Source organism: Spinacia oleracea, chromosome 4 (assembly GCF_020520425.1).
Source record: "Spinacia oleracea cultivar Varoflay chromosome 4, BTI_SOV_V1, whole genome shotgun sequence".
Classification (NCBI taxonomy): domain Eukaryota; kingdom Viridiplantae; phylum Streptophyta; class Magnoliopsida; order Caryophyllales; family Amaranthaceae; genus Spinacia; species Spinacia oleracea.
Window position 1 is genome coordinate 17,930,351 of NC_079490.1, and position 144,179 is coordinate 18,074,529.

At 38.5% G+C, this 144,179-nt stretch overlaps 6 protein-coding genes and 2 long non-coding RNA genes across 9 annotated transcripts; 5 read left to right on the forward strand and 3 right to left on the reverse strand.

The window, feature by feature from the left end:
* The first annotated feature begins 4,532 nt into the window (after positions 1-4,532).
* On the forward strand, positions 4,533-32,302 carry LOC110777171 (bidirectional sugar transporter SWEET13-like). The gene is made up of 7 exons (XM_056841434.1): positions 4,533-4,575; positions 6,350-6,561; positions 6,682-6,843; positions 9,794-9,913; positions 13,848-13,931; positions 14,010-14,242; positions 32,188-32,302. The coding sequence occupies exons 2-7, from the start codon at positions 6,448-6,450 to the stop codon at positions 32,300-32,302; spliced, it is 828 nt and encodes a 275-aa protein (XP_056697412.1). The 5' UTR covers positions 4,533-4,575; positions 6,350-6,447.
* LOC130459574 (uncharacterized) lies at positions 31,522-33,647 on the forward strand. Of its 2 annotated transcripts, none has more exons than XM_056827025.1 (2): positions 31,522-31,681; positions 32,447-33,647. In XM_056827025.1, the coding sequence occupies exon 2, from the start codon at positions 33,066-33,068 to the stop codon at positions 33,477-33,479; it is 414 nt and encodes a 137-aa protein (XP_056683003.1). In that variant the 5' UTR covers positions 31,522-31,681; positions 32,447-33,065; the 3' UTR covers positions 33,480-33,647. The 2 variants fall into 2 exon arrangements, with proteins under 2 accessions (XP_056683003.1, XP_056683004.1); XM_056827026.1 differs by having other exon boundaries at positions 32,915-33,647.
* LOC130471366 (uncharacterized) lies at positions 32,453-32,957 on the forward strand. Its single transcript, XM_056841435.1, has 2 exons — positions 32,453-32,865; positions 32,915-32,957. The coding sequence occupies exons 1-2, from the start codon at positions 32,453-32,455 to the stop codon at positions 32,955-32,957; spliced, it is 456 nt and encodes a 151-aa protein (XP_056697413.1).
* A 3,429-nt stretch (positions 33,648-37,076) lies between the features above and the next one.
* LOC130459622 (uncharacterized) lies at positions 37,077-39,852 on the forward strand. The gene is made up of 7 exons (XM_056827087.1): positions 37,077-37,252; positions 37,333-37,363; positions 38,108-38,289; positions 38,544-38,821; positions 38,915-39,038; positions 39,140-39,436; positions 39,516-39,852. Exons 3-7 carry the CDS (start codon positions 38,119-38,121, stop codon positions 39,693-39,695), a joined length of 1,050 nt encoding a protein of 349 aa, XP_056683065.1. The 5' UTR covers positions 37,077-37,252; positions 37,333-37,363; positions 38,108-38,118; the 3' UTR covers positions 39,696-39,852.
* Positions 39,853-46,350: 6,498 nt separating this feature from the next.
* On the forward strand, positions 46,351-50,163 carry LOC110777173 (serine/threonine-protein phosphatase PP1 isozyme 9). Its single transcript, XM_021981781.2, has 4 exons — positions 46,351-46,783; positions 47,805-48,364; positions 48,574-48,759; positions 49,761-50,163. Exons 1-4 carry the CDS (start codon positions 46,591-46,593, stop codon positions 49,782-49,784), a joined length of 963 nt encoding a protein of 320 aa, XP_021837473.1. The 5' UTR covers positions 46,351-46,590; the 3' UTR covers positions 49,785-50,163.
* A 408-nt stretch (positions 50,164-50,571) lies between these two features.
* Positions 50,572-56,855, reverse strand: LOC110777175 (folate-binding protein 1). The gene is made up of 4 exons (XM_021981782.2): positions 56,647-56,855; positions 53,715-54,061; positions 53,115-53,446; positions 50,572-50,916 (listed from the first exon to the last, which is right to left on the reverse strand). The coding sequence occupies exons 1-4, from the start codon at positions 56,714-56,716 to the stop codon at positions 50,784-50,786; spliced, it is 882 nt and encodes a 293-aa protein (XP_021837474.1). The 5' UTR covers positions 56,717-56,855; the 3' UTR covers positions 50,572-50,783.
* Positions 56,856-109,632: 52,777 nt separating this feature from the next.
* LOC130459904 (uncharacterized) lies at positions 109,633-110,371 on the reverse strand. The gene is made up of 3 exons (XR_008919631.1): positions 109,973-110,371; positions 109,834-109,894; positions 109,633-109,757 (listed from the first exon to the last, which is right to left on the reverse strand). It is a non-coding gene; the product is annotated as an uncharacterized lncRNA (long non-coding RNA).
* A 4,840-nt stretch (positions 110,372-115,211) lies between these two features.
* On the reverse strand, positions 115,212-117,832 carry LOC130459359 (uncharacterized). Its single transcript, XR_008918717.1, has 5 exons — positions 117,427-117,832; positions 117,288-117,348; positions 117,086-117,211; positions 116,375-116,438; positions 115,212-115,389 (listed from the first exon to the last, which is right to left on the reverse strand). It is a non-coding gene; the product is annotated as an uncharacterized lncRNA (long non-coding RNA).
* Between the last annotated feature and the right edge of the window lie 26,347 nt (positions 117,833-144,179).

Below are 144,179 nucleotides of genomic sequence, written 5' to 3' on the forward strand. Positions count from 1 at the left end.
ACGAGCTCCCTTGCTTATCGTCACATGCCCGCACTATACAACACCCCTTAGGGGTAACACGTAGCGTCCATTTCTTTGTGCGTGCAAGTTATATGAACGAATCGCATAAAATTTAAAAAATTTATATTTAAAATTAATGACAAATTAATAAATAATATTAATTTCATAATTTTAGGGCGAAAAATCGAAAATTTATTATTCAATTGATTTCCGATTAACATGGATTCAAGCCTAGGTCATAAAAATTTAAAATTTATCATAAATTTACAATTTTTATGGTGGTTTTTAATCATAGGTATCTAATTAAATTATAATTAATTATGAAAATCAAATTAATTCTAAATTATTCTAATTTTCAACAAATTAATCATAATTACAAATTAGATTGCATAATTAACAAGGCTAGGCATTCAAACTTGTTAAACATATACAGTAGGTCAATCAAAAATTCAAGATTTATCAACAAGAATCGCAAATATTTAATTTAACATCTTAAATTTACGAAATTTTGCATTCGAAAAACTAAAACCTCCGAAAAGTCATAGTTAGGCTTCGAATTTGAGAATTCTGGGTTCGGCAGAAAAAAACTTTTTTGTCAAAATTTTAGAATGCCTTTTACATGCGGAATTGACACAAAAATCACTCGATTTGGATGAGTAACGAAGAAACTGCCGAAAAACTGCGTACGTATAATTAAATAAACGCAATTTGCAATTAATTAACAATTACGAAAATTAATCACCCCTTTTAATTCTTGCAAATTTGTAATATTTAACCATGTTCATGCAATTTAGATTATGAAAATAATAAGAGGCTCGTGATACCACTGTTAGGTTATGATACATATGACAATTCATAAATCATGCGGAAACAACCATTAAGCCAGGAATACATATTATTTACACATAATCATTTAGCATAGTTTAGATGCATACTCTTTGTTGCGTGCCTTCCCTAGCTGCGCCCGAACCGAACAAGAACAAGTCTTTAGGACTCCAAGTGTCGTCCCTCCGTAGATAGTCCACAGCACGTCCGGATCCGCCTTAAGATTGACCAACTAGAATCGCCCTTAAGGTACTATTATTTTCGGCACTTTTAGGCAAATGTGTGACTGAATTTTTCTCTCAAAAACTCACTTTGAATACTTGAAAACTCGTTGTAAATATGTGACCATAGGCACCTATTTATAGAGTTATGGAAAAGGATTTGGAATCCTATTAGGATACTAATTTATTTAATTATAATCCTACTAGGACTCTAATTAAATAAACTAAATCTTTTAGGATTAGATTTAATCATATGACGAATCCCGGTAGCCTTAGGATTTGAGTAACACACTTCGAGTAATACGCTAGCACCGCACGTAGGCCTTGCGGCCCACGCACAGCGCCAGCCCACTCGTCGCAGCCCCGCGCGCGCGCGCCAAGCTTCGGCTGGGCCTGGCTTTTGCGCTGGGCCTGGTCGCATGCTTGGCGTGTGTTTGTTGCGCTTGGCTTGCTGGGCGATGGCCCGGCTTCGTGCTGGGCCTTCGTCTGGCAGGCCTCGTCCGATGCTAATTCGTACGATACGCTTCCGATTAAATTCTCGATTCCGAAATTCATTTCCGATACGAACAATATTTAATATTTCCGATTCCGGAATTAATTTCCGTTTCGAACAAATATTTAATATTTCCGTTTCCGGAACTATTTTCCGATTCCGATAATATTTCCGATTCTGACAATATTTCCGTTTCCGGCAATATTTCCATTTCCGATAATATTTTCCGATACGTACCATGTTTCCGTTTCCGGCAACATCTACGACTTGGATAATATTTATATTTCCGATACGATCCATATTTCCGTTTCCGGCAATATCATCGTTTCCGGAGTATTCATTTCTTGCCTGTGACGATCTCAGCTCCCACTGAAACCATGATCCGCCGATTCCGAATATCCATAGTTGGAGTATTTAATGCCATTAAATACTTGATCCGTTTACGTACTATTTGTGTGACCCTACGGGTTCAGTCAAGAGTAAGCTGTGGATTAATATCATTAATTCCACTTGAACTGAAGCGGCCTCTAGCTAGGCATTCAGCTCACTTGATCTCACTGAATTATTAACTTGTTAATTAATACTGAACCGCATTTATTAGACTTAACATTGAATGCATACTTGGACCAAGGGCATTATTTCCTTCAGTTCGCACCAATACCCCAAGGCATGCTGGATCCCATACAGCTCTTCAGCTCTCCGATGATAGGCTCCCAGCTTCGCCTCCACCAGCCAGTTACCATTCACTGACTTCTCCAACGGACCATCGATTTTGGTGGTCTCATGCAAAATCGGAGCAAGCTTGCCCTTCGGATCAGCCTCAGTCCAGTGAACAGGAAACTCAGGATAAGACTGACGGTGACCTGAAGAACCAGCTTTCTTACCAGAAGCAGCACGCTCGGATCCACTAGACCCCCCAGCAGCGCCATCTTTCGAGGCGTCCCAACCAGCCGAAGCTTTCTTCACCGATTTTTCCGAGGTCCAACCCCTCGAAGAATTTCGCGCCTTCTCCGAGGGAAAATTTCCCCTCTCCTCAGAGGGACCACCAACAAACTTACCCTTACCCTTATCCTTGGCCATGGCTGAAGAGCTTAAATCTAGGGTTCAGAGGGAGGAGTAGAAGAGAATGCAAGAAAAAGAGCAGAATTCGGAAAAGCAAGAAAAAGAGCAAGGCTCGCAAGCAAGTTACCTTCCTCCGACGCGGAATTTGCCGACAAAGCAAACAGAGCAAGTTCCCGAAGATCAGAGCTAACCGAAAACCGTAGATCTGAAGATATGTCAAGGCAACGATTCACCAGAAAAGAGAAAACTTTTGAAAAGGAAGGGAAAGTAAATGTTTGAAAAGAAGTCGCGTCCAGTATTTATAAGAAAAAGAAAGGCGCATCGACTCCCACGATTCCCACTACTCACAACAAGTTCCAACACTTGTCATCAATGCAAAAAATAACTTCTTTTTGAAAAAAGAGAGGGAACCCTTTCAACTTCCGACAGCTGGAAACCCACCCATTTACTCCCAAAGGCTCACAACAACAACATCAAACCCACTACAGTACAAAAGGCTATTCAGCCACCAATCAAGGCCCAAGGCCCACTTGCAATAAATGACCTAAGGGCAATCATTGCACGAACACTATTAATAAGCCGTCATGGCTCACTTACCAAGGTACGTCCATTTCACGCCTTAAGACCACTCTTCTAGAGAACTTCTCTCTCTAGAATCCGAGCATCGTTCTTACTTAGGCATCGGAGGGGCTTTCCTCGGAAACACCCCCAAGGCTAGTAACTTGTTTATTGTGCAGATTGATTTGGACACAACACATTCGAGCTAGCAAGATCTTCAACACACACGAAAAGGGCCTTCATTCGAAGCCCATTGTTTTACCAGCTTCAACACCGGAACACAATATATAATGACTTCATGAGATATATATATGATCATTGACCAACCAGTTGTAAACTTGTAACACGATCATCACGTCGAATAAGCCCAATCTTTCACGATCGATATCACCTCATGACTATTAAGGCTAGATAGTAGATATATAACGTCATAGCATGATATTCACGTGTATTAGCTAAATAGCTAGAAGTCTAGAACACTTCAAGCAATTACTAAATATATTAGTAACCAAGTTGGTCTTGGTATAGTGGTTGTTCAATTCATTTTGTCTTTTAACCAATACACTGACGTTCAAATGAATCGAATCCCAACTTTTGAGAATGAAAACAGATCATTGGTCAGCCTTTTATCCTTGATTGGAGCACGCAAGGCGAGAGGGTTAGTCATTGCTATCCACGGTATACACCTTAGCGCTATATATATACACCCAAAGAAACTAAATATATTTATAAGAGAAATGCCAAAACATTGGAATCTTCAAGAACAAGTAAAATAAACATCCACATGAGTTGACACATTAGCCGGCAATATATAAGCATCCCAACCAAAACCTTTGAGTTGGCATATAAATACTTAATATAAATTGCAAACTAATTAAACTATATAGCTTAATTAGCTTACTTATTGAAATCGTCTACTTAAGAAAAAATCAACACTTAATCTCAAAAAAACAGCAATGCATTCTACACGCAACTTATTTAATAAAATAATTAATCAAGAAAATGAGAGGAAAATCATTTTCACAAGATATATATGAGCTACGGAGTATATATTATCGAGTAATATGCACAAATATATGTATAATTAATTGTTTATATGTTTATATGTATATGTATATATATATATATATTAGTCTCCTATTTGTACTTATATTTGGTGCCTCCAAAGCATCAAGAAGCTAGGAAGAAGTTAAGAATTCGCTCATGGCCGACGTCGTCGCCTTAAGTTTCATCGTTGGAGTCATAGGTACATCCTTTAATTAACATCAACTTTTTTTTCGAATTCATAAAGAAAAATGAGTTTATATTTTTATTTTTCTCTTAGTATTATGTTGATGATATTGAAGGTATATCTAATTAAGTTCATGTGTTTTTCACAGGAAATATAATTTCTGTGCTTCTTTTCCTTTCTCCCGCGTAAGTAATATTTACTCATTTAGTTACTTTTAGTTACTTGGATTAATGCTCAAATTTTAATAACAAATAATCAATAATTCGAAAGCTATCAATTTTGTAATTGCTTTTTGATCATTTATGTATGTAAATGTTCCTTTTGGGCTCCGTTTGGTAGGGCGTAAAATATTTTCATGTAAAACGATTTTTCACTTTTCAATCATTTTACATTGTTTGGTTGGGTAAAGGATGAAAAACAGTTTTCCATGACTCCCTCCAAGGTGGAAAATCCTTTTCCATTTGAAAGGGATCGAGGGAAACCATTTTTCCTTCTTTCCTCCTTACCTCCCTCTACTTTCTTCCCCTCAATCTTCACCATTTTCTCCCATTTTCCTTTAAGGTACCAAACAAAGGAAAACTAGTTTGAAATTGTGTTTTCCCTTGAAAAATATTTTTCATGGAAAATCATTTTACAATGAAAACGTTTTACGCCCTACCAAACGGAGCCTTGGTGTTAGACAAATGAGGTGAAATCACCATCCTTCAGAGATTTTCCCATTTGTACTTATGAATACTTTGTCGATCCCTTAAACAATTAACTACCTCGTATTCCCCCTTAGAAAAATGTTCTATGCAATATTTAGGAACTACAAAGTACTACGTATTTGTTTAACTAATTCTTTGTTAGAGTGACAATTTTGTTACCATAGTATTAGGAGATGTAATAAATGATGGTAAAACCCTTATGAAATAGATTGGGTTACCACACCTTTCATACCAAACATTAGATAACATCAGTAGTTAAGTAATTTCATTTCCATCGCTTAAAAACTCGTTATACACCAAACATGCTAATATTAGATAATATAAATACGTACAGTAGACAGTAGTTAAGTTTTCAACCAAAAAAATAAACTTCCACCCCTTAGTTTCACTAGTTAGTTAGACAGTACAACCATTGATATGATTTTGACAATGGACTCTACTACAAAAAACAACAATGACTTATTATTTTCTACACCTAATAATACCTACATTGATGCGGAATTGTAGTTATGGACTTTGTTCTCTTCCCCTTGTCTACCGTCTATTCTGATTTTTCTAATGTCTAGTCTGGATTTTCTGATGTCTAGTCTGAAAACCATTGATATGATTTTTACAATTGACTCTACGACAAAAGCAACACTGATTTATTGTTTTCTAATATCTGGTCTGGTCTGAATGTTTTCGGTGGTTTTTTTTTTTTTTTTGGTTTCTGGTCTAGTATGAATTGAATTTTCTATCATGATCTAATTTTTCTAATATGATCTATTAATCAATAATTATAGGTGAAGAGAACAGAGCCTTATACGTCCAAATATACGTGATTAATAATGGTCATGTTGTTGCATACACGCACTATTTATATAGAACACGATCAAGAAACTTTTTATATGAAGTGCGTAGTATTTTGTTAATTATGGTGTAAAATTCATCGATCCTAAATGTTATGTCAACATCTTTTGATAAGATTATCTTTATTAAATAACTTACAAAGTTATATCTTGTCGAAATTTAGCAAGAAGTTAGCCGATTGAGGAAAAACTGTTTATAATCGAAATGTAGTGGTCCGCCTAATTAAACCATATCATAATCATAATATGACGACATACATTAAGTCATTAATTACTTGCTAATTTAGAAGTCGGCTACGTTTCGTACAAATAACAGCAAATCAAATTGACTAATTCAATATTATTATTATTTTTATTAAGTATTAATTTATAAGCTAATTAATTAATTAATTGAATGGATGCAGGAAGACTTTCATTCGAATAGTGAGTAAAAAATCAGCAGGAGATTTCGAAAGCCTCCCGTATATATGTACATTTTTGAGTACATCTCTATGGACATACTATGGAATTATTAAAGCCCGGGGCAATGCTCGTCGCCACCGTAAATGGGTTCGGAGCTGTCGTCGAGCTTGTCTATATAACTTTGTTCCTCATCTTTGCCTCACCACAAACACGGGTATGTTATGTGTGCATTTTTAGTCCCGTTAAATACTAGCGGTTATCATATTGCAACTTAAATAGTGTAATTTAAACTAATAATGTGCGTGACTACATTTGATTTGATGGTTTTGATTAGGCTAAGACTGCCAAACTTGTGGTGTTATTGGACGTGGGATTCCTCGGAGCCGTAATGTTGATTTCAAAGTTTTGGTTGGAAGGTGATACGAGGATTCAAATGATAGGGGCTCTTGGAGCTTTTGTCAATATTCTCATGTATGGTTCTCCTCTTGCAGCCCTGGTAATAATCTCCAACTTCTTCTGTGATAATAAAAATAAGGGAAATTCTCAATGATAACCCAGTATTATTGCACATTCTTAATGGTAGCCAGAAAAATTACTTATTAGCATTGGTAGTCTTTAACTCTTAAATTTTCTACATCATGACATTATTAATGATTTTTTTTATGAATCGGTTAAATAGGACTAGTTTATGAAAACTAATAGTACTCCAAAAATTCCAGAAATCACATTTTACAAAAGAGATCAACGAACTTTTTATATTAGAGATCAAGCACTAACTATCAAATAAAATTAACCAACAGAAACGTCAATAAAATCTATGAAAAATAAGTCAATTCCAACACGAACTATCGCAAAAAAAAAAAAAAAAAAAACCAACTAATTTTCCAATTTAAAAAACACAAAAATCAAATCAAGAACACGAATTGAAGTGCCAATCAGATTTGAACGCAGAGTCAAAAAAGATGAAGAGATGCTGGAATTAGCATCTTCTACGTTGTAGTTTTGAAGTACGTGTTTTAGCGTCTTCGAATTGTCTGAGTTAATGATGGCAGTGGCACAAATTATGATTGGCAATGAACGGTAGAAATTGGGGTGATGAGTGAGTTGAGTAGAGTTACGTTGTAAGTAGGTCAGGAGAGATAGCATAAGGAGAGGGAAGCAAGGTGTAGAAAACACCATTGTTAATCTTTAAGAAAATAAATTAAAGGTTGTTCACGTATGTGAACACTGATTTCTTAATTTTCCAATAACCTTTGCAAAACTAGAGGAGGAAATGTACAATCAAATGGAAACTCTTCACTACCAAAACAAAATAACGTAATTTCATCTTTTATATTTAATGCAAACTAAATTGAATTGGAGTAGGATTTTAATTATTTTGAAATCAGGTTGCATGTAATTTGGATTTTGATTTTTGATCAAGTTGCGGTTTGGTAAATAAAAATTAGGATGTTTTCTATTCTAACCACCTAGTAGTTAATTATGGTTAGGCAAAACATAAAAGTTAATATGAAAGTCTTTATTAATGCTATGGTTGATAATAAACAACAATGGAGGGCTACCAAAGATAATCTAATATTTTTTTGGTTACCATAGAGAAAGTACAATAGTACAAGGCTACCATTGAGAATTTCCCTAAAAATAATTGTCAATTCAAAAGTGTTAGCATGTATGAGGTGTGCACACCATGATAACTTTTATTAGGAGTAAGTTTTTTTTTTTCTAACGTTTACCTAGTTTTTTTGTAACTTTTAATAAGTAGTATGTTTTTATTAACTTTTAAAATATAAAAAATAATTTGATAGATAAACATTTTAAAGGGTTAAATGATTAATTTTATACATTATTAATGATTTTTATTATAATGTAAAAAATTATCATTAAAAAATAGATAACTTTTACCTATATAAAGGTAATTTTTAAGCACTTTTAAGTTAAATTTTACTCCGTTGTACGACATTTATTGTACATCATTTGTAAATAAAAATTTGTGTTGTCAATTACTGTTTTTTACATTTTCTTTTATATTATCACATAAATGTTTTAATATTCTATCAAAAGTTGTATCCAATTATTATTTTAACCAATTAATTCCATTGAGTCATTTAATCTCTCACACTTTTTCATTGGGACACTAAAAAATTTCTCATTTTTCCAATATCAGAATTTTGATAAAGGTGAAACATTTTAAATAAACGTAATTTACCTTGTTTAAATTAAAAAAAAAAATAGAGTAATCTCAATGCACATTAATTTGTCGTTAAAACACGTGTAAAATACCAAACGTAAAGAAAAAAAAGAGACAAAGAAAGTACTGCTTACCTTACTAGGGAGTTTGTAAATTACTATCTAGCTTTAAAAAAAATGTTATACTTAATGTAGTATTTACAACTATACGCCTATACCTACCTTTTTAACATGCGAGTCAATTGCTATCTTATTCCGAGGAAGTATTTTCGGATATTAGATATGTGCTTGCAAATGCATATTATAGCAAAAGACAAAATTGGAAAAATGACAAAAAAGAATTAAATGGTATTTTTTTAAACAAAAATTGTACTTTTTATTTTACAGAATGGTACTTCCTTTATTGTCTTTTAGCTATTTGTCTTTTAGCTGATATGTGTGTTGCCACGCACACATATCTGATATCCGAAAAAAATAACCTCATCTTATTCCCTTTTTCGGCCAGTTATATTGATGAATGACATCATAGCTACTCATAATTATACTTAAATATTTTAATGAATTAATTAAACTAAAATCCAACCCAAAAAAGTTTTAAAAAACCAAACAAAGTTTCAGGCATTGTGGTAATTTTGGGTATTTTTTTTATTGTTTTATTCTGTTACGGGATTTAATTTTATTAATATAATTAATTAAAATGATTTAAGTATAATTAAGAGTAACTATGATATTATTAATATAACTAATTTGTATGAACTCGTTCCCCCAAAGTATCACAACTTTGGTGGAGCTCGATTTGAAATGAAATGCTTAGCCTAACTTTTCCCTCAAAAAAAAAGAGTAATTATGATATTATTTGTAGACGTAACTGGAACGGTTAAAGTTAGCAATTGGCGTCACATGTTAGAAAATTAGGTAGCTATAGTAAATGACAACTTTTTTAAAACTAGATATTCATTGATAATCTCCCCTAATAAGTGTAGTAGGTAGTTATTGACAAAATTTACATAATGATATATAATTGTGAAAATTGTGAGACTGAGTGAATCTGAAATAAACTGAATTTATTGAACATTAGTTAAAATGAACTTGAAGTGAGCTTATTGAACTTGAAGTGAACTATAAAACTAAAAATGAAGTTCGAAAGAACAAGGTCTTATACTAGACTTTTTTGTGTATAAATGAGATAGAAGCGCAATACAAATTACCTAACGAGGTGCTAATCAAATTTGTTGATTTTTGGCGTGGCGATGTGATAGAGAGCTGTGATGGAAACAAGAAGCGTGGAATATATGCCATTCTTGCTATCATTGTGCTCATTTTTGAACGGAGGAATTTGGACTATTTATGCTGTTCTTGTCAAGGATCTCTTCCTCCTGGTACGTGTCTATAATCTCCCATTCCCATTCCCGTTCACAATTTCAAATCATTTTATTTAATTTGTTTAGATCAATGATTAAGGTCTTCCCTATATTAATTCCAAAAGGTCTTGCGCGCACAAGGTGTACAATAAATTTATTGTACACCAAGATAACTTTTATCCATTTTTTTGCAACTTTAACCTACTTTTGATTAACTTTTATATTAGTAAAAAAAAGAAGTTGATAGATAAACATTTCAAAGGGTTAAATGATTAATTTTATACATTATTAGTGATTTTGAAGAATTTTTTTTTATTAAAATGAAAAAAAATCATCACTAGAAGTAGATAACTTTTACATATATAAGCTTAACTTTTAAGCAGTTTGAATTAACTTTTACTCATGTGTACAATACTTATTGTACACCCATTATAAATAAGAATTTGTGTATTCACTCAATGCAATTAACTTGGTAGCGTATGTTTGTTCCTTCCTCAAATACTCGTTCTATAAATATAAATATTATAACATGTTTACGCTCGATGCACAACTTTGACCATTAAAAAATAAAATTGTCTAGTACTATGTACTACTCCTTTTGTGGCTCCGTCTCTTTTTGTTCTTTTACGTTTGATATCATGCACGCGATTTAACGTATAATTAATGAGGATAAAATTCCTTTTAAAAAAAATATGCAAATTACTCCATTCATTAATCATGTTTTCACTATATCCAAAATCCATTCTTGTCTTTTTTTGAATAACGTGAAACAACTTTATTCTTTATTAAAAGAAATCAAACAAAATAGAACTTCAATCCACTACTAATCTAACAACCAATAAGATTGCTTTAATTATTTATCGGGCTAATTAAGAAAGTACATAAACTGATACTCTGTATATAAGATGCAAAATTTTCAATATAAAGAACAAAATGGGACATCCTAAACAAAATAAGTAAAGAATAAAAAAAGAACGGAGGGAGTACATACTACTTCGCACTTGTTTCTATTAAAACATCAACAAATTATACTTCCTGCATAAAAAGTTAAGTTTTCGAAGTACAGTCTAACAATATTCTACATTAATCACAATTAGTGGTATTTTTTTTTATATAAATAGAGTCAAAATTATGCAATATTTATGTAATGAAAAAACAAAATGTAACGAATGAAGTGTTATTACATAGTAGCTTTACTTCCTACTCCCTCTGTTGGGTAATTTTTCACATGTTTACTATTTATATGTGTTCCGGTGTTGTAAAGATGGAAACAATGGGCTTCGAATGAAGGCCCTTTTGTATGTGTTGAAGATCTTGCTTGTTTGAATGAGTAGAGTCCGAATTCACCTGCACAAGAGCAAAGTCACTAGCCTCGGGGGTGTTTCCGAGGAAAGCCCCTCCGATGCCTAAGTAAGAACGATGCTCGGATTCTAGAGAGAAGTTCTCTAGAAGAGTAGTCTTAAGGCGATAAATTGGACGTACCTTGAGGTGTGAGCCTTGGCGGCCTATTTATAATGTTTGCATAATAAATGCCCATATGTCATTTATTGCTATTGGGCCTTGGGCCTTAATGGATGGCTGAATAGCCATTGGTAGGTTTGATGCTGTTGTTTAGAGCCATTGGGCTTTGGACTTAGTGGCCCAATTGAGAGTCAATTGGGAGCCCAAACAACATGCCCCCCAGACCCAGTCCATTTAGAATTAAATGGGTGGGTTTTCAGCTGTCAGAAGTCCGAAAGTTCCCTCTCTTTTTTGAAAAGGGATGATTTGCATTGATGACAAGTGTAGGCAGTCGTCTTCTTCAGAGTCGGTCGGTTCCAGTTGAGGACTTCCGAACATGTGCTTGCCTTTCCCCCTTTTGCCTCGGCGCTGCGTTGTACTCATTTCTTTTTGTTTTCTTTAGTACTTCGGTAGGCCGGTATTGTCTGTTGATGGCTGCCGATTTTAACTGTTTCATTTTGTTTTCAATTTTTGAGGCTTTCAATGTATTTGTACTCCCCCCAAATATTGAATAAAAAATGAATGTTTGTTACTTGGCTGCTTCTTTTCAACTTTTACTCCTTCTTTCAAACCCATTCTCTCTCTAAATTCCGGCGATCGCAGTGCAATTTGTTTCTTCAGATCTACGAAATTCGGCCAACTTTAGACTTCGGGAACTTGTGTTGTTCGTTTTATCGGCGAATTCCGCTTCGGAAAAAGGTAATTTGTTTCTGAATTCTCCTTTTTTCTTCGTTTTTCCTTCTACCCCTCAATCTCAACCCTAGACCGAGAATTCGCGGCCATGGCAAAGAATAGGGGCAAGAGCAAGTTCGTCGTTGGCTCCTCTAGTGAGAGGGAGAACGTGCCTTCGGGAAGGTTACCGAAAACTTCGAGGGGTCGGCCTTCGGAGAGGCCGGTGGAGAGGCGTTCGACTGGTTGGGATGCTTCAAAAGATGATGTTGTCGGCGGGTCTAGCGTGTCTGAACGCGCAACTTCTGGTAAGAAAGCTGGTTCTTCGGGTGTGCGCCGCTCTTACCCTGAGTTTCCAGTTCATTGGACTGAAGCTGATCCGCAGGGCAAGTATGCCCCGATTCTGCATGAGACCACTAAGATCGATGGTCCCTTGGAAAAATCGGTCAGTGGTGACTGGTTGGTGGAGGCGAAGCTGGGGAACTACCATCGGAGAGCCGAAGAGTTATACGGAATCCAGCACGCCTTGGGGTACTGGTGCGAGCTTCCCGACCAGGAGCGTCCTCGGGTGACTCATCCGCCGAGGGGGTTCATCTTTGTGTATACTCATCATTTGGAGAACGGTCTCCGCTTTCCTTTGGATCCCTTCGTTTCCGAGCTCCTGGTGTCGTACAACATCAGTTTGGCCCAGCTTACCCCCAAATCTATGAGGCACATCATCGGATTTAGATGGGTGTGCGATTTTATTAACTTTCCATGTTCTGTTGCCGTGTTTCGGGATCTGCACGATCTGTCTTTCAACCACGCTTCCAAGGGGGATGGGTATGGTTGGTGGACCATCATCAACAAAAGATCCCGAAGGAAGGGGGAGCCGAACTACATTACGGCCTACCCTTACCTCAGCTCTGATCATAATTGGAAGACGGAGTGGTTGTTCGTTCGTGTGCCGACAGATCCGAAGCATCCACATTTTTACCGCCCTCCGAAGTGGTTTGTGACTCCTGATCCTGATATGCGAAGCGTGGCTGCTCCGGATCGGAACCATCACCACTACGTGGATCTCCTCCAGTGGTTTTTGGCTCGGGAGGACAACTACAAACTGCCGTCCAACTGGCTCCCGAACCTCAACTATATCTTGCGGGAGGACATTCTTGCTGTTGCCGGTCTCAGCAGGATTTTTGACAGGGGTAGGTGTCTTTCGGCTGGGACCGTGCTTTAGTGAGTTTGTCCTCCTCCTTTTTGTCTCGTTTTATTGACTTTGTTTTGTGCTTTGTTTCTGCAGAGTACGGCTTTAGCTGCGTTGATCCTGTGGTCTTGGGCATTTCTTTGGATCTGAAGATCATTCACGACTCGGCCCCTGATTACAAGTTCGGGAAGGAGAATCCTCGTAATCCTCGCTTGAAGGATTACGTGCTGTCTCCGTCGGGTGTCGCTCGGATATCTGAAGTTCGAGCTGATCCGTGGGATTCTGCCTCTTCTCCCGAAGCTGTTCCAGTGAAAGTCGTGCTCCCTGATTTGAGGACAACCTCGGATCCGGTGAGTGTTTCTATATCTCGAAGTCTTTTGTTTGTCTTTCTTTCTGGTTGGCCGTCGGCTAACGTCTTGGTCCTGGACCATCTTTTTAGGGTCCTGGGACTGACGCTGTGCCGCGTGCCGTTCCTTCGGTTTCATCTCCGGCTCGGATAGATATCTCTTTATCTAGGAACCGGGTACTTCGCGATTTTTCTTTATTCCTTCCTTTGTCTTCTTTTACATTTATTGACCCTTGGTCTTCTCTGTTTAGGATCAGCGCAAAAGGAAGGGCAGCACTCTTTTGAGGCCTTCTGCGCATCCGAAGAAAGCGAAAGCTTCTCAGTCTTCGGAGAAGGTATTTGTTCTGACTTGGAATTTTTTGTGGTCCGTTCTCTCTTTTTCTGAAACTGACCTTTGAGCGTTTGCCCTGTAGGAAGCGGTTTCGGAAGTCATGCCTCCTCCCAAAAATCTCCTTCACTTCATGCCCTTGCCAGGGCAGAAGTTGAAGAGTGTGGTGGTTGCGGAACCGCCGCCCGTGGACCAACCGTTGGCTGAGGAAGATACCATCCCCTCTCCGCTGAAGCCGTCTGCTGCTTTAGGGATCGAGATCCAGGATATAACCAAGGTGATGGAGGCAATTGAAGCCGACCTTGTTCCTGGCTCGGATGTCCCTATTGTGGCCGAGCAGAAGGAAGAATCTGCTGACGTTTCTCTCGAAAGGGAGAAAAGTCCAGATAAGGAGATGGTGGATCTCACCGAAGCTCACATACAGGTTCCCGAAGCTGAGAAGGAGGTCCCTTCTGCTGAGGAGGAGCAACCCGAGCAGGGTCTGACGAGGAAGAGGCGCCACTCGACCTTGGGCTCTACTTCGACCTCGGCCCTGGATAGACTGATCCACGCTGACCCTTGCTCGGATGTTCCGCTGAAACGGATCCCCGAGGAGGTAAGGGAGGCGATGGCTCGCTATGCTAGAGCTCCGGTTTTGGGGGAGAACCCCATGGCTCACGTGGGATCTTTGGTGGGTCCCGAAGCTGCACGGGAGAATCTTCTTCGGGCCAACCCGCAGTGGAGGGTTCCTGGAGCTGAGGAGAGGAACCCAGCTATGATGGCCCAATATTATCTGAATGAGGTAAGTGTTGGAAATTTTGTTTTGAGTTCCGTTTTTGGTTTGTTGTTTTCTCCTTTCCTCATCTTTTCTCGTCTTTTCTTCTTTCCCAGGCTGTTTTCTGGTCCTCGTTCGCTTCCGAGTGCAGCTCGGTTGAGGAGAGGCAACTGAGGAGGTATCAGGAGGCTTATGCTCGTGATATCCCTGTCTTGAACCAGAAGGCTGGGCAGCTCTTCGCCGAGATGGTGGACCTCAAGCAACTGTACCTTCAGTACAGTCGTGAGGCTAGGGAATCGGCTGAGCAGATCGGGGCCGAAGTTGGGAAGCTTATTTTCCGAGTCGAGGAGGATGCTGAAAAGATAGCTTCCTTCGACAAGGAGAGGAAAGAAATGGCCGCCAAGTTTGCGAGCGAACTTGAAGAAAAGGACAGTCTTCTCACGGAGATGACTTCTAAATTTGAGGCGGCCATTAAGCAGAGCCAGGAAGCGGAGGCGAGGCTTCAGCAGTTTGTCAAGCATCGGGAGATTGTTCAGAACCAAGCTGACAAGGTGCCCGTTCTTCAGCTGAAGATCCGAGAGAAGGATGCTGCCATTCGGAAATTGGAGCAAGAGAGAGTTGACCTCTACACTGCTGATCAGTGTAGGGAGCAATACTGGAATGGCATCCTGGGTGCTCGGCGGATGTTCGCGAAGCATATGCCTCATTTCCCTTGGAATGAGAAGGTTCCGCTCTGGATGAGGGCCCAGGATCACTTGGTGGAGTGCCAGGCCGATCGAGACGAAGATGAAGCTGAGCGCCAAGCTGCTCTTGCAGAGGCTCGGGCCCAGAAGGCGACTTCCGAAGGTGATACTACTGCTGGGGGTTCTTCGAAGGATGCTCCCCTGGGGGATGCTCCTGAGACTCCCAAGAGTTAGGGATTTAGGCAGTCGTCTTCTTCAGAGTCGGTCGGTTCCAGTTGAGGACTTCCGAACATGTGCTTGCCTTTCCCCCTTTTGCCTCGGCGCTGCGTTGTACTCATTTCTTTTTGTTTTCTTTAGTACTTCGGTAGGCCGGTATTGTCTGTTGATGGCTGCCGATTTTAACTGTTTCATTTTGTTTTCAATTTTTGAGGCTTTCAATGTATTTGTACTCCCCCCAAATATTGAATAAAAAATGAATGTTTGTTACTTGGCTGCTTCTTTTCAACTTGTACTTTCGCAATTTTAGGTCTTTAAATCCGTAGATTTCTCGAGCTCCTCTTTCTGTAGACTTGCTAAAAACCTTTTGATCTTGCGAGCTCTTTAAATCCGTAGATCTGTTAAGAGACTTTTTAACTTTGCGAGTTCTTCAAATCCGTAGATCTGCTAAGAGACTCTTTGATTTTGTGAGTTCTTCAAATCCGTAGATCTGCTAAGAGACTCTTTAGTTTTGCGAGTTCTTCAAATCCGTAGATCTGCTAAGAGACTCTTTAGTTTTGCGAGTTCTTCAAATCCGTAGATCTGCTAAGAGACTCTTTAGTTTCCAGACTCTTCAAATCCGTCGATCTGCTCAGAGGTTTGGATTGTTCTTCCGATCTCTTGTGGTTCGGAAACCTGGGCAAGAGATCGCTAGTCTGCCTCTTAGTTATGCCTTCGGCGATCCGTGGATCTGAGCCGGAGTTTTATAACTTGATTCGAGCGACTGTTTGTTGCGAACAAATTTTATTAGGGTACCGCGAATCCGAGGATTCTGGACGATTCCCTGAAGTGTATGATTTGGTCATTTCTTGCATTTTATCAAGGAATGGGCAAAGTCAATCCTGTTTTTAGTCTCGGATTGATCAGATCCGAGGCTGCATGTATATATAAAGGGACAATAAATATAGAGATAAGTTTAATGAAACTCATGGTGCCAATGGCTTTCCTCTTCTCATTAAACAACTTACTTGGTTTACAGACAGAGATCATACAAAATATTTCTTGAGAACATCGGTATTCCAATGGTTCTTCAAAATTGTTCCATCTAACTGTTTCAGCATAAACGTGCCTGGCCTTTTTTCGGAATGGATGATGTATGGTCCTTCCCAAGTGGCTGAGAGTTTGCCATGGATCCGTCCTTTCTGAACCGAGGCGGCGTTTCTGAGTACTAGATCACCGACTTTTAGGGGTCTGGCGTTGACTCTTCGGTTGTAATGCTTGTTGACCCTCTGCAAATAGGCTGCGTTGAGTGTCCTTGCATCGTTCCGAGCTTCGTCCAGTAGATCGAGAGCTTCGGATAGAAGTTGGTTGTTGCTTTCTCCTTGGAGCCCATCATACCTGTTGTACGCCTGGATCCTCAGGCTTTCTGTTCCGATTTCCACAGGGATTACAGCTTCGGATCCGTATACAAGGTGGAACGGTGTTTGCCCGGTAGCTTCTTTCTCGGTGGTCCGAAGGGACCATAGCGTTCCGGGTAGCTCTTCTAACCATTTGTTTTTGTCATCCTCGACTCTTTTCTTGAGTGCATTGAGGATGAGTTTGTTAGCAGCTTCAGCTTGCCCGTTGCTTTGTGGGTGACAGACTGCCGAGTACGCTAGGTGTATGCCGAACTGTTTGCACCATTTTTGCAACGGGGTGTTGTCGAACTGTTTCCCGTGGTCGAAGACCATCAGTCTTGGTATGCCGAACCTTGTGATGATGTTCTGCCATATGAACTTGCGGACCTGAGGTTCGGTGATGGAGGAGACAGCTTCGGCTTCGATCCATTTGCTAAAATAGTCGACTCCTACAATCAACCACTTTTTCTGGTTCGTCGCTGAGGGGAAGGGACCAATGATGTCTAACCCCCACTGTGCGAATGGTAAGGGATACAGTGTTGATTGTAGGGTTTGAGCTGGTTGATGGATGGCTGGTGCGAACTTTTGGCATTTCTCGCATTTCCTTGCCATCTGCTTTGCCTCGGAAACCATAGTGGGCCACCAGTACCCAGCCCGAAGAGCTTTATGTGCCAATGTCCTGCCTCCGATGTGGTTTCCGCATATCCCGAGGTGGATTTCCCTTAGGATGTAGTCAGCGTCTGTTGGACCCACACATTTTAGCAGCGGAGCAGAGAATGATTTCCTCATGAGCTCTCCTTCGGCGCTGATGATGAACCACTTGTTGAATCTTTTCAGTTTTCTTGCCTGCAGCTTATCCTCGGGAAGTTCTCCCCTTTCTTTGTATGCAACTACTGCGTCCATCCAACTGGGTTCGGTACGTAAGCTGCATACTGTGGTGGGTGGAAAGTCAATGCTTCTCTCTTGGTGAACCTCCACGTGGACCGACCTGTTTAGGTCGATGAGTGTTGAGCTTGCGAGTTTTGACAGTGCGTCTGCTTGCGTGTTTTGTCCTCGGGGGATGAGAATGACTTCAAAGGATCTTAACTTTGACGTTAAGGATTTAATTTTTGCTAAGTAAGCTGTCATGCTGGGCCATTTGGCCTCATACTCCCCTCGGATCTGGTTGGCTACAAGCTGGGAATCAGTTTTGAGGCAAACATGCTCGGCCTCCAGGGATAAACAAAGCTCTATCCCTGCGATTGCGGCCTCATATTCGGCCTCGTTGTTAGTTGCTTTGAAGCCGAACTTCAATGCATACTCTATGCTTTTCCCCGTCGGGGGGATTAGTACAACTCCTGCTCCTGAGCCGTTTATTGTGGAAGATCCGTCAGTGAAGACCTCCCAAGTGCTTTTCGTATCATCCAGCATTTCCTGGTATGAGCACTCGGCCAAGAAGTCTGCCAATGCTTGTGCTTTGATTGCTGTCCTCGGCTGATATTTGATGCCGAACTCTGATAGTTCGAAGGCCCAGGCAGCCAATCTTCATGACCTCTCTATTTTGTCGAGTACTTTTTCGAGCGGTTGGTCAGTTAGCACTGTGATCTGGTGGGAGTCGAAGTATGGCCTTAGTTTTCGTGCAGCTACCACTACTGCATATGCGACTTTCTCGATGAGTGGGTACCGGGTTTCGGCCCCTGTGAGTGTTCGGCTGGTGAAGTAGATTGGCTGTTGCTTCTTTTCTTCTTCCCGAAGAAGCACTGCGCTGACGGTTCCAGGGCTAACTGCGACATATAGGTACAGGGTTTCCCCCTCCTTTGGTCTGGCCAGTGTCGGCAGTTGAGCTAGGTGGGCTCTGAGTTGCTGAAAAGCTTCTTTTTGCTCCTGTTCCCATATCAGTTCGGGATCCACTTTCCTCGGGACCCCCTTTTTCTTGACTGGTTTTGCTTCTCCTCCGGGGAGGTTCTTTGGTTTCAGTGCTTTGAAGAAGGGGGCTCCCTTGTCCGAGGCTTTTGATATGAACCTTGTTAGTGCGGCTAACCTGCCGGTTAGCCTCTGCACATCTCTCTTGGTCTTCGGCTCGGGTAAATCCAATGCCGCTTGGACTTTGTCTGGGTTCGCATCAATTCCTCTTTCGCTCACCATGAATCCGAGGAATTTCCCTGACTTCACCCCGAAGACGCATTTTTTTTGGTTCAGCTTCATGCTGTATTTCCTCAGATTTTCGAAGGTCTCTGCCAAGTCTTTGACGTGGTCTTCCTCCTTGATGCTTTTTACGATGGAGTCATCCACATAGACCTCCACATTCCTCCCTTTCTGGTCGGCGAAGACGTGATCAACTAGCCTCTGGTAGGTGGCTCCGGCATTTTTCAAGCCGAAAGGCATCATTTTGTAGTTGAACACTCCTGCGCTTGTGATGAACGCTGTCTTTGCTCTGTCATCGGGGTGCATGAATACTTGGTGGTAGCCTGAAAAGGCATCCATGAAGCTGAGCAGTGCATGGCCGCTGGTGGAGTCAACCAATTGATCTATCCTTGGAAGGGGATAGCAGTCTTTGGGGCAGGCTCGGTTCAGGTCTGTGAAATCCACGCACATTCGCCAGGAGCCGTTCGCTTTTTTGACCATCACCACGTTGGCCATCCATTTCGGATACATGCATGGTTCAATGAATCCGGCCTCCTGCAACTTTTTCACCTCCTCGGCGATGGCTTTGTTTTTCTCCGAGGAGTAGTTCCTCTTTTTTTGCTTGACTGGCCGAGCTTCAGCGTTGACGTCCAGCTTGTGACAAATCAGCTTCGGATTTATCCCTGGCATATCTGCTGCTGACCATGCAAAGATGTCTTTATGATCCCTGAGTAATCGGATCAAATCGATTCGGAGCCCCGAGCTGAGGCCCTTGCCTATTCGGACGCTCCTGTCTGAATCCTCTTCGAGGAAGATATCCTCCATTTCTTGATCTGGTTCGGGAGATAGGGTTTCGGGGCGGGCATCAACTTCTGCGGGAGACAAGCTGCTCGTGCTTGCTCTTCTCCTTTTTGCCTCGCTTTCCTCTCCCGTAGCTCCTTTTTCTTCCTCGGGGCCGTCCCCTAGTTTGGGCTTTCGGACAGCAGTGTGGCAGGTTCTTCTCGCCACTTCTTGATCACCTCTGATTCGTTCGGCGAATCCTGCATCCGAGACGTATATCATCAGCTGGTGGTATGTGGAGGGGACTGCTTGCATCTTGTGAATCATGGTTCTCCCCATGATTACGTTGTATACGGAGTCGCAGTCCATCACCAAAAATTCGTCCCGAAGGGTTTTTGCTGCCTGGCCTTCACCCACTGTGACTGGCAGGGTGATCTTTCCTCGAGGGATAGCTGCGGATCCGTTGAATCCGATCAGAGGATAACTGACTTTCGTCAGTGCTTCCTCTGGCTCTTCGAGGATCAGCTGCTCGAAGCAGTTTCTGAAGATGATATTGACGGCACTTCCTCCGTCGACTAACACTCGATGTACGTTGTGGTTGTTGAGGTCCATGGAAATGACCAGAGGATCGTCATGTTTGTACTGGACTCCGAAGCAATCATCGGCAGTGAAGGTCATGTTCGGGGGGTGTGGCTGGTTGTCTCCCACCGCGCTGAAGTTGACCCGATGGGAGAGGGCTCTTAGGTGTTTTTTGCTGGCCTGGCCGGACTTCTGTCCCCCGAACACCACTAGGATGTCATTCTTCTTGTGCCCTGTTGCTTCGTAGACCCTTTTCTGGGGTTGCTCGTGTTGTTTGCCGCTTGCGGCCTTTTCTTTTTCCTCCCTTCGGTCTAACAAGTACTGTTTCAGGTAGCCTCGGCGAACGAGGTCCTCTATGTTGTCTTTCAGCGAGTTGCATTCTTCGGTGTGGTGACCGAAGTCATCATGAAACTCGCACCATTTGTTCTTGTTTCTCCGAGCTGGGTTGGACTTGAGCTTCCCAGGTAGTTTCCACTTTTTGTCATTTCTGTTGAGGCTAAATATCTCTTTTCGGGGCAGAGCTAGTGGAGTGTAGTTGGTGTACTTGGGTTGAAGTTCACCCCTTCTCCCGTCTTTCTTCGGGCTCATCTCTCTAGCTCCTACTTTCTCTTTCCCCTTCCTTGAGCTGCCCTCGGGCTTGCTCTGGGTATTCTTTGTGTCTCTCGGGTCCGACGATCCTTTCAATCTTGCAGCGGCCTTGTTGAACTCTTCGGTTCTGATGAACGCATCAGCCATTTGGAGTACGTCAGCTATTCTGGAGGGGTTCTTCATTGAGAGTTCGTCACGGAACTTCCCTTCCTGGAGCGCGTGCTTCAAGGCGAAGATGGCCACGTCTGGCTGCAAGTTTGGTATGTTTGTTGATTCCTTCATGAATCTGGCCATGAATTCTCTCAGACTTTCGTCTCTTTCTTGTTGGATTGAGGTCAGTTCTGCTGTGGTTCGCTCGGGGCGATTGTTGCTCACGAACTGTGTGCAGAATCTCTTTTTCAGCTTTTTCCAGCTCTTGATCGATCCCTTCGGCAGCGATCTAAACCACTCTCCCGCCACTCCGGTTAGCGTGGTTGGGAAATATTTACACCAACATGCTTCGGAGTAGGGACTCAAGAACATTTGCTGCTCGTAGGAGATGACATGATCCCTCGGATCTGTGATTCCGCTGTAGGTCAGGTGCCCTGGCAGTCTTACCTTCGGTATTTCTTCCATGATCAGCTCGTCCGAGAAAGGGGATGACGTGGGAGTCATGATTCTTTTCCCGAGTCTAGCCCTGATGCCTTCGTTTGCCGAGGTTCTGTGATTAGAACGTTCGGGCGTACGATGGGGGCTAGGGGTTCGATCATGCCTCCTGCCTCTTCTTCTCTCTCGGCTACTGACCTCGGGTCGTTCGCCAGATCTGCTTGGCTCGCCCACCCCGAGTCTCGTATGGATCGAGGGTCTTAACCTTGAGTGGACCGAGGGCCTCAACCTGCTGAGCACCGAGCTTCGGACCCGAGTGTTACGAGTAGTCGATTCGCTTTGGAGAGCTGTTGGAGTAGGCGATGGTCTCGCAAACCAATCTGGTTGCTGTTGTGCCCTTTTTTGGGTGTCCCACGTGCTTTCCATCCACCTCGACGTCAAGTGTGTACCTGTCAAGGGAAGGAGTTCTCGTTCGGGTCTGGACACTTCCGCACTGGGTGGCTCGTTCAGCCTTCGCCTGGTCCTCCTCTCTTCTCTGCGGTCATTTGCCAGTCCTTGCTGCTTCTCATTGAAGAGGAAGTTTTGCATGATGGTCATGGCCGCAGTGAGCTCTTCCCTAGTTGGAATCGGAGGTCCTGCATTTGTGGCGGTCGTAGCTCTGCTTGGCTGTGACCTCGCCATCGATCGAGGGTGCTCCTCTTGGTCAGATTCTGAATCTGACCGCACCATCATATCGTCGTCATTGTTGTTAACAACATCATTCACCATTTTCGCGGAAAGAGGTGATTGATGTCTTTCAAAGGCTTTGAAGTGTTCTTCCCCACAGACGGCGCCAAATTGTTCCGGTGTTGTAAAGATGGAAACAATGGGCTTCGAATGAAGGCCCTTTTGTATGTGTTGAAGATCTTGCTTGTTTGAATGAGTAGAGTCCGAATTCACCTGCACAAGAGCAAAGTCACTAGCCTCGGGGGTGTTTCCGAGGAAAGCCCCTCCGATGCCTAAGTAAGAACGATGCTCGGATTCTAGAGAGAAGTTCTCTAGAAGAGTAGTCTTAAGGCGATAAATTGGACGTACCTTGAGGTGTGAGCCTTGGCGGCCTATTTATAATGTTTGCATAATAAATGCCCATAGGTCATTTATTGCTATTGTGCCTTGGGCCTTAATGGATGGCTGAATAGCCATTGGTAGGTTTGATGCTGTTGTTTAGAGCCATTGGGCTTTGGACTTAGTGGCCCAATTGAGAGTCAATTGGGAGCCCAAACAATATGGATTATGATCAAAGTTTAAAAATATTGACCGTAATTAATAGTATAATTAAGAGTAAAAATATTAACTTGTGGGGTATATTGTTTCAATAAAACTTTTCTAAATATCATTTTCTTTTTATAATTTACTAATAAAAAATTAAAACTATTAACGGTTAAAGCAGTGTAGTAGAGACCACGCATAATGGAAAAGTGAGAAACGTTATAGAACAGGTAGAGTATGAGATTATAAATAAATAATAAAAAAATAAATTCCTGGCCCATTTCAAGAAAAGGATCAGGGCAATAATGTTTGGGTTGAGCCATGCACATACCTATGTAAAATGGCCTGACCAATTGGCCATGTTTAAATTGTTAATCGAACGCATATTTGATTAGATCTAATATAAACACATTATTAAGGATGTTGTTACTTGGTAACACATTACCTAAAACACTTTTTAATTTGATCTTGAATAATAAGACCCGCTGACAGAAGACTTACTCAAAAGATAAAGAAATAAGGAAGTAATATGTAGTATAAAGTAATTGAGTTAACCCATACTCTTACCATCGTTTGTATATTGAGTATGCGACACCATGATGCAGGTACCAAACGCAGTTGGGTTTATATTGGGAACGATTCAATTAGTGGTCTATGCTCGTTACAGTAATTTAAACAATGATCAACCATGTAATGAACCCCTCATTTAATCATGAGATTCTTTTGTATGGAAGAATTAGATTGGGATCGGTTGTTATTGTAAATACAGTTGCACCAAAGCCTACTTTGTTGTTAATCATTAGATTATATTGTATTTTTGTATATGTTGTATAAATTTACTCCATTTATTCTTTGATTCCTGTACATGGTTGATTTATATGACTTGAAACCTATTAAAAATTTACACGGAGAATTTGTAGCTCTATCTAATTGTATATTTCCTCCGTTCTTATTTAGTTGATACATTTTTATACTTTGTATACGTCACACTTTTGTCAATGAAGTTATAGTCTTGTGGGTATATCTCCCTCCACCCTGAATTGTATAATTGTAAAACCATTCATTTACCATCATTGTATAATTGTAAGTTATAGGAGAGCTTATATATTTATATTATTAATATTATTTTATTGCTAGTCAGTTACAAGTTTGTTAGAGGTTGGTTAGAGTTAGTTTTACATTGTTATTCATTACCATTGATCCATTACTATTTTCAGAATATGACAACTTTTCTTGAACATCACCAGCGTGACTATTAAGACATAAGAAATCTCTGGGGGTGTTTGGTTAGAAGAGTTGTGCAAAAGAGTTTTAAGTCGAAAGGCACTAATTTTGAAAAAAGCACAAAAAATGAGTTTTTTACATCAGTGCTTTGAAGGAAGGGTGTAAAATGACAACTCTTAATATTGTGTATAAAGTTACAACCATTACTAACCTACATCATTTTATTTCAGTGTCCTTGATAATGGTCATTTCACAACAACTTACAACTAAGTTATCAAACACTTTACAAAGCAGCTAATTCAATAATACTAGTCAAATCAATTAATACAAATAGCTAATACCTAGTCAAACTAACTAATGCAACTAACCGTTAATTACCAAACAGACCGAACCTATATAGTTGCACCATTCATCGTCGTAAGACTAGCTACCTCACTACCTAATAATGCGACTCAGCGACTGTAATGACGTACGAGCAAAATTTGCATCTCAAGTAACTTGCTAACTTTCTACTAAAGTGGTTGTGATGCTTCAAAATGCAAAAGGGGTATCATACCATCATTAGACAACTTCTTTTACCAATTACAACATAGAAATAAAGCCAATAATCCATTATTTGAAAAAACAAATAAAAGAGCTAAGCTAAGTTAAGCCATCACAATTAATTAGTTAGACTTTTACTTCACTCCTACTTTTCGTTTCTTTCCATTAGTCAATGGGCACATATAGATCGTGCCATTCATGCACATTCGGGCAAACCGTATCTACCTTTGTCTTTTATTTCTAAATCTAAGAAAAGTAAACTTCCACCGTTCAGGTTCCGTCTGGTTTGACATAAAATATTTTTGGTTAAAAATATTTTTTTATGGATAATATTTTTCAAGGAAAACATAATTCCCAACCAGTTTTTCTTTATCTGGTTCCTTACAAGAAAATTAATAGAAAAAGGAAGATGAGAGAAGATTGACGAGAGAAGATTGACGAGAGAAGGATGAAGAGGAAGGTAAGGAAAGGAAGAAAAGTGGAAAAATTATTTTCCTCCATTCAAATGGAATATTTTTTTTCCACATTTGAGAGAGTTATGGAATATTGTTTTTATTCCTTGCTAAACCAAACACCGTGTATAATTAAAAGGGGAAAATTGTTTTTAATACTATAATCTTCGATTGGTTTTTATATTTAGAATTTTTTTCAGGCTTGTGAGTGGATCGAACTCTCCTCATCATATTGGATTGTTGGATTGCTCATGCACATTTTTCTTAATTAATAGTTGTCAACTTTACAAGTTGCTTCCTTGGCATCATAATAAACGAAAATGATAAAGGTCGCAACATGCGACCTTTAAGCAGTGTCACAATGATGACATGACATGCTTATGTGTCATGGTTTAAATTGGAAACTAAAATATTTAACTTACATAACCTATTATACATGTTGCAAAAAAGGTAAGAAAATCTTAATATTCTAATTTGTTTCCTTCTACATATCGACTACCTTATCTACATATTTTCATAGTAAAAATATTGCATTGATAGTAAAAATATTCTGATGACGCATAGCCTACGTGGCGCCTATATGGCTATATGTACCAATCAAACCCTGATACGTAAGATTGAGACAACTAAATGTAGTCGCAACTTGAGACCTTTATCATTACATACACCATTTTGAAAATCTCGTAGATATTGCAACACTCATGGTTTTATGTACTCGTAATTTATTTTTTTTGGTGTTAGCACCCGGTTCACCCATAAGGCTAATCCGGATTCGGGGCGAGTTCTGAGTGGATAAGTTTTAGTCCCCTCTTAATTATTGTTGCGGGGGATCGAACACGAGTTCTCCCTACAAAGTTCAGCCCCAATCACCACTGAACCAACAGACAATTGGTTGATTTTATGTATGTTCTGACTTCTGAGCGCACACTTTGACTATTACTACGTATATTTTTAATTCTCGGCTCAATCAATAAAAATATAAAATAGGTTAATATCTTAAAAGTATTAAATGAGACGAGTCTAACAAAACGCTACATAACTTTTTTTTTTTTTATAGCAATGAACTACACTCGACGACCAACTAAGAATATATTACTCCTTCTGTCCCTTAATACTCGCACTGTTTTCGTTTTTGGGTCGTTCCTTAATACTTGCACCACTTCTATAAATGGAATTTTTTTACCAATATTATATTATTTCTCACACTTACCTACTAACCCACTCCCTACAAAAAAAATCATTAAAAAATTCACACCCCCGGCCCACTACCCCTTATGCATTTCCCATTAACTATATTAAAAAAAAAACTCATTATCAACTACCACCCATTAAATTAATAAGTCAATTTAAGTGTTTTAAACTTCGCTTCAGTTAAATCGGTGCGAATATTAAGGAACAAAAGGAGTAATATAGAGTAGTTTAAAATCCAATTGTTACAATATTTATGAAACAAATGAATTACGTCTCCGTATAAGACCACTCACGTGGTACACAAGTTTAACTTTGACTAACAATGCAAGTCTATCGATCTATACATAATATATATGAATTATAAGTAGAAAATTAATCTTAAAACTCTGAATAAAATACGAGTAGCTTTCTATAATCATGGTGCCAAGTTTTTTTGGGACTTGGCCAAGTCAATATTTGCAGCTAGATCCTAATCAAGTAATCTTCATTAGCTACTAATAATTTCTTTTATAATATTAGGACCACAATCTTGATATAATATTTTCTTAATAAAAAAAACCTTTGTCATCTATCTATATATTATATTAAAAGAGAGAAAATCAATGTGGTGATGACAAATGTCACTCATTGATTCGCCTCTCTTTTAATATAAAAAATAATTAAATATATAATATAAATAATTAATCCTTATAAATTATTTATTTACATTAAATAATTATTCTTTCTATTTACACATTAGTTAATCAAATCAATGTGATCTCATGAATCTATATGCTATAAGGGGGCGTTTGGTTCGTAAAGGGTAAAGGGAATGGAATCAACAAAGAGAATGGAAGAGAAAGGAATTAAACCCTTTGATATAGAAAAGTGTTTGGGTACCATAATTGTGTTATGTCTCTTCCTCCATATCTTTATTTGACGTGGTTGTTGGCCTCTACACCACCGCCGCCCCTCCCCTCCAATCATTGCCGCCCCTTCAATCATTGCGCCGCCGCCACGCTTCCCTCTCCTTATTGTCGCCGTCGCCGCGCGCCCCTCCCCTAATTGTCGTCGCCCCTCCCCTCATTATCGCCGCCCCTTCCCTCACTGTCGTCGCCCCACTTTTTCCGACCATAAAGAGACAAGTTTGATGCTTTGAAGATTAAATTCGACTCTAAAAACTTCAGATCTGGAGTTTTTTTGGTCGAATTTGACCATTTAAAGCCCTAATTATAAATTCGAAAAGGTATTTTTTCATTCTCTTATTTTATATCGAAATTTTTGGGGTTGTGGTGGTTAATAATTGTTTCGATTGGTTGTTAGGGTGGCTTCGAGTTGGTTGTTTGGGTGATTTTCCGATGATTTTGGTGGTTAATAATGGTTTCGAACATTTGTTAGGGTGGTTTCCAGTAGTTTATGGTCTTTTTTTGCGGTGTGGGTAGTTTCCGGTGGTTTTTGCGGTGTTTGTGGTGGCAGGTAGGGTGGTGGAACCCGCTGTTGGTGGTTTTGGTAGTGGGTCTGGTAGTTTTGCGGTGACATAAAATTTGGTCAAGCTCGTTGATAATGGTGGTCAATGTTCTTGGGAGGTGATGGGGGGAAAGGGAATGGGAAAGTCTAGGGGGGGTGGGGAATGAGTGTAGAGGGTTTAGGGGTTAACTCAAAAATAAAAAGGGGTAAAGGGAATGATAAAATACACATAACAAACAACAACAAAGGGAATGATATCAACTCATTCCCTTTCCCTTTGATTATTAACCCCAACCAAACGGCCCCTAATTATACTCTTACAAGATACGTAGTATATAACTATCCAAAAACAAAATGATATAGTTATGTTAAGTTCAATGATTATTTATATTTCTTATCCTAATATAAGACCTATTATGTTAGTAAAGAACTATTATACTATACTAAAATTAAGATAAGCATATAGAGTACGTGTAAGACCATTTATACATTATAGATGTACAACGTGAAAGAATCTATTTGATATACGTGTAGTAACTTATCACATGAAGGTTGTAAAACAAATAAGTATGAGATGTATAACAAATAAATATACAATATGGATATCTTATAAAAAGTAGAATATACTTTTAATTTTACAAATAAAATCTCGATACGGAGTATTTATTTTGTTTGAGTTGATTTGTAAAAATTATTATGCACCTAATTTATGTCGTTATTTTTTATTTCTCTATTGGTACGAAATATTTATTTTATTTGAGACAATTTGGTCAAATTATTATGCATCAGTTTTGTCATTATTGTTTATGTACAACTGATATAAGAGATTAATATTACTATAATAGGTCTTTACTAAACTCGATTCAATATCACAATATTCACAACCGTACGACAATGATTTTTCCAAAATATTAATAAAAATTCGTAAACATCTTTTAGCATGTATTAAAATAGTTTACTTTTTTTTCCTAATGACTAACTGTATGTACGATCATTTTTTATTTAGAATTTGTGTCATTGCGGATATGTGTCATTGCGGGGATAGAAATGAGCATTTTAGAAGGTAGGAGTTTGGAGGCCACGCCCCGCCTCAAAGTCATATATAACTGAATAAAGTAAATGATTAGAATAAGTGTTAGGTGGTCGGGTAATGAGGTATAAGGGTCAGTATTAAATGAGTATGACTATCGAAGTTAAGGTTGGATGATAATAACTTTATGCTTGCCACAAGTCATGAAATGTGGATGAAATAGTTTTGTTTTGGTACCCTCTTTTGTTTTTTAAAAAATAAATAAATAATACATCGTATGAAGCAATAACAAATTTATCGATCATTAATTTTAATTAGGAGAATACACATATATAAGCTCTATTTTGATAATAATTGTCTATCATAATAGTTTAGATTTCAAACAAATTTATATTTAGATTATAAATCGTGCATCGCACGGGTATTATACTAGTTAATACCTATACCGCTATACGCATCAATATAGATTTAGTAGTTTTATTTTGGTTGTAATTAATTGTGTTTGGTAAGGTTAATAATTATGTAATAGGTGAAGTCCTTTTCATAGTTAATCTTAGTAATGAAACTTGTTGGATGTTGGTGGAAAATAAGAATGGTTGGAGCTAGCCCTCGGAGGGCACCCAATTAACTTCACTAGGTCTTCAACTCTTCATATAGTCTCTTGAAATAAATATCGATCATGTAGTCGTATATACCGTACGCGTACCGCCTTCATTTTTTATTCTAAGGTGAAGGTGTGTGTTATCTTAGATCAGATCAGGCGAACATAAAAATGAGGTGAGAAGTGCTTAAGGTATTGATAGATTTTGCAGGTCTAATAAACATAAAATTATAAAAAGGTGAACTTTGATAATCCAAACTCAAGCATAGACGAAGGAAAACAACTAACTTCAATTCATGTAAGTACTCCCTCCGTCCCGGAATACTCGACCCGGTTTGACCGGCACATAGTTTAAGGAACTTGAATTGACTTATTTAATTTAATAGGTAGTAGTTGATAGTGGGGTATTATTTTAATGTAGTTAGTGGGAGGTGGGTTAAGAGGTGGGGTTGAGGGAGAGTAGGTGTTGAATTTTTAATTATTTTTTGTATGGAGTAGGGGGTAGGTGGGTTAATAGGGTTGGAGTGAGAAATAATATAATATTGTTAGAATATTTTCATTTTAGAAACAGGTCAAGTATTAAAGGACGGCCCAATAAGGAAAACAGGTCAAGTATTCCGGGACAGAGGGAGTATGTACTTTGTTATTAGGTCCAAACCCTCCGATTAACTACTTGTGTATGGGTGCTTATAAGAGACTAATGCTGAACACCTTAAGTAGGTATTACCTTTATTGTTTCTCCATTTTGGCATAATTTAAGACACCACACATTTTTACCTTAAAATTTAAAGGTAGGTGGTAGATGTGACTGCATGATGCATTATTTATTTCATATTTTATAAGATTATCTATTGGAAATTCTAGTGAGAATACAAAAGAAAATGAGTGGGGAAAAGGGAATGTGAAAAGTCCCACGTGAGAAAAACACCAACTACTTTCAATGTTTATATTTGAGGTTTGAGGACAACACTTGTTTAAGAAAGCATGTGAGTGACATGAGTGAACACACAACTCGCCACGGCCCGGGCCATGGGCCATGGGCCATGGAAGTTCCACTACTTCCACCGCAGCGTGGAATGCTCTTTTTCGGTGTGGTGCATACATTGAGTGGTCGATCACAAAGATATCCCTCAAACCCTTCTCAGTTCTCACTACTTGCCATGTCCATGGAAGTATGGAACACCTCCAATATAGTGGCAATATCAAGTCCAAACTTATACTCCACCATTTGTTATTTAATAAATTAAATTTCCAAGGTCCAACCCAACTACTTTGTTTGGAGTGTAGAAAGAATCTAAATAACCAGGGGTGAGCAAAAGTCAGGTATCCTAAATCGGAACCTGCGGTTTTTAGAATCGGAACCTGTTATATGTGCATGTTCCGATTCCGGGTAATAAAATTGAGAACTTGTTCCGGTTTCTGAAATTTGGACAGGGTACCTTGTTGTGCTCACCGCCCCTATTAACGTAGGCTCGGCTCTAAATTATGAAATATCATCCCACGACTTTAACCAATTGAGAGTGCATTCTATTTACTGATTTTGACTTTTTTTTATTCTTATCTTATTTTATCTTAACTTATTAGAAACTGGAGCCATTTTTTTTTTTTTGAGAACTTGAAATTAAAACTTATTTTAGTTACAAATTGTACTTTAGTATCTCTCATTTCTACTCCCTCCGTATTTATTTAAGATACTTGGCCGGGCACAGGTATTAAGAAAAAAAAATTGAATGAAATAAAGTAATAAAACAAGTGGGGTTGAATAGATATTTTAATGAGAAAAACAAGTGGGGATCATGTCATTTTAGGGAGTGGGGGGTGGGGTGGGGTGTAGATATATTATTTAATTAGATGGTGGGGTTGATAAGTTACTAAAAATGGCAAGTGTATCTCTTAAATAAATACGGCCGGAAAAAGCAAATGTATTCCTTAAATAAATACAGAGGGAGTATTAAACTTATATTATTTGAAATTATCTAAGCTTAACTAAACTTATTTTTCCTGAACACAATAGACTAAAGTACTTTGTAGTTGACATTTCAATAAAAAAAAATATAGAGAATGCAACAAAGATATTTCTTTTATCTTGTTATAAAATATATATTATGGTGGATGCCCATTATACCCTTACCCCTATATAATACTATGTATATGTATATATTATGTATGCCTAATGAAATAAGAGAATAACTGACAGTTTATCTCTTCCTCTCTCTCCCTTTCTCTCTACTTTCATAATACGTTATCAGCACCATCTCTAATTGACCGAAGATAATTGAAATTATCAACCCTAATCATTAATCTTGTTTGGTGATGGAAAAGGAATAACGAAACAAGCAAATCGATCAACAAATTCTGGTATGTATTTTAATTATTGGATCATGGTATTTATTTTATAACTGTATAACTTGTTAGATTTTTATTGACGCAATTTGACAGTTACATGTTGTTCACATTAATGTTATAATTAATACTCATGGTTATAATTGAATTATATTGTGATGATGCCAGTATGCAACATGATTGTAAACTAGTACTGTATTTCGCTTTTTGTATTTTGCGTTTCATTCCTCCTGCCCACATGATTGTAAACTAGTATTTCGCTTTTGTGTTTTGCGTTTCATTCCTCCTGCACTCATGATTTGAATGGATAGTTTACCATATTAAGTTGTTTTAATAACCGTTAGTAATCGGTATGTTGATTTCGTAAGTTTATGTTTATTTGTTTTACCGTATTAATATGAATATTGAATTAGAATACTTGGAATTATGTCTAATTGATGATGTTAGTATCTGAATATTTATGTTAGTTACGGTTTAATGTGACAATATCATGTGGCAATACTGTTTTGATCGAAGTGCAGTATCTTTGTTGTCCATATCAATTTTGGTAACTTCTTCTTTATTGCGGTAAACATGAATTTTTCTTATATATTTTACAATACTATTGATGGTTTTGATGATTTTCAGGACAAATGATAATTTAATGTGTTAAACCTATTTTGATGTGTATGAGTATGTCTATTTGATGATGTTAGTATGTGATGTTTATGTAAATTACGATTTGATGTGAATATGTTTATTATGTAAGTCTTAATTAATCAATATTATTATCCTGTATAGTGAATCATGTCGAACCTAGCAAAACTTGAGATTGTGGCCCTTGATATTACCGGGAAAAACTATTTGTCATGGGCGTTAGATGCTGAAATACACCTAGATGGTAAAGGGCTTGGTGACACAATAAAAGAAGGAAATAAAGCAACATGTCAAGATAAAGCTAAAGCTATGATATTTCTTCGCCATCACCTCCATGAGGGACTAAAAAATGAGTATCTGACAGTTAAAGACCCACAAATCCTTTGGAGCAATCTAAAGGAAAGGTATGACCACCAGAAAACTGTGATATTGCCAAAGGCTCGTTATGATTGGTTGCATTTAAGATTACAAGATTTTAAATCTGTGAGTGAATATAACTCATCCATGTTTAAAATTACTTCTCAACTGAAATTATGTGGAGAGAAAATTACTGATGCAGATATGTTAGAAAAAGCATACTCCACTTTTCATGCAAACAATGTTGTCCTGCAGACACAGTATCGAGAAAAGGGTTTTAAGAAATATTCTGAATTGATATCTTGTCTTCTTGTGGCTGAACAAAATAATGAGCTGTTAATGAAAAATCATGAAGCACGCCCTACTGGCTCAACTCCATTCCCTGAAGCGAATGTGACATCCCATAATGGGAAAGTATCAAAGAAAAAAAGACCATGCCAGCAGCAGTGGTTATGGTCGTGGCCAATGGCGAGGCCGTGGGCGTGGACGTGGTTTCGGTGGCTATGGTAGAGGTCATGGAGGTTATTACAAGAGCTCACATTCCCACCAGAAGTGGGACCGCAAAGATGGTAAAGGTGAGAAAGGAAAAAGTGACAATGTGCCTAGTGTGTGCTATCGTTGTGGAGGAAAAGGTTATTGGTCACGTGTATGTCGCACACCAAAACATCTTGTTGATCTTTATCAACAATCATTGAAGAAGAAAGGAAAGAATGTTGAGACCAATCTTGTATTTGAAGATGGCGAAGGTGATTTTGAGTCTGGTGATACAACTCACCTAGAAGTTGCAGATTTCTTTACTTCCCCTGAAGGGAATAATTAAGTTTTTAATATGTTGTGTTGGTTTTGGTATAGAATTGTGGTATTTTAATTATGACATTATGTGTTTAAGTTATGAACTTTGTGATTGTATTATGACTTTATATTTTGTGTGTTTTCTAAGATATTGTATTATTTTGGGTGTTTTATTTTATAATGGTTATTTTGGACATGTTTAGTTTTGTGACACATATTTTTATTTCCTTGATGAATATGAATACCTCTCAAGGTCAATGAAAAATAAATGATGAAGAATTATGTCTTGCTGAAAGTGCAACTACTCATACTATACTTAAGAATAAGAAATATTTCTCTCAATTGATGATGAGAAAAACTAGTGTGAGTACTATATCGGGTAGTACAAATATTATAGAAGGCTCCGGAAGAGCAAATATATTGTTGCCTATGGGAACTAAATTTGTCATCAATGATGCATTATATTCTCCCAAGTCTCAAAGAAATTTATTGAGTTTTAAAGATATTCGAAGTAATGGTTATCATATTGAGACTATTAGTGAAGGAAATGATGAATTCCTTCAAATCACGAGCATAACTAATGGCACAAAGACTGTCTTGGAGAAATTACCTACATTCTGCACAAGTTTGTACTACACGAGAATTAATTCTATTGAAACTCATGCTATAGTAAACCAGAAGTTTACTGATAGCTTCATAATTTGGCATGACCGGTTAGGCCATCCCGGTTCAATCATGATGCGAAAAATCATTGAAAATTCTTGTGGGCATTCATTAAAGAGCCAGCAGATTCTCTCTAATAATTTTTCATGTGTTGCTTGCTCACAAGGAAAGTTGATAATTCGACCATCACCAGCTAAGATAAATTTTGAATCAATCAATTTTCTGGAACGTATACAAGGGGATATTTGTGGGCCAATACATCCCCCATGTGGATCATTTAGATACTTTATGGTTTTAATCGATGCATCGACTAGATGGTCATATGTATGTTTGTTATCATCTCGCAACCTGGCGTTTGCGAGATTACTTGCTCAGTTGATTAAATTAAGAGCACATTTTCCGGATACTCCTATCAAGTCTATTCGTCTTGATAATGCTGGTGAATTTACTTCACAATCTTTCAATGATTATTGCATGTCCATTGGGATAAATGTTGAACATCCTGTAGCACATGTTCATACACAAAACGGTCTTGTTGAATCATTAATTAAACGCATTCAGTTGATTGCTAGACCATTGCTAATGAAGTCTAAACTCCCAATTACTGCTTGGGGACATGCTATATTACATGCAGCAACATTAATACGCATCAGGCCAACAAATTATCATAAGTTCTCCCCATCACAATTGTTTTTTGGTCAGGAACCAAATATATCCCATCTTAAAATTTTTGGATGTGCGGTTTATGTCCCTATAGCTCCACCACGTCGCTCCAAGATGGGTCCTCAAAGGAGGTTGGGAATATATGTTGGATTTGATTCCCCATCAATAATCAAATATCTTGAGCCAACTACAGGGGATTTATTTAAGGCTCGTTTTGCTGATTGTCATTTTAATGAGTCAGTTTTTCCAGGTTTAGGGGGAGAAAACAAACAGCTGGATAAAGAAATTAGTTGGAATGAATTATCATTATCTCATTTTGATCCTCGTACTAAGCAATGTGAACTAGAAGTTCAAAAGATAATTCATTTACAAAGTTTAGCAAATCAGTTGCCAGACGCTTTTACTGACCCAAAGAGAGTGACTAAGTCACATATACCAGCTGTGAATGCTCCAATTAAGATTGAGGTCCCAGAAGGACAAAATGAAGTTGCTAATGAGTCTAAGGCACGCCAGAAGCGTGGAAGACCAATAGGTTCCAAAGACAAGAATCCTCGAAAAAGGAAAGGAGCAATGGTTAATGATGGTTCAATAGAGGATACGATCAATTTTAAAGGATCTCCAGAAGAGACTTTAGATATGATAGAAGATGAAATTCAGGTACCTGATAATGAAGAAATTTCAATAAATTATATCATGTCTGGAATTACATGGAACCGAAATCAAATCGACGTCGATAATGTTTTTGCATGCAATGTAGCATTAAATGTTGTGGATGATGATGAGGATCATGAACCAAAGTCTATTGAAGAATTTAGACATAGAGATGATTGGCCAAAGTGGAAGGAAGCAATTGAATCAGAATTGAAATCTCTTGCAAAAAGAGAAGTATTTGGACCTGTAGTCCGTACACCTGAAGATGTAAAGCCAGTGGGACATAAATGGGTCTTTGTGCGAAAGAAAAATGAAAATGGTGATATTGGACCTGGTATTGATTATGAGGAGACATATTCTCCTGTGGTGGATGCAACAACTTTTAGATATATAATTAGTCTGGCAATGAGAGAGGGACTTGACTTACTCTTAATGGATGTAGTCACATCTTATTTGTATGGCCCACTGGATAATGATATCTATATGAAACTCCCAGAAGGATTTAAGTTGCCAGAAGCAACAAAATCAAGTTCTCGAGAACATTTCTCTATCAAATTGAATAGATCTCTATATGGATTGAAACAATCTGGGCGTATGTGGTATAATCGCCTTAGTGAGTACTTATTGAAAGAAGGCTATAAGAATGATCCTATTAGCCCATGTATTTTTATAAAGAGATTTGGATCAGGATTTGTTATAATTGCAGTGTATGTTGATGATCTAAATATTGTTGGAACTCCTGAAGAGATTTCCATGACCGTGGAATGTTTAAAGAAAGAATTTGAAATGAAAGATCTTGGAAAGACAAAATTTTGTTTGGGGTTACAAATTGAGCACCTAAAGAATGGAATCCTTGTGCATCAAACAACATATACAGAAAAGGTGCTAAAAAGGTTCTCTATGAATCAAGCACATCCATTGAGTAGCCCTATGGTTGTAAGATCACTTGAAGTGGATAAAGACCCTTTCCGTCCTCGGGAAAATAATGAAAAAATTCTTGGTCCTGAAGTACCATACTTAAGTGCAATTGGAGCATTGATGTATCTTGCTAGTCATACAAGACCTGACATATCATTTTCTGTGAATTTGTTAGCAAGGTTTAGCTCATGCCCAACCCGTAGGCATTGGAATGGGATTAAACATGTACTTCGTTATCTACAAGGTACAAACACTACAAGAAAGCGCTTGATTACCAACTGATTTTACCGACCGCCGTGAAAGTAGTCAGTAAAAATAAATTTACCAACCGAAATAGAAACGGTCGCTAAATTTACCGACCGAATGTAGAGCGGTTGGTAAATTTAAAATTTACCAACCGCTTTCATAACGGTCGTAAATTTATCGACTGCATAAACTTTCATTCCGACTATTTAGCAGTCGGTAAATTCCGACTATTTTCAAAATAAATTTAAAATTTTACCAACCGCCTATATAATATACCCGACCAAAAAAGCGGTCGCTAAAATTAAAAAAAAAAATAAAAAAAAAAATAAATAATCAATGACCAAAAACGGTCACTAAATTAAAAAAAGAAAAAAAAAATCTGTATTCCCTCCTTCGACCAAAAAAAACTTGAAGAGCCTTCCCTCCTTCGACCCCCCTCCCCCGCCGGTGAACCACCCCCCTCCCCCGACGGCGCCACCCTAACCCCCCGACTCGGCCAGAGTGCACGACCCACCCAGCCCAGCCGCGCACGGTTCCCCCAGCCAGCAGCCCAGCCCACGCCCAACCCCCCCCCGAGCCGCGCACGGCGCCCCCAGCCAGCAGCCCAGGCGGACCACCCACCGGACCGGACTACTCAATCGTCGATGTTTTCCACTCCAGGTAACCTTTATTCTTAGTTTTTTCATAATATAATGCTTTAATTTTTCAAACCCTAACTTTGTTGTTTATATCAATTGTAGATCTTGTATGTGAACTCTTCGATCTTTGAAGGTAATCTTTTTTTTCTCTTCTAATTTTTTGACCCATAACTATGGAATGACTTGTTAGATAATTAATGGGTATTTTTTTCAATGAATTTATGGAATGACTTGTTAGAAAATTATGGAAAATTATGGAAATTATGGAAATTTTATGAAATTTTCAAGGAATGCCGTACTTAATTTGATGTAGGTGTAAGATTTTATGAAATTTAATTTTATGCCAAAATTTCAAGGAATTTAATTTTGATGTAGGTGTAGGTGTAAGAATTTTGATGTAGGTGTAGGTGTAAGATTTTATGAAATTTAATTTTATGCCAAAGATTCAAGGAATGTCATATGAGAAACAACGAATAATTTAGAGAATGAATTTGAGTAGTAAGTAAGTGTATTGAATAAATTCGTGCATGTTTAGGTGTTTATTGTAAATGCATTTTATTATTTATATTTGATTTTTATCCTTATTGGCTTGTGTTTAAGTAATTATTGATCTTTATATAAATTATAAGTAAATTATTGAACTTTATATAATTTATAAGTGCGTTTGAATAAATTATTGATCTTTATATCATTAATAAATTATTTAACTTTATATCATTAATAAGTATTGATTTTTATATAATTAATAAAATCAATTATTTGATTGTTTATTTAGAAAACTTCGAGCGGTAGTTAGACTATATAGTAGGTTTAGTAACATGATTAGTGTGAGATGTGTAGAGATTGGTTAGTAACATGTTTTTTGTGAGATATGTAGAATTTGGTATCATGAAAAGAAGAGAGCGTAGTTGGATGTATGATAGACTCGACGGGCGCAATCTTAAGCCCGACTTTCTCAAGGGGGTTGGAGAGTTCATTGAGTTTTGCAAAGAGCATCCAACATGCAATGATGGTGACAAAATAAGATGCCCATGCCCCTTGTGTGATAACAGGCGTTTGGTAAACTTATGATTGGAATTTGACATGTGTTGTCTTTTATGATTGAACTTTGAATTATGTTGTTGTTTATTGAACTTATCATTGAACTTTTTATTTTGGTTGTATAAATTTATGTTTGTTAGAAAATCTGAAGTTGTTAATGCTAATGCTTGGTTTGTGTTCCATTAAATAAACAGATGTCCAATCGATGAATTGTCTTTTATGATTGAAATTTGAGTTATTTAAACTTGGTTTGTGTTCTACTAAATAAACAGATGTCCAATCGAGGAGAACATTCAGCCATCCGCAGTCGTTTAGGTGCACGTGGAGGTGGTCGTGAAGGTGGTTGTGAAGGTGGTCGTGGAGGTGGCCATGGAGCTGACCATGGAGCTGGCCGTGGAGGTACTACACGGGTGACCCAACCCTCACTGGATACCTACTTTGATGATGACGAAACTCAAGGTGAATACTCTGAAGAGGTGGTACCTGATTCACAAGTAAATGAAGAAGCTGAGGATTCTGGAGTCGTTTGGATGGCACCGGGTGAACTTTGGTAAGATTTAGAGTTACATTTTAATTATTTTATCTCATGTATGAATGTTGTAAACTAACGTTACTTGTGTTATTTCCTATTCCACTATGTAAGGTTTGATCACAGTTCCATTTCGCGGGATATTACTAACGTCATCCAGAAATATTTCAAGAGTCCTTGGACGTGTTATACCAAAGTTGACAAGGATACAAAAGATCATTGGTTCACTCTGTTCAAGGTTTACACAATTTTATATCATGTAATGTATCACTTTTTATTTTTCAACTTGCTATAATTGTAACATAACAAAATATCCTTCTTTTCTTTTCTTTTGTGTAGAGGACCTATAAATGGTTGCCTGAGTTTGATCACCTTGCTGTGCGTGATTACCATGCAAATGCATATAAACGGGTTAAGTACATCCACTACCAAATAACAAGAAAGAGTAATGGAAGGAAGCCAGATTGGATGTCTGAGAAAGTGCATGCAGATATGATGAAGCACGTGGATGATGATGAATTCAAGAAAAGATCTGAGCAGGCTAAGAAAAATAGAAGAGGGGGTTCATTAACCAACAATGTTGAACCATCACATTTCCAAGGTTCCATTTCCACAACTGAGGCTGCAAAGAAAATGGTAAGTTTAATAATGTAACTAAATTTCATTTAACGTTGTTACTAATTTGATTATTCACAAAAATTACTTGTATTATTAGGCAAAGGAAAGTGGAGGTGTGATGCCTACAGCTGGTGACTTATATTTGAAGACACACACGAAGGAAGTACCGGGTAAAGGGAAAGTCCCTTGTAGTAGCAAAGCAAAGCAAATCAAGGTAACTTACTATTATTCAAACAAAGCTTATGAAACACGTTTTAAGTTTAAAATCAACCCTTAGTTCGTTTATTTGAAAAATGGGAGCGAAAATGCCTTATTTGGTCAATATAGGTCCTATATCGACAAAATATGACCTATGAAACATGTTTTAAGTTTAAAATCTGCCCCTAGGTGATTTAGTTGAAAAATGGGACCGAAAATGCCTTATTTAGCCTATATATGACCTATAACGACCAAATAGGCCTTAGATGTGAGTAAATACCCTTGAATGTGACTTAGCAAGCTCAAACAAAGCTTATGAAACACTTTTTAAGTTTAAAATCAGCCCGTAGGTGATTAAGTTGAAAAATGGGACCGAAAACGCCTTATTTAGCCTATATGTAACCTATATCGACCAAATATGACCTAAATGTGCTTAAATTGCTTAGAATCGGTTTTAGAAACCTTGAATATGACACATAAAACATGTAAATGGTTTGAAATGACAAGTTTGGTTCCTTAGCTCAAAGTTAGGCGAGAAAATGACATTTTAGGCAATATATGACCTATAACGACCAAATAGGCCTTAGATGTGAGTAACTACGTTTGAATGTGACTTAGCAAGTGAAAACAAAGCTTATGAAACATGTTTTAAGTTTAAAATCAGCCCGTAGGTGATTAAGTTGAAAAATGGGACCGAAAACGCCTTATTTAGCCTATATGTAACCTATATCGACCAAATATGACCTAAATGTGCTTAAATTGCTTAGAATCGGTTTTAGAAACCTTGAATATGACACATAAAACATGTAAATGGTTTGAAATGACAAGTTTGGTTCCTTAGCTCAAAGTTGGGCGAGAAAATGACATTTTAGGCAATATATGACCTATAACGACCATATAGGCCTTAGATGTGAGTAAATACCTTTGAATGTGACTTAGCAAGTTCAAACTAACCTTATGAAACATGTTTTAAGTTTAAAATCAGCCCGTAGGTGATTAAGTTGAAAAATGGGACCGAAAACGCCTTATTTAGCCTATATGTAACCTATATCGACCAAATATGACCTAAATGTGCTTAAATTGCTTAGAATCGGTTTTAGAAACCTTGAATATGACACATAAAACATGTAAATGGTTTGAAATGACAAGTTTGGTTCCTTAGCTCAAAGTTGGGCGAGAAAATGACATTTTAGGCAATATATGACCTATAACGACCATATAGGCCTTAGATGTGAGTAAATACCTTTGAATGTGACTTATCAAGTTCAAACAAAGCTTATGAAACATGTTTTAAGTTTAAAATCTGCCCCTAGGTGATTTAGTTGAAAAATGGGACCGAAAACGCCTTATTTAGCCTATAAGTGACCTATATCGACCAAATATGACCTAAATGTGCTTAAATTGCTTAGAATCGGTTTTAGAAACCTTGAATATGACACATAAAACATGTAAATGGTTTGAAATGACAAGTTTGGTTCCTTAGCTCAAAGTTAGGCGAGAAAATGACATTTTAGGCAATATATGACCTATAACGACCATATAGGCCTTAGATGTGAGTAAATACCTTTGAATGTGACTTATCAAGTTCAAACAAAGCTTATGAAACATGTTTTAAGTTTAAAATCTGCCCCTAGGTGATTTAGTTGAAAAATGGGACCGAAAATGCCTTATTTAGCCTATATATGACCTATATCGACCAAATATGACTTAAATGTGCTTAAATTGCTAAGAATCAGTTTTAGAAACCTTTAATATGCCACATAAAACATGTAAATGGTTTGAAATGACAAGTTTGGTTCCTTAGCTCAAAGTTAGGCGAGAAAATGACATTTTAGGCAATATATGACCTATAACGACCATATAGGCCTTAGATGTGAGTAAATACCTTTGAATGTGACTTATCAAGTTCAAACAAAGCTTATGAAACATGTTTTAAGTTTAAAATCTGCCCCTAGGTGATTTAGTTGAAAAATGGGACCGAAAATGCCTTATTTAGCCTATATATGACCTATATCGACCAAATATGACTTAAATGTGCTTAAATTGCTAAGAATCAGTTTTAGAAACCTTTAATATGCCACATAAAACATGTAAATGGTTTGAAATGACAAGTTTGGTTCCTTAGTTCAAAGTTGGGCGAGAAAATGACATTTTAGGCAATATATGACCTATAACGACCATATAGGCCTTAGATGTGAGTAAATACCTTTGAATGTGACTTATCAAGTTCAAACAAAGCTTATGAAACATGTTTTAAGTTTAAAATCTGCCCCTAGGTGATGTAGTTGAAAAATGGGACCGAAAATGCCTTATTTAGCCTATATATGACCTATATCGACCAAATATGACTTAAATGTGCTTAAATTGCTAAGAATCAGTTTTAGAAACCTTTAATATGCCACATAAAACATGTAAATGGTTTGAAATGACAAGTTTGGTTCCTTAGCTCAAAGTTAGGCGAGAAAATGACATTTTAGGCAATATATGACCTATAACGACCATATAGGCCTTAGATGTGAGTAAATACCTTTGAATGTGACTTATCAAGTTCAAACAAAGCTTATGAAACATGTTTTAAGTTTAAAATCTGCCCCTAGGTGATTTAGTTGAAAAATGGGACCGAAAATGCCTTATTTAGCCTATATATGACCTATATCGACCAAATATGACTTAAATGTGCTTAAATTGCTAAGAATCAGTTTTAGAAACCTTTAATATGCCACATAAAACATGTAAATGGTTTGAAATGACAAGTTTGGTTCCTTAGTTCAAAGTTGGGCGAGAAAATGACATTTTAGGCAATATATGACCTATAACGACCATATAGGCCTTAGATGTGAGTAAATACCTTTGAATGTGACTTATCAAGTTCAAACAAAGCTTATGAAACATGTTTTAAGTTTAAAATCTGCCCCTAGGTGATTTAGTTGAAAAATGGGACCGAAAATGCCTTATTTAGCCTATATATGACCTATATCGACCAAATATGACTTAAATGTGCTTAAATTGCTAAGAATCAGTTTTAGAAACCTTTAATATGCCACATAAAACATGTAAATGGTTTGAAATGACAAGTTTGGTTCCTTAGCTCAAAGTTAGGCGAGAAAATGACATTTTAGGCAATATATGACCTATAACGACCATATAGGCCTTACATGTGAGTAAATACCTTTGAATGTGACTTAGCAAGTTCAAACTAACCTTATGAAACATGTTTTAAGTTTAAAATCAGCCCGTAGGTGATTAAGTTGAAAAATGGGACCGAAAACGCCTTATTTAGCCTATATGTAACCTATATCGACCAAATATGACCTAAATGTGCTTAAATTGCTTAGAATCGGTTTTAGAAACCTTGAATATGACACATAAAACATGTAAATGGTTTGAAATGACAAGTTTGGTTCCTTAGCTCAAAGTTGGGCGAGAAAATGACATTTTAGGCAATATATGACCTATAACGACCATATAGGCCTTAGATGTGAGTAAATACCTTTGAATGTGACTTAGCAAGTTCAAACTAACCTTATGAAACATGTTTTAAGTTTAAAATCAGCCCGTAGGTGATTAAGTTGAAAAATGGGACCGAAAACGCCTTATTTAGCCTATAAGTGACCTATATCGACCAAATATGACCTAAATGTGCTTAAATTGCTTAGAATCGGTTTTAGAAACCTTGAATATGACACATAAAACATGTAAATGGTTTGAAATGACAAGTTTGGTTCCTTAGCTCAAAGTTAGGCGAGAAAATGACATTTTAGGCAATATATGACCTATAACGACCATATAGGCCTTAGATGTGAGTAACTACGTTTGAATGTGACTTAGCAAGTTCAAACTAACCTTATGAAACATGTTTCAAGTTTAAAATCAGCCCGTAGGTGATTAAGTTGAAAAATGGGACCGAAAACGCCTTATTTAGCCTATAAGTGACCTATATCGACCAAATATGACCTAAATGTGCTTAAATTGCTTAGAATCGGTTTTAGAAACCTTGAATATGACACATAAAACATGTAAATGGTTTGAAATGACAAGTTTGGTTCCTTAGCTCAAAGTTAGGCGAGAAAATGACATTTTAGGCAATATATGACCTATAACGACCAAATAGGCCTTAGATGTGAGTAACTACGTTTGAATGTGACTTAGCAAGTGAAAACAAAGCTTATGAAACATGTTTTAAGTTTAAAATCAGCCCTTAGTTCTTTTTTTTGAAAAATGGGAGCGAAAATGCCTTATTTAGCCTATATATGTTTTAAGTTTAAATGTGCTCAATTTAATATATTTGTTATGCATGGGTGATAATCATTTTAATTATTGTAGGAAAACTACGGAAAGAATGTGACTTAGCAAGTTCAAACAAAGCTTATGAAACACGTTTTAAGTTTAAATGTGCTCCATTTAATATATTTTTTTATGCATGGGTGATAATCATTTTAATTCTTGTAGGAAAACTATGAAAAAAATGTTGCTGAATGTGTTGAAAAAGGCATTGCTAAAGATCCCAACCAAATCTACTTTGAGACAGTAGGTGGGAGAAAGAAGGGAAAGGTCCCCGGGCTGGGTAGTGGAGCCTCTCTATACTTTGCACCATCTAGAAGGGGTGGTAGTTCTTCTAGCTCATACACCCCATCTATTTATTCTCAAATGTCATCTCGATTGGAAGAGACTCAACAACAGTTGACCCAAAAATCCATTGAGCTTGAAACAACAAAAAATCAGATGTTAAAGGCTATGGAGGACGATCTACTTTTGAGGCAAAGGGAGAGAGAAGAAAGAGAAGCAGAGCGACTACAGCACCAAAGGGAGATGGAAAGGGAGAGACAAGAGAGAGAAAGGGAGAGACAAGAAAGAGAAGAACATGCCGCCCAGATGAAAAAGGCAATGGAGTCTTACGAGCGGATGTTCAGTCAGTGTACTGGTTTTCCTTTCTCGCAGTCGCAGGACCCTCGAGATCCACCCGGAGGCGGGACACCTTTGTGTTAGGTAGTTAGTATTCTTGTATTAGTTTGAACTAGTTACAACTTTTCGTATTAACATGTTTGAACAACATTATGTGTATTATGAATCTTTGTTGTATGACTTTGAACATGTTTAATATTATAACATCGAGCAGGTTTCATACGATTTTACAGAATTTATATAAATTCGTATATATACAGGCATATATAATATTTACAGGTACATATATAATATTTACAGGTACATATATAATATTTATACAGGCATATAATACAGGTATATATGCGATTTTACAAAATTGGCTGCAAATGATATTTGCATAATTACCGACCGCAAAGGCAGTCACAAATTTAGTGACCGCCACAAAAGCAGTCACTAATTTAGTGACCGCCCCCAAGGCAGTCACTAATTTAGTGACCGCCAAAGCAGTCACTAAATTAGTGACCGCCAAGAAAGCAGTCACTAATTTAGTGACCGCTAAAAAGGCAGTCACTAATTTAGTGACCGCCAAAGCGGTCGCTAATTTAGTGACCGTCAAAGCGGTCGCTAAATTAGCGACTGCAATAGCGGTCACTAATTTAGTGACTGCATTGGCGGTCACTAATTTAGTGACTGCTTAGGTGGCGGTCGCTAATTCTGTCGGTAAATTTTAGCGACCGCCTTCCAGTTGGAGTTTCCTAAATTACCGTCCAGGTGAAAACTGACCGCTTATTTGCGACCGCTGGCGGTCGCAAAATCTTTTACCAACCGTTTTTCGCGTTTTACCAACCAATTTTAGCGGTTGGTAATTAATCAATTTCTTGTAGTGAAAAGATATGGGTTTGTTCTTTCCTAATTTATCAAAAGAAGGTTTAGTTGGTTTTGCAGATGCAGGATATTTATCTAATCCTCATAATGGCCGATCACAAACTGGATATCTGTTCACATGTGGAGGTACTGCCATTTCTTGGCGTTCTATGAAACAAACTATTGCAGCTACTTCCTCTAACCATTCTGAGATATTAGCAATTCATGAGGCTAGTCGTGAATGTGTATGGCTACGGTCTGTGATTCAACATATAAGAGAAGATTGTGGTTTATCCTCCGAGAAAGAGGCACCAACAATTTTATATGAAGATAATGCAGCATGTATTGCACAGCTCAAGGAAGGATACATCAAAGGTGATAGAACAAAGCACATATCACCAAAATTCTTTTTCACTCATGAACTTCAGAAGAATGGCGATATAAATGTCTTGCAGATTCGTTCAAGTGAAAATTTGGCAGATTTGTTTACTAAGGCGCTTCCTACTGCTACATTTAAAAAGTTGATTCACCTCATTGGTTTGCGCCATCTCAAAGATCTTTAGTGATGTTGTCATTAGGGGGAGTAAATGCGCGCTGCACTCTTTTTCCCTTAACCATGGTTTTTCCCACTGGGTTTTCCTGGTAAGGTTTTTAATGAGGCAGCATTTCATGCGCATTATAAGGCATTATATTGTTTTGGATAATGGACATCCAAGGGGGAGTGTTATAAAATATATATTATGGTGGATGCCCATTATACCCTTACCCCTATATAATACTATGTATATGTATATATTATGTATGCCTAATGAAATAAGAGAATAACTGACAGTTTATCTCTTCCTCTCTCTCCCTTTCTCTCTACTTTCATAATATATCTTTTATTTTTTTAATAATAGGGAGACAAATAAGAGAGAGAAAAATGGGGGGAGACGACAGACGAGGAGAGCACGTATAAGTTGACAATGACAATGAAAAACGCGATTTAAGATTACTCCGTATATGACCACCTCTTTTTTTATTACTCCCTTTGAACAAATCCCATCCCCTCTCTAATTTCCTCCATTAATATACTTTCTTCCTCTTTCTCTCTCCTCCATTTCCTCTCATTTTCACTCTTTACCCAAACTTTTTGCTCATTTTTTCTGGGTTTCTGTCGAATTGAATTGGGGTTTGGATAGATTTTTTCGATTAGGGAGCAGAATTGATTTAATTTTGGGGGAGAAATGATGATGACAATGGAAGGAACAATGGATGAAAATGTATTGGATGATATAATTAGAAGATTATTAGAAGGAAAAGGAGGGAAACAGGTTCAATTATCTGAAGGTGAGATCCGCCAACTTTGTGTCAACGCTCGTAATATCTTCCTATCTCAGCCTAATCTCCTTCAACTCCGTGCTCCCATTAAGATCTGCGGTAATTTTCTCTTTCTTAATTAATTTATTGCGGTTTTATTGAGTATTAATTTTGAGAAATTTCTTTTTAAAATTTTGTTTCCTTTATGTTGTTTATTTTATCCGAAATGGGATTGGATTAATTTAATTGGATCGCAAGGGCAATGATGGACACGAGATTCGATGTCGGGTATTGGGTATCACCGCCGAGAGGCCGAGACCTTGAAATTGGATTGACTAAGATAATTGAACATTGTTGGGAAATCATTTTGATTTTTTTGGTGAATTTAGATGAATAAGGATATGGGAATTTGGATTTTCCGGGGAGTATTGTCTCTCATTTCTCTATTTCCTTGGTGCATATATTTGTTTTGTAGCAAGAGGTGATTTTATTGATCATTGTTATTGTTAGGATTATCAGAACAATTTTACAGAAAGGAAATGTGGTATAGTTATGGACTTATGGCTATGAATTGCCAATGTATGGTAAATTGGTAATAGTCCTCTGGAAATCAGGTTGTGTTTTATTTTCCTTTCTGAAATGGCCAAGGAAAATGGGTCTGGTTAGAATTTTGGCTTCAGCAAGGTATGATCATCCAAAATGGAATTTAAACGGCGTTTTTTCGTGGAAAAATTGTGACTTCTGTGCAATTTAGGATTTCTAGTGAGGGAGAAGATATAGCCTTTCAAATTGTTCGTACTACAAAACATCGGTGTTTTTGAGGGGGATTAATCGATGATAGTTTCAAGCTTATGTGGCTATAAGAGAATTCAAGAGCAAAATAGGTTATGTAATGGTTAGTTGACATGTTAAACTTGCAATGTGCTGTGATCATGACTTTGGAAATCGAGATAATTGGAGATAGTTAGGTTTAGGGGGGATCAATCTACCAATAGGCGAATTTTCAACATTCATTTATTGAGATTAAACTGTAATTATGCTGAAATAGTATATGTTTAATTGCTCTGAAATAGTTCTTCTGTTTATTTTCTCTGATGTGCCACTAGTTTATAGCATCTCTAACATAAAGGCCTCCTTACAGGTGATATACATGGGCAATACCTGGATCTTCTTAGGCTTTTTGAATATGGAGGTTATCCTCCAGCTGCAAATTACCTCTTCCTTGGAGATTATGTAGACCGTGGCAAGCAAAGCTTGGAGACAATTTGTCTGCTTCTAGCTTACAAAATAAGATATCCCGATAAAATCCACCTTTTACGAGGAAACCACGAAGATGCAAAAATCAATCGTATTTATGGGTTTTACGATGAGTGCAAAAGAAGATTTAATGTTCGTCTTTGGAAGATTTTCACGGACTGCTTCAATTGTTTGCCGGTTGCTGCATTAATTGACGAAAAAATTCTTTGTATGCACGGAGGTCTGTCTCCTGATCTACATAATTTGAAACAAATAGACGAAATTCAGAGACCTACGGAGATACCAGATAATGGTCTCCTATGTGACCTTCTCTGGGCAGATCCAGATTCTAGGAATGAAGGCTGGACAGACAGTGATAGAGGTGTTTCATGTACATTTGGGTCTGACGTGGTTGCTGAGTTTTTAGACAAGAATGATCTTGATCTGATTTGCCGCGGTCATCAGGTAGATGGTTCTCTACTTTGGAATTATTCATTCGCATATTCCACTAATTCCAGAAGCTGCTCTTTTTTAGTGTTGGTCATACCTTTTTCATCTTTTCTTTTTGGTCAAACATAAAGAAATCCCCGCATGCATTGAAATCCGCCATTACACATTCATTCTATTGTGTAGCAATCCTTTACCTGGATGTCTCTCTTTACTGTAAAATGCAGGTTGTAGAAGATGGGTATGAATTCTTTGCCAAGCGAAGATTAGTTACAATATTTTCAGCTCCAAACTATGGCGGAGAGTTTGACAATGCTGGAGCCCTTTTGAGTGTTGATGAAGCCCTAGTATGTTCATTTGAGATACTCAAGCCACGCGACCAAGGAAGTAGTTCCAAAGTACCGCTAAAGAAGGTAGATCTCCTATGATTTAATCTTCTGGACCGTAATATTTGGCAGTAGTCACTAGTGGAAATGGTAGTGAACTTGAATGTTTTTGTAAGGAAATCTGATGCAATTATATCCCCAAAAACTCTCAATTAAGAAGTATGTGTTTTTGTTCTAATTTCCATAACCACTTGAGCATGATCAGCCTGAGTTGTGCTGACATGGCATATGACTCATCAGTCTTAAGATCATACAAAGAGAATTGTAGCATTGAAGGGGACGAGTCTTAACAAAATCTTAAATTGAGTTTTGAAAAATTAAGACTGCACTTAAAACTTGGTGTGTGTTAAATTAAATAATACGGAGTTAAGTAATATGGTGAAGAGCTAAATTTGATTGAATCTTAAGGAGTCTTAACAATAATTTAATTATTAAATATTAATGGAATGCTGACATGGCATTAGATAGAAGGGTTAAGACAACACCCCATTGATCAAGGGGGTCTTGTATTAAGACTTTTTAAAATTGTCATGTCAGCATTGTATTAATATTAATAATTAAATTGTTGTTAAGACTCCTTAAAATTCAATCAAATTTAGTTCTTCACCCATCAAATTCATTTAAGACTTTGTAAATTTATGTATAATATAATTTTATTATTTAATTCAACTCACACACCAAGTCTTAAGTTGAGTCTAAATTTTTCAAGACTCAATTTAAGACTTTGTTAAGACTCATCCATTTCAATGCTACAATTCACTGTGTCTTATCTTAAAACTGATGAGTCATATGCCACGTCAGCACAACTCGAAGTATTAAAACTTAGGGTTGATCATGCTCTAACGGTTCTTTACAAACAATAACACATAAAGAAGAGTTGATGAATTGTCTTTGGACTTCCCTTGCAAAATTACAACTCCCCCTACCAAACATGCTATTAGTATTTTGAGTGATGAATTCCGATCTTCTTTTAGCTTGCTGTTTTTAGCCAAGAGGCATGACTTGATTATTCTTATGGTGCTAAACAGGTTCCTAAAGCTGGAGGAGCCTAATTTTAATTCGTGTAAATGTAAATGAAGACGGCATAGTTGAAACTTTTTAGTATCCTCGTGAGTTCAGATCTCTCGTAGTGATATGGTTCGTGAGGGAGTGAAAATCGTCAATGTTCACCACCGAGGCTCGTAATTCTACAAACTCATGGGCATGGCTTGCAGTTACTGAAATGAGAAGTTCATCTGACAAAAACCTGTAAATCAAACACCATATATATAATACATATCCATCCGCAGGATCTGACATTTATATTCTTTTCTTTCATCTTCAGTTGTTTTAGGCTATACCCTCCCCTGTTTTTTTCTTGTATTTGTTGGTTGCCATTTTGTAGGCAGATAATGAAGTATTATAGGTTATCCCTTGTTTTCGTGTATCAAATTACATCTCATTGTTTGTTATCAGAAGTATGACCTAAATATAGTTTGTAAGCAACTGTTTGACAGTGTGAGAAACTGTATTTCTTCAAATGAAGAACAATATTTAATACAAAAGGGTAAACATATATAGCTCACAAAAATAAGTCCTAAAATCCTAGGCCTATTGAACACATCTGAAGACAGAAAATTAACAATTAAGTAGGTCATGAAGTAAAGAACCTTCTCAAGATCAAATCACAACTTCTTAATAGAAACAGCGTAATTACACGCGCATAAAAGTGCCCATAATGGTTCCCTCAGTTTCCCCCTATCCCTCAGATGCATGTAAGAAATGCAGATCAGGACACACGCTACTTCGTGTGGTGCTGAGCGGGGGGCACAATGCACGAGTATTACTCCACAGAAGGCATCAAGAAATTTTTTCTGTATCTGATCTGACTTCAAACATTAAGTTCTCCCCAAAAAAGTTCACATGATGAATTCATGTTCTGAACCACACAAGCCAAAAGAGAATGGAACAAAACTGAGGATTACAAGAATGAATGCAAATCAACAATACTACATATTTTTTTTACAAAGGAGAAACGGAGGTTAAGATCTAGGAGGGTTATAACTTATATCCTATTTTGAAGCAGTCTTCCTACTACCCTGAGTGGTGGATGGTGTTTGACCTGCTTTGGACTCCAAGTGCCTAATCCTAGCAGCACGTATTATCGCAGCATGCTTCTGTTGTTGGCTGTAGCTCTTCCTCTTACTGCAGTGCATGCAAAATGTATGACCATAGCATATTAGAGAATCAGCAGACAAAACAGCAAAGCTAGCATAAATACCAAGCATTTTTTTACAAAGATTGCTCATGTTAAAAGCCTCAAATATTAACTAATGGCTGTTACGTTTACAGGAACTGTAGCACTATATCGTTTAAGTTTGAAGGGCCTGCGGCCTTGTTCCACCTTGGAAAAAAAATAGTTTCATGAACAAGTTCAGATAAGGGCTAACAAGTTTATTCCATTTTTTTAGAGGGAAATAAATTCTTACATTTTCATGGGTGTGAAATAGGCTTTCTGTGCCTAAACACAGATTTATCATGTGGATGGCAATCCAGAACAGATTAGAGACAAAAGAAAGACTCCTACAATATGGCATTAGAGATATTAATATATGTGAAATATGTGGGATTGGAGTTGAAAGTATCAACCATCTGTTTTTCAAGTGCTCTTACAGCACAGCCTGCAAGCAGATTATCCTACAGTGGATTGATGTTAAATGTTGGTGGTCAACTCTACCTCAATTAATGGAATGGATAAAAAAGAAGCAGAAAGGAGCATTTAGGAAGAAGATTGTAAATGTGGTGGTAGCAGGGCTAATTTATCACATATGGAGAGTAAGAAATACCGCACTTTGAGATCTGAAAGTACCCAGATTGATGCAACTTTAAAAGCATTCAGGATGCAGTTAAAAACAGAGTTAAGAGCCTTATTTGGGGAAGTGTAAGTATAATAGTTAGAAATTGGTTTCACAATTTGTAACTAGTTTTGAATACTTGTTATAGGCTTAGTTTAGCCTGCATAGTCTCTTTTCGGATTAGTAAGTAGGAAGGTCCTTCCTAGAAGGTTCGTCCCACTTCTAGGCCTGATTTAGGTTGTAAATTGTTCATGTTTTGAAATATACATATTTTTTGCTTGCACGCCAAAATAAATAAATTCTTACATTTCATAAGTTCATAAAAGTTTATATAAGTGGTTTTCACGTAAAAAGAACTATGCCTAAGTTTTGAAAACAGAGTGGACAAAGTCAAAGAAGTACAGATGGTAAAGAAATGATAACTTTAGCTTTCAAACCGTTGATGCAACACCACAGAACTGAGCACCATTTCTTAGCAGCAGGCATGTCTGCTTCTTTTGGGTTCAGAAGTAAGAATCTTTTAAGACAAGAAATGAATCCAGTGATAGTGTGATACAATAAACACGCAACAACTAACTGTACATGGTACTTATGCAGTACTTCAGATAGAAAAAATGAAACTGTTAGCTAGAGCTTTCTAACTCTTCTTTACCTCAATTATCTGTGCCAGATTCTTGGCATTCCAACATGGCTATGGACATCAGCCACTTCATTATGGACAAAAAAGGGAAAACTTCACAAAATGGACAAGTCTGACACTTGGTCACATGTAGTGTCTGACATCATTACTTCAGTTCAAGTAACAGCTTGCCAAGACTAACATAGTGCATCATTTAGGAGGAATTTGAGCTGATAACGAGCATAACTCTCTCTTAGTCTAATTCTAGAAGTACCCACTAATGTAAAAGGACAAAACATTTCAACAGCTATATTTTTGTATGTTTTCTGGTCAATTTAATAATCTGGCCAGTAGCAGCAAAGGGGAAAATGACGAGTCCCAATCACCAGAAGCAAGAGTGTGACACGTAATTTGATAAATAGGCAGGTCCCAGGTCATGGGAGAGCTCAGGAAAGGCTATAATACATAATGAACTGTACACCCGCTAGATCTACCTTGATCACCAAGAAACAAAGATGGTGATCTTATCCGTATAAAATGCCAACATTGAAGAGATAATCTTTTTAATAATTTCTATAAGAAAGTTCTCAAAGTAAACACAATCACGTTGTTAAGCCTTTATCGAGTTTGGTTTTATTTTTATTTTTTATGTATAAAAACTCTACAGAACAACAGTGTCAGATATTTCAAATAGAGACACACAGGCATGAGCACGCATCAAGCATTAGCAATTTAGCATCAACAATTGGTAAATTATTTCAAGAATAGCTCCAGTTCTATCAAGGAAATGTGATGCCTGAGAAAGCATATATTTCAAGATAAACTAACAAAAACATGATCAAAGAACATGTCACAAAAAGAAAAGATAAAAATATGAAAGTTAGCCATGTAGGAGTTACTTATTGAAAATAAGATGGAAGCAGACCAACCTCATAAAAAAGAGTCCAGCAGTAAGCACCAACCCACCCACCGCCCAAGAAACCCGTTCAGCAAACGGCATTTCTGTCACCCACTGCTTGAAATCTTCGAGGGATCCATAGTGACTATCTTTTTGGAAGTTGCTAGTTTGTGGCCTGTTCCATGACTCTGCAATGGAGTCTAGACTTGCTTTCCCACCGTAGCAAGATGTTTCCTCAATGGTAAGGCCTGAATCTCTGAATGGTTTAACAGAAAAACCTGCTGCACGGCAAAATTCTGTACCATTAGACATCTCAGAGGCTCTACCACATACAAAGTCGCCTACTCCACAGGGTGCGAGTACCTGGGACACAATGTCTGATCAGGAAACGCCAAAAAAAATCTTACTGCATACTATATGAGTCAAAACCATACACTGTGAATCTAACATTGTTTGCAATGTAATACAAATAAACTAGTTACATATTTGCCAAGGAAATTGGGCAGAATAGGTCCTGACCTTTTACATAAAAAACTATAAAAGAAAGAATAATTTCCAAGTTTTCTCCCTTTGACTACCTAGTTTCTACATTTTTTCTCCTCAATCAGTTAATCTAGAGAAAGGAACGAACCTGTGTTATACCATCCACAGCGAAATATGCATCAGAACAAGCTTGGAACAGTTTGTCACAAAACGAAGCACAAATCAAAGGAGGACCTGGCTTAACACCAACACCTGGATCACAAAGCGAGCATTCCAGTACCTCCCACAAGTGCAAACACTCTTGGTTAGCTTCCCCTGTTGATATCAACTTCCGTACAGAGAGAAAAGCAGAATGTGTGTGTGACACATCACAGCAGGTATTTCTTCGGAACATCCTGCAGAGGGTCAAGTCTCTAATGCCTCTAGGTGGTTTCCCTTCTGATGAGAATGGGTGGAAACGACCTCCAGGAGAAATACAGACCCCATTTGGTTTTTCTACATTGATATAACTAAGATAATTTAGTACACAAACTGTAGGAATGAACAAAAAGAGTTGGAACTAAAACTACAATGAATTATGTCTGTCTTTACTTGACGTAATACATAAAATCTTGCCTAAATGACATAATTTATTACTCATATCCAAATTCCAAAGCGCAACAAGACATTCTATTAGCATAGCTATGTAAGGTATAATTTAGTTACAACTACTTTGGATGAATCAGAGCCTTTTTCATTCTTAGAAAGAAGGAAAAACAAAACCCTCGTTCCTTACCAGCAATCTCTAAAACTTGATGGCCGTGGATTACAAACCGTACATAGATCACTGTTTTGGTGCAGCTTATCCTAAACAACAATCATTTATCCTCTTGAAACACAGCAGATGAGGAACGACAGTAAGACATCATGAAACCAAAGTGAGGCACCACAGGAATCCACAGAAAATCCCACAAAATAAGAACTTTTTCCTAAAGACCTTAGCAAATCCAAAATACACATAACTTAGTAGCTTCAAACATGTAAAATTCCCTCGTGAATAAAATGGTTTCTAAGCCCACTCCTCCACAAGTTCATCGTATTAGCCATATGATATCCCAAGGAAACTTCTAATAAGATTCTTTTACGTATCCATTAAACATAAACAAAGAGTTTTTACTTAAACTTATTTTCCAGGAATGTTGTCTATATACTAAAACCTGAGTAAACCTGGATTTCTTAATTTACATGGCTTGATAGTTGATACTCACAAGTTAATGGATCCTTATGTTCTTTAGAGAAACAGATCAGTGAGACAACTTTTCATGATTAATGACCAGGTCATTGCACCAAGGCTACCCCAGTGCCCAAGTTGTGAGTTAATAATACATTAAGTTAGTGGCAAACACATCAACAAATGCACATCTGCAATAGCAAATTCTTGGCTTCTTCAACCTTTGCAACGTCTGAGGATTCTTTTCTCTAGCTGAGCACTAGAACAATCAACAACACATATGAATTTGGACACCATTCACCCTCAAAATAGTGCATAGAATATCACTCCTATGTCTACGCATAAAAATGATTTCACTAGTTGAGATGCCATTTAGGACCAGCAAAACTCTGATTAAGTAACTTAACCGTACATGGTTCAGCACACAGTTCAAAGTGAGTCGCACTAGTCCTTCAATGTGTGGTGCATTCGCGAAATTAGGCACGAGCTCCTCTGAGACTAAGTTTATTGAAACTGATCCAAATTAACTGAGTTCATACACGATGAGCGCGAGCGTTCATCCCTATAATTGTTGACCATGATGAAGTATCGTAAGTGTTTTCAATACCATCTATATACTTGTGGCATATATTCCCAGTCCACATTAAAACACAGTAGTCATGAGTCAGGACACCTAGCCTAGTGCCTTAGTCAGCTACTGATCTATGCTTTTTAATTTTCATCTAGCGCCAAACCATCAGAAACATAAGTTTACTAAAATCATCCAGCAGGTTAATGGCTTACAATAAAAGATAAGTAAGGGCATGATAGCTAACCCCAAAAGAGAAAGGGAAAAAAAAAAGGTATCATAGTGTTTATATCAACTTCGACAATTTGCAGAAAACTCCTTTTGTACACATAGTAAGCATCCATCGAAAAATAAGAAGAGCAAGGCACATTTAATACTGATAGTGGGGGTTTAAAAAAAGTCGGTGCGCTAGACAAGAGATGCTTATTCAGAACCAGTTTTTGGTTGCTCAATTTAATGTGCTAAAAACCGGTTGATTGCCCTATAGCTAATCAAGCTCCTCCTAATCGGCATTGTGATTACAACAGCAATTACATAATCCCATGCCTGGAAAGAAGCTCCTCCCTAGGCCGGACAGGCAGCCTTGTTTTTGCAATAAAAATAGTGAGCCGGATCTTGATTGATTCTCTTAATCAAGTTCAAAAAAAAGCTAGTAGTACTTCTTGATTATGAAGATGGAAATGATCATAATAATTACTTTGGCGCAACCCGATTCATTATTGAATGGCATCTACATTTAGCAAAGATAAAAAGTTGTATTCCTACGTGTGGATTTTATACAACGAGCTTAATCACCTCCAATCCCCATAGGAAACCACTTCATAATGATCACAAGAGTTCAACTTGTATCTGATTTGTTAATGATTTCACTAGTAACTGTACGCAGTACACCCATTGTACACAAGACCTACCGTCCAGCAAAAATCTAGTGCTTTGAATTTTCCGCAAAGAAACAATTCAGAATCAATAGCTAAACCCCATAAATCTTGAAAACATGTACGAATCATCGTTCATTAACAAAGTGGGTAAATATAATTTTCACAATTTCTTCTCTTCATTCACTAAATAAGAAAACCCACCCTAACTTCATCAAATGAGGTTACAGACTGATGAAATTCTTCAACATTATGTAATATAGAACAACAAAACCTGAAAATCTTTCCGAGTATCGGATCAATTCGGTAAAAAGTTAAGACCTAATATAAACACCATGATAATTTGATTCAGCTAATTTCAATAATGTTGACCAGAAATCTGCAAATACCCATTAGATAGAGAGAAAGAAAGAGAGAGAGTATTTACCAGAGAGGGATTGGGGAAGAAGATTGAAGAGGACCAGAAATACTAAAATGAAGAAGTGACCCAGCTTCATCTCCCCTATGATTATGAACAAAAAGATCGTCAATTTTTGGAAGACATGTTTATTTTTCCTCACTAGATTTTTTTATCTCGTTGTTTGTTTGATTGAAGGGTTTTTCTTACAAGCAGTTTTGTTTTGAGAGTTGCCCGGTTATATCCGGTGGTATTTTTTTAAATAAATGGTCAAATATACAATCTGAATATTTCTTGGGCAAATTTATTAGAAATAATTTTTTGAAATAGAAATTTTGCGAAAATTCACATTTTAAAAAATATTTTAGGAGAAAAAACCCGATCTATAAATGTTTTTATGAGAGACCACCTTTTGCCCTGATTCCGATAGTTAACTCTTTTTTAACTCATACTACCTCCGTTTCAAAAAGTTCTTTAGGCTTAGAAAAATGTGTCCAAAGTATAAAAACTTTGACCGTAAATTCTCACCATTATATACATCAAAACGTTACATGTAAGATCTTGTTAGATTGGTCTCGGGATGTATTTTCAGAATATCAAATTTTTATAATTTTTTTACATACGAAATTGGATATATTAGTAGTTAAATATTGCATTGTAGTTCGTGCAAATAGTAACTGTAAAGATCTTTTTGAAACGGAGGTAGTAAGTAATTTGGTGGTTTGTGGTTTTTTTTAAAAAAAATTGGTTTTGTAATTAAGAAACTAAAATTTACAATTGTTAACTAATTGTAGATTGTTTGTATCTAAGAGTATTGTAATTCATGATAAGGTTAAAGAATAATATCCAACTCACTGATTATTGTCTGCCCATGGTTGTTTTTAGAAGAGAAAGAGATGCATAGAATTGTTGTCAATTGGTTTACAGTTGTATAGATTTGACGAGAGAATGTTGATGGTTACAGCTGAAATGGAGAATATGAAAGTGATTAATGGTTTTATTTTACCTTAATTATATGATTTTAGAAAATATGAAAAATCAATTTAAAACCCAATCAACTTAAAACCCACCGGAGGGAGGGTGGTCGTTCACCGTTGGGCGCGGAGTTTCGGAATCGTGACGGTGGTTGTGTTGGTTGGGAAATTTAAAACCCTAACGGGTCGGGTATTTTAGGCTCATGAACATTTTTTTAAAGTTTTACAGAAGATAATAAGTTTTAATAAAAAACTATAACAAACTACCTGAAATATGTTACCTCCTTTGTTTTTATTTATATGACACAATGGGGTTTTAGACACTATTCACACAAACACCTTTGACTTCCTTTTGTGGTTTATACATAAAAAAAACATAGTCGTGTGGGGTCTTATTAGATTTGTATCAGTAAATATTATTTAAATATCAACTTTTTATAATTTTTTCCGATCCATAATTAGAGATATTAATGTTTGAAATCGTGCATTGGCAAACGTGCCTAAATAATTGTGTCATTTCAAAAAGAACGGAGGAAGTATTTCTTAGCGGTTAACCAATATGTTGGTACTCCTTTATTTGTCATTGAGGTCTACTGTTCGACCGAAGAAGTAACTGCTTTCACTTCAACCTTATTTTTTTTATCCATTTTTGTTTGATTTCTGACTAACATGTTTGTTAAATGCCATAAGGAGATGTATTTGGGGTCTACTCCGCTGCTCAAAGGATGAATATTGGGAGGTTGTCTAAATCGATACTGGGTATACCATAACAATGGTATACTAGGGACATGTAGGTAATTTTAAGTGGAGTAAAGGTGGGTGGCCCACCATCAATTACAACTTCAGATATTTTCAACTTCTCTCTCTAAAATTATGTTCCAAAATTTGAATTTCAAAATTTTTTTTGACTTTTCAATTTATCTTTTATTTCTATTTTATAATTTACTGATTATTAATTTAATGTAATGTAAAAAATCAGGTGGTGGTTTCATTTTTACTGTTTCTTTCCAAAATACGGTTCTTTCGTCTTCTTCATCCTTGCGTGCTCTCCCGCTCAATTGTTCTCCCTCCAAATTCTCCGTCAAGAACTGCCCAAATTCTCAGTCTCTCGTTAGAAGGTTAGCCACTTCGTGACCGGTTTCCAATTCATACAGTCCAAAAAGGGTGTTTGCCAGGGCGATTATAATCGGTAATATTTGTTAACTAAGGAACTGCTGAATTACTTTCCAGGTGAAGTTAATTTTTTTCTGTATGAATTGTTCTTTAGTTCATGTTTTGGTAATATTTTTTGTTTTCACAGTATTTTGGGGTTGATTTGATTTTTAGGGTTTCACCATTTTGTTTGACAATTGTGTTGCTGATGAATTGAAAGTGAATTTTTTTCACAATTATGTTCTAATTACTTGAAGTAGCTCTTGTTATGGAAATTTAAGTGTATATTTAATTTATTGATGAAGTAGCTATTTTTATGGAATTTTCATATTTGGGGTTAATTAGTGGTTAATTAGTGGTTATTATGCGAATTTTATACTGTGATGTTTGTTGTTGAATTACTTTCCAAGTCGAATTAAGTAATTTGATAAGCTTTCGTTTAGGTAAAGTTAAACTGATATGAAGGGGTGCCTGATTAAGTTTTAATTCGTGTGATGGCATGCTTTTAAAAGTACGTGTAGGTTTGATTGTCGTTTGGTACTTGATCTGGTACCAAATGGAAAATATTACATATTTGGTACATTTAGGTAAAGGATATATGATTTGGTATTTTCTTTGGTACCAAACCTAAATTACCAATGTGTTTGGTACTGTTATATCGAAGGTATGCATGGTATAATGATTGGTAAAATTGTATTTGTAGGATGATTATCAAAAAGGGACAAAGTGGTAGCAGCAGCAAACCTAGGGTGAGTGTCACAGCTCAATTTATGAGTCTATCGTATTTGCTGAAAATTGATAGTATGTATATTGTTATACGTTTATGAACAAGATATGTATTTCAATATTGTTTTTAAGGAAAAACGCATGGAAGTTGCTCGGAATAGTAAGCTGCAGAAGGGCAAAGAGCCTGTAGTCGATGAAGAAATGGAAGAAGATGATGAAGGGCGATCGGTGTCTGGGGATGACAGTGAAGAATCTGTATTTGACGGGGATGCATATGAAGATGTTGAAGATGATGAATTTGAGGATGAGATATATGAGGACGATGAATTCGAGGATGAATTATGCCAGAGAACAGTGAAACGTGCGCCAAAGAAAAGGCAATCTGCTAAAAGTAGCAGGGTTATTTCATATGATGAAGTAGAGGAGGAAGAAGATATAGAAGAAGAAGACGGTGAATATATGGATGGTGGGTATGAAGATGAAGGAGAGGATGTTGTTGTTCGCGTTCAGAAAAGAGGGAAGAGTTGGAAGGAGGTCGGGCAGAATGCTTTGAAGAAGAAGGCACATCTGCAGATGATGCGGAAGAGGCGTAGAGAGGATTATGATGATGTTGACGAGGGAAGGAGACCTGTGAAGAAGACGCTACTTCCTGCGATGAAGCAGATGGGTAGGAAGTTTGATGAAACAGGGGTAGCAAAAGGAAAGCCCCCTGCAAAACAGAAGGCAATCAGAGGGAATAACAGGAGGATGTTTGTGCGGGTATATATTTTTGAAATTTATTCATTATTTTTAAGGATTTTTATGGTATAATAATGTTTTTTCTACGTAGTTGATGCTAATTTTTTTATCATATTTAGGTACCAATTCCCAAACATCCTATGTCTAGGGGTGAGTATCCGAAGTTTCACGGCGTGGTAGTTGCTACTCAGCGGGCTAATTGTGGCCGGAAGGTACTATTGATCCTATATTTAAAGATGAATTGTGTATTTTGATTATGTTTTGTCAGTTGATGATTTCAATTTTTTACTTAAACTATTATGTGTAGCAACCAAGCGTTATCTGTCGCACGGATGCATTTTCAAAGATTATTGCTGCTTTTGATGAGTCAAGGAGAAGTTGCGTTAGGAAAATGGGGTTCGAGGGGATGTTGGATTTGAAAATATCCAAGCTACCTAGGCAGCTGTGCTACTGGTTGATGTCCCGGTTGGATGGGGGTAACAGTTACCTTGTTGGAGGGGACGGCCATGTGTTGCCGATAACTGCTTCCCATTGGGAATATGTATTCGGATTCCAGAACAGCGGTCTTCCGGTGCCAGTGAAGGAGTCTGATCTTCCTCCAGGCACCCTTAAAGCGATGCCCCTCAAGTATGGTGAAAAGAATACATCAACCTCAAAGAGCACAATAATCATAGCAAAATCTGTAAAGGAATTGGCAGGGCCGGTTGACGGTGAAGGAAAGATAAACCCCCTGGCTAATCAGCGTGATAGGGCCTCGTTCATGGAAAATTTCATGATTGTGTTGCTGTTTATGCCAAATTTCGTATAGACGACCTTTGGTTGGGACATAGACGACTAGATAAAATAAAGTATGCAAATGACGGGAGATAAATGACAGAAAATAAAGAGAGACGAGACGAGAGATGGTGACGCGGAAAACCCGAAAGGGATAAAAACCGCGGGTGGCAATGAGTCCACCAATCTACTATGTTGTCGGCATAAATAGCCTAGGTACGTGTGTACAAGTACAATGTATATTTTCGTATATGTAGACATAGCTAATAATGAAGCATAAATGTGAGAAGATATTTACACGAAGAATAATGGGTTAGGGATTGCCCGGAAAGGTAATTGGTAATAAGTATTTATCATCGGTGTATATGGCGTAGCCTTTGTAATGTCAGAGATGTTGGCATATGAGAATGAGGTAATATGATGAGATCCGAAATAGGAAGTGCCCAATTATCGTAGAAGGTTGGTCTTTATATAGGACTTTGGTGCGGCATTTGTTGAGGGAGTTGTGCTAGTAGTGCTCCTTGAATTGCTCAACTGATTCCTTGATCTCCTCCAACCGTTTTCTTGATCTTTGCTAACCTCTTTGACCTTGCCCAACAAGTCTTCCATGACTCAGCCATAACCGCTCCTCAAACATAGGAACAGACCGCGACATGTACGGTACGAAACGATCCATAACAATAGCCCCCATTTTCCTAACTGTAGCGAGCCGGAAGTTAGGAAAATAATCTTCAAAGTCTGTCACCACGTTCATTTGCTGTCGATGCTAATCTGTCACTATCTTTGACTTGTCCGTCGTCTTCCGTACTTAACCTTGATCAATGACGTCGCCACTTGGTGTTACCCATGATTTCTGACAACAATTGACGTCGTCATGCGTATATCGGTGTCTTCAGCTTAATTAGATGTCAACCTGACATCTTATGAAAGAATCGTTTTTCTTAATGAGCGTAAGACAATAGAATATAGTTCTTAGAAACCTGTGCGAAAACATGGTGAGACATAACGTTAGTTAGGTATCTAGCGTCATGGCCAACTTTTGTATCTTCGTCTGTTGTTTGATATTTGCGGGCGTCACGGCCAACCGTTGTACCTTAGTCCGTCGTCTGGCGTTTACAGGCGTCATGGCCAACTGTTGTATCTTAGTCTGTCGTCTGATGTTTACAGGCGTCATGGCCAACTGCTGTATCTTAGTCTGTCGTTTGATGGGCGTCATGGTCAACTGTTGTATCTTAGTCAGTCGTCTGATATTCGTCTGATGTGTACAGGCGTCACGGCCAACTGTTGTATCTTAGCCGGTCGTCTGATGTTTACAGGCGTGCCTCTATTGTCTCTGTTGTATGACATCTATCGTATGCAGGCGATAAAGCCTCTTCGTTTGTTCGTAGTCACGCGAAGAACTTTATAGAAGGAATTCGTGTCGAGCGGGCACAAGGTCAAATTATTTTAGTCAGATGTAATGTGGTGTGAGGGTAGGTAGTAGGCGACTAAGTTGAAGTTACAGGTGAATGAAGTGGGTGGTTCGAAGTAACCTTATGACGAATGTCAAGAAGAGTCGAAGGTTTATGAGGTTTCCTATAACATGAGGACAAGGGGTAAGATGTTTTGGACGGCGCAGTCTATGGCAGAAGAGTTTAGCCTATGGGATTTTCAGAAGAGTAGTTTAAGTAGGTTTCGAGCATTCTGGGTTGGCTTCGTTTGTCTTCAGTGTTGAGGAGGAAAGACATGCGTTTTTGCTATTTTGTATTTGGCGATTGGTTAGGCGTTTGGACCAGTGTTGGGGGTGCATTCACATCGTTAGCTTAAAATGTTGTTTACGCTGTCTCTATTGTTCGCTGTGGAATAGATGTCACTTGTAAGGTACTCAAAGAACGAAGTTATGTGCGCATAAATAGTACCTGGGTCGTTTGTAGTAGTCGCGCTTAGAAGCGACATGTCATCGTTGGGATCAATTAGTTTAAGGATCGTGACCTTGGAGGCGTCGTCGCTTGTATTTTATGGCGTCGTTCGTTGATGTCGTCTTCTGATGACGTCGTTAGCTGCTGTTGCCGTTGGTGATATCGTTAAGAAGTGATCTGTAGAAAATACAAAAGGTAGAGGTGGACGTTTGCTTGATGCGATGTTAGTGTTGGTTTTCAAACAAATAAGATGTTCAAAGCGACAGATGAGAAAAATTGAAATTGAAATTGAACTTTAATCGCAATGTAGTGAAAAATGTAATTAACGCACGAAGTAAGTGTTAGATATTACTTAATATGGCCCCGTGTAATGAAATTACGTCGTGTTACTGAATGTCCTTTGATGACGAATCTTCAATCAACAACATTATCCTGGCGTCGTGACACCTCTCGTCGCCGATCTTGTTTTCTTTCCTGGGATCATTATTATCGCTTATACCGTTGCCGTCACATCTGGCGTTGTCCCGTCATGTTGAATGATATTGACACATCGCTGGTCTTGACATTGTCTAGTCCGACGTTGGTCGACTTATCGGTTGATCCTCACAATGTGGCACAAGAAAGAACATATGGTTAATGTGAATTCCTTATAATGTCTTAAGTGGACTTTTTCTTAACGCCTTTTGTAAAACCATTTGACAAACTTACATAACAATGTATCGTAAGTTAAAATACATGTGAATTCTTTATAAATTACCTTTCTTGTTAATCGGTGACGTCCTATAGCTTATGGTCTTTAAGGAACCCTGTAAGTTTGCTTTATTCGCCACTTCGATATGTTATAGTGGTTGAGCCCCCAATGTTAATAACCTCATACCTGATGTCAAAGTCTCACGACAAGATTATTATGAAAAATGAATTATATTACATCGTTAGTTGCATTTCAAAGTTGTAATATTAAACACCAAAGGAGTATATACTATCTTGCCCCCTTGTGGCGACTTTGGGAAGATGTTGTGACTGAAGTCAGCCACATATGTGATGATGTTTGTTTGTAGTTGACGTCTTACATGCGTGTCAGCATGATGCAACCTCTAAACGTCCTGTTGACTCAAATTACCTCAAAATGATTTGATAAAACGATTAGTCATTAGAACAATTGAGATATTCGTAGTGCGACGCGATAATTTATTAGTCAACTTAATGAATGTAAATACGAGACATGTTAATACAAGAGAACAACAATGAATGAATTGGAATGAGAAAGTGTGTGAAAAATAGTTTAGAAGTTACTCGTGTGTCATCATGGTCATTGATGATGATTATTCGACATTCCGATTTCCTTAGCTTTCTAGGTAGTCTGGTGGCGTCGTGTCATATTGCCATCTCGTGGCGTCGGGGCATACCGTCATGATCAAGGTAATCTGTTGTCATTAATATACATACTAACGCGTATAGTCGCGGCATGTCGTTAGTAAATGAAAAATAGTTATCACGGATGATATATGAGAAAATTTCAATAGGGTATGAGATGTTAGTTTATAAAATTTTGACGTCACTAATAAATGAATTGAGTCACTCATACCATTCGATTGTGTTGATGACCCTCACGATCTGCGATGTACGTGGCAGCGACAATACGTGTATATTATAAATAAAAGAGAACTTACTTCGAAAGTATGTTCGTACCTTTAGCCCCCATTGATATTCATGTATCAATCAACGATCTGTTGGCGAACTTACGAAGAAATATATTGTTAAAATAAAGATGTTCGATAATTACTTCTACGTACCATGTTTAACGCCAAGAAACTTCTTTTCATCATAGGGGTAACCAGAATGGTCGCGTCCTGCCGTCGTGACTTGCTATCGTGGCGTCATGTTGTGTCGTCGTGACCTCATGTCGTGTCGTGACCTCGTGTAACACTTCTAACGTTGGTCGCCTACTTTACTCACGACCTTGCCAAGCGACACGTCAGTATCTGTAGACAAGACAGTACCTTGTCACCTGCATTCTAACGTCGGTCGCCTGATGTACTCATGACCTAGCCAAGCGACACGTCAATACTTGTAAACAAGACAATACTTGGCGACACGACATGATCAAACGACAAGTGGTAACGACGTTAGTACAAAAAGTAGGATAACAACTTATAGCATATATTTCAAAGTGCTTTTGGAAATTTAAAACAAGCAAAGTATACTATATAAAAAGCAAATCAAGTATACTATATGAAAATTAAATGAGATAGAGTATACTATATGCTCCCCTGTGGCGACTTCAGGACAACTACAAATTCTCCTATTTGATACTTGGACTGAAGTTAGCCACAAAATCTAGTATTGTCGACAATTTGTTGTTGAATCTCCATTTGTCGCCTTCGTTTTTAGAGACGCCGTCGACTGATGTGGAGGTGACGTCGGACGAAACTATGTTGACGTCATGTCATTGGTGGATGACGTCACGTGTTCGCATCTGTTTTAGTGACAACAAGGACTAGAAACAATATTAGTTTAAATTAAAATCACTGGGGTTGAGTTTTATACCATACTTCTCGCGACGTCAAGTGTCAAATCGTCTCGAGATCTTATGAAGGTACGAGACAACTCATATTGTATCTTGTTTGTGGTGACATCTGCATGATGGTCCGTGACGTCTAGACCGAAACCTGTCACGTATTCGAAAACGAGGCCAAACGATTAGAGTTGAATATTATAAATATTAGTACCTATTTTCGATGTCATCAAGCGTTGGTGTCGTTGTTATCACGATATGCATCATCTAGGTTGAATTCGACCACTCAGACGCGTCACTTCTAGCGATGACACCTGCTGATGTCGACACCTGATCTGGCGACGACATGTACCCTGACGTCATTCCATATTCCATCGACCAATCGAGCCTGGCGACGACACCTGACCCGTCGACAACGCCTGACCGGTCGACGAAACCTGACCCGTCGACGACACCTGACCGTCGACGACACCTGACCGTCGACGACGCCTGACCCGTCGACGACACCTGTCATGTTGACGACATGTGCCCTGACGTAGCTCCATCTCATGGTGGCGACAAAGTATGGCAACAATCCATAGCCTGGCGACAACTTTATTGGTGAACCCAAGTGGGTCGGATATTGTGTTTGAGAGGATATTTGTGGATATGTGTTTGAAGATAAATCTAGCCATCTCCCCACAGACGGCGCCAAACTGTTTATGCCAAATTTCGTATAGACGACCTTTGGTTGGGACATAGACGACTAGATAAAATAAAGTATGCAAATGACGGGAGATAAATGACAGAAAATAAAGAGAGACGAGACGAGAGATGGTGACGCGGAAAACCCGAAAGGGATAAAAACCGCGGGTGGCAATGAGTCCACCAATCTACTATGTTGTCGGCATAAATAGCCTAGGTACGTGTGTACAAGTACAATGTATATTTTCGTATATGTAGACATAGCTAATAATGAAGCATAAATGTGAGAAGATATTTACACGAAGAATAATGGGTTAGGGATTGCCCGGAAAGGTAATTGGTAATAAGTATTTATCATCGGTGTATATGGCGTAGCCTTTGTAATGTCAGAGATGTTGGCATATGAGAATGAGGTAATATGATGAGATCCGAAATAGGAAGTGCCCAATTATCGTAGAAGGTTGGTCTTTATATAGGACTTTGGTGCGGCATTTGTTGAGGGAGTTGTGCTAGTAGTGCTCCTTGAATTGCTCAACTGATTCCTTGATCTCCTCCAACCGTTTGCTTGATCTTTGCTAACCTCTTTGACCTTGCCCAACAAGTCTTCCATGACTCAGCCATAACCGCTCCTCAAACATAGGAACAGACCGCGACATGTACGGTACGAAACGATCCATAACAGTTGCTGGGGCAGATTTTATGTCCTTCTACCGATGGGGGTAACATGTCTTTAAAATTGCTAGGTGCAGTTTCTGTGGAAAAGAATGCATCACTGTACAATTGGTGTGAGTTTTGTCACACATGGCTGTTAGACTACGGAGACGCCTGTCAGCGGAAGATAGACCATCCGGGGTATGCAGCTGGGACTGGTGGTTGTGTGTTGTTTTTGCTGGTGCGTCTATCTTACTGAAATATTTAATGTTTTAAATTATATAAAAGGTTAATACTGTTATTGTTGTGGTGTTAGTATCCTGTCTTATATTTTAGTGCCTTACGTGAAATTGGATTTGTTTTACAGATTTTCTACCTAGACCATTTATGCAGGCATCCTGTGAGATGAGATGAGTTTCCCAGGATCAAAGTCTGGACACAGGAGGAAGTGGATGAGGCCAAGAATCGGGATAGGAAAGTGAATGAAGATTATGGAAGGATTACGGTGGGTAACTGTTTGTTAGTCGGTCGTATTTGTCATATTAAATTTTGTATTATCTAATCTGACTTAAATCTATTCCTTTTATAATCTTTCCAGACTGTTGATGTTGTGTACGGGGATCCTCATCCCCTTTACGGCAGGGAGGGTAGACGGTCTCCTGCAGTAGAGGTTGCTGAGATGGTAGCACAAATGACTTCTTCAAAATGGAGACGCTGAAGGAAATAATGCCCTTGGTCCAAGTATGCATTCTATGTTAAGTCTGATAAGTGCGGTTCAGTATTAATTAACAAGTTAATAATTCAGTGAGATCAAGTGAGCTGAATGCCTAGCTAGAGGCCGCTTCAGTTCAAGTGGAATTAATGATATTAATCCACAGCTTACTCTTGACTGAACCCGTAGGGTCACACAAATAGTACGTAAACGGATCAAGTATTTAATGGCATTAAATACTCCATCTATGGATATTCGGAATCGACGGATCTTGGTTTCGGTGGGAGCTGAGATCGTCACAGGCAAGAAATGAATGCTCCGGAAACGATGATATTGCCGGAAACGGAAATATGTATCGTATCGGAAATATAAATATTATCCAAGTCGTAGATGTTGCCGGAAACGGAAACATGGTACGTATCGGAAAATATTATCGGAAATGGAAATATTGCCGGAATCGGAAATATTGCCGGACACGGAAATATTGTCAGAATCGGAAATATTATCGGAATCAGAAAATAATTCCGGAAACGGAAATATTAAATATTTGTTCGAAACGGAAATTAATTCCGGAATCGGAAATATTAAATATTGTTCGTATCGGAAATGAATTTCGGAATCGGGAAATTAATCGGAAGCGTATCGTACGAATTAGCATCGGACGAGGCCTGCCAGACGAAGGCCCAGCACGAAGCCGGGCCATCGCCCAGCAAGCCAGCGTGCCACAACGCACCAGCCAAGGCTGCGCCAGGCCCACCGCAAGGCAGGCCCGGCGCGCGCCAACGCTGCGGCAGCGTGTGGGCCTCGTGGCAATGGGCTGCGAGCTTGCGGGCTGCGCGCGTGCGCATGGCGCCCCTCGTGGGCTGCTGTGTGTGCGTGTGTGTGTTGGTGTGCTATACGAATCCTAAAGCTATCAGGTTTCGACATATGATTAAATTCCTAAACCTAAAAGGATGAATTAATTAAATAAGAATTCTATTAGGATTCTAGTTTAATTAATTCGTATCCTAATAGGATAACGATTCCCTTTCCATACCTCTATAAATAAAGGCCTAGGGTCATTATTTTAAAGAGAGTATTCAAGTATTCAAAGTGATTTTTGAGAGCAAAAATTCAGTCATACAATTGCCTATACTAGCCGAAAATTCTAAGTACCTTAAGGGCGATCCTAGTTGGTCAAGCTTAAGGCGGATCCGGACGTGCTGTGGACTATCTACGGAGGGACGACACTTGGAGTCCTAAAGACTTGTTCTTGTTCGGTTCGGGCGCAACTAGGGAAGGCACGCAACAAAGTGTATGCATCTAAACTATGCTAAATGATTATGTGTAAATAATATGCTTTCCTGGCTTTATGGTTTTTCCGCATGATTTATGAACTGTCATATGTATCATAACCTAACAGACGCACCCTAGCTCAGGAGGTCACAGAGATGGTATGGGAAGTTAAACGCTTTCCTCAATTTTATGTTGATGTTAGTGATTAATAGCCATAAATGTTTTAATAGTTACAAATAGTACTCATAAATGTCTTTAGGTGTACCATATGAATGATATTGATGTTTTTGGTACTCTCCGTAGTGGGATAATTATCAAATATTGATTGTTTGGTATCGTCTCCACTAGTTTATCTTGGTGTTAGTGATAAATAGGCATACATGTTTAACTAGTCAAAAATAGTACTCACCAAGGTCTGGAGGAGTCATGTCTGTGTTTATGAATTACTTTACCTTTGTTCTGTTTAGGTTATGGGGCAGCTTGCTCCATTATTGCAAGATCGCCGGGGCGTATCCCGTGGGGGAGGGGTCATTGAAAGAGGAATGAGGTCATATCATGCTAGCGATCATTTGACGATAGATGTTGATGGTGTGGCTATGCCGGTGGACAAGTCTGTCAATAAGGTGCTTACAGAGTTGGATGGCGATGACGATTCCGATGTGGAGTTGCAACCGTCTGATGGGGGACGTGTATTTGTGGGCCCTCATGGGAGTGTGCCAGTTATGAATCCACTAGACCCGGTCAGCCACGGTGATGTACCTTTGGTCCACACTGCTGATGATGTTGGTGTAGTAGCAACTGAGCCTGAAACAAGCAAGGAGCCGGTCGACCAGACACATCAGCACGGACAGGTTCAAGCTGGTGACGGGCCACCTTCATATGGAATGTCATCGGAGAAGGTGGGACAGCTGGGTGTAGGTGAAGACGAAGAGGATGATGAAGACAATGGTGAGGAGAATGTTGAGGAGCCGGAAGAGGAGGATGGTGGCGTCAAGGATGGGGGGCCGAATAACAGGGATGATGACGATGATGAGGGACCGGCTAATGGTCCTGTGCAAGGAACGGTTGCAACATCGCCCTTGGAGAACATCGCTCAAGAGAACTCCTCTGAAGATAAGAACAGTGAAGAGAACACCAGTCAAGATAACCCCACTGAAGGGAAGACCACTGATGAGAATCTCCAACCTGATGACCAAGAACGACCATGGGAGAAATTGATCCTAAGGATTCCGAGAACAAATCCGAAAACACGCAATCGGCAGATGCGAGTTCGAATGACAAAACTTGAGAGTGACGTAGTAGCTTATGTGGAGTCATACAATCCTAAAGGGAAAGAGCAGTACGTTCTACAACTTTTACTCATGTAACACTAAAGTACGTTGTATACACTAATGTACGTTGTATATTTATGTAATGATAATCACTTGTATCTGTATTTTATGTTTGCAGGGGGGCCATGCTTATCGAGTGTGATGGTAATGATGAAAATCGGATGATGTGCTACTCGGTTGTGCGTCCTAGGGAGTACGTGCATTCCCAGTACGTTCGGGCCGTTGCAAACATATACAACAGGGAATGGGCTCTGGAATACCCAACGAATTCTCGCAGAATCATGCTGGACTCCTCATTTGCGGTATGTTTTCCTAATATTCACCATTAATGAAACCAATAAAGTAAGCGTACGAGGTTGCTTAGTTATTGGTTGTTGTGCTTTACAGTATCAGAAATTAAAGACGAGGGAAACATATGCTGGTTTGCTGAAGAAGTGGTCCACCTCTCTCCAGAAGATTGTGTCAGCTGATATATCTGTGGTAAGTCTAATTAGTCTTTTTACTCCATGTTTAGATGTCCGATTACTCTGGTTTAATCATTCCGCATATAATAGTAATGGTAATATATGCCAACAACATGTGTCTGACTATTTTCGGACTCATAACTGAGTGATGAGGCCGTATTTTAAGGATTTGGAAATAAGTTCCTACATGCCTTTTACGTTGAATGATTGCTCTCTATTTGGTCAGTTCGGGATCTGTCTTCTTTTTGCGGAACGTCCTTGTACAATTTGTTATTTTAGTTTTTGGTGTATTAATTGTCCGCGACACACAGGTATGCGATTTGTAAGAATTTGTAATTATCATGTCCAGGTCTATGTTCCAGTTGTGGACAACGGACATTGGTGGTGTGTTGCTTTTGCACTGAAAGACCAGAAGATATGGTTCATTGACAACATGTATACTAATCCTGCTTCCGAGCATTCTGGGGATGTTAAAAAATTGGTATCTAATCATGTGATATGTAGTTTTTACTTAACCTGGTTTGGTGGGAGTTTAAGAATATTGAGTTCACTCATTTTATTGTACTAACATAATACGGTCTCCTCATTCCAGATAGCAGCTGTGGAGTACGTTCTACATTGGAGGGGCACGCAGTATAATGCAGCTCTCGTTTGGAAGTTGAAGCAAATGCATACTTGGCCCTTGGACTCCATTAGCTTCCCTGACTACAACGACAAGTACTGTTTATGCTACCTTTTCATCGTCGAGTAACCACCTTATGTCTTACTGATATGTTTTGTTTGGCTTTGTAGTCATGCGTGTGGAATAGTAATGCTTATGGCTATCCAGGAAAGTGCAAGGGCATTTACAAAGACGATGCAAGTGGTAAGTCCTCTACTACTATAACTGTAAGTGCTATACCCCCACACTATAAACTTACAGTTGTCTTTTCAAACTTGTTTTGGGACAGGGGGACATCAATGTAGCTCGGAAGGCACTGTTTTTGTCTCACTTGAATTCAGATTTCAACTCCTGCCGCCCGCTGCTTCCCCAAATCGTTGCAACCCACTGCCCAGTTCGTTGATGTTTGGTCGTGCCTCATCTGCTAACGTTTAGGGTTTTAACCGAAAAACAATTGAACACTTATCTGGTCATTTTTTGAAATGTGATTAACGCGTGAACTAAATCATAGTTGTTGTCTTTTGATACTCACATTATTCCTAGGAGATGGGATACATTGCTTGCAGGTATGTTTATGAGTTGTATTAGCAATATTTGACGTTTTGTAAGTTATGTGGTATGCTTTGTATCGTGCATTAAAGATCGACAATACGAGTTTGGTACATGTTGTGGTACATAATAGGTTGTTTGGTACCGTTATTAGAAAAGTTGGGGTACAATCTACGAGTTTGGTACAACCTAAAATTTGTTTCGATTTTGCATGGTACCAAGCATAAATTGAGTACCAAACAAGATCAGATATGTACCAAACAAACATTAGTAATTGTTGCTACAAAAGTTGGATTAAGAGTAAGGCAAAATAGTACGCAAACACGGTGACCTAAATAATCAAATTTGCGGTGTTTATGAATTGAGTCAATAACTAGTTTCGGCGGTGTTTATTGTTATAAAGGATAAAAATGTTATATCAAGTACTAAAACAGGTCCGACCCGTTCGACAGGCTGGTAATTTCGTATCGAAATACAATTTTGACACATTAGTTTTTTTGATACATAAGTACTTGCACACGAATTGAGATATTAAGAGTAAAATTAATGGTTGGAGAAGTAATGGTTAACAATAGTTTGATACTTCCGCACGAATTTCTAAATTTTATATAATTCATCCTGTAATCCATCGGACGACTAGGATCTGGATCCTTACCTATTAACCGCATTTGGATGTGGATCCGGTCTTGCTCCTACTGGGGTTGAACGTACACAATCACCGACATCACGCAGTTACTTATATATTATCCTCAATGCTTATGCGAACCACAATAACCGTAACTAACCGTACATTAACCACATTTAATCATGATCGCCTATACCAAACAATCCAAAGGGGCATACATATTTTAAAAAAAAACAAGAGCATTATATTTATGCAGATAGTGTAAAGTAGTTTCCATTATTTAAAGCGAAGAGGGTAATACGAATCATGGATTACATTATCAGCCGTTACCATTGGGTAATATGAATCTGAACGGTTCTTTGTAAATGAACTCCTATTTTCTTTTCGGCAAAGGTAATATTAATCATATTAGCAAAATCTATTAATCGAATGTTATCTGGGTTACAGTTTGGTATACCTCTTGTATTTGTTTCGGACTCTAATGAATACTAATATGAGATCGGTTGTTATAAAAACGTACAATACCTGGGTTTGGTACATTATCAGCCGTAAAATATCACCCGTTTGGTATCAAGTTCGGTAGTTGGGTTTTTATTGTGGTTATTTCTCATTAATTTGAATTTGAAAATTGAAAAATGTGATTTTGTATTGTTTTTAGAGTAATCTGGAATCAACACATAAACATATGTTTAAACTAACCAAATCACACATTTACATTCCCACTAACCAAATCAAAGAAAACATTATGCTGAAGGAGGATGTCAAACACACAAAATCACACTTCACACTAGGGTAATTAAAAAAATAACTAAAGCAATACATTTGAGAAAAATGAAACAATCACACAGCTAACACTATGGCATTCAAATAATAGTATGCAAATGGCCAGACTTCCAGGACATTACATGCCACCACACTGAATCCTCCAACTGTAGTTTGCATTCCCCACATTTGTGTCGAAATTATTGAAATCAATGTCACTCGGTACATTAAGTAGCGGTTCCCTAGGGTTCAAGGAATTTGACCCTTCCCTCCACAGGTCACAGACGCACTTATATTTAAACCTTGTGTAAGTGCCATTTGTTTCTTTGTACTCTAGGGTTTCATAGTATCGAAAATTAAGGGTACGTACTCTTTCGGAGAATTTCCAATCAAAGTCGGGGCGGTAGTATTGATTGATCAATTCCATGGCCCACTTCTTGCATGCGAACACTGAATTAGCCCTAGTTGGCTTGTCCATCTTAGACCATATGACACCCATTATATTAGCATCTCCGGCAACAATATCAACGCTGTTGGAATGTGCACATCCATGTTGGTCTGGTTCAACCACCGCATAGCCATACTTTTCCGCGAGGTCGATCTCGAATTGTTGTATGAGGTCGTGTTTGCGAGCCGTTTTGTGTTGTTCTGTATAATCGAAACGGTAATGGTGGTTAGGACAGACTCTGGGGTAATAATTTGGCGGAATTTCCATTTTCGAATGATATGCTTTGTGAAGACAATAAAGTTTTTGGAAATAACCCTCACAGGAAGTGTTATTTATAGAGCGCCTGTTTTAACCGTCACATAACTGCCACCTTATCCATTTATTAAAAATTAGATGACCGACAAAAAACACCCATATTTCGTTATGCTAACCTTACACTAAACCTTATATTTGAAAAAATAATACGTTGGTACCTCTGTCGCAATATAAACAGTACCAAGCATGTGTTGTTCATTGGTTTGGTACTAATTTACTCAATAGTGGGTACCATATGCCTACGGAATGAGGGTGATCGTAGACCATGACCTCGGCGAAATTACATTCACACTAACCAAATCACACTAACCAAATCACACATAAACATATGGTGGTTGTGTGTTGTTTTTGCTGGTGCGTCTATCTTACTGAAATATTTAATGTTTTAAATTATATAAAAGGTTAATACTGTTATTGTTGTGGTGTTAGTATCATGTCTTATATTTTAGTGCCTTACGTGAAATTGGATTTGTTTTACAGATTTTCTACCTAGACCATTTATGCAGGCATCCTGTGAGATGGGATGAGTTTCCCAGGATCAAAGTCTGGACACAGGAGGAAGTGGATGAGGCCAAGAATCGGGATAGGAAAGTGAGTGAAGATTATGGAAGGATTACGGTGGGTAACTGTTTGTTAGTCGGTCGTATTTGTCATATTAAATTTTGTATTATCTAATCTGACTGAAATCTATTCCTTTTATAATCTTTCCAGACTGTTGATGTTGTGTACGGGGATCCTCATCCCCTTTACGGCAGGGAGGGTAGACGGTCTCCCGCAGTAGAGGATGTTGAGATGGTAGCACAAATGACTTCTTCAAAATGGAGACGTTGAAGGAAATAATGCCCTTGGTCCAAGTATGCATTCTATGTTAAGTCTGATAAATGCGGTTCAGTATTAATTAACAAGTTTATAATTCAGTGAGATCAAGTGAGCTGAATGCCTAGCTAGAGGCCGCTTCAGTTCAAGTGGAATTAATGATATTAATCCACAGCTTACTCTTGACTGAACCCGTAGGGTCACACAAATAGTACGTAAACGGATCAAGTATTTAATGGCATTAAATACTCCATCTATGGATATTCGGAATCGACGGATCTTGGTTTCAGTGGGAGCTGAGATCGTCACAGACAAGAAATGAATGCTCCGGAAACGATGATATTGCCGGAAACGGAAATATGGATCGTATCGGAAATATAAATATTATCCAAGTCGTAGATGTTGCCGGAAACGGAAACATGGTACGTATCGGAAAATATTATCGGAAATGGAAATATTGCCGGAATCGGAAATATTGCCGGAAACGGAAATATTGTCAGAATCGGAAATATTATCGGAATCAGAAAATAATTCCGGAAACGGAAATATTAAATATTTGTTCGAAACGGAAATTAATTCCGGAATCGGAAATATTAAATATTGTTCGTATCGGAAATGAATTCCGGAATCGGGAAATTAATCGGAAGCGTATCGTACGAATTAACATCGGACGAGGCCTGCCAGACGAAGGCCCAGCACGAAGCCGGGCCATCGCCCAGCAAGCCAGCGCGCCACAACGCACCAGCCAAGGCTGCGCCAGGCCCACCGCAAGGCAGGCCCAGCGCGCGCCAACGCTGCGGCAGCGTGTGGGCCTCGTGGCAATGGGCTGCGAGCTCGCGGGCTGCGCGCGCGCGCATGGCGCCCCTCGTGGGCTGCTGTGCGTGCGTGTGTGTGTTGGTGTGCTATACGAATCCTAAAGCTATCAGGTTTCGACATATGATTAAATTCCTAAACCTAAAAGGATGAATTAATTAAATAAGAATTCTATTAGGATTCTAGTTTAATTAATTCGTATCCTAATAGGATAACGATTCCCTTTCCATACCTCTATAAATAAAGGCCTAGGGTCATTATTTTAAAGAGAGTATTCAAGTATTCAAAGTGATTTTTGAGAGCAAAAATTCAGTCATACAATTGCCTATACTAGCCGAAAATTCTAAGTACCTTAAGGGCGATCCTAGTTGGTCAAGCTTAAGGCGGATCCGGACGTGCTGTGGACTATCTACGGAGGGACGACACTTGGAGTCCTAAAGACTTGTTCTTGTTCGGTTCGGGCGCAGCTAGGGAAGGCACGCAACAAAGTGTATGCATCTAAACTATGCTAAATGATTCTGTGTAAATAATATGCTTTCCTGGCTTTATGGTTTTTCCGCATGATTTATGAACTGTCATATGTATCATAACCTAACAGTGGTATCACGAGCCTCTTATTATTTTCATAATCTAAATTGCATGAACATGGTTAAATATTACAAATTTGCAAGAATTAAAAGGGGTGATTAATTTTCGTAATTGTTAATTAATTGCAAATTGCGTTTATTTAATTATACGTACGCAGTTTTTCGGCAGTTTCTTCGTTACTCATCCAAATCGAGTGATTTTTGTGTCAATTCCGCATGTAAAAGGCATTCTAAAATTTTGACAAAAAGAACATTTTTCGGCAAAACCCAGAATTCTCTAATTCGAAGCCTAACTATGACTTTTCGGAGGTTTTAGTTTTTCGAATGCAAAATTTCGTAAATTTAATATGTTAAATTAAATATTTGCGATTCTTGTTGATAAATCTTGAAATTTTTGATTGACCTACTGTATATGTTTAACAAGTTTGAATGCCTAGCCTTGTTAATTATGCAATCTAATTTGTAATTATGATTAATTTGTTGAAAATTGGAATAATTTAGAATTAATTTGATTTTCATAATTAGTTATAATTTAATTAGATACCTATGATTAAAAACCACCATAAAAATTGTAAATTTATGTTAAATTTTAAATTTTTATGACCTAGACTTGAATCCATGTTAATCGGAAATTAATTAAATAATAAATTTTCGATTTTTCGCCCTAAAATTATGAAATTAATATTATTTATTAATTTGTCATTAATTTTGAATATAAATTTTAAATTTTTATGCGATTCGCTCATATAACTTGCACGCACAAAGCAATGGACGCTACGTGTTACCCTTAAGGGGTGTTGTATAGTGCGGGCATGTGACGACGAGCAAGGGAGCTCGTCGCCCATGCGGTACGAATGCAATGAGCAAGGCCATGGTGCACGAGCACAAGGCAGCAGCCCTGCCTTGTGTCGTGGGCTGTGTGCAATGGGCGAATGGGCGAGGGCGAGAGCAAGGCACGAGTAGTCGCGTGTGGGCAGCAAGCGAGCTGCGCCACAACGTGCACTGCCTCGCGCAAGCGTGCGGAGCCTCGCGCGCAGCGAGCGCAAGCTCGCGTGCCACGATTGCTACGCCCAGCATCGATCGCTCGCGCGCAGCGAGTTCTATTGTGCGTGCGACAAGCGCTGCGCCCAGCGATGGCGTGCAGCGTGCTTGTTGCGACGTGCGACGAGCGCTGCGCCCAGCGATGGCAAGCAGCTTGCTTGTTGCGACGTGCGACGAGCGCTGCGCCCAGCGATGGGCTGCGGCAGCATGCTTGTTGCGTCGAGCGCTGGCGCGCGCAGCAAGCACCAGCTCGCGTGATGCCTTGCGATGGTGAGCAGCAGCGATGCGACGCAGCGCATGGGCTGCGCGCACATGGCCAGCGATGGCTGTGTGCGTGTGGCCCATGGGCGTGCGTTGCGTGGGATTGTTGCGTTGGGATTAGATCGTTTTGAAATTTTAATTTGAAATTTTCAGTTTACGTAATTTTAATTAATTTTAAAATTAATAACTTAAATTAATTTCTTGGATTTTAATTTTGAATATTGTAATTATAATAAATTTTATTTATTCTAATTATTTTACTAAAATTAAAATCATGGATTAATTTAAATACGACTGAAATTAAATTAAACTTTTTGGATTCAATTATAAATTTATATGAGCTTTAAATTTTAATTAAATTTGTATGTTTCCGGTTAGACTAGAAATACATTTTTATGTTTAAAATTAGTAAAGCATATGAATTTATTGGTTTAAGTGGGAGCCCTTTTTAGTCATAAACTCGTGATTAGGTCTACAAATCCTTAAGGTTAAAACAACTTGATTAGAATTAATAAGGACTGAATAATTGGTAGATTATTGGTGGCCTTGATTAATTGTTGCAAATGCTTACGTGATGCATAATGTGTTTTACTAACCAGCTATGTGGGCCATTCATGTTAATTAATGGATGAATGGTATATATTGTATATGTACTGTTTTGCAGGTTATGAAGTGACTAGTATGGCCCAAATAGGATAAAAAATATGGTCTGCGTACCATTAATTTGAATGTAATTGGTCTAAAGTACCAAAGTTGTTTTTCAATTCAAATATGGTCTGCGTACCATCAAATAGTTGTAATTAGTTTTTAATTATAGCTTATCCTATTTGAAGAAAATGGTGCCTCCCACGGAGATTTTCAAGACGGACTTTGAAGTTAAATCTTCAAGATGAAGTCGGGCCATACTAGATCACATTTATCTTATGCATGTTTTAAGTTATTTATTGCTTTTAAATATGTCTTAAAATGCATAAGATCAAAAGCTTGATTATGTTGCATGATTAAGGATTTTAGTTCACTTAAAATCTAACCAACATAGTAAGAGCCTTAAGTTCCAAACTTAAAAATTGAGTTAAAAGGTGCCATGCCAAAATATACACTTGCTTGGATATCCTTTACATCAATCTAGTAATAGTTTTCGCTCAGCGAGGTGTTACTTATTGGTCCTAAAGGGGCAAGGTACACAAATAATTGTGAGTACATGTTAGTTTTGGTGAAACTCAACGATATAAGTAAGGAGTCCTTTTATGTCATGGCAAAATCGATAGGTTTACCTAATAAGTTCTTAGACGTACCTATCAACCAAGAATAGTTTCTAGACTATTAGCAAAAGGCTTTTGCTTACCTAAGATGTTTTAGGACTAAGTCGACAAACTGTGCTTAGTTCTTCAATGATTTTAGGATCTTGGAATCATTTTATTCACACCTGCCGGAACACATAACTTGAATAAAATGCTTAATGAACATTGAATTATGCATGTATGCTAGAATTTAAGTTTATTAAGAGAAACTGTGAATGGTTATTTATTTGTTTATTCTTTTCAATTGTAGTTTTAAATATGGCAAACAACAATTCATTCAACATTCGATCAATTCTTGAAAAGGAGAAGTTGAACGGGAAAAACTTCCTTGACTGGCAAAGGAACTTGCAAATAGTTCTTATGCAGGAAGAAAAGGAGTATGTCTTAGAAGAGGCGATGCCCGAAGCCGCAGGCGACGGGGTCACTCAGGCAGCCCTCAATCGTTGGATTGATGCCAACAAGGATGTGAAATGTCTAATGCTTGACACCATGAGTGCAGATCTGCAGAAAACTTTCATCAACTCAGATGCTTTCACAATCATCAGTGAGTTGAAGAACATGTTCCAAGATCTGGCTCGAGTCGAAAGATTCGAGACTCATAGGCAAATTCTTGAGACCAAGCTTAAGAAAGGCGAGCCCGTAAGTCCACATGTTCTCAAAATGATTGGACTCATTGAGAATATGAGTTGGCTGGATCAGCAATTTTCTCAGGAAATGGCTATAGACACCATCCTCCATTCTCTTCATAACGGGTATGATCAGTTCAAACTGAACTACAGTATGAATAGTCTGGACAAAACGCTCACTGAGCTTCACGGTATGCTGAAGATCGCTGAAAAGACGCTCAAAAGTGATAAGCAGGATGTGCTTATGGTGCGTGGGGGCAAGTTCAAGAAATCTGGAAAGAAGAGGAATGCTAAGAAAGGTGGCAACAAGGCCTGCCCAACTAAGCAAACTGGCGCCAAATCTGTAAAGAGGAAGGTCAGTCAACCCACTTCTGAATCCGAATGCTTCTACTGCAAGAAGAAGGGGCATTGGAAGAGAGATTGCTTGAAGCTAAAGGAAGATCAGAAGAACGGAACAGTCGTTCCATCTTCAGGTATTTTCGTTCCAACTTCTTGGGTATTAGATACAGGTTGTGGCTCACACTTATGTTCCAATTGAAGGAAATAATGCCCTTGGTCCAAGTATGCATTCTATGTTAAGTCTAATAAATGCGGTTCAGTATTAATTAACAAGTTAATAATTCAGTGAGATCAAGTGAGCTGAATGCCTAGCTAGAGGCCGCTTCAGTTCAAGTGGAATTAATGATATTAATCCACAGCTTACTCTTGACTGAACCCGTAGGGTCACACAAATAGTACGTAAACGGATCAAGTATTTAATGGCATTAAATACTCCATCTATGAATATTCGGAACCGACGGATCTTGGTTTCAGTGGGAGCTAAGATCGTCACAGGCAAGAAATGAATACTCCGGAAACGATGATATTGCCGGAAACGGAAATATGGATCGTATCGGAAATATGAATATTATCCAAGTCGTAGATGTTGCCGGAAACGGAAACATGGTACGTATCGGAAAATATTATTGGAAATGGAAATATTACCAGAATCGAAATATTGCCGGAAACGGAAATATTGTCAGAATCGGAAATATTGCCGGAATCGGAAAATAATTCCGGAAACGGAAATATTAAATATTTGTTCGAAACGGAAATTAATTCTGGAATCGGAAATATTAAATATTGTTCGTAATCGGAAATAGATTCCGGAAATGGAAATTTAATCGGAAGCGTATCGTACGAATTAGCATCGGACGAGGCTTGCCGGACGAAGGCCCAGCACGAAGCCGGGGCCATCGCCCAGCAAGCATGCGCGCCACAAGCCCAGCCAAGGCAGCGCCCAGGCCTACCGCAAGGCAGGCCCAGCGCGCGCCAAGGGCCACGGCTGCGTGGGCCGTGCTGCGCGGGCTGCTGCTCGCACGCGCATGGGCAGCCCTTGTGGCTGCCGTGTGTGTGTGAGTTTGTGCTCATGCGTGATTCCTGAATCTGCAAGAGTCAGTGTATGATTAAATGTCTATTCCTAATTGGATAAATTAATTAAATAGAATTCATGTAGGATTCTAATTCCAATTAATTCGCATCCTACTAGGATTACGATTCCTTTTCCATAACTCTATAAATAAAGGCCTAGGGGTCATAATTTATACACAAGTTTCAAAGTATTCAAAAGTGAGTTTTTTGAGAGAAAATTAAAACACATCTTGCTCCAAAAGTGCCGAAATTTTCTAGTACCTTAAGGGCGATTCTAGTTGGTCAATCTTAAGGCGGATCCGGACGTGCTGTGGACTATCTACGGAGGGACGACACTTGGAGTCCTAAAAGACTTGTTCTTGTTCGGTTCGGGCGCAGCTAGGGAGGGCACGCAACAAAGAGTATGCATCTAAATTATGCTATATGATTATGTGTAAATAATATGTTGTCCTGGGTTAATGGTTGTTTCCGCATGATCTATGTAATGTCATATGTATCATAACCTAACAGTGGTATCACGAGCCCCTTATTATTTTCATAATCTAAATTGCATGAACATGGTTAAATATTACAAATTTGCAAGAATTAAAAGGGGTGATTAATTTTCGTAATTGTTAATTAATTGCAAATTGCGTTTATTTAATTATATGTACGCAGTTTTTCGGCAGTTTCTTCATTACTCATCCGAATTGAGTGATTTTTGTGTCAATTCCGCATGTAAAAGGCATTCTAAAATTTTGACAAAAATAATATTTTTCTGCCGAACCCAGAATTCTCAAATTCGAAGCCTAGCTATGACTTTTCGAAGGTTTTAGTTTTTCGAATGCAAAATTTCGTAAATTTAAGATGTTAAATTAAATATTTGCGATTCCTGTTGATAAATCTTGAATTTTTGATTGACCTACTGCATATGTTTAACAAGTTTGAATGCCTAGTCTTGTTAATTATGCAATCTAATTTGTAATTATGATTAATTTGTTGAAAATTAGAATAATTTAGAATTAATTTGATTTTCATAATTAATTGTAATTTAATTAGAAACCTATGATTAAAAACCACCATAAAAATTGTAAATTTACGATAAATTTTAAATTTTTATGACCTAGACTTGAATCCATAACAATCGGAAATCAATTGGATAATAAATTTTCGATTTTTCGCCCTAAAATTATGAAATTAATAATATTTATTAATTTGTCATTAATTTTAAATATAAATTTTAAATTTTTATGCGATTCGTTCAAATAACTTGCACGCACGAAGCAATGGACGCTTCGTGTTACCCTTAAGGGGTGTTGTATAATGCGGGCATGCGACGACGAGCAAGGGAGCTCGTCGCCCGTGCGGCACGAATGCAATGAGCAAGGGCGTAGTGCACGAGCACAAGGCAGCAGCCCTGCCTTGTGTCGTGTGCCACGAGCAATGAACGAATGGGCATGGGCGAAGGGCGAGCCAAGGCAGTCGCGTGTGGGCAGCAAGCGAGCTGCGCCACAACGCGCGCTGCCTCGCACAAGTGCGCGCAGCCTCGCGCGCAGCGAGCGCAAGCTCGCGTGCCACGAGCGCTGCGCCCAGCACTGCTCGCGCGCGCAGCGCGCGATGTCGCTCGCCCAGCGAGCGATGTCGCGCCCCAGCGAGCGATGGCTCGCGCGCGCAGCGCGCGATGTCGCTCGCCCAGCGAGCGATGTCGCGCCCCAGCGAGCGATGGCTCGCGCGCACAGCGAGCGAGCCAGCGCGCCCAGCGAGCGATCTCGCGCGCGCGCACTGCGAGCGATAGCTCGCGTGCGATGGGGCGCTGTGCGGAGGCTCTCGATAGGACAGCAGCAGCTATGCGACGAGCGCATGAGCTGCGCGCACATGGCCAGCAATGGCTGTGTGCGTGCGGCCCATGGGCGTGCAACGCGTAGGGTGTTTGCGTTACGATTAGATCGTTTTGAATGTTTAATTTGAAAATTTCAGTTCACGTAATTTTAATTAATTTTAAAATTAATAATTTGAATTAATTTCTTGGATTTTAATTTTGAATATTATAATTATAATAAATGGAATTTATTCTAATTATTTTACTAAAATTAAAATCATGAATTAATTTAAATGCGACTGAAATTAAATTAAATTTTTTGGATTCAATTATAAATTTATATGAGCTTTAAATTTTAATTAAATTTTTATGTTTCCGGTTAGACTAGAAATACAATTTTATGTTTAAAATTAGTAAAGCATATGAATTTATTGGTTTGAGTGGGAGCGCTTTTTAGTCATAAACTCTTGATTAGGTCTACAAATCCTTAAGGTTAAAACAACTCGATTAGAATTAATAAGGACTGAATAATTGGTAGATTATTGGTGCCCTTGATTAATTGCTGCAAATGTTTACGTGATGCATAATGTGTTTTAATAACCAGCTATGTGGGCCATTCATGATAATGAATGGGTGAATGGTATATATTGTATATGTACTGTTTTGCAGGTTATGAAGTGACTAGTATGGCCCAAATAGGATAGAAAATATGGTCTGCGTACCATTAATTTGAATGTAATTGGTCTAAAGCACCAAAGTTATTTTTCAATTCAAAATGGTCTGCGTACCATCAAATAGTTGTAATTAGTTATAGCTTATCCTATTTGAAGAAAATGGTGCCTCCCACGGAGATTTTCAAGACGGACTTTGAAGTCAAAGCTTCAAGATGAAGTCGGGCCATACTAGATCACAAATATCTTATGCATGTTTTAAGTTATTTATTGCTTTAAATATGTCTTAAAATGCATGAGATCAAAAGCTTGATTATGTTGCATGATTAAGGATTTTAGTTCACTTAAAATCTAACCAACATAGTAAGAGCCTTAAGTTCCAAACTTAAAAATTGAGTTAAAAGGTGCCATGCCAAAATATACACTTGCTTGGATATCCTTTACATCAATCTAGTAATAGTTTTCGCTCAGCGAGGTGTTACTTATTGGTCCTAAAGGGGCAAGGTACACAAATAATTGTGAGTACATGTTAGTTTTGGTGAAACTCAACGATATAAGTAAGGAGTCCTTTTATGTCGTGGCAAATTCGATAGGTTTACCTAATAAGTTCTTAGACGTACCTATCAACCAAGAATAGTTTCTAGACTATTAGCAAAAGGCTTTTGCTTACCTAAGATGTTCTAGGATTAAGTCGACAAACTGTGCTTAGTTCTTCAATGATTTTAGGATCTTGGAATCATTTTATTCACACCTGCCGGAACACATAATTTGAATAAAATGCTTAATAAACATTGAATTATGCATGTATGCTGGAATTTAAGTTTATTGAGAGAAACTGTGAATGGTTATTTATTTGTTTATTCTTTTCAATTGTAGTTTTTAATATGGCAAACAACAATTCATTCAACATTCGATCAATTCTCGAAAAGGAGAAGTTGAACGGGAAAAACTTCCTTGACTGGCAAAGGAACTTGCAAATAGTTCTTATGCAGGAAGAAAAGGAGTATGTCCTAGATGAGGCGATGCCCGAAGCTCCTGGCGACGGGGTCACTCAGGCTGCCCTCAATCGTTGGATTGATGCCAACAAGGATGTGAAATGTCTAATGCTCGCCACCATGAGTGCGGATCTGCAGAAAACGTTCATCAACTCAGATGCTTTCACAATCATCAGTGAGTTGAAGAACATGTTCCAAGATCTGGCTCGAGTCGAAAGATTCGAGACTCATAGGCAAATTCTTGAGACCAAGCTTAAGAAAGGCGAGCCCGTAAGTCCACATGTTCTCAAAATGATTGGACTCATTGAGAATATGAGTCTGCTGGATCAGCAATTTTCTCAGGAAATGGCTATAGACACCATCCTCCATTCTCTTCATAGCGGGTATGATCAGTTCAAACTGAACTACAGTATGAATAGTCTGGACAAAACGCTCACTGAGCTTCACGGTATGCTGAAGACCGCTGAAAAGACGCTCAAAAGTGATAAGCAGGATGTGCTTATGGTGCGTGGGGGCAAGTTCAAGAAATCTGGAAAGAAGAGGAATGCTAAGAAAGGTGGCAACAAGGCCAGCCCAACTAAGCAAACTGGCGCCAAATCTGCAAAGAGGAAGGTCAGTCAACCCACTTCTGAATCCGAATGCTTCTACTGCAAGAAGAAGGGGCATTGGAAGAGAGATTGCTTGAAGCTAAAGGAAGATCAGAAGAACGGAACAGTCGTTCCATCTTCAGGTATTTTCGTTATAGACTGTATACTTGCTAATTCAACTTCTTGGGTATTAGATACAGGTTGTGGCTCACACTTATGTTCCAATCCACAGGGACTAAGAAGAAGTAGAAAGTTAAGCAAGGGTGAAGTCGACCTACGAGTGGGAAATGGAGCACGGATTGCTGCATTAGCCGTAGGAACTTACTATTTGTCGTTGCCCTCCGGGCTAGTTTTGGAACTGGAAGAATGTTTCCATGTTCCAAGTCTTACTAAAAACATCATTTCAGTTTCTTGCTTAGATGCTAAGGGATTTTCCTTTATAATAAAAGACAATAGTTGTTCGTTTTATTTTAAAGAGATGTTTTATGGATCTGCTAGATTAGTCAATGGACTTTATTTATTAGATCACGACAAACAAGTATATAACATAAATACCAAAAAGGCCAAAAAGGATGATTCAGATCTCACCTATCTGTGGCATTGTCGATTAGGCCATATAAACTTGAAACGCTTAGAAAGACTTCAAAGGGAAGGAATTCTAGAACCATTTGACTTAGAGGATTATGGTAAATGCGAATCATGTTTACTTGGCAAAATGACAAAGCAACCTTTCTCTAAAGTTGGAGAAAGAGCAAATGAACTATTGGGTTTAATCCATACAGATGTATGTGGACCAATGAGTACAAATGCTAGAGGTGGTTTCAGCTACTTTATCACTTTCACTGATGACTTCAGTAGGTATGGTTATGTCTACCTAATGAAGCATAAGTCTGAATCCTTTGACAAATTCAAGGAATTTCAGAGTGAAGTAGAGAATCAATTAGGCAAGAAGATTAAGGCACTGCGGTCTGATAGAGGCGGTGAATATCTGAGCTATGAATTTGATGACCATCTGAAAGAATGTGGAATTCTATCACAATTGACTCCTCCTGGAACACCACAATGGAACGGTGTGTCAGAACGGAGGAACAGAACCTTGCTAGACATGGTCAGGTCAATGATGGGTCAGGCCGAACTTCCATTAGAATTTTGGGGACATGCACTAAATACAGCTGCACTCACTATAAATAGAGCTCCGTCTAAAGCTGTCGAAAAGACTCCATACGAATTATGGTTTGGAAAACCTCCAAATGTGTCTTTTCTTAAGATTTGGGGATGTGAAGTATACGTCAAACGATTAATTTCAGACAAACTTCATCCAAAATCTGACAAATGTATCCTTGTGGGCTATCCAAAGGAAACAAAGGGGTATTACTTCTACAATACATCTGAGAACAAAGTGTTTGTTGCTCGAGATGGTGTCTTTTTGGAGAAGGATCACATTTCCAAAATGACAAGTGGGAGAAAAGTAGACCTCGAAGAAATTCGAGTCGAACAACAAACTCTAGAGAATGCTCAAGATGACATTCAGGATGAAACTCAGAGATCTTTAGAAGAATCTGGTGAGAATCATGATCAATCTAGAAATGTTACCCCGCGTAGATCGCAAAGATATAGATCTCAACCGGAAAGGTACTTAGGTATTTTGACGAACGAGAGCTATGACGTTCTATTACTTGAAAGTGATGAACCTGCGACTTACAAGCAAGCTATGACGAGCCCTAGCTCCAAGCAATGGCAAGAAGCCATGCAATCTGAATTAGACTCCATGTCTGAAAACCAAGTATGGGATTTGGTCGATTTGCCAGATGGCTACCAAGCCATTGGAAGCAAATGGGTTTTCAAACTGAAAAAGGACAAGGATGGGAAACTTGAAGTTTTCAAAGCTAGATTGGTTGCAAAAGGTTACAGGCAAGTCCACGGTGTGGATTACGATGAAACCTTTTCACCAGTTGCAATGCTAAAGTCTATTCGAATAATGTTAGCAATCGCTGCATATTACGATTACGAAATATGGCAGATGGATGTCAAAACTGCTTTCTTAAACGGCGTTTTAACAGAAACTGTGTTTATGACACAGCCTGAAGGTTTTGAGGATCCAAAGAATGCTAAAAAGGTATGCAAGCTAAAGAAGTCAATCTACGGATTGAAGCAGGCATCCAGGAGCTGGAATATACGTTTTGATGAAGCAGTCAGTGACTTTGGTTTCATCAAGAACGCGGACGAATCTTGTGTATACAAGAAGGTCAGTGGGAGCAAAATTGCTTTCCTAGTATTATATGTCGACGACATATTGCTTATCGGAAATGACATTCCTATGTTGAACTCTGCCAAGATTTGGCTTGGGAAATGTTTTTCGATGAAGGATCTAGGAGAAGCACAGTACATATTGGGCATCAAGATTTACAGAGATAGATCTAAAAAGATGATTGGACTTAGTCAAAGCACTTATATCAATAAGGTGCTTGATAGGTTCAAGATGGCGGACTCCAAGCGAGGCTACCTACCCATGTCTCATGGAATGACTCTAAGCAAGACTCAGTGCCCAAAAACACTTGATGAGCGTAGACGAATGAATGGGATTCCATATGCATCATTGATTGGTTCAATAATGTATGCTATGATATGTACACGCCCGGATGTTGCGTACGCACTCAGTGCTACGAGCAGATACCAGTCAGACCCAGGAGAGGCGCATTGGACTGCTGCCAAGAACATTCTGAAGTACCTGAAAAGGCACAAAGATGACTTCCTGGTCTATGGTGGAGATGATGAATTAATTGTTAAAGGCTATATGGACGCAAGTTTCCAAACCGACAAAGATGATTTCAGATCACAGTCTGGGTTTGTCTTCTGCCTCAACGGAGGAGCAGTAAGCTGGAAAAGTGCTAAGCAAAGCACCATTGCGGATTCTACAACTGAAGCGGAGTACATTGCTGCACATGAAGCAGCAAAGGAAGCTATATGGCTAAGGAAGTTCATAGGAGAACTTGGTGTAGTCCCCTCCATTAAAGGACCAATAGCCCTGTATTGTGATAATAACGGAGCTATTGCACAGGCAAAAGAGCCTAGACACCACCAGAGAGTCAAGCATGTACTTCGTAGATTTCACCTTCTACGAGAGTTCGTTGAAAGAAAAGAAGTCGAGATAAGCAAAATTGGAACTGATGACAACATATCAGATCCATTAACTAAACCTCTGCCACAAGCGAAGCACAACTCGCACACTGCAGCTATGGGAATCAAGCATATTGGAGAATGGCTTTGATGTCTCTGTTTAATGTTTTAAAGTTTTAGAGTTTAAATCTTTGTAAAACATTATTGGTTAATCATTCACAATAAATGAAAGAAATTCATTTTTCCATTTAATTTGTGGTTTATTAAATGATGAGTCCCTTCAATTTGACGATATATTCAAGATAGACTGTCAGGACCAGTCCTGTGACTAAGAAATGTCTATCAAGTGAACTTGAATGTCAAAGGTTGAAAATGGTCCCTAATTGGAGTTTTCTATAAAATTGGACGCATAGAAAACGTTAGACGATTAGAGTGAAAGATGACTAGTAGTTCTGTTTCTTGAACTATGTGGACATGGCAATGTCATAATCATTTGCATAGATACTTACTTTGGGAAGACTAGTATCGGACAAGACCTATGAAACTTTACTGTAAGAGATGAAAGTCTGTCATAAGTAAATTTCATTAAATTATTAGACACTAAATCCTCAATACCTGAGTGATTTGAGATTACTTGTTTGAGAACTGGTTGCTTTGACGTTGACCAACCGTCGCACCGTAAAAGGAGGCTATAAAGGCAACGCTCAGGTAATCACCTATCAAACGAAGTCTAATCTCAAGATCGCAAGATTGGGATTGTCCTCCCATAAATCGGGATGAGATGCTTAAAAGTTGTACAAGGCCACTCGGAGAGCTAGAAACTGTGAAATGCATGGCCGTGCTCGGATGAATCATAGGCTATGATTATCTGTTTATTTGATCAGTTGAACTCTGAAACCGAGGAACACCTCTGGACATAATAAGGATGACAACTCTTACCTTATGTTCAAGAGCAAGCATCGAGCGACAAAGGAATTAGGAAATGCACACTTGTCCCTAAGGACAAGTGGGAGACTGAAGGAAATAATGCCCTTGGTCCAAGTATGCATTCTATGTTAAGTCTAATAAATGCGGTTCAGTATTAATTAACAAGTTAATAATTCAGTGAGATCAAGTGAGCTGAATGCCTAGCTAGAGGCCGCTTCAGTTCAAGTGGAATTAATGATATTAATCCACAGCTTACTCTTGACTGAACCCGTAGGGTCACACAAATAGTACGTAAACGGATCAAGTATTTAATGGCATTAAATACTTCATCTATGGATATTCGGAATCGACGGATCTTGGTTTCAGTGGGAGATGAGATCGTCACAGGCAAGAAATGAATGCTCCGGAAACGATGATATTGCCGGAAACGGAAATATGGATCGTATCGGAAATATAAATATTATCCAAGTCGTAGATGTTGCCGGAAACGGAAACATGGTACGTATCGGAAAATATTATCGGAAATGGAAATATTGCCGGAATCGGAAATATTGCCGGAAACGGAAATATTGTCAGAATCGGAAATATTGCCGGAATCGGAAAATAATTCCGGAAACGGAAATATTAAATATTTGTTCGAAACGGAAATTAATTCCGGAATCGGAAATATTAAATATTGTTCGTAATCGGAAATAGATTCCGGAAATGGAAATTTAATCGGAAGCGTATCGTACGAATTAGCATCGGACGAGGCTTGCCGGACGAAGGCCCAGCACGAAGCCGGGGCCATCGCCCAGCAAGCATGCGCGCCACAAGCCCAGCCAAGGCAGCGCCCAGGCCTACCGCAAGGCAGGCCCAGCGCGCGCCAAGGGCCACGGCTGCGTGGGCCGTGCTGCGCGGGCTGCTGCTCGCACGCGCATGGGCAGCCCTTGTGGCTGCCGTGTGTGTGTGAGTTTGTGCTCATGCGTGATTCCTGAATCTGCAAGAGTCAGTGTATGATTAAATGTCTATTCCTAATTGGATAAATTAATTAAATAGAATTCATGTAGGATTCTAATTCCAATTAATTCGCATCCTACTAGGATTACGATTCCTTTTCCATAACTCTATAAATAAAGGCCTAGGGGTCATAATTTATACACAAGTTTCAAAGTATTCAAAAGTGAGTTTTTTGAGAGAAAATTAAAACACATCTTGCTCCAAAAGTGCCGAAATTTTCTAGTACCTTAAGGGCGATTCTAGTTGGTCAATCTTAAGGCGGATCCGGACGTGCTGTGGACTATCTACGGAGGGACGACACTTGGAGTCCTAAAAGACTTGTTCTTGTTCGGTTCGGGCGCAGCTAGGGAGGGCACGCAACAAAGAGTATGCATCTAAATTATGCTATATGATTATGTGTAAATAATATGTTGTCCTGGGTTAATGGTTGTTTCCGCATGATCTATGTAATGTCATATGTATCATAACCTAACACCAATCCACAGGGACTAAGAAGAAGTAGAAAGTTAAGCAAGGGTGAAGTCGACCTACGAGTGGGAAATGGAGCACGGATTGCTGCATTAGCTGTAGGAACTTATTATTTGTCGTTGCCCTCCGGGCTAGTTTTGGAACTGGAAGAGTGTTTCCATGTTCCAAGTCTTACTAAAAACATCATTTCAGTTTCTTGCTTAGATGCTAAGGGATTTTCCTTTTTAATAAAAGACAATAGTTGTTCGTTTTATTTTAAAGAGATGTTTTATGGATCTGCTAGATTAGTCAATGGACTTTATTTATTAGATCACGACAAACAAGTATATAACATAAATACCAAAAAGGCCAAAAAGGATGATTCAGATCTCACCTATCCGTGGCATTGTCGATTAGGCCATATAAACTTGAAACGCTTAGAAAGACTTCAAAAGGAAGGAATTCTAGAACCATTTGACTTAGAGGATTATGGTAAATGCGAATCATGTTTACTTGGCAAAATGACAAAGCAACCTTTCTCTAAAGTTGGAGAAAGAGCAAATGAACTATTGGGTTTAATCCATACAGATGTATGTGGACCAATGAGTACAAATGCTAGAGGTGGTTTCAGCTACTTTATCACTTTCACTGATGACTTCAGTAGATATGGTTATGTCTACCTAATGAAGCATAAGTCTGAATCCTTTGACAAATTCAAGGAATTTCAGAGTGAAGTAGAGAATCAATTAGGCAAGAAGATTAAGGCACTGCGGTCTGACAGAGGCGGTGAATATCTGAGCTATGAATTTGATGACCATCTGAAAGAATGTGGAATTCTATCAGAATTGACTCCTCCTGGAACACCACAATGGAACGGTGTATCGGAACGGAGGAACATAACCTTGCTAGACATGGTCAGGTCAATGATGGGTCAGGCCAAACTTCCATTAGAATTTTGGGGACATGCACTAAATACAGCTGCACTCACTATAAATAGAGCTCCGTCTAAAGCTGTCGAAAAGACTCCATATGAATTATGGTTTGGAAAGCCTCCAAATGTGTCTTTTCTTAAGATTTGGGGATGTGAAGTATACGTCAAACGATTAATTTCAGACAAACTTCATCCAAAATCTGACAAATGTATCCTTGTGGGCTATCCAAAGGAAACAAAGGGGTATTACTTCTACAATACATCTGAGAACAAGGTGTTTGTTGCTCGAGATGGTGTCTTTTTGGAGAAAGATCACATTTCCAAAATGACAAGTGGGAGAAAAGTAGACCTCGAAGAAATTCGAGTCGAACAACAAACTCTAGAGAATGCTCAAGATGACATTCAGGATGAAACTCAGAGATCTTTAGAAGAATCTGGTGAGAATCATGGTCAATCTAGAAATGTTACCCCGCGTAGATCGCAAAGATATAGATCTCAACCGGAAAGGTACTTAGGTATTTTGACGAACGAGAGCTATGACGTTCTATTACTTGAAAGTGATGAACCTGCGACTTACAAACAAGCTATGACGAGCCCTAGCTCCAAGCAATGGCAAGAAGCCATGCAATCTGAATTAGACTCCATGTCTGAAAACCAAGTATGGGATTTGGTCGATTTGCCAGATGGCTACCAAGCCATTGGAAGCAAATGGGTTTTCAAACTGAAAAAGGACAAGGATGGGAAACTTGAAGTTTTCAAAGCTAGATTGGTTGCAAAAGGTTACAGGCAAGTCCACGGTGTGGATTACGATGAAACCTTTTCACCAGTTGCAATTCTAAAGTCTATTCGGATAATGTTTGCAATCGCTGCATATTACGATTACGAAATATGGCAGATGGATGTCAAAACTGCTTTCTTAAACGGCGTTTTAACAGAAACTGTGTTTATGACACAGCCTGAAGGTTTTGAGGATCCAAAGAATGCTAAAAAGGTATGCAAGCTAAAGAAGTCAATCTACGGATTGAAGCAGGCATCCAGGAGCTGGAATATACGTTTCGATGAAGCAGTCAGTGACTTTGGTTTCATCAAGAACGCAGACGAATCTTGTGTATACAAGAAGGTCAGTGGGAGCAAAATTGCTTTCCTAGTATTATATATCGACGACATATTACTTATCGGAAATGACATTCCTATGTTGAACTCTGTCAAGATTTGGCTTGGGAAATGTTTTTCGATGAAAGATCTAGGAGAAGCACAGTACATATTGGGCATCAAGATTTATAGAGATAGATCTAAAAAGATGATTGGACTTAGTCAAAGCACTTATATCAATAAGGTGCTTGATAGGTTCAAGATGGCGGACTCCAAGCGAGGCTACCTACCCATGTCTCATGGAATAACTCTAAGCAAGACTCAGTGCCCAAAAACACTTGATGAGCGTAGACGAATGAATGGGATTCCATATGCATCATTGATTGGTTCAATAATGTATGCTATGATATGTACACGTCCGGATGTTGCGTACGCACTCAGTGCTACGAGCAGATACCAGTCAGACCCAGGTGAGGCGCATTGGACTGCTGCCAAGAATATTCTGAAGTACCTGAAAAGGCACAAAGATGACTTCCTGGTCTATGGTGGAGATGATGAATTAATTGTTAAAGGCTATACGGACGCAAGTTTCCAAACCGACAAAGATGATTTCAGATCACAGTCTGGGTTTGTCTTCTGCCTCAACAGAGGTGCAGTAAGCTGGAAAAGTGCTAAGCAAAGCACCATTGCGGATTCTACAACTGAAGCGGAGTACATTGCTGCACATGAAGCAGCAAAGGAAGCTATATGGCTAAGGAAGTTCATAGGTGAACTTGGTGTAGTCCCCTTCATTAAAGGACCAATAGCCCTGTATTGTGATAATAACGGAGCTATTGCACAAGCAAAGGAGCCTAGACACCACCAGAGAGTCAAGCATGTACTTCGTAGATTTCACCTTCTACGAGAGTTCGTTGAAAGAAAAGAAGTCGAGATAAACAAGATTGGAACTGATGACAACATATCAGATCCATTGACTAAACCTCTGCCGCAGGCGAAGCACAACTCGCACACTGCAGCTATGGGAATCAAGCATATTGGAGAATGGCTTTGATATCCCTGTTTAATGTTTTAAAGTTTTAGAGTTTAAATCTTTGTAAAACATTATTGGTTAATCATTCACAACAAATGAAAAGAATTCATTTTTCCATTTAATTTGTGGTTTATTAAATGATGAGTCCCTTCAATTTGACGATATATTCAAGATAGACTGTCAGGACCAGTCCTGTGACTAAGAAATGTCTATCAAGTGAACTTGAATGTCAAAGGTTGAAAATGGTCCCTAGTCGGAGTTTTCTATAAAATTGGACGCATAGAAAACGTTAGACGATTAGAATGCAAGATGACTAGTAGTTCTGTTTCTTGAACTATGTGGACATGGCAATGTCATAATCATTTGCATAGATACTTATTTTGGGAAGACTAGTATCGGACAAGACCTATGAAACTTTACTGTAAGAGATGAAAATCTGTCATAAGTAAATTTCATTAAAATTATTAGACACTAAATCCTCAATACCTGAGTGATTTGAGATTACTTGTTTGAGAACTGGTTGCTTTGACATTGACCAACCGTCGCACCGTAAAAGGAGGCTATAAAGGCAACGCTCAGGTAATCACCTATCAAACGAAGTCTAATCTCAAGATCGCAAGATTGGGATTGTCCTCCCATAAATCGGGATGAGATGCTTAAAAGTTGTACAAGGCCACTCGGAGAGCTAGAAACTGTGAAATGCATGGCCGTGCTCGGATGAATCATAGGCTATGATTATCTGTTTATTTGATCAGTTGAACTCTGAAACCGAGGAACACCTCTGGACATAATAAGGATGACAACTCTTACCTTATGTTCAAGAGCAAGCATCGAGCGACAAAGGAATTAGGAAATGCACACTTGTCCCTAAGGACAAGTGGGAGACTGAAGGAAATAATGCCCTTGGTCCAAGTATGCATTCTATGTTAAGTCTGATAAGTGCGGTTCAGTATTAATTAACAAGTTGATAATTCAGTGAGATCAAGTGAGCTGAATGCCTAGCTAGAGGCCGCTTCAGTTCAAGTGGAATTAATGATATTAATCCACAGCTTACTCTTGACTGAACCCGTAGGGTCACACAAATAGTACGTAAACGGATCAAGTATTTAATGGCATTAAATACTTCATCTATGGATATTCGGAATCGACGGATCTTGGTTTCAGTGGGAGATGAGATCGTCACAGGCAAGAAATGAATGCTCCGGAAACGATGATATTGCCGGAAACGGAAATATGGATCGTATCGGAAATATAAATATTATCCAAGTCGTAGATGTTGCCGGAAACGGAAACATGGTACGTATCGGAAAATATTATCGGAAATGGAAATATTGCCGGAATCGGAAATATTGCCGGAAACGGAAATATTGTCAGAATCGGAAATATTATCGGAATCAGAAAATAATTCCGGAAACGGAAATATTAAATATTTGTTCGAAACGGAAATTAATTCCGGAATCGGAAATATTAAATATTGTTCGTATCGGAAATGAATTCCGGAATCGGGAAATTAATCGGAAGCGTATCGTACGAATTAGCATCGGACGAGGCCTGCCAGACGAAGGCCCAGCACGAAGCCGGGCCATCGCCCAGCAAGCCAGCGCGCCACAACGCACCAGCCAAGGCTGCGCCAGGCCCACCGCAAGGCAGGCCCAGCGCGCGCCAACGCTGCGGCAGCGTGTGGGCCTCGTGGCAATGGGCTGAGAGCTCGCGGGCTGCGCGCGCGCGAATGGAGCCCCTCGTGGGCTGCTGTGCGTGCGTGTGTGTGTTGGTGTGCTATAGGAATCCTAAAGCTATCAGGTTTCGACATATGATTAAATTCCTAAACCTAAAAGGATGAATTAATTAAATAAGAATTCTATTAGGATTCTAGTTTAATTAATTCGTATCCTAATAGGATAACGATTCCCTTTCCATACCTCTATAAATAAAGGCCTAGGGTCATTATTTTAAAGAGAGTATTCAAGTATTCAAAGTGATTTTTGAGAGCAAAAATCCAGTCATACAATTGCCTATACTAGCCGAAAATTCTAAGTACCTTAAGGGCGATCCTAGTTGGTCAAGCTTAAGGCGGATCCGGACGTGCTGTGGACTATCTACGGAGGGACGACACTTGGAGTCCTAAAGACTTGTTCTTGTTCGGTTCGGGCGGAGCTAGGGAAGGCACGCAACAAAGTGTATGCATCTAAACTATGCTAAATGATTATGTGTAAATAATATGCTTTCCTGGCTTTATGGTTTTTCCGCATGATTTATGAACTGTCATATGTATCATAACCTAACAGACGCACCCTAGCTCAGGAGGTCACAGAGATGGTATTGGAAGTTAAACGCTTTCCTCAATTTTATGTTGATGTTAGTGATTAATAGCCATAAATGTTTTAATAGTTACAAATAGTACTCATAAATGTCTTTAGGTGTACCATATGAATGATATTGATGTTTTTGGTACTCTCCGTAGTGGGATAATTATCAAATATTGATTGTTTGGTATCGTCTCCACTAGTTTATCTTGGTGTTAGTGATAAATAGGCATACATGTTTAACTAGTCAAAAATAGTACTCACCAAGGTCTGGAGGAGTCATGTCTGTGTTTATGAATTACTTTACCTTTTTTCTATTTAGGTTATGGGGCAGCTTGCTCCATTATTGCAAGATCGCCGGGGCGTATCCCGTGGGGGAGGGATCATTGAAAGAGGAATGAGGTCATATCATGCTAGCGATCATTTGACGATAGATGTTGATGGTGTGGCTATGCCGGTGGACAAGTCTGTCAATAAGGTGCTTACAGAGTTGGATGGCGATGACGATTCTGATGTGGAGTTGCAACCGTCTGATGGGGGACGTGTATTTGTGGGCCCTCATGGGAGTGTGCCAGTTATGAATCCCCTAGACCCGGTCAGCCACGGTGATGTACCTTTGGTCCACACTGCTGATGATGTTGGTGTAGTAGCAACTGAGCCTGAAACAAGCAAGGAGCCGGTCGACCAGACACATCAGCACGGACAGGTTCAAGCTGGTGACGGGCCACCTTCATATGGAATGTCATCGGAGAAGGTGGGACAGCTGGGTGTAGGTGAAGACGAAGAGGATGATGAAGACAATGGTGAGGAGAATGTTGAGGAGCCGGAAGAGGAGGATGGTGGCGTCAAGGATGGGGGGCCGAATCACAGGGATGATGACGATGATGAGGGATCGGCTAATGGTCCTGTGCAAGGAACGGTTGCAGCATCGCCCTTGGAGAACATCGCTCAAGAGAACTCCTCTGAAGATAAGAACAGTGAAGAGAACACCAGTCAAGATAACCCCACTGAAGGGAAGACCACTGATGAGAATCTCCAACCTGATGACCAAGAAAGACCATGGGAGAAATTGATCCTAAGGATTCCGAGAACAAATCTGAAAACACGCAACCGGCAGATGCGAGTTCGAATGACAAAACTTGAGAGTGACGTAGTAGCTTATGTGGAGTCATACAATCCTAAAGGGAAAGAGTAGTACGTTCTACAAATTTTACTCATGTAACACTAAAGTACGTTGTATACACTAATGTACGTTGTATATTTATGTAATGATAATCACTTGTATCTGTATTTTATGTTTGCAGGGGGGCCATGCTTATCGAGTGTGATGGTAATGATGAAAATCGGATGATGTGCTACTCGGTTGTGCGTCCTAGGGAGTACGTGCATTCCCAGTACGTTCGGGCCGTTGCAAACATATACAACAGGGAATGGGCTCTGGAATACCCAACGAATTCTCGCAGAATCATGCTGGACTCCTCATTTGCGGTATGTTTTCCTAATATTCACCATTAATGAAATCAATAAAGTAAGCGTACGAGGTTGCTTAGTTATTGGTTGTTGTGCTTTACAGTATCAGAAATTAAAGACGAGGGAAACATATGCTGGTTTGCTGAAGAAGTGGTCCACCCCTCTCCAGAAGATTGTGTCAGCTGATATATCTGTGGTAAGTCTAATTAGTCTTTTTACTCCATGTTTAGATGTCCGATTACTCTGGTTTAATCATTCCGCATATAATAGTAATGGTAATATATGCCAACAACATGTGTCTGACTATTTTCGGACTCATAACTGAGTGATGAGGCCGTATTTTAAGGATTTGGAAATAAGTTCCTACATGCCTTTTACGTTGAATGATTGCTCTCTATTTGGTCAGTTCGGGATCTGTCTTCTTTTTGCGGAACGTCCTTGTACAATTTGTTATTTTAGTTTTTGGTGTATTAATTGTCCGCGACACACAGGTATGCGATTTGTAAGAATTTGTAATTATCATGTCCAGGTCTATGTTCCAGTTGTGGACAACGGACATTGGTGGTGTGTTGCTTTTGCACTGAAAGACCAGAAGATATGGTTCATTGACAGCATGTATACTAATCCTGCTTCCGAGCATTCTGGGGATGTTAAAAAATTGGTATCTAATCATGTGATATGTAGTTTTTACTTAACCTGGTTTGGTGGGAGTTTAAGAATATTGAGTTCACTCATTTTATTGTACTAACATAATACGGTCTCCTCATTCCAGATAGCAGCTGTGGAGTACATTCTACATTGGAGGGACACGCAGTATAATGCAGCTCTCGTTTGGAAGTTGAAGCAAATGCATACTTGGCCCTTGGACTCCATTAGCTTCCCTGACTACAACGACAAGTACTATTTATGCTACCTTTTCATCGTCGAGTAACCACCTTATGTCTTACTGATATGTTTTGTTTGGCTTTGTAGTCATGCGTGTGGAATAGTAATGCTTATGGCTATCCAGGAAAGTGCAAGGGCATTTACAAAGACGATGCAAGTGGTAAGTCCTCTACTACTATAACTGTAAGTGCTATACCCCCACACTATAAACTTACAGTTGTCTTTTCAAACTTGTTTTGGGACAGGGGGACATCAATGTAGCTCGGAAGGCACTGTTTTTGTCTCACTTGAATTCAGATTTCAACTCCTGCCGCCCGCTGCTTCCCCAAATCATTGCAACCCACTGCCCAGTTCGTTGATGTTTGGTCGTGCTTCATCTGCTAACGTTTAGGGTTTTAACCGAAAAACAATTGAACACTTATCTGGTCATTTTTTGAAATGTGATTAACGCGTGAACTAAATCATAGTTGTTGTCTTTTGATACTCACATTATTCCTAGGAGATGGGATACATTGCTTGCAGGTATGTTTATGAGTTGTATTAGCAATATTTGACGTTTTGTAAGTTATATGGTATGCTTTGTATCGTGCATTAAAGATCGACAATACGAGTTTGGTACATGTTGTGGTACATAATAGGTTGTTTGGTACCGTTATTAGAAAAGTTGGGGTACAATCTACGAGTTTGGTACAACCTAAAATTTGTTTCGATTTTGCATGGTACCAAGCATAAATTGAGTACCAAACAAGATCAGATATATACCAAACAAACATTAGTAATTGTTGCTACAAAAGTTGGATTAAGAGTAAAGCAAAATAGTACGCAAACACGGTGACCTAAATAATCAAATTTGCGGTGTTTATGAATTGAGTCAATAACTAGTTTCGGCGGTGTTTATTGTTATAAAGGATAAAAATGTTATATCAAGTACTAAAACAGGTCCGACCCGTTCGACAGGCTGGTAATTTCGTATCGAAATACAATTTTGACACATTAGTTTTTTTTGATACATAAGTACTTGCACACGAATTGAGATATTAAGAGTAAAATTAATGGTTGGAGAAGTAATGGTTAACAATAGTTCGATACTTCCGCACGAATTTCTAAATTTTATATAATTCATCCTGTAATCCATCGGACGACTAGGATCTGGATCCTTACCTATTAACCGCATTTGGATGTGGATCCGGTCTTGCTCCTACTGGGGTTGAACATACACAATCACCGACATCACGCAGTTACTTATATATTATCCTCAATGCTTATGCGAACCACAATAACCGTAACTAACCGTACATTAACCACATTTAATCATGATCGCCTATACCAAACAATCCAAAGGGGCATACATATTTAAAAAAAAAACAAGAGCATTATATTTATGCAGATCGTGTAAAGTAGTTTCCATTATTTAAAGCGAAGAGGGTAATACGAATCATGGATTACATTATCAGCCGTTACCATTGGGTAATATGAATCTGAACGGTTCTTTGTAAATGAACTCCTATTTTCATATTAGCAAAATCTATTAATCGAATGTTATCTGGGTTACAGTTTGGTATACCTCTTGTATTTGTTTCGGACTCTAATGAATACTAATATGAGATCGGTTGTTATAAAAACGTACAATACCTGGGTTTGGTACATTATCAGCCGTAAAATATCACCCGTTTGGTATCAAGTTCGGTAGTTGGGTTTTTATTGTGGTTATTTCTCGTTAATTTGAATTTGAAAATTGAAAAATGTGATTTTGTATTGTTTTTAGAGTAATCTGGAATCAACACATAAACATATGTTTAAACTAACCAAATCACACATTTACAATGGCCATATACAACACATAAACATATGTTTAAACTAACCAAATCACACATTTACATTCACACTAACCAAATCAAAGAAAACATTATGCTGAAGGAGGATGTCAAACACACAAAATCACACTTCACACTAGGGTAATTAAAAAAATAACTAAAGCAATACATTTGAGAAAAATGAAACAATCACACAGCTAACACTGTGGCATTCAAATAATAGTATGCAAATGGCCAGACTTCCAGGACATTACATGCCACCACACTGAATCCTCCAACTGTAGTTTGCATTCCCCACATTTGTGTCGAAATTATTGAAATCAATGTCACTCGGTACATTAAGTAGCGGTTCCCTAGGGTTCAAGGAATTTGACCCTTCCCTCCACAGGTCACAGACGCACTTATATTTAAACCTTGTGTAAGTGCCATTTGTTTCTTTGTACTCTAGGGTTTCATAGTATCGAAAATTAAGGGTACGTACTCTTTCGGAGAATTTCCAATCAAAGTCGGGGCGGTAGTATTGATTGATCAATTCCATGGCCCACTTCTTGCATGCGAACACTGAATTAGCCCTAGTTGGCTTGTCCATCTTAGACCATATGACACCCATTATATTAGCATCTCCGGCAACAATATCGACGCTGTTGGACTGTGCACATCCATGTTGGTCTGGTTCAACCACCGCATAGCCATACTTTTCCGCGAGGTCGATCTCGAATTGTTGTATGAGGTCGTGTTTGCGAGCAGTTTTGTGTTGTTCTGTATAATCGAAACGGTAATGGTGGTTAGGACAGACTCTGGGCTAATAATTTGGCGGAATTTCCATTTTCGAATGATATGCTTTGTGAAGACAATAAAGTTTTTGGAAATAACCCTCACAGGAAGTGTTATTTATAGAGCGCCTGTTTTAACCGTCACATAACTGCCACCTTATCCATTTATTAAAAATTAGATGACCGACAAAAAACACCCATATTTCGTTATGCTAACCTTACACTAAACCTTATATTTGAAAAAATAATACGTTGGTACCTCTGTCGCAATATAAACAGTACCAAACATGTGTTGTTCATTGGTTTGGTACTAATTTACTCAATAGTGGGTACCATATGCCTACGGAATGAGGGTGATCGTAGACCATGACCTCGACGAAATTATACCATGTCGAACCTTTAAAACTGTTAGTGTTATTTGTCGTTCGTTATTGAATACCTAATTATCATTATACATATTTAATAAAAATACTTCATTTTAGCAATCATAGTTATTAAACCAAATCACACATTTACATTACAATAACATAATCCTAAGGGAGGATGAAAAACACACCATCACACTTCACACTAGGGCATTTAAATACAAATAAGCAATACATAAGATGAAAAGAAAACAATCACACACCTAAAACTATGGCATTGAAATAACAGAAGGAAAATGGGTAGAGAATTCCAAGACATTACATGCCACCACACTGAATCCTCCAATTGTAGTTTGCATTGTCCACACTAGCATCAAAATTATTGAAATCAATGTCACTCGGTACATTGAGCAGCGTTTCCCTAGGGTTCAAGGTATTTGATGCTTCCTTCCACGGGTCACAGACGCACTTATATTTAATCCTTGTGTAAGTGCCATTTGTTTCTTTGTACTCTAGGATCTCATAGTATCGAAAATTAACGGTACGTACTCTTTCGGAGAATCTGCAATCGAAGTTGGGGCGGTAGTATTGATTGATCAGTTCCACGGCCCACTTCTTGCATGCGAACACTGAATTAGCCCTAGTTGGCTTGTCCATCTTGGACCATATGATACCCATTACATTCTCATCTACGGCAACAATATCGACGCTCCTGGGCTGTGCATCACCGTGTTGGTCTGGTTCAACCACCGCATAGCCATACTTTTCCGCGAGGTCGATCTCGAATTCTTGTATGAGATCTGGTTTGCGTGCAGTTTTGTGTTGTGCGGTATGATCATAACGGTAATGGTGGTAAGGACAGACTTTGGGGTATGCATTTGGTGGAATTTCCATTTTGCAAATGAAATGCTTTGTGAAGAGAATAAAGTTTTTGAAAATATCCCTCATAGTAAGTGTTATTTATAGAGGACTTGTTGTAACCGTCACATAACTGCCACCTTATCGGTTTTATATTATTTAGATAACCAACCGTCACAATATACTCACACTTATTGACGCCAACATTTACACTAAACAAACCTTATATCTTCTTCAAACTGCTGACGGTTCATTGTCAGTTATGATTCGTTATCATTTAGTAAGTGTTATTTAAAGAGGACTTGTTGTAACCGTCACATAACTGCCACCTTATCCATTTCACATCATTTAGATAACCGTCACAATACACTCATACTTATTGACGCCAACCTTTACACTAAACCTTATATTTGAAAATTAGTGAATTTGGAACATCTGATGCACTGTTAAAAGTACCAAACAAATCACCGCTCATCTGTTTGGTACTAATGTAGTCCAAAGGTGGTACAGAATTCCTGGAATGGTATATGTATAGTTCAACGACCATACTGAAAACACGAAACAAATACTATAACCCTAAATACAAGCAATTCGCGCGATTTTCAACATAATACGCATTAAAATTTCAGCTTTATTGAAGAACCCCAAAGAAATTACCAAACAACGTCCCTTCGTACCCTTGCTTGTTCATATTACAAAATACGCCAAACTCATCCGATTAATCAGGGTGATCGTAGACCATGTCGACAATTTTAAAATGTTAGTACTTATTTGTCCTTGGCGAAAGGCCATTCTGCATGATATCTACATTGGTACACAACAGTACAATAAGTATCAGAAGTCTTGAGTGTGAATGAATATGACATAAACCAATTCATATGACTTTGAATTCGTAAATAAAGAGAAATAACCCGTTATTATTGTTCCCAATGAGATCCGAATCCGTTTAAAGAACGGTCGGTGACGTTACAAGTGCATGTACACGGTTCTGAAACGTCCCGAAAGTTATAACTCATTCACTATAATGAACATTTAGGGTTGTCGAGCACTAAATGTTGACGAAAAATAGGATTGTCGAGTATAAAGTAGCCCGTACGAAAATTTAGGGTTGTCGAGTACAAAGGCGTTAACGAAAATTACAATAAAAATACCCACAAATGGTAATTACATAATATGGTTCATTAAATAGTTGCAAACACTTAACATAGTTGCAATCACTTATCATAAGACACACTTACAAACATCTGTAAACCCTAATTTCATAAACAGAGAGACGCACTAAAATTCTAATCATGTGTGCAACTCACACAGTTGTACACAATATGGCAATTTTTAAAATAACATTTACAACTTACACTGCGTCACACTAACTTACTATTAATATGTACTACTTATAATGCGTCACACCTTACTTTAGCAAACATACAAAATTGCGTTAATGAAGGGAATAATCAGTCTCACGGAGCAAGTGTAGGGGACTTGATACGCTCAATTCCTATATTAAGATCAATCACCCTTTGTTCTGCGTCATCATATTGCTCAATGATTTCTTTCATATGGTCAAATAGATCTCCATGACCACCAATACGCAGCGCCTGGTGAAGCGATGTGAAAAAATGACGTTGCATGGATTTGAGTCGATGTATATGTTCTTTGCAATTTCGTATCCCATTCTCCATTACCTTGTTCATTTCATCAACGCCTTGCTCCACATCGTCATAGCTCTGTAGCAAATCCTTGAAAAGGGTCTCAGCCAGACTATTCCCTTCCCACCTCATTCTTATCATTGTTGATTTTATGCAGTCACGTTGAGTTTTTTTCGCTTCCTTGATTTGTTGAACCTTTGCATTAATTTCTGCCATGGCACGTTCTTCCGCCGTGGGTCTATGAGGGACGCCAGACCATCTTGAGTTTGCGGATGATGCCATTTGATTATCGTATTTCTCCAATGCATGCACTCTATAAACGTGAATGTGTTCTCCTATTTATAGAAGACGATCCCTGGGTCCGTCCTTATCCAAATAATGTGGAAATAAATAAATACCTTTATCATAATAATGAAACTGCCTTTCTATATGTAACTACCAATCGGGGGTATGGTTCGCAATACCCGCCTACCTTAAAAACTACCACGCCAAGTTATAAATTGTTTTATCCCCATAAAGTACCATTCCCAAGGGTATACTGTCCCAACCTCCTAAATCCAGAGTCCCAAACAATCCACTCTCTCAACGGTTGTTTATTAACTAACCTTTTGTATAAGACAAATATGTTTCATGTATTTATGGTCCAAGCGTGATACGGAGTATTTATAAGTGTGTATATGAATAAGTTTGTATTGTTTGAGTAAATACTGGTAAAAATAGTATACGTAAATAAATTATTGTATACCAAACCTAGTTAATTGGTAGTTTGGGGTTCCAAACGTAAAGATTTGAAGTTGATTCACTAACTTACGTAAAAACGTTGGGAAATGTGAGTCACATTAATTACTTTCAACCACTGTAAGTAATGGCTATCAACTACCTGTTCTACTTTAACTTAATTTAATCTTCTCCCTTTATACAAACTTATAGCCAAAAGTGTTTTCCCCCTCAATCAATAGCCAATTTCTCATTACTACCTTTTAGCATGAAGAAACTGAAGTCGATTTCGAGTAGGGTTGCGCAAAACCAGGTCTCTGGGACTTGCCAAAATTACCTTTCACATCCAAATTGTGTTTTATATTTCAATCCACCAAAATCAACAAACGTCCCGGAGTTGGACTACAACAACACCTCGTACTACGTCGACATGGAAGACATAGAAATGCTTTTTCCGTTAGATGATGCAATTAAGACGGACTTGAATTTTCAAGTTACTGCTGTCATGGACAAATTGCCGTACACCCATGAAAATTTCCCTTGTGCCATCATGGAAACACCTGAAGGGAATGCTGCTGCAGCTCATCGTCCTTTAATCAGAGACCAACCGCATATGCATTTGGGGTTCTGGAGGTTTCTCGACTGGTGCTCCAACCAACTGAGGGAATAACTTGAATGGAAGTTGTACCCAACGGAGCTTCTTGCAGTCGTTGACCCCGTCCCAGACATAGATGTCTGTGAGGGGGTCGAAAAAGCGCGAGGCTAATGCGTGACCTTGTCCCTCGTGGGTGTGACGATTCTTTTTATTCAATCAAGTGTAATTGGATTTCCTGTGAGTATACACCCAATTGACTAGTAATATAGGAGTCGCCATTCAGTTTTTAACGACAATGAGAAAAACTGACAAAACCCGGTTATCGTGACATAAAGGGAGTGCAATTATGTTTGACCACGACGGCCGTAGGTTCCCTTGTGATCCCTGGTGTGGGGATCTCTCAATATACACCCGCAAGGTAGAGATTGAGGGTTCGGGGGACTGTAACTACCGAGAGGAGTAATTCGCTCGTCGATAACTCCAGAGGCAGATATCCTTACTAGCTCAGCATAAATAATTGAAGGGACATGCGTTAACTATTAAACTAATCTGAGTTGATTTTAGCAATATGCAACATATAATACTAATTTGATCGTGATTATCTTATTTAAGTAGCATTAAGGGACCTAGCATGATAATCCGATTTCCCAAAAATATTATATTTGTTAGGTGTGATAGAACAATCAGATTAGGTTAGTTTAACAGTTCATAAAAAGGGCGAGGAAAGCAGTTAAATCATCGAAAAGAGACACATTACGACGCACCCTTGAGAGGTGCGTCACGGTTCTCAGAAAACTAACCACTTTGACTTTGCTATTTCTCCTTTTTATTTAACGAATTATGGGACAGGATACGTTCTGTTCGATTTATGGATCGATTGCGACAGAACGCGTGAACAGTTTCGCAGCGAGAGACTTAGGCTAAGGGGTTTAGAGTCAATACTCAGAGTATAATTATGTGTTGTTGTGTGTTGTTTCACGTCGAAACTAGGGGCCTATTTATAGGGAAGAGTTCGTGGAAAGATAGAATTGCAGAGTTCTAATCCACAAAGAATTAGGAAAAGAGACGTACCCAGGTATTTTCAGCGCCCAGGCCTGGGCGCCGAAGATTTCAGCGCCCAGAGCCAGGCGTTGAAAATAGGGTCTGGGCAGTTTTGTTTAGTCAGATTCGGATTCCTAAAATCCGTAGAGTTTGAGATTAATTCGAGTCTTTTAGCGCGTATCAATTTTGTGACGGAATGCGTCTGGGCCCGTTAAGAACTCTAGGCTCGTTAGGATTTTAATTAATACGTAACTCTTATTTCCGAATCCTATGAGGAATAGGATTCTCGCAGTTTTCTATCTCATTTAGGATTTATGTTGGAATGCAACACCTAATTCTGATAGGTTTCTATCTTTTATGATTTGCCACTTTTAGAAGCTACCTTTTACGGCAGTTACTATTTTTAGCAGGTTTCCTTAAATAGCAGGTTTCGGGTGAAATGAAATGGGGGAATCGAGATTCGTTTATTTTATAGGAGATGCGTTGTCAAGTGGAGTTTTTATGCTTTCATCATCGAACCTTTCCCTTGCGGGAACGGGGACAAAAGTAGGTGTCTACAGTTAGCCCCCACTTTGAGTGAGTCTTGGAGTAAGACGATGGTCAAAGTATTAGACGGAGTGCGTCACACAAGCCATGGTGTATGTGACCTGTTTTGCGAGGGTCTCACGAGCCCCCGAGTGATAACATTTGACTTAAGGGTCATCACTTGAAGTGTCGACATATCCCTCACGTGTCATTGGGATTTGTCAACTGATAGTATAGAAACTTCCTCACTTTGTCATTGGAAGAATCTAAAGGTGCGTAGAAACTCCCTCACTTTGTCATTGGGAGTAGCTACAGATGTTTTCGAAATTAAAGATGTAAAGTGTAATTGGGCCTGGCCAAGCCCAATCACGAGGTAAAACGTTTTTTAAAGATTCTCATTTTCAGGGTTAGCTAAACGAGAAAACCCCCTTGTTTTTATAGGACGTAAAACGAAGGAAAATCCAGCACATCGTTCTTTTTTGGAAAAACGGAAAACCAATCCTTTAATTTTTGGAAAAAGGGAAAACCAATCCTTTAATGTTTGGAAAAAGGGAAAACCGAAAAAAGTTATCGCTGCAGCGACTAAGGACCTGCGCGGTTAGTGACGCAGACCCCGCCCGCTGAAGGTGGGCGAGCCTGTCCGCAGAGGGTGGACTCCCCGTCCGATAAAAGTGGACGAATTTGTTTTGATGTTTTGAAAATAAGGACCTACGCGGTTTGTAACGTAGACCCCGCCGGCTGAAGATGGCGAACCTGTCCGCTGAGGGTGGACACCCCGTCCGATAGAAGTGGACGAATCTGTTTTGAAATTTATTTTGCTTTTTTGAAAATAAGGACCTACGTGGTTTGCGCCGTAGACCCCGCCGGCTGAAGATGGCGAGCCTATTTTAAATTTGAAGATTTCATTTCTTTCGAAAATAGAGGACCTGCGCGGCTAGTGACGCAGACCCCGCCCGCTGAGGGTGGGCGAGCCCTGTCCGCTGAGGGTGGACGTCCCTGAATTCGTTTTCTTTTCGATTTGGGAACTCGCGCGGTTTGTGACGCGATCTTGCCGACTGAAGATGGGCAAGTTCCCATTTCTTTGGTTCCTGTGATTTCTTTTGAGAATTTCTTTTATTCATTCTTGTAGGAGCGAATTCTTCCGAGGGATGCTCGGATTTAGTTGCAACCTGAATGTGGGTTGACAATGTGTTTAGAAGGACCATAGTCTCGTGGTCATCACCTTTTTATGGTTTTGAGCTAGTCTTTTCGGCTCAATTTTGCCATTACCTAGGTCCTGTAACACCCCGACAATTCTCTCTTTTCTAAAATAATCTTTTAATATAAAACGTAGAGAATTATCAAGGCATTATCGCCCGTATGAAAACGTAACGGCTTATTCAGAATTTTGCAGCGGAAAACATAAAACTAACTTTAGGTTTATAAATAATCGATTACAGATTTAGTCCCCAAAAATCAACCAACGAAAATAAGGAAATATAAATAGTACGACGAGTTTAAAGTCCCAATTAACAAACCCAAGTTAACTTAGCAAATCAAAACTAAATACAAGCTCTCTATTCCCGATCCCAATGATGCAACATCTTCAAACCTGCAGATGGACAATGCTTATTGATCCTTAGAGACTGCTCACCAAAGATTGGGTCATCACAGGATCAATAAGGCATAGCCATGATCAACATGCACAAGCAAAAGCACGTAATCAGCAAAGCTGAGTACTACATACTAAATCAATGATAATCCTAACATGATACTATTAAACGATCAATCCTAACATGACACTAATGAACATAAATAAGGGCAGACAAATCATGATAATCTGAAGATCATACTTGACTAGACTAGGCTAGACTGGACTAGACTTTTATAACAATAATATTATTTTAATTGAAATAGGCAATGGACCGAGTTTTCTAGCTAGACGAGGTACGGGCGCGACTCCGTAACCTCAGTGACCTGCGATATCGAGGAACGTTTGACTGAAAATAGGACGCGGTGATCAATCCGGTCCGAATGAAAGGCCATGGGCTACCACCATGAACCCCAACTCCTGTTTGTCCGTCACTTTAGACGTGCACAGTCTAAAGCTATTGCTACTCAGTTTCACTTTACATGATTTACAAATTGACACCCTGTTATGACTCAACAATCACATAAGGCATGCAACTCACATTTATTTATAACTGTTTTTATCTTGGAATTGAGTAAGTGATCACAAAGGCATCTAACAAGACTCATTCCAATTAACTCCAATCTTTTCTTTAATACTAATCAACCCCTGAATATGGGTATAAGGTTTCAACTTACTAAATGAGGTCCTCCGCCCTCATAAAGTAGTGAAAAGCTAAAAAGGGAACAACAATTAACTGATCTGAATTATATACTAAACAATCTAGTGTTCCCAATCAAACATGTTTGCATCAATCTTCCATACTAACATGTTATAATCCTCAAAATGCAATAAAGGTTTAATATGTTCATCCAACAGTGTCAAACATGCAGTTTCAACCCGACTAAGTTCATCAACAACATTAACATAACCAGGTTCATCAATAATACACATGGTTTCAACAATTAGCACACATTCCAAGCACACAGGTATGTACGTACCTTGTGTAAACAAACTGCAAGACCACTTTAATAATTCAAAAGTCGCCTACAAAGAATTCTCCGCCTAAAAACAACCAACAAGGATTCCCAATCAACTTCTAATCGTTCACAGCTATAATAACACATTCTAACTACATCCTAAACATATTTAGGACATTCCCTAACATTAAAACTTGAACATTTGATTTCCTAGCATCATAATTATTGAATCAATGATTGAAATTCGTTGAAAACTCTTTGCAAACATCGTACTTTAAATTTTCAGCAATGTGAACTCATTTAAAAACTTCACCAAGGCCAATTTACGTTCTTAGAACATCGAAACAATAAATTTAATAAACCACAATCGTCCTACCATGATTTACAACCATTAAAACCTTAAAATTCATACTTTAATAATTAAAACCATTATTTCAATCAAATCGCATAATCCGAATATTAATAATTTAATTATATAAAACATAAAATCTGAAATTTATAGTTAAACCATAAAACTATAATTTAATCCAATAAAACATTAATTAAATTTGTAAACATAATTGAAAATCTAACTTAAATATTATTAACAAACTGAAAATAAATTAGTTTATAATATATAATCTGAATTCTAAATATAAATTATCAAAACTAATAATTTAATTTATGAAAACCTTAATTAAATTATTAAAACATAAATATTACATTAATTAAATAAAAGGGTAAAGAATTAACCAAAAAAGAGAGGAGAGGGAAGCTGCTGGCCGGCAGGCAGGGCGGCGCGGCAACAGTGGGCGGCGACGCTGGTCGGAGGAGTACGGCGGAGGGTGTCAGCGTCCGCGCGATGGTTGTTGGTGGTGCTGTGCAAGAAAACAATTAAGGAGGGCAACGAAAGGGGAGAACGAAGCAAGAGGTGAGAGGAAGGAGGTGCTTTACCGGCGGCGAACAATCGTTATGGGCGCGGCTGGTGGCGCGGTGGTGGTTGCTGCGAACGAAACTGCGAGCGAGGAGAAGGGATGAAACAACAGAGAAAGAAATAAGGGAGAAGGAGAAGAGGAGGAGGTCGAAACCTTACCAGTGGCGTGATGGTGGTCCGACGGCGAGGGAGGCTGCAGCAACGAAAGTGAAGGCGGGGGAGAGGAACGGCGGCGTGAGGGATAGCAGCAAGGAGGAGCGGCGGTGGCTGAAGCAGAGAGTCTTGTGCGTTTTCACGTGAATGGTGAAGCAAGGGTTTGAGAGTTTTCTTTTGTTTCTCTTTTTATTTTTGTTTCACGTGAAGTTGAATAGGAGAAAGGGTTATGGGTTTATTTGGGGTTATTTATTTTGGGCTTTGTTATTTGGGCTAGGATTATAATTGAGTTTATGTGTTTGAATCAAAAACTGATTAGGATTGTTTTCCAAATTCAAATGTATTTTCGCAATTCAAATTCTTTACAACATGAAATTCTAAAATCATTTTGATTGCATAAATCGTTAAAATATTTAGTATGTAATTAAATAAAATAAATATATGTTAATTATATATTTATTACTAAAATCGTAAATTCTATTTAAATATAAATAACTATACGTTAAAATATATTAATAAAATTTATAAATTTGCGGGGGATTACAATCTACCCCTCTTAAAAGAAGTTTCGTCCCGAAACTTGGCACGAAAATTCACATATCTTTCCAACTTTTCAACTTATTCTTACTGGAGGAGTACTTTGTGCCACTCTTGTGCACTCTTTTGCCAACTAAAAGTTACTTGTAATATTCACGAACATATTTCCTTACGCGGAGAATCTATTTACTTTGCACCAACATGTATAAGTTGCTAAAAATAAGCATAAAATGCATAAAAATACCATAAAAATAGGTAAAAAGCGCGAATTTCTATCGCATTCTACCCCCTTAAAGAAAACGAGTTACGCCCTCGTAACTCACCCCAGGGAATGACTTTGGATATTTCTACTTCAACGAATCATGCCCCCAAAGCTATATTTCCACTAAAATCATAGCAAGTGGGATTTCTACACTTCTTTCCACACAATGCCTCAACAGGTGACATCGTAATGCTTGCATGGTAACTATTGATGCACGAAAATTCAATCGAACCTGGGTGGCTTTCCCAATTACCCTTAGAGTCAATAACACAGGTTTTCAACATAAATTCCGTTAGTAATCTCAATCTGTCTATTGGTTGCAGGGCGGAAAGAAATATTCATTTTCAATGTTGTCCCCAAGATTCAACTGGACCTTATTGCCAAAATTTCAGACTTTTGTTCTCGGTAAGGATCTTATATGTTGCCCTATAAGGGTAATGTCTCCAAATATTCGTAGATAACACCATAACAGCTAACTCTAGGTCATGGGTTTGGTAATTAGCCTTATAAGGTTTCAATTGACGCGACAACAGCTAAATCTAGAAAGTTTCCTCACATTTCTCACTTCACTTGAATTTCGATTCCTTTTTCAACAAGTTGGTCATTGGTTTTGCTTTCTTCCAAAAGTCTTTCACAACCTCCTATAATGGTCATCTAGGCCTATAAAACTTCAAGTATCGGACACGTTCTTTGGAGTAGGTCACTCACTCACAGCTTGAATCTTAGCATGATCTACAGAAACTCCTTCTGTTCAACTTTTCCTTGATACCGAACCTCATTACACTTTTCATGGGTGTATAACTTTTGGGCTTAACTCTTAGCTCTTGCACCAATTCATGTATTTCTTTTCATCTTTTCCAGCCAACAATGATTTCCAACGATCCTGGACCACTCAAATCTTCTCTTAAATTTATTCCCTTACGTAACATAGTTCTCAATCAATTTAGTCCTTCACTTTTCTGTCGGTGTCACTTATACACATATGACTTCAAGATTTGTATACTTCATTTAATAAAACTAGATTCTTCCTAAGCGTCTCCAAGTAATCCTCAAGTGTTTGTCATGCTCTTTCTCATTCCTTGCATAAATGGGGATATCATTAATAACATCATAACGAACTTAATTCGGAATTCGTAGAAAATCTCATTCATCAAATCCATAATTAATGCAGGTGCATTGGTTAACCCAAAAGACGTTACTCTAAAACCCATAATGACAATGACGAATCCTAATGAGGTCTTAGACCCTTATCAGCTATTCCCAATTGGTGGTACTTCAAACGCAAATCAGTCTTCGAGAACACACTCGCCCAATTCAATTGATCCAATATGTCATCTATCCTAGGCAAGGGATACTTGTTATTGATGGTGTTTAGCTCCCTAAAATCGATGCATAATTCCATACTCTTATCTTTCTCCTTAACAAACAACACAGGAGCTCCCCACGGTGATGCACCAGGCCTAATATATTCCTTGACCAAACAACTCTTACAACTGTGTCCTAATTAGCTCATTTCAGGAGGTGTCATGCTATAAGGTTCCTTGGATATAGGTGTCGTTTCAGGATTTAATTCTATAATGAACTCAAAGGCTCTAGCAGGTGACATACTCGCAATTTCACTCGGAAACACATCAATGAATCCATTCACAAAGGTAACATCCTCGATTTTCACTCCAACTTCTTTACTAACCTCTAACACACTATCGAAAAATAGTTCACACTTCTTGTTCATCAAGTCCTCACTTGCATTACAGAAATAACTAAAGGTTTTTGGACTTCTCAAAACATCTATACGAGGTCAATCTTCCAATATGGTTCCTTAATTTTACTTTCTGAATTTCACAGTACGTCTATCTTAGCGTTGTACAAACTTAGCCAATCCCATCCTAAGGTTTATGAATTCTTGTGCCTTTTGTTTTCTCATAAAAAGAGGATGAAACTTTTTCCTTAAGACGGTAACAAATGAATCCCAATTGAATCTCTCAACAACGCTAAGTCTAACCCCATTTTCTCTCCACTGTAAATCGGCTTCATCTTTCAAATACATGACAACTTGACCCACTCTCATATTCTCAAGACAATTCAAATCCCCAAACAATTTCTCAAACTCTCCAATCTGGTTTTCTAAAAAGGTGGGGTCATCTTTTCCGCCAAGAGGCGAATAGCAACAACTAAGTCATTATTGTTGGCCATTCTAGAACGCGGCCTGCAATTAGTATACTCTACTTTAGGTTTGAAACATCACCTATACGTTATCCCATACAATTTAATACTTGAATTGACCATAAAGTTCGCCTCAACCAACAATGTTCACATTAATACACATCATTTATGAAGGCACGACAATCGTTTATGAAGGTGCAACGATCGTCTACAAGATGCAATAATCATTGAAAAATAATCATCCTCGATAATTCACGAAAGACATTCACACACTGCACATAGGGCATAACCTTTTGAATCATATTGGTCATGAGGGTCTAGATTGGCCCTCACTTTCTTTATGTACTCAAATCATTTAATATTATTGTGGCAATTAAATTGATCCACAATTCACACTGAGTATGCAACCAATGGAAAATTAATCCATGACGTGTTACCTAAAGGTTGGGGTATTATGGAATCCTCAAAATAGAATAAAGAACAATTCCTTGAAAACTTTAACTTTTATTGCTAACTCCATAAATATTTATTACATCCTTCAAAATAATAAAGAACATTTCAAACTTCAATAAACTTTAACTTTAAACTATTGTAGCTTCGCTACTTATTCTCTAAAACATAAAAGAGTTAAATTAACTATTTATGACTTCAAAATATTTGTGGCCTCTTGCCTATCCATTGCTCCTGAAACTTGCGAAGTGAAATTTAGATCTCAAGATTATCGAACTCTTCTTCAGGGTCTTCATCGGGGTCTTCCTCAGGGTTTGCATCTTCACCCATGTCTTCATCTTGATTAGGCTCACTTGCCATCTCCTGTTCACTTTCGAGCTCTGCATCCGAATCACTAGAGATCTCAATGGTTGGCTCATGAGCCGCTGGGTTAGGATACTCTGCCTCAACACCTACATTCTCATTCTCCACAGCTACATCATTTTCCTCTAGGTCATTATTTACACTAATTCCCATAGGTTCTTCTGTAACTGAATTTCCAACATGACTCCCTACGATTTTACCGTCTCTAAACCCACTTTCTGCCGCTTCAATAATGGTGGTCAGAATTTCTGAATCATATTTCCATCTACCATCCCAAGTTCCATACTTAGTCAAGTTTGGAGTCCCATTATCAGAATGCATGTCTTTAAACTTTTCCTTGAGTTCTAGGTATGGAAATTTGTTAGGTAAGCAATTAATGATTGTGGCTGCTATGATATCCTTTCTCATTAAGATAGGTTGCCCTTGAACTTTAGCATAATATTCACATCCAAACACAATTTTCTTCACGTAAATATCAGGGGTTTCTATATCAAGTTTCTCGAAGGATCCTATGTTAGTATACTTGGAAAGAAACATTTTATTCCTGGAATAAACAATTCAAAGTCTCACTAACGATTTTCCAGCCAAATCATAAACAAAGTTCAATAATGCAATAAGTTTGGTGGAAGCAAACAATTCTTTATGCACATTTAAATGTAACATTAAACAATTAGCATACGCACGTACATAACAATCAATTTCTTATGCTAGCATTGACTAGCTGCTAATGCACATATAATTCTATCTTATATGCCTTTCTTATACTACCCATCTCTCATAAACTAAAGCATTGAAATAGTTTAAATAACAAATTAAAAGGACGATAATATAATAAAATTATAACATAGAATAAAAATATAAAATAAATAAAGTAAAATAAATTAAGGAAATGCGTAGCGAATAAATTCGAAAATAAGGTTATTAATTCGAAGAAGATTTATATATATATATATATTTTTTTTTTTAAATAACGAATTCTAACTCTTGAAACAATTTAAAAAAAATTGAACTTCTAAAAAAAATTGTACCCCTTTTTTTTGAATAATAATTAATAAGAAAGAGAATAAAAATTTCGAAAGTCAATTTAATTCGAATAAATAATTTGATTTCGAACTTAAATAAGAAATATTATATACTTTCAAACAAGATAAAAGGAGATCTTCCCCCCCAAAAAAAAGTACCAATTTTTGAACACTATAATACGTAGAATCTCGATTTTTAAGAAATTTATTTTAAATAACTAGATAGTTAGGCGCCTAAAAATTTATTAAAGTAAAACCTTAGCTTCTAGATACCACTTTGTAACACCCCGATAATTCTCTCTTTTCTAAAATAATCTTTTAATATAAAACGTAGAGAATTATCAAGGCATTATCGCCCGTATGAAAACGTAACGGCTTATTCAGAATTTTGCAGCGGAAAACATAAAACTAACTTTAGGTTTATAAATAATTGATTACAGATTTAGTCCCCAAAAATCAACCAACGAAAATAAGGAAATATAAATAGTACGACGAGTTTAAAGTCCCAATTAACAAACCCAAGTTAACTTAGCAAATCAAAACTAAATACAAGCTCTCTATTCCCGATCCCAATGATGCAACATCTTCAAACCTGCAGATGGACAATGCTTATTGATCCTTAGAGACTGCTCACCAAAGATTGGGTCATCACAGGATCAATAAGGCATAGCCATGATCAACATGCACAAGCAAAAGCACGTAATCAGCAAAGCTGAGTACTACATACTAAATCAATGATAATCCTAACATGATACTATTAAACGATCAATCCTAACATGACACTAATGAACATAAATAAGGGCAGACAAATCATGATAATCTGAAGATCATACTTGACTAGACTAGGCTAGACTGGACTAGACTTTTATAACAATAATATTATTTTAATTGAAATAGGCAATGGACCGAGTTTTCTAGCTAGACGAGGTACGGGCGCGACTCCGTAACCTCAGTGACCTGCGATATCGAGGAACGTTTGACTGAAAATAGGACGCGGTGATCAATCCGGTCCGAATGAAAGGCCATGGGCTACCACCATGAACCCCAACTCCTGTTTGTCCGTCACTTTAGACGTGCACAGTCTAAAGCTATTGCTACTCAGTTTCACTTTACATGATTTACAAATTGACACCCTGTTATGACTCAACAATCACATAAGGCATGCAACTCACATTTATTTATAACTGTTTTTATCTTGGAATTGAGTAAGTGATCACAAAGGCATCTAACAAGACTCATTCCAATTAACTCCAATCTTTTCTTTAATACTAATCAACCCCTGAATATGGGTATAAGGTTTCAACTTACTAAATGAGGTCCTCCGCCCTCATAAAGTAGTGAAAAGCTAAAAAGGGAACAACAATTAACTGATCTGAATTATATACTAAACAATCTAGTGTTCCCAATCAAACATGTTTGCATCAATCTTCCATACTAACATGTTATAATCCTCAAAATGCAATAAAGGTTTAATATGTTCATCCAACAGTGTCAAACATGCAGTTTCAACCCGACTAAGTTCATCAACAACATTAACATAACCAGGTTCATCAATAATACACATGGTTTCAACAATTAGCACACATTCCAAGCACACAGGTATGTACGTACCTTGTGTAAACAAACTGCAAGACCACTTTAATAATTCAAAAGTCGCCTACAAAGAATTCTCCGCCTAAAAACAACCAACAAGGATTCCCAATCAACTTCTAATCGTTCACAGCTATAATAACACATTCTAACTACATCCTAAACATATTTAGGACATTCCCTAACATTAAAACTTGAACATTTGATTTCCTAGCATCATAATTATTGAATCAATGATTGAAATTCGTTGAAAACTCTTTGCAAACATCGTACTTTAAATTTTCAGCAATGTGAACTCATTTAAAAACTTCACCAAGGCCAATTTACGTTCTTAGAACATCGAAACAATAAATTTAATAAACCACAATCGTCCTACCATGATTTACAACCATTAAAACCTTAAAATTCATACTTTAATAATTAAAACCATTATTTCAATCAAATCGCATAATCCGAATATTAATAATTTAATTATATAAAACATAAAATCTGAAATTTATAGTTAAACCATAAAACTATAATTTAATCCAATAAAACATTAATTAAATTTGTAAACATAATTGAAAATCTAACTTAAATATTATTAACAAACTGAAAATAAATTAGTTTATAATATATAATCTGAATTCTAAATATAAATTATCAAAACTAATAATTTAATTTATGAAAACCTTAATTAAATTATTAAAACATAAATATTACATTAATTAAATAAAAGGGTAAAGAATTAACCAAAAAAAGAGAGGAGAGGGAAGCTGCTGGCCGGCAGGCAGGGCGGCGCGGCAACAGTGGGCGGCGACGCTGGTCGGAGGAGTACGGCGGAGGGTGTCAGCGTCCGCGCGATGGTTGTTGGTGGTGCTGTGCAAGAAAACAATTAAGGAGGGCAACGAAAGGGGAGAACGAAGCAAGAGGTGAGAGGAAGGAGGTGCTTTACCGGCGGCGAACAATCGTTATGGGCGCGGCTGGTGGCGCGGTGGTGGTTGCTGCGAACGAAACTGCGAGCGAGGAGAAGGGATGAAACAACAGAGAAAGAAATAAGGGAGAAGGAGAAGAGGAGGAGGTCGAAACCTTACCAGTGGCGTGATGGTGGTCCGACGGCGAGGGAGGCTGCAGCAACGAAAGTGAAGGCGGGGGAGAGGAACGGCGGCGTGAGGGATAGCAGCAAGGAGGAGCGGCGGTGGCTGAAGCAGAGAGTCTTGTGCGTTTTCACGTGAATGGTGAAGCAAGGGTTTGAGAGTTTTCTTTTGTTTCTCTTTTTATTTTTGTTTCACGTGAAGTTGAATAGGAGAAAGGGTTATGGGTTTATTTGGGGTTATTTATTTTGGGCTTTGTTATTTGGGCTAGGATTATAATTGAGTTTATGTGTTTGAATCAAAAACTGATTAGGATTGTTTTCCAAATTCAAATGTATTTTCGCAATTCAAATTCTTTACAACATGAAATTCTAAAATCATTTTGATTGCATAAATCGTTAAAATATTTAGTATGTAATTAAATAAAATAAATATATGTTAATTATATATTTATTACTAAAATCGTAAATTCTATTTAAATATAAATAACTATACGTTAAAATATATTAATAAAATTTATAAATTTGCGGGGGATTACAGGTCCTTGATTAGGGGACTATGTATAGGTATCAACGGCGACCTTTGTCTTGAGGTCGTAAACCGGTTTATTTTTTATTTTTTGAGACATCCAAACACGGGACTTCGTATAGCGTAGTCTGGGAATATTGTTTTTAACTTTGTATACTCTATATTTTCTTTCGAGCCCCCAAGAATTCGTGCTTGACGGTTATTTCTTGTTGAAGAGGTTCCTTGGGGATACGCATTTCGTAATGTCCTTGATCGTGTTTGGGATTGTGCTTGTAAATGCGAGCGATCTTTGTAGTGGCGTGCTACTTTTAACAAAGCCGTGAGGTGCGACTTTCGGCAATTTTAAAGTCGAATGAATATGGCAGGGCCCTATAGAAGTCAGAGCTGTTGGGTCTGTGATCATTTTCGGCGCCCAAGCCTGGGCGTTAAAGATTTCGGCGCCCAGCGCTGGGCGCTGAAAATAATTTCTGGCGAGGTTTCTTGATGACATAGTTGGCCTCTTGTTCATTCGCTTATTTCACTTGGAAGTTCTATGTATTCTCTTTCTTTTGTTTTTTTCTTTGTTTTTAGAACGTGATGATTTTCTTGGGAAGCTGTAGCCGATTGGTGGACTATGGTGCTTGTCGCTTTGGGGCGATATTTTAAGGAACTGTTGCTCTTAAGGTGTTCAGTTACTGCAATAGTCGGGCGAGTCTATATGGCCCGAGGAATATACCTTGAGGTGTAAGACTTTGATCGCTCTTATATTTTTTTGAACGTGTTCGTGAATGATGATGTGTGTGTGCGAACGAGCGTTCATAGAATGGCCGTTGTGTGCGGTCCATTAATCAGTTTGCTTGAATCAATTTTTTTTGAGCAATGACTGATTTTGAATAGTTTTCTTAGAAGCTTGATAGGGGTCAGGTCCATTCATGAAGTGGGCCCAAACATCGTGCCCTTTCGATTGTTCAAACATTTGCTTCGAGATTTTTTATTTTGTTATGGTTGTTTCGTAGCTTGGAGCCCCCAAGTATGCATGTTGGGATGCTTCCTTTTGGCGTACGATTTTGTAAGTTCTTTCAAGAAAGATGCCTTGTGGTTTCGCTCGTGTAGGTGCGAGCTATCCCTTCCGTGGTAGGTAATGTTTTGCTACCTTTAATCCTTAATGTAGAAGCCGTGTGGCTTGCATTTGGGCGATAAGTAGTCTTTGCCTCTTACTCTTGGTCGTTCTTGCATTAGTGCAATGTGCCTTACCCTTTTTTAGACTTGTACTGTGGGAATATGGTGCAACGTAGGCTTGTGTGGCCTAACGGCGTGTCTTAGAACATTCCTCCAAGTGTTGGGATATCATTATTTGGAGTACTTCATCGTGCTGAATCGTTCAGGTGCTCGAACAAGTGTAGCACCTTCTGCGTGGGTTTGCACGGCTTATTACTTCGTTCGATGCGATGATTCATAGGTGTTTCTTTCTTATTTTTGTTTATGGGCAAAACTTGGCTAGCAGAAAGATTCAGCGCCCAGGCTGGGGCGTTAAAGATATCGGCGCCCATCTCTGGGCGTTGAAAATGATTTCTGGGCAGAACTTTGACAGTATTTTTTTCTTTCGCTTTTGCTTTGGAACGGTGTAGACTGTGTAACGGGCGCTTTATAGGGCGAGCGTTATGTGCAGTGGTTTGATCGGAGTTTTGGTGACTCGCAATTTTCAGTTACCCTTGTTAGTGGGGTGACTTTATATATTCTAAGTAGCGCTGAGAATTTGGGAGGGGTTGTAGCCATTCTAAGGTTCGTTTTGCACGATTAAAGCTTAGGATTGAGCCCCTATGACATATGTATAGCATTAGCGTCGAGAATTTGCGATAAAATCGTCATTTTGAGCATTTTTAGAGTGTTTTTCTCAAGCCCCCAATTGTAGCTATGGGATTGGCTTGGTGCTATAATGCTTTGCATGTTAGGTTATGATACATATGATATTACATAAATCATGCGGAAACAACCATTAACCCAGGAATACATATTATTTACACATAATCATATAGCATAATTTAGATGCATACTCTTTGTTGCGTGCCCTCCCTAGCTGCGCCCGAACCGAACAAGAACAAGTCTTTAGGACTCCAAGTGTCGTCCCTCCGTAGATAGTCCACAGCACGTCCGGATCCGCATTAAGATTGACCAACTAGAATCGCCCTTAAGGTACTAGAAAATTTCGGCACTTTATGAGCAAGATGTGTGTTTTAATTTTCTCTCAAAAACTCACTTTTGAATACTTTGAAACTTGTTATAAATTGTGAGCCCTAGCCTCATATTTATAGGGGTATGGAAAGGGAATCGAAATCCTATTCAGATACAAATTAATTAAACCTAGAATCCTACAAGAACTCTAATTTAATTAATTTATCAAATAGAATTAGGAATTTAATCATTAACCGAACTCTGCATGTTTTAGGAAACGTGCACGAACACAAACACTTGCACACACACGCACGGCAGCCACGATGGGCCGCCCATGCGTGCGCGCGAGCAGCAGCCCACGCAGCGCCCGCGCGCGCTGCGCGTGCTGTGCGTGCTGCGCAGCCTGCTGGGCCTGGCCTTGCGCTGGGCCTGGCGTGGCTGTTTGTGCGGCGCGCTTGGTTTGCTGGGCGATGGCCTGGCTTCGTGCTGGGCCTCGTCCGGCAGGCCTCGTCCGATGCTTATTCGTACGATGCGCTTCCGATTAAATTTTCCGATTCCGGAATTCATTTCCGATACGAACAATATTTAATATTTCCGATTCCGGAATTAATTTCCGTTTCGAACAAATATTTAATATTTCCGTTTCCGGAATTATTTTCCGATTCCGGTAATATTTCCGATTCTGACAATATTTCCGTTTCCGGCAATATTTCCGATTCTGGCAATATTTCCATTTCCGATAATATTTTCCGATACGTACCATGTTTCCGTTTCCGGCAACATCTACGACTTGGATAATATTTACATTTCCGATACGATCCATATTTCCGTTTCCGGCAATATCATCGTTTCCGGAGTATTCATTTCTTGCCTGTGACGATCTTAGCTCCCACTGAAACCAAGATCCGTCGGTTCCGAATATTCATAGATGGAGTATTTAATGCCATTAAATACTTGATCCGTTTACGTACTATTTGTGTGACCCTACGGGTTCAGTCAAGAGTAAGCTGTGGATTAATATCATTAATTCCACTTGAACTGAAGCGGCCTCTAGCTAGGCATTCAGCTCACTTGATCTCACTGAATTATTAACTTGTTAATTAATACTGAACCGCATTTATTAGACTTAACATAGAATGCATACTTGGACCAAGGGCATTATTTCCTTCAGTCTCCCACTTGTCCTTAGGGACAAGTGTGCATTTCCTAATTCCTTTGTCGCTCGATGCTTGCTCTTGAACATAAGGTAAGAGTTGTCATCCTTATTACGTCCAGAGGTGTTCCTCGGTTTCAGAGTTCAACTAATCAAATAAACAGATAATCATAGCCTATGATTCATCCGAGCACGGCCATGCATTTCACAGTTTCTAGCTCTCCGAGTGGCCTTGTACAACTTTTAAGCATCTCATCCCGATTTATGGGAGGACAATCCCAATCTTGCGATCTTGAGATTAGACTTCGTTTGATAGGTGATTACCTGAGCGTTGCCTTTATAGCCTCCTTTTACGGTGCGACGGTTGGTCAACGTCAAAGCAACCAATTCTCAAACAAGTAATCTCAAATCACTCAGGTATTGAGGATTTAGTGTCTAATAATTAAATGAAATTTACTTATGACAGATTTTCATCTCTTACAGTAAAGTTTCATAGGTCTTGTCCGATACTAGTCTTCCCAAAGTAAGTATCTATGCAAATGATTATGACATTGCCATGTCCATATAGTTCAAGAAACAGAACTACTAGTCATCTTGCATTCTAATCGTCTAACGTTTTCTATGCGTCCAATTTTATAGAAAACTCCGATTAGGGACCATTTTCAACCTTTGACATTCAAGTTCACTTGATAGACATTTCTTAGTCACAGGACTGGTCCTGACAGTCTATCTTGAATATATCGTCAAATTTGAAGGGACTCATCATTTAATACTAAACCAAGATTAAATGGAATATGAAAATACATTTCATATATGATAAATGTTCAACCCAAATGTTTTATAACCATGGGCCTCAAACCCATTTTCTAAAACAATTCATGGAATTCAAAGCTATGCTTGATTTCCAGTGCGACAATGTGAGTGTTGCTTCTCACTTGTTGCATAGGTTTAGTTATCATGCTTTGCCAATCTTAACATCCTTTTCATCGAATGTTCTTTGAGATATGATGATAAGATCTTTTCGAGTTTGTTTATTATGTGATCTAGTCTTTCTTACTACATTAGTGGTTCTACGCATTTTGCAATGAAGAACCATTAAGTTAGCAGACGTTTTTCTTGCTTCAAGAGTGGTTCCACGCATTTTTCAATGAAGAACCATCAAGCCAGCAGATAGGTGATCTACCCAAGTTCAGTGAAGAACTTTAAACAACCCTGTTTTATTGCTTCTTAGGCAATAATTACTTTTACTTCAACTGTATAGGTTGCTAGTGATGCTTTGTTTGGATTTACCTATCCAAGCAGTTCATAGATATGTGGAAGACTCTCCAACTATATCTTAGAACATAGAAATTAATATTTTAATTTCCCACGCAACAACTCATGGTCTCCAATCCATGTTGCCATTTCAAAACACGATGCTCTATAGCTCGTCCTTATCAATGGTTAACTCCAAAGGGTCTTGTTTGATCCTTTGCCAGTGTTTATGCGTGTAGCATCAATATTTAGCGTATCTTTATTTCCTTGAATCAAGAACTATTCCTATGTACCTTTTCAAGTACCATAAGTATTCTTGATCTCAATCTAGTTGATCTTCACTTAGATCAATAGAGATTGGTATATGTTCGTCATGCCTAAAGTCATACGATACGTTTTTGGCGATCCTCATATTATATCATACATGATAAATTCTTTTGCAGAATAATTCCCAATTGAATTCTATTCATGTAACTTTAGCTCATTCAATTTCAGCAGATACTGAATCCAGCTAAATTCTTTGACATATAATATAGGTTTAAGAATCTCATTTAGACTCTTTGATGTTTAACTTAGTAAATGCTTATACATAGTTCAAACATTCTTTACTTAGATTTATTCACATGGGTCGAATATCTCCAATGGAGTCATTCGTGTTTGATTTAGTAAATGCCATTACTTAATCTAAAACATTAATATAAGATCTTTGTAAATAGATCTTAATACCCAATATGCACTAAGTTTCGCCTTGGTCCAACATTGATGAATAATTTCAAACCTAAGTTATTAGCATTTGAATGTTATTTCACAATAGAGATATATGTGTGTGATACACATAGGACCAATTAAGTTTTATGTACTCCCACTAAACTTCTTATATATCTATAAGAATCATGTACATTTTATGAAACTAAAATACTTATTAGCTTCACTAAAATACATTTCTAATTCCCAATTGCTTGCTTAAATCTGTACTTAGATTTCATAAGCTAGCTTTCTTTTTCAAGCATTTATTTGGATCCACAAATCCTATGACATACCATGTACATAGTTTATTCCAACATTTTATTGAGGAATTGTTTTGTCATCCAATTTCTATATGTACCGATATGCAATCATTGCTTGAATTATAGACTTGAGCATTACGATTATGCATGAGGTTTCAACACAATCCATGCCATGAATTTGCTTGTAACCTTTTAGCAACTAATCTAGCTTTGTGCGTGAACACAATTCCATGTTTGATGGTTTTTATCCTTAAAACAAACTTGCAACCAATAGGTGTGAAACTATTCTTGCAAATCAACAAAATTTCAATTTTGTCATCAAAACATTGAGTATGTTTTATGGCCTCTAACCATTTAAAACATTTGAGTCTATATATGGCCTCTAACCATTTTAGGGAATCTGGGTTTCGTCATAGCTTTCTTACAAGTCACAAACTCATTAATCTACATGATAATAGTTTGACTGCAAGTTGTAGGTTTCTTCACTATTTAATAGAAGAATCTCATAGTTTCAGTGACTTGAATTCTATGCCTACTTGGGTATAGAACATCAAACAATAGAATATCAATAGCCACTTGAAAGTCCTTTGAATATTCTGTTCTCCTTGAAGCACTTGTAAAGTCTTCTAAGAGATGTCTATTCTTTAAAGCCACTTCTAAAGTCCTTAAAGAATAAGTTCGGATTTTCTGAAGCACTTCGAAAAAGCCTCCGGAATGTCCGTTTATGTTTGTTGTTCGCCTCGAAGACTTTCGAGGTCTATTTTCTCCCACTTGTCATTTTGGAAACGAATCTCCAAAAGGACATTATTTCGAGCAAACAAACATTATGTTCTCAAAAATTCATGGTAGAAACAATACCCTTGTGTCTCATTTGAATAAATCACAATGAAACATATATCTAGACTTGGGCCTTAGTTTGTTGAATAACAAACACTAAGCTCCCACTGAGTTTAGCAACTCTTTAGATATATATAATTGAAAAGATATCCAGAAATTACTTTTCAATAGCTTTGACGAATTTGGTTTAGTTTGGTGGCAGTTGAGCATTTTGTTTTAGAAATTATAGGAAAAATCTTTATGATTCATCATTGATCGAATCAAGTACAAATTGACTTCGATTATTCCAACTTCGATATGCCATATCTTATGGACCTAGATTGTGAAATTACAATACACAATCATTGATGATCATATTTGGTCTCAAGTAATCATCAACATGATCTAACCTAGATCTTTATGATTTCTTGCCAAGTGGGATTTATACTTCTGAATTTTTTGAACTAGCCAAACAGATTCAACTTATATCACATTTGAGTAAACAAACCTATATTCACTCAAATCCATGTGAAATAATAAAGTCATAAAATCTTTCTTTAGCTTTGAACTCTATTGTCTAGGCGTTCTAACAATAGTTCATATCTTTTGTTACTTTCAACAAGTAAGACTAGTCGTCTTAAATTGATCTAGAAATCAATGAACTTTCAAAAGTCCATCAAAATAGAGCTTTTGAATGTTAACTTGTTGATATGGTCTAAGCAACAATGCCAAAGATTAGTGGAACTCAAATCAAGGGGTTGATTTGAACCTAGTAAAGTTCTTTAAAGAGTTGTTTGTTTTAATCAAGCATATTGACTCAACCTGTAATTGACCATTTCATTCAAATAAACAAACAAACATTGTTTTTGTTTTTCTTGAATGTGAGTCTTTCTGTGTTTGAAGCAGAAATTTAGGTATGCTGATTATGGAACAAAATAGCCATTAAGTTCCAGCCTTTGAAAGGACTTAAAACAAACTTAGATGACCCTACAACTAATGTAGCATTGCCATGCTTCATTTCCCACTTGTAGGTCATTAGTGTATCCTAGCTTCCATTGTTTGAGTTATTACCGAAGTAAGAACCTCAAGCGGTATATGATACCAAGAAAGTTTGATTGCTAGGTCACTTCTCTTTAAACATAAACTTATAGGTAGAAACGGAATCGTAAATTCTTTCATTTGTTCCTCGTTTTCCTATTTCTTGTACCTTTTCTTATAGGCTTAAGAATTAAATTCTTTAGTGTTGACTTTTATACTTTGTTAGACATGTCCAATGTCACCAACAAGGTTCTTTACCATTTTAATTTATGTTGAATATTTTGTTTCAACTAGATGATCTTACCAGAAGCTTCTAAAGTTCTCTAAGCATCGATCTATTCGAATGTCTAGGGACTAGACTCATTCGAGAATTAAATGGACAAAGATATTAGGTTGTTAACCATTGGTAAAGCTGAGCGTATTAAACTCAATGCTTCATGATTTCAAAACTACAGTGTATTTTGAATTCACAAGCACCAATTGGTTTGCCATTCGATTTTGATATTCGAAAACAACCATAAAAGTCGATATAAGAAACGTACATTTTAAATTGCTCACTTTCTCTCTTTTCCGTGAATCGTTCTTGGATTCACTACCAATCGAGGAAATTTACTGTTACCTTTCTAAAAGGATTTACTGCAGTGCAAGACATTTAATTATAAACAATAATTAAAACATACATTGAAGCATGCAAAGTCTAAACATTTATCATGAATAATAACTTGAAAATAAAAGCAATCATGCAATTTAAACAAGTCATTAGCATTTTATTCGAATTATGTGTTCCGGCAGGTGTGAATAAAATGATTCCAAGATCCTAAAATCATTGAAGAACTAAGCACAGTTTGTCGACTTAATCCTAAAACATCTTAGGTAAGCAAAAGCCTTTTGCTAATAGTCTAGAAACTATTCTTGGTTGATAGGTACGTCTAAGAACTTATTAGGTAAACCTATCGATTTTTCCACGACATAAAAGGACTCCTTACTTATATCGTTGAGTTTCACCAAAACTAACATGTACTCACAATTATTTGTGTACCTTGCCCCTTTAGGACCAATAAGTAACACCTCGCTGAGCGAAAACTATTACTAGATTGATGTAAAGGATATCCAAGCAAGTGTATATTTTGGCATGGCACCTTTTAACTCAATTTTTAAGTTTGGAACTTAAGGCTCTTACTATGTTGGTTAGATTTTAAGTGAACTAAAATCCTTAATCATGCAACATAATCAAGCTTTTGATCTCATGCATTTTAAGACATATTTAAAAGCAATAAATAACTTAAAACATGCATAAGATAAATGTGATCTAGTATGGCCCGACTTCATCTTGAAGCTTTGACTTCAAAGTCCGTCTTGAAAATCTCCGTGGGAGGCACCATTTTCTTCAAATAGGATAAGCTATAACTAATTACAACTATTTGATGGTACGCAGACCATATTTGAATTGAAAAATAACTTTGGTACTTTAGACCAATTACATTCAAATTAATGGTACGCAGACCGTATTTTCTATCCTATTTGGGCCATACTAGTCACTACATAACCTGCAAAACAGTACATATACAATATATACCATTCACCCATTCATTATCATGAATGGCCCACATAGCTGGTTAGTAAAACACATTATGCATCACGTAAACATTTGCAGCAATTAATCAAGGGCACCAATAATCTACCAATTATTCAGTCCTTATTAATTCTAATCAAGTTGTTTTAACCTTAAGGATTTGTAGACCTAATCAAGAGTTTATGACTAAAAAGCGCTCCCACTTAAACCAATAAATTCATATGCTTTACTGATTTTAAACATAAAAATGTATTTCTAGTCTAACCGGAAACATACAAATTTAATTAAAATTTAAAGCTCATATAAATTTATAATTGAATCCAAAAAGTTTAATTTAATTTCAGTCGTATTTAAATTAATTCATGATTTTAATTTTAGTAAAATAATTAGAATAAATAACATTTATTATAATTACAATATTCAAAATTAAAATCCAAGAAAATAATTTAAATTATTAATTTTAAAATTAATTAAAATCACGTGAACTGAAATTTTCAAATTAAACATTCAAAACGATCTAATCGTAACGCAAACACCCTACGCATTGCACGCCCATGGGCCGCTCGCACACAGCCATCGCTGGCCATGTGCGCGCAGCCCATGCGCTCGTCGCATAGCTGCTGCATTTCCATCGTAAGCCCTCGCACGCTGCGCGCGCGCCAGCGCTCGTCGCACGCGAGCCATCGCTCGCAGTGCGCGCGAGCCATCGTTCGCTGTGCGCGCGACATCGCTCACTGGGCGCGCGACATCGCTCGCTGTGCGAGCGAGCCATCGCTCGCTGTGCGCGCGACATCGCTCGCTGGGCGCGCGACATCGCTCGCTGGGCGCGCGACATCGCTCGCTGGGCGCGCGACATCGCTCGCTGTGCGCGCGAGCAACGCTGGGCGCAGCGCTCGTGGCACGCGAGCTTGCGCTCGCTGCGCGCGAGGCTGCGCGCTCTTGCGCGAGGCAGCGCGCGTTGTGGCGCAGCTCGCTTGCTGCCCACACGCGACTGCCTTGGCTCGCCCTTCGCCCATGCCCATTCGTCCATTGCTCGTGGCATACGACACAAGGCAGGGCTGCTGCCTTGTGCTCGTGCACTACGCCCTTGCTCATTGCATTCGTGCCACACGGGCGACGAGCTCCCTTGCTCGTCGTCGCATGCCCGCATTATACAACACCCCTTAAGGGTAACACGAAGCGTCCATTGCTTCGTGCGTGCAAGTTTTATGAACGAATCGCATAAAAAATTTAAAATTTATATTTAAAATTAATGACAAATTAATAAATAATATTAATTTCATAATTTTAGGGCGAAAAATCGAAAATTTATTATCCAATTGATTTCCGATTGTTATGGATTCAAGTCTAGGTCATAAAAATTTAAAATTTATCCTAAATTTACAATTTTTATGGTGGTTTTTAATCATAGGTTTCTAATTAAATTACAATTAATTATGAAAATCAAATTAATTCTAAATTATTCTAATTTTCAACAAATTAATCATAATTACAAATTAGATTGCATAATTAACAAGACTAGGAATTCAAACTTGTTAAACATATGCAGTAGGTCAATCAAAAATTCAAGATTTATCAACAAGAATCGCAAATATTTAATTTAACATCTTAAATTTACGAAATTTTGCATTCGAAAAACTAAAACCTTCGAAAAGTCATAGTTAGGCTTCGAATTTGAGAATTCTGGGTTCGGCAGAAAAATCCTTTTTTTGTCAAAATTTTAGAATGCCTTTTACATGCGGAATTGACACAAAAATCACTCAATTTGGATGAGTAACGAAGAAACTGCCGAAAAACTGCGTACGTATAATTAAATAAACGCAATTTGCAATTAATTAACAATTACGAAAATTAATCACCCCTTTTAATTCTTGCAAATTTGTAATATTTAACCATGTTCATGCAATTTAGATTATGAAAATAATAAGGGGCTCGTGATACCACTGTTAGGTTATGATACATATGATATTACATAAATCATGCGGAAACAACCATTAACCCAGGAATACATATTATTTACACATAATCATATAGCATAATTTAGATGCATACTCTTTGTTGCGTGCCCTCCCTAGCTGCGCCCGAACCGAACAAGAACAAGTCTTTAGGACTCCAAGTGTCGTCCCTCCGTAGATAGTCCACAGCACGTCCGGATCCGCATTAAGATTGACCAACTAGAATCGCCCTTAAGGTACTAGAAAATTTCGGCACTTTATGAGCAAGATGTGTGTTTCAATTTTCTCTCAAAAACTCACTTTTGAATACTTTGAAACTTGTTATAAATTGTGAGCCCTAGCCTCATATTTATAGGGGTATGGAAAGGGAATCGAAATCCTATTCAGATACAAATTAATTAAACCTAGAATCCTACAAGAACTCTAATTTAATTAATTTATCAAATAGAATTAGGAATTTAATCATTAACCGAACTCTGCATGTTTTAGGAAACGTGCACGAACACAAACACTTGCACACACACGCACGGCAGCCACGATGGGCCGCCCATGCGTGCGCGCGAGCAGCAGCCCACGCAGCGCCCGCGCGCGCTGCGCGCTGCGCGTGCTGTGCGCGCTGTGCGCGCTGCGCAGCCTGCTGGGCCTGGCCTTGCGCTGGGCCTGGCGTGGCTGTTTGTGCGGCGCGCTTGGCTTGCTGGGCGATGGCCTGGCTTCGTGCTGGGCCTCGTCCGGCAGGCCTCGTCCGATGCTTATTCGTACGATGCGCTTCCGATTAAATTTTCCGATTCCGGAATTCATTTCCGATACGAACAATATTTAATATTTCCGATTCCGGAATTAATTTCCGTTTCGAACATATATTTAATATTTCCGTTTCCGGAATTATTTTCCGATTCCGGTAATATTTCCGATTCTGACAATATTTCCGTTTCCGGCAATATTTCCGATTCTGGCAATATTTCCATTTCCGATAATATTTTCCGATACGTACCATGTTTCCGTTTCCGGCAACATCTACGACTTGGATAATATTTACATTTCCGATACGATCCATATTTCCGTTTCCGGCAATATCATCGTTTCCGGAGTATTCATTTCTTGCCTGTGACGATCTTAGCTCCCACTGAAACCAAGATCCGTCGGTTCCGAATATTCATAGATGGAGTATTTAATGCCATTAAATACTTGATCCGTTTACGTACTATTTGTGTGACCCTACGGGTTCAGTCAAGAGTAAGCTGTGGATTAATATCATTAATTCCACTTGAACTGAAGCGGCCTCTAGCTAGGCATTCAGCTCACTTGATCTCACTGAATTATTAACTTGTTAATTAATACTGAACCGCATTTATTAGACTTAACATAGAATGCATACTTGGACCAAGGGCATTATTTCCTTCATTGCATACGTTTTTATGCATTCATGGTGACACGGATCATGAATAGTTTGAACCAGACTCGTTTAGTGCGAGGTATGTTCGAGTAGTGATTTTTGCTACTCCTCTTGTAGATGTCGTATTGTGCGACATTGCCTATGGTCAAGGTAGTCACATGTTGAAGTGTGCCTTGAATAAAAGCTAGGTGCCTTTCTTTAGAAATCTTTTTGACTCATTTGCAACGTTGAGATAGACGCATACTAAGCTTAAACCAACGACACTTTATTATGTTCGAAGAAGTCTTTGAAAATTATTTAAAATCCGAGTCCTACTGTGTACAACCCGAGGTGTGCTAGGTAAGTTGACTTATAGAAAGGTTCGTACAGGATTACATGAGTGAATCAAAATACTGTTACGTTTTTTGGAATGCTGTCTAAGGATTTGCTGGAAGCCAGGGTGCAGGCGTCAAGATATACTTGTGCCCGTTTGGCGTATGCTTTAGGCTTTTAGGGCCATCTTTTCCAGAATTTGCGGGAATATAAACCGTTTTCAAATCGACTTAGATTTACTTGGTGTATGTCCGTACAAAAGGTCAAGGTGTACTTAGCTCTTTCCCTAGCTCTTTCACTTCAATTTTTTAGCCCCCAGTTGCTATTATGTCTTCCCATTAATGATGCTTTTGGATTTCGATTTTAGATGCCCGTGCTACATGTCTGAGTGGGGTGAGCCTTGGTTAAGTGCCAAGTCCTTATTGACAATGTCTGATTTTTTTTCAAAGGAGATTAGCAAGCATTCGAATTACCATGAACGGGTGCCCTGAGTTCGAAGGAAAGATGGGGCGGTGCCGCAGAACAATCTTTTTCATTGCAAGCTTACTGCCTTTACTACTTGTTGGCGGTCATGACTGTGTCTAGTGGTGAAAGAAGGTCTTTAAGCGAACGACTATGTCTAGTGGTGAAAGAAAGTCTTTAAGTGAGTTAGTTCGCTTTAGGGAGGGTCAAGTCGAGTACTTTAGAGGTCATGGACGCTTGCGCTAGCCCCCATTCAGTTGAGGCAAAACGATCTTTTGAGTCTTGGCTAAGTGTCTAGGAGTGTGAGTGCTCCTTCTGGCAAGGGTACGTGCCCTTATTATTTTTCGATGTGTGCTCATTAATTTTGGCATCTTGATGACTTGGATTTTTCCTTTGACTTAAGTTTTTTCTTTCGTCTTGGATTGCAAGTAATTTAAATTTCAATAAGGGACTCTATTTCTTATTCTTGTTATTCTATAGGCTCTAACATTTTTGCAAATTGGTTGGACCGAATCATGGATTGCCTACGTATCCGCCTTAAATAAACTTAGTTTGGAATCAGGTCTTGCGTAGTTCTTAGCCTAGAAAATGGTTTCTTAGAATGCCGAATTCGATAAGTATGTTCTGCGGTGGAAACATATTATTTGAAACGGTAGAATAAGTGAAGTCTATTATTTTTTTTAATCTGCTGCTTTGCGTAAGCCAAAAATTTTGTTTTATATATTTTTTTGAGTACATGTATTTTTTCTTGGTGGTACGTATATCTGAATACGTGCTGTACTCCCCCAAGTGTTCGTTATTTTTCCGTCTATGTGCGGATAAAATGACGAGCACTTCTGGACAAAATTTGGCAAGCAGAGAGAATCAGCGCCCAGACTGGGGCGCTAAAGATTTCGGCGCCCAGCTCTGGGCGCTGAAAATGACTCCTGGGACGGATTCTTTTTTGGTGCGCTAAATGCTTCTTTTTCTTTTTAGACTAACTTTAGAGGCGGTTTGCAAAGTTTCTTTTTTATTATTCACATTTTTTTATTTTTTTTTATTTTTACGTTGAGCGTATAATGTACTTTTCATTTGTCTCTTTTTTATTTGTGACTCAAGACGGCTTGAAAGATGGGTTGAATGAGATAGGATAATTTGTATGGGTATTGGTCAAGTATGAGGATTATATCTGCTAGGACTCACAATTTGCAGCCTTAAGCTAGTGTCCTGAGTTTATATCAACCAAGGCCAATGAGTAGCATGGGGACGGCACAAGGGTATATCAACAGGATGTGTTCTAACAAGGTATATGGTTATTATGCTAACGATGGTGTAATAATGGGTATGACGCACGTATCAATGGCCGTATGTGGTTTGCAGTTGACAATAAGTTCAAGAACAAGAGTCGAGGTAATGGTTTCTTGGGTTATGGCAATGAGAACGTGGATGGGTTAAATGAGCTGAACAGGGGCCCCAGAGCGAAGGTGTCTAAGAACATAAGGACTGGAAAGGGTAGACATCGTAGAATTTTATGATTTGGATTGGTTGACTCAATTCTCTTCCTTTGTTTACTTGGGTAAATTTCGCACTTTGGGAGGTACGGGCTAAGTATTTCATGGCTCGCTCTTTTCGCTCTCCTTTTCTCTTTCTATTTTTTTCTTTTTGCTTGGGATTTCTCCCCAACATCAATCCTTCAATTTTTTTATTTGGGTTAAGAGGTAGATGGTTGTGGTCTTTGAGTCACGAGGCGAGGCTGAGTGAGCCTCGTTTGGTAGGCCTATAGTGGACCTTTAACTTTAGTAGGCCTAGGGTGGACCTTTAATTTTTGTTGGCCTAGGGTGGATCTTTAAATTGTCTTACTTTGCAAGCGTATTTAGTCGTTTCTTAAAATGTGCAAATAGCGTAGATTCAAAATGTTATTTTTATCTTATTGAAATTTAACGAAAGAATTACATCGAAAATAATTTTTTGCTTCTTTTCAGATTCCAGTTTCTGGGATTTAATTGGAAGTTGTGATTTAGACTCAAACTTTCATTAATCTTTCTGATTATAACCCGTGTATGAATACAAGGAGGTGGCCTAGACTCAAAATAATGACGTGGCGTAAGCCTATAATACTTGACCAAGCGACTCTCAGACTTAGGCTAATTTGACTCAGACTTTCGTTGGTTGACACTTTAGATTTTAACCCTTGGGTGTTCATTTTTCATGCGCCATTTTGCTTAAGGTTGGCAAGGTAGTTAATTGGGGAGATCGAATTTTTATTTTTGTAAGACTAGAATCATTAGTGCGGCTTCTCTCTTAGTGTGCATTGCTTTACCCCGATTGTAGCCTTATGGTATGCCGAATTGGGTATTTTCATGGTTGGTCATGTTGCATTCATGGAAAATCTTTTTAGTCCGTACTTAGTAGTATTTCAAGGAGCGAGTGACTCGAGAGGACTATGATAGTCGTGACCCAATGTGATCATAAGCCTTGAGGCCATTAATAATTTTTTGCCAATGGTATTGATACCTTAGGTTCACTTTGGGGGTTGTGCGACTATGGGGGAATGATTTTCAGAATGTGACCGTTTCCATTTTGCAAATACTATAATATATTCTTTTTTATTGGTGAGAGAGAGTATTGAGGCCGTGGATTCTTAGCAAGGGATGACAATTACATATGGGTGCTTATTGATTTAAATGTTAGGAAGGGAGACTCAATATGGTTTAACCTTTTAACTTGCAGAACGACACCAAGCATTAGGACCGATTCTATGGATAAGACAACTAAGACTTAGGATTTGGATTGTATTTTGGCATAGCCTAGTCTAGACTCGGATTTATTTGAACATTTATTTTTTTCTTGAAGACTCTATTTGAACATTATTTTTTTTGAATACTTTGCCCATGTGACATTCAAGGTCATTTAATTAGCATGTTCAGTTTTTGGTGCCGAGCATTGTCGTCGTAGAAGGCCTAACAACGATACAAAGAGTTATTTATTTTTATTTTTTGTCGCTTTTAGAATCGAGTGCCTTTTTATACGCTCTTGCAGCAATTTTTACGAAAAGTTTTTTTTTTTTTGCTACGTATATTTTTTCATGCGCGGGCACCGAGGCTGTTGTGCCTGACCAAAAGGCCAGGCAGCAACTTCAGCGCCCAGCAGTGGGCGTGAGAAATTCTGGCGCCCAGCCAGGGGCGTTGAAAATGCGTCCCTGGCTGGTTCTCGTTTTCTGTTTGCGTATACTTTTGTTTTTGCGACTTTAGTTTTGCGTGCTTGCCTTATAACGTCCTTTACGCGTTGTGCAGCGTTTGTGGGATTCGTTACAGGCCATCCCGAATGTCGCTTTTTTTGTGGCGATCGTTCGGGTTTGCGGAATACGTATTGTGGTATAACTCTTTGGCCAATTGGTTTGTGAATGTTTGGGCAATTTTTAAGGTCGTTAGTTTTCTAGCATTATTTGTCTAGCATTATTCGTACGCACAATCATAACATAGTCACATAGTTCGCTACACATAACTACATTACAAACATGGATTTGAAAATTAAATATGTCACGTAGTTTATGATAGGCTTCTATGGGTAGTATTTGCGCCTGGCTTGGTACCGCTTCTATCGTAGATCCAACACATGCCCCGGTCGAGGTAGTGTCTTCAACAGACGAATTTCGCTCAAGAGGCCAACCCGCAAGTGCAAGCCAAGGGGGCATGCAGGCGAGAGGGACCTAATGAGCGAGCGATTGGGTTCGGGATAGGTGTACTACCTGCACAAGTACCGAGTGGGAAACATGCGCAGTGTATGCACCCCCCTATTGGCGAAAAAAGGTATCCTTAGTCCCAACTCCCGAGGGAGCCGAGATTCGTTATGATGTTCTGCCCGTTCATATTAATATGCTGATTTTCTGGTCGTCCCAACTTGATGGGGAAATAAACGCGGGGTAGGATCGTTTCACCCTTCGGCTATTTTGATTACCTACAAGCACGAGCATTTCCTTCACTATCCCCAGTGGAGTCGCCACTGTGAGGGGGTCGAAAAAGCGCGAGGCTAATGCGTGACCTTGTCCCTCGTGGGTGTGACGATTCTTTTTATTCAATCAAGTGTAATTGGATTTCCTGTGAGTATACACCCAATTGACTAGTAATATAGGAGTCGTCATTCAGTTTTTAACGACAATGAGAAAAACTGACAAAACCCGGTTATCGTGACATAAAGGGAGTGCAATTATGTTTGACCACGACGGCCGTAGGTTCCCTTGTGATCCCTGGTGTGGGGATCTCTCAATATACACCCGCAAGGTAGAGATTGAGGGTTCGGGTGAAGGAAATAATGCCCTTGGTCCAAGTATGCATTCTATGTTAAGTCTAATAAATGCGGTTCAGTATTAATTAACAAGTTAATAATTCAGTGAGATCAAGTGAGCTGAATGCCTAGCTAGAGGCCGCTTCAGTTCAAGTGGAATTAATGATATTAATCCACAGCTTACTCTTGACTGAACCCGTAGGGTCACACAAATAGTACGTAAACGGATCAAGTATTTAATGGCATTAAATACTCCATCTATGAATATTCGGAACCGACGGATCTTGGTTTCAGTGGGAGCTAAGATCGTCACAGGCAAGAAATGAATACTCCGGAAACGATGATATTGCCGGAAACGGAAATATGGATCGTATCGGAAATATAAATATTATCCAAGTCGTAGATGTTGCCGGAAACGGAAACATGGTACGTATCGGAAAATATTATCGGAAATGGAAATATTGCCAGAATCGGAAATATTGCCGGAAACGGAAATATTGTCAGAATCGGAAATATTACCGGAATCGGAAAATAATTCCGGAAACGGAAATATTAAATATTTGTTCGAAACGGAAATTAATTCCGGAATCGGAAATATTAAATATTGTTCGTATCGGAAATGAATTCCGGAATCGGAAAATTTAATCAGAAGCGCATCGTACGAATAAGCATCGGACGAGGCCTGCCGGACGAGGCCCAGCACGAAGCCAGGCCATCGCCCAGCAAGCCAAGCGCGCCGCACAAACAGCCACGCCAGGCCCAGCGCAAGGCCAGGCCCAGCAGGCTGCGCAGCGCGCACAGCGAGCACAGCACGCGCAGCGCGCAGCGCGCGCGGGCGCTGCGTGGGCTGCTGCTCGCGCTCACGCATGGGGGCCCATCGTGGCTGCCGTGCGTGTGTGTGTGCAAGTGTTTGTGTTCGTGCACATTTCCTAAAACATGCAGAGTTCGGTTAATGATTAAATTCCTAATTCTATTTGATAAATTAATTAAATTAGAGTTCTTGTAGGATTCTAGGTTTAATTAATTTGTATCTGAATAGGATTTCGATTCCCTTTCCATACCCCTATAAATATGAGGCTAGGGCTCACAATTTATAATGCCCTTGGTCCAAGTATGCATTCTATGTTAACTCTAATAAATGCGGTTCAGTATTAATTAACAAGTTAATAATTCAGTGTGATCAAGTGAGCTGAATGCCTAGCTAGAGGCCGCTTCAGTTCAAGTGGAATTAATGATATTAATCCACAGCTTACTCTTGACTGAACCCGTAGGGTCACACAAATAGTACGTAAACGGATCAAGTATTTAATAGCATTAAATACTCCATCTATGAATATTCGGAACCGACGGATCTTGGTTTCAGTGGGAGCTGAGATCGTCACAGGCAAGGAATGAATACTCCGGAAACGATGATATTGCCGGAAACGGAAATATGGATCGTATCGGAAATATAAATATTATCCAAGTCGTAGATGTTGCCGGAAACGGAAACATGGTACGTGTCGGAAAATATTATCGGAAATGGAAATATTGCCAGAATCGGAAATATTGCCGGAAACGGAAATATTGTCAGAATCGGAAATATTACCGGAATCGGAAAATAATTCCGGAAACGGAAATATTAAATATTTGTTCGAAACGGAAATTAATTCCGGAATCGGAAATATTAAATATTGTTCGTATCGGAAATGAATTCCGGAATCGGAAAATTTAATCGGAAGCGCATCGTACGAATAAGCATCGGACGAGGCCTGCCGGACGAGGCCCAGCACGAAGCCAGGCCATCGCCCAGCAAGCCAAGCGCGCCGCACAAACAGCAACGCCAGGCCCAGCGCAAGGCCAGGCCCAGCAGGCTGCGCGCAGCGCGCAGCGCGCACAGCGCGCACAGCACGCGCAGCGCGCAGCGCGCGCGGGCGCTGAGTGGGCTGCTGCTCGCGCGCACGCATGGGGCCCATCGTGGCTGCCGTGCGTGTGTGTGCAAGTGTTTGTGTTCGTGCACGTTTCCTAAAACATGCAGAGTTCGGTTAATGATTAAATTCCTAATTCTATTTGATAAATTAATTAAATTAGAGTTCTTGTAGGATTCTAGGTTTAATTAATTTGTATCTGAATAGGATTTCGATTCCCTTTCCATACCGCTATAAATATGAGGCTAGGGCTCACAATTTATAAAAAAAGATTCAAGTATTCAAAGTGAGTTTTTGAGAGAAAATTCAGACACATTCCTTGACTAAAAGTGCCGAAAATCTTTAGTACCTTAAGGGCGATTCTAGTTGGTCAATCTTAAGGCGGATCCGGACGTGCTGTGGATTATCTACGGAGGGACGACACTTGGAGTCCTAAAGACTTGTTCTTGTTCGGTTCGGGCGCAGCTAGGGAAGGCACGCAACAAAGAGTATGCATCTAAATTATGCTATATGATTATGTGTAAATAATATGTATTCCTGGCTTAATGGTTGTTTCCGCATGATTTATGAATTGTCATATGTATCATAACCTAACAGTGGTATCACGAGCCTCTTATTATTTTCATAATCTAAATTGCATGAACATGGTTAAATATTACAAATTTGCAAGAATTAAAAGGGGTGATTAATTTTCGTAATTGTTAATTAATTGCAAAATTGCGTTTATTTAATTATACGTACGCAGTTTTTCGGCAGTTTCTTCGTTACTCATCCAAATCGAGTGATTTTTGTGTCAATTCCGCATGTAAAAGGCATTCTAAAATTTTGACAAAATTGTATTTTTCTGCCGAACCCAGAATTCTCAAATTCGAAGCCTAACTATGACTTTTCGAAGGTTTTAGTTTTTCGAATGCAAAATTTCGTAAATTTAGGATGTTAAATTAAATATTTGCGATTCTTGTTGATAAATCTTGAATTTTTTATTGACCTACTGTATATGTTTAACAAGTTTGAATGCCTAGCCTTGTTAATTATGCAATCTAATTTGTAATTATGATTAATTTGTTGAAAATTAGAATAATTTAGAATTAATTTGATTTTCATAATTAATTATAATTTAATTAGAAACCTATGATTAAAAACCACCATAAAAATTGTAAATTTATGATAAATTTTAAATTTTTATGACCTAGGCTTGAATCCATGATAATCGGAAATCAATTGAATAATAAATTTTCGATTTTTCGCCCTAAAATTATGAAATTAATATTATTTATTAATTTGTCATTAATTTTAAATATAAATTTTTAAATTTTATGCGATTCGTTCATAAAACTTGCACGCACAAAGCAATGGACGCTACGTGTTACCCTTAAGGGGTGTTGTATAGTGCGGGCATGCGACGACGAGCAAGGGAGCTCGTCGCCCGTGCGGCACGAATGCAATGAGCAAGGGCATGGTGCACGAGCACAAGGCAGCAGCCCTGCCTTGTGTCGTGGGCCACGAGCTATGGACGAATGGGCATGGGCGAAGGCAAGGCACGGCAGTCGCGTGTGGGTAGCAAGCGAGCTGCGCCACAACGCGCACTGCCTCGCGCAAGCGCGCGCAGCCTCGCGCGCAGCGAGCGCAAGCTCGCGTGCCACGAGCGCTGCGCCCAGCGTTGCTCGCGCGCAGCGAGCAATTGCTCGCGCACAGCGAGCGATGGCTCGCGTGCATCGAGCGCTGGCGCGCGCGCAGCGAGCACCACTTGTGCGATGGCTTGCGATGGGAAGATGCAGCAGCTATGCGACGAGCGCATGGGCTGCGCGCACATGGCCAGCGATGGATGTGTGCGTGTGGCCCATGGGCGTGCGATGCGTAGGGTGTTTGCATTACGATTAGATCGTTTTGAATGTTTAATTTGAAATTTTCAGTTTACGTAATTTTAATTAATTTTAAAATTAATAATTTAAATTATTTTCTTGGATTTTAATTTTGAATATTGTAATTATAATAAATTTTATTTATTCTAATTATTTTACTAAAATTAAAATCATGAATTAATTTAAATACGACTGAAATCAAATTAAAAATTTTGGATTCAATTATAAATTTATAGGGGCTTTAAATTTTAATTAAATTTGTATGTTTCCGGTTAGACTTGAAATACATTTTTATGTTTAAAATTAGTAAAGCATATGAATTTATTGGTTTAAGTGGGAGCGCTTTTTAGTCATAAACTCTTGATTAGGTCTACGAATCCTTAAGGTTAAAACAACTTGATTAGAATTAATAAGGACTGAATAATTGGTAGATTATTGGTGCCCTTGATTAATTGCTGCAAATGTTTACGTGATGCATAATGTGATTTACTAACCAGCTATGTGGGCCATTCATGATAATGAATGGGTGAATGGTATATATTGTATATGTACTGTTTTGCAGGTTATGTAGTGACTAGTATGGCCCAAATAGGATAGAAAATATGGTCTGCGTACCATTAATTTGAATGTAATTGGTCTAAAGTACCAAAGTTGTTTTTCAATTCAAATATGGTCTGCGTACCATCAAATAGTTGTAATTAGTTTTAATTATAGCTTATCCTATTTGAAGAAAATGGTGCCTCCCACGGAGATTTTCAAGACGGACTTTGAAGTCAAAACTTCAAGATGAAGTCGGGCCATACTAGATCACATTTATCTTATGCATGCTTTAAGTTATTTATTGCTTTAAATATGTCTTAAAATGCATGAGATCAAAGCTTGATTATGTTGCATGATTAAGGATTTTAGTTCACTTAAAATCTAACCAACATAGTAAGAGCCTTAAGTTCCAAACTTAAAAAATTGAGTTAAAAGGTGCCATGCCAAAATATACACTTGCTTGGATATCCTTTACATCAATCTAGTAATAGTTTTCGCTCAGCGAGGTGTTACTTATTGGTCCTAAAGGGGCAAGGTACACAAATAATTGTGAGTACATGTTAGTTTTGGTGAAACTCAACGATATAAGTAAGGAGTCCTTTTATGTCGTGGCAAAATCGATAGGTTTACCTAATAAGTTCTTAGACGTACCTATCAACCAAGAATAGTTTCTAGACTATTAGCAAAAGGCTTTTGCTTACCTAAGATGTTTTAGGATTAAGTCGACAAACTGTGCTTAGTTCTTCAATGATTTTAGGATCTTGGAATCATTTTATTCACACCTGCCGGAACACATAACTTGAATAAAATGCTTAATAAACATTTAATTATGCATGTATGCTAGAATTTAAGTTTATTAAGAGAAACTGTGAATGGTTATTTATTTGTTTATTCTTTTCAGTTGTAGTTCTTAAAATGGCAAACAACAATCAAAACATCATCATAGGTTCTGAGCTTATGGTCAAGCTGAACCTGGCAAATTTTCTTGAATGGGAAGCTAAGCTAGTTGAAATAGTCAAACTCAATGGACTTGAGTATGTACTGTCACATCCCATGCCAAGCTACTATGCCAAAGACATGACCCCTGAGAGATTTTACGCCTGGGATGCGGATCTCAAAAAGGTTATGAGTCTCATGCTGAACAATATCCCTGATGATTGGGCTAGAAGGTTTGTAGCCTATGAACCTTTTATGCTCATCAAGAATCTGAGGGATATCTGTCGTGGAAGCACGGAGGACAGGGACCTGAACGTCCATGAGTTGATTGAATCAATGTCTGGTCTAAAGGTTAGTTCTCCCAACAGGTGTTATAGGATGGAGGTCCAAGAAACACATGTTCAGCTCCTTCGCACTAAACAGAGGGTAGGCGTCCCACTGAGGTTCCATGTGGATCTTATGCGTTCATACTTTGATCGCCTAAGTCTACTAGGAACACCAATAAGCGAAAGGATGGTAGTCTCTATCTTGCTCAATTCACTACACAGTGGGTTTGGTCGCTTCAAGCAACTATACCTAAGTGAACCAAGAGAAGAAACAGTTGCAGAATTTGTTCACCTTGTCAGAAAGGCTGAAATAATACTGGACTGTGAAGCCAAAGATTTACTCAAGGCTAGAAGGAGACCGTTCAAGAAAAGTGGAAAGTCCAAGGGCAATGCTAAATCAAAGCAGGACAAGTCCACATCAAGCTGTCTTTATTGTGATGGAATAGGCCATTACAAAAGAGAATGTCCAAAGCTAAAGGAAGATCAGAAGAACGGAACAGTCGTTCCATCTTCAGGTATTTTCGTTATAGACTGTATACTTGCTAATTCAACTTCTTGGGTATTAGATACTGGTTGTGGCTCACACTTATGTTCCAATCCACAGGGACTAAGAAGAAGTAGAAAGTTAAGCAAGGGTGAAGTCGACCTACGAGTGGGAAATGGAGCACGGATTGCTGCATTAGCTGTAGGAACTTACTATTTGTCGTTGCCCTCCGGGCTAGTTTTGGAACTGGAAAAATGTTTCCATGTTCCAAGTCTTACTAAAAACATCATTTCAGTTTCTTGCTTAGATGCTAAGGGATTTTCCTTTTTAATAAAAGACAATAGTTGTTCGTTTTATTTTAAAGAGATGTTTTATGGATCTGCTAGATTAGTCAATGGACTTTATTTATTAGATCACGACAAACAAGTATATAACATAAATACCAAAAAGGCCAAAAAGGATGATTCAGATCTCACCTATCTGTGGCATTGTCGATTAGGCCATATAAACTTGAAACGCTTAGAAAGACTTCAAAGGGAAGGAATTCTAGAACCATTTGACTTAGAGGATTATGGTAAATGCGAATCATGTTTACTTGGCAAAATGACAAAGCAACCTTTCTCTAAAGTTGGAGAAAGAGCAAATGAACTATTGGGTTTAATCCATACAGATGTATGTGGACCAATGAGTACAAATGCTAGAGGTGGTTTCAGCTACTTTATCACTTTCACTGATGACTTCAGTAGGTATGGTTATGTCTACCTAATGAAGCATAAGTCTGAATCCTTTGACAAATTCAAGGAATTTCAGAGTGAAGTAGAGAATCAATTAGGCAAGAAGATTAAGGCACTGCGGTCTGATAGAGGCGGTGAATATCTGAGCTATGAATTTGATGACCATCTGAAAGAATGTGGAATTCTATCAGAATTGACTCCTCCAGGAACACCACAATGGAACGGTGTGTCGGAACGGAGGAACAGAACCTTGCTAGACATGGTCAGGTCAATGATGGGTCAGGCCGAACTTCCATTAGAATTTTGGGGACATGCACTAAATACAGCTGCACTCACTATAAATAGAGCTCCGTCTAAAGCTGTCGAAAAGACTCCATACGAATTATGGTTTGGAAAGCCTCCAAATGTGTCTTTTCTTAAGATTTGGGGATGTGAAGTATACGTCAAACGATTAATTTCAGACAAACTTCATCCAAAATCTGACAAATGTATCCTTGTGGGCTATCCAAAGGAAACAAAGGGGTATTACATCTACAATACATCTGAGAACAAGGTGTTTGTTGCTCGAGATGGTGTCTTTTTGGAGAAAGATCACATTTCCAAAATGACAAGTGGGAGAAAAGTAGACCTCGAAGAAATTCGAGTCGAACAACAAACTCTAGAGAATGCTCAAGATGACATTCAGGATGAAACTCAGAGATCTTTAGAAGAATCTGGTGAGAATCATGGTCAATCTAGAAATGTTACCCCGCGTAGATCGCAAAGATATAGATCTCAACCGGAAAGGTACTTAGGTATTTTGACGAACGAGAGCTATGACGTTCTATTACTTGAAAGTGATGAACCTGCGACTTACAAATAAGCTATGACGAGCCCTAGCTCCAAGCAATGGCAAGAAGCCATGCAATCTGAATTAGACTCCATGTCTGAAAACCAAGTATGGGATTTGGTCGATTTGCCAGATGGCTACCAAGCCATTGGAAGCAAATGGGTTTTCAAACTGAAAAAGGACAAGGATGGGAAACTTGAAGTTTTCAAAGCTAGATTGGTTGCAAAAGGTTACAAGCAAGTCCACGGTGTGGATTACGATGAAACCTTTTCACCAGTTGCAATGCTAAAGTCTATTCGAATAATGTTAGCAATCGCTGCATATTACGATTACGAAATATGGCAGATGGATGTCAAAACTGCTTTCTTAAACGGCGTTTTAACAGAAACTGTGTTTATGACACAGCCTGAAGGTTTTGAGGATCCAAAGAATGCTAAAAAGGTATGCAAGCTAAAGAAGTCAATCTACGGATTGAAGCAGGCATCCAGGAGCTGGAATATACGTTTTGATGAAGCAGTCAGTGACTTTGGTTTCATCAAGAACGCGGACGAATCTTGTGTATACAAGAAGGTCAGTGGGAGCAAAATTGCTTTCCTAGTATTATATGTCGACGACATATTGCTTATCGGAAATGACATTCCTATGTTGAACTCTGTCAAGATTTGGCTTGGGAAATGTTTTTCGATGAAGGATCTAGGAGAAGCACAGTACATATTGGGCATCAAGATTTACAGAGATAGATCTAAAAAGATGATTGGACTTAGTCAAAGCACTTATATCAATAAGGTGCTTGATAGGTTCAAGATGGCGGACTCCAAGCGAGGCTACCTACCCATGTCTCATGGAATGACTCTAAGCAAGACTCAGTGCCCAAAAACACTTGATGAGCGTAGACGAATGAATGGGATTCCATATGCATCATTGATTGGTTCAATAATGTATGCTATGATATGTACACGCCCGGATGTTGCGTACGCACTCAGTGCTACGAGCAGATACCAGTCAGACCCAGGAGAGGCGCATTGGACTGCTGCCAAGAATATTCTGAAGTACCTGAAAAGGCACAAAGATGACTTCCTGGTCTATGGTGGAGATGATGAATTAATTGTTAAAGGCTATACGGACGCAAGTTTCCAAACCGACAAAGATGATTTCAGATCACAGTCTGGGTTTGTCTTCTGCCTCAACGGAGGAGCAGTAAGCTGGAAAAGTGCTAAGCAAAGCACCATT

What these genes read in the sequence shown, in the direction of transcription:
- LOC110777171 (XM_056841434.1), top strand. Translation starts at nt 6,448, where the DNA reads ATGGAATTATTAAAGCCCGGGGCAATGCTCGTCGCCACCGTAAATGGG. An exon ending in TCAAGGATCTCTTCCTCCTG is followed by an intron (nt 9,914 to 13,847) that starts GTACGTGTCTAT and finishes TTCTCTGTTTAG; the next exon opens with GATCAGCGCAAAAGGAAGGG. An exon ending in CTTCTCAGTCTTCGGAGAAG is followed by an intron (nt 13,932 to 14,009) that starts GTATTTGTTCTG and finishes TTTGCCCTGTAG; the next exon opens with GAAGCGGTTTCGGAAGTCAT.
- LOC130471366 (XM_056841435.1), top strand. Translation starts at nt 32,453, where the DNA reads ATGTCGAACCTAGCAAAACTTGAGATTGTGGCCCTTGATATTACCGGG. An exon ending in AAAATTACTGATGCAGATAT is followed by an intron (nt 32,866 to 32,914) that starts GTTAGAAAAAGC and finishes GTTGTCCTGCAG; the next exon opens with ACACAGTATCGAGAAAAGGG.
- LOC130459574 (XM_056827025.1), top strand. Translation starts at nt 33,066, where the DNA reads ATGGGAAAGTATCAAAGAAAAAAAGACCATGCCAGCAGCAGTGGTTAT.
- LOC130459622 (XM_056827087.1), top strand. Translation starts at nt 38,119, where the DNA reads ATGAAAAGAAGAGAGCGTAGTTGGATGTATGATAGACTCGACGGGCGC. An exon ending in ATGGCACCGGGTGAACTTTG is followed by an intron (nt 38,822 to 38,914) that starts GTAAGATTTAGA and finishes CCACTATGTAAG; the next exon opens with GTTTGATCACAGTTCCATTT. An exon ending in CTGAGGCTGCAAAGAAAATG is followed by an intron (nt 39,437 to 39,515) that starts GTAAGTTTAATA and finishes TTGTATTATTAG; the next exon opens with GCAAAGGAAAGTGGAGGTGT.
- LOC110777173 (XM_021981781.2), top strand. Translation starts at nt 46,591, where the DNA reads ATGATGATGACAATGGAAGGAACAATGGATGAAAATGTATTGGATGAT. An exon ending in TGCTCCCATTAAGATCTGCG is followed by an intron (nt 46,784 to 47,804) that starts GTAATTTTCTCT and finishes GCCTCCTTACAG; the next exon opens with GTGATATACATGGGCAATAC. An exon ending in TGATTTGCCGCGGTCATCAG is followed by an intron (nt 48,365 to 48,573) that starts GTAGATGGTTCT and finishes TGTAAAATGCAG; the next exon opens with GTTGTAGAAGATGGGTATGA.
- LOC110777175 (XM_021981782.2), bottom strand. Translation starts at nt 56,716, where the DNA reads ATGAAGCTGGGTCACTTCTTCATTTTAGTATTTCTGGTCCTCTTCAAT. An exon ending in TCTTCCCCAATCCCTCTCTG is followed by an intron (nt 54,062 to 56,646) that starts GTAAATACTCTC and finishes ATATCAATGTAG; the next exon opens with AAAAACCAAATGGGGTCTGT. An exon ending in CTGTGGATGGTATAACACAG is followed by an intron (nt 53,447 to 53,714) that starts GTTCGTTCCTTT and finishes ATTGTGTCCCAG; the next exon opens with GTACTCGCACCCTGTGGAGT.